At 39.1% G+C, this 144179-nt stretch overlaps 2 protein-coding genes across 2 annotated transcripts; both read right to left on the bottom strand.

The window, feature by feature from the left end:
• Nucleotides 1-29915: 29915 nt before the first annotated feature.
• KIAA0408 (KIAA0408 ortholog) lies at nt 29916-39954 on the bottom strand. Its single transcript, XM_028117099.1, has 5 exons — nt 39820-39954; nt 35486-35848; nt 35317-35396; nt 32211-33540; nt 29916-30089 (listed from the first exon to the last, which is right to left on the bottom strand). Exons 1-5 carry the CDS (start codon nt 39952-39954, stop codon nt 29916-29918), a joined length of 2082 nt encoding a protein of 693 aa, XP_027972900.1.
• A 21089-nt stretch (nt 39955-61043) lies between these two features.
• On the bottom strand, nt 61044-104161 carry MTCL3 (MTCL family member 3). Its single transcript, XM_028117098.1, has 6 exons — nt 103070-104161; nt 102394-102618; nt 100390-100548; nt 70045-70116; nt 62599-63774; nt 61044-61154 (listed from the first exon to the last, which is right to left on the bottom strand). The coding sequence occupies exons 1-6, from the start codon at nt 104159-104161 to the stop codon at nt 61044-61046; spliced, it is 2835 nt and encodes a 944-aa protein (XP_027972899.1).
• Nucleotides 104162-144179: the final 40018 nt, after the last annotated feature.

Genomic DNA, 144179 nt, shown 5'->3' with positions numbered 1-144179 from the left:
TGTTAGTCTATACTTTATTTTCTTAATTTTTCATGTTTAAAACTCAGCTTCTGAGGAGAGCCATCATCTTATGCTCACAATATGGGTTCAGAATGAATTTACCCTTATAAAACAAAGGAATTGACTTAGGTTTAAGGTTTAGTAGAAGAAAATTGTTAAGACAATATAAATGGAAGCCCTATAATAAATAAAGATAAAATATTAGTTATGTGGTAGTAATACAAAATGAACTTAGCCAAAATTGCCAATGTAACATGGTAAGGATGACAAGATGTCTATCTCATTAACTGGTAAGGATGACAAGATGTCTATTTCATTAACTGCTTTACTCAATAATATTGGCACAACTCCTAAATGTCAGGCCTTGCGCTAAGTGCATGGGATTCATTAGTGTGCAAATCAGTAATGTTCCATTTCTTCATAAAGCTTACAGTCTTGTGGGGGATCTGATAGTGAAACAATTAAAATATTGTGTGTGGTTAGGTGCTCTGATGGAATAGTACACAATGACTGGTTCAAGCTTTCACTGAAAAACAGAATGTTAATTCCTCCATGCAACCTCCAAGGAATGTGCTTTTATTTCACTTCAAGTTATCTCAATTGTAATATCATTCATAGAATTCTTTTGGTTGGGGGCAATAGGAACCAATTGTGACTAGCATAAGCAAACCAGGGAATCTGTTGGAAGACAATGAACATATCTCAGAAAATCAAAAGAAAAAAATCAGAATACAAGAAAAGAGGGAAGAAGGCAGATCCAGGGATCCAGTAGTAGGAGACCACTGACATTTTTATCCAGATATTCCTTGTCATTTAAAGCATTCAGCTGAACTAACTCCCAGGATCCTCTCCCCTCTTCTGATTGACCAATTGTCCTGTGTCGGTCCCAGCCTATCAATAACCAATGTGTGGCTGGACCAGCCCTGTGTTTCTTACTACCATTGCGAGATGCCCTTCCACAATAACCATCAGGAAACTTTGGGGAAACAAAAGTTTATTACTCATAAATCCTGGAAACCACATGGCATACCTGGGCCACACAGTGAGATTTTTGTGGGGAGAGAGAGAGAGAGAGAAAGAGATAGAGAGAAAGAGAGAGTGCACAGGCCTGGGGTTCTGGTTTTACAGTCATCAATGGTGGAAGACTAGGGGTTCACTGACTCACTCTCTATTGGTGAAAATAAAAATTAAGAGTGGAGAATTTAAAGCATGAGAAGAGAAAAACAAGTGGCCTAGATGGATAGTTACCGAAATCAGCCAAGGTCTGTAAAACAAAGGAGGTTTGTAAAAAAAAACAAACAAAAAACTTTAGCTCTTAATAGGGAAAACTCAGTTTTCATAAGTAAACCTGATAAAGACAGTGATGCACAAAAATTATTTTGATAAAACAGAATCTTTGTTTTTGAGGCAGATTACTTTAAAGATAAATAAAAACCTTTTACATTTTATTAGTAACAGGAGCACAGAGGCCCAATAATGAATTGGACCCAATAATGAAATTGGACCAAGGCAGACAGTTTTATACATTTCAGACAAAGAGACAATAGATTTGTGAGGGATTTATAAGATAAGGAAAACAGGTGTTTGGGAGCTTTAATTAGTAAGAAATTTTAAGTGGAATTTGGGCTGACGTAGTAGATTAAAAATATGTAACAAAGTTTGTTTTTGAAGCTTTCTCAACTTTAAAGTCTCTATCTCTGGTGATAAGGATGTCTTTTTACTTCTTAGTGTAGAGAGGATACCTTTTACATGGGAGATATATTTCTTGCTTTCAAGGGGACAAAAGAAGGTCTCAGTGGCCTTCTTGCATAGATTGTCTCTTAAGTAAATTTATTTAAAATAACTGTTGAGGAGGAAGAATTTCCTCTGCTCTTCAAAGTCCTTCTAGCTGGACTAAGAGTCGATTTGACTCTTGTCAGAGTGCTTGGGGCAGCTCTGACCTTAGCCACCACAGTAAGCAACTGTAATCTGTCACACCAACACTCTTTAGATTGGCAAATTTATGAATACATTTCACAATTTCCGGAAATGTACATTTCCTCATAGCTCAATTTGTCAACATGGCATAGATATTGTTACTGTCAAACCCAAATATCTTTATTCCCTCAGTAGTAAGAGGTCAAGTTAGACTTGTTTGACAATAACTGTTTCAATATTTTATCTTATTTAGAGATGATCTAGATAGTCAGTAAGTTTTTATCATTTAACTTAACCCAGCAGAACTCTAAGGATGTAAATTACCAAAGAGGTTTGGGAAACAATTTAAGTAGATGTATCATAAAACATAATTGTTGAAAATTTCACTTAAAAACATTTATCACACTTATATTTATTTACTTGTTCCTAAAATCCTATCTGGGTTACTTATGAAAATTTTTATGAGACATTAACATAGCTAGCCAGAATTTTATAACAGGTATCAATGAGTTTATTTGACTAATAAACCCAGATAGAATAAAAGTTGTATGTCTGCATTATATTTAATGCTGATAACTCTGAAGACATGCTTACTTTAATTAAACTAACAAACTTAAACTAGCTTTTATTTACCAAAGATTATCTAGGATCACATGAACATGAAACACATTTGGATTAGTTTCTATTATATGTCTGAGAGTTTAGAAATATTTAATTTGATAAGTGCTTATTTTTCTTTAAGCCAATTAAATAGAGCTTTTTCATAAATTTGTTTTGGCAATACCATCCAGAGGTAGAGAAGGGGGGGAAAAAGGCACATATATATAACATACATCTACAGACATACATAAACACACAGACAGACACAGAGACTCTATAGCTTTCACCTCCAAATTTTAGCCAGGAATGAGGTATGACAATATAAAATTCACTAGTTTATAAATAACAGTTGAATTGAAATTTTGTCTCTGGCAGATGGAACAAGTTAAGGTTACCTGCTCCAATGGCTAGAGCTTTTAAGAAATATCTGTGGAGAAGACTTTTGTATCTGTCCTTGACAACTAATCTTTAAAAAAAAAAAAAAGATTTTATTTATTTCTCTGAGAGAAAGAGAGAGAATGAGAGGTGGGGGGAGGACAGAGGGAAGGGAGAAACAGAGGCACAGGAAGCCTAACCCAGGGCTCTCTCCCAGGAGCCTGAGATCATTACCGGAACCAAAGGCAGAGAGCTTAACCCACTGAGCCACCCAGACGCCCCTGCCCCTGACCAATAATCTTAAGGAGTCTGTGGACTAGAGCTTTTACAGCACTCTGTATTTTAACAGGCCTCTCCCCCCCCCCCTTTTTTCTTTCTTTAGTTTCAGGAGATTGAGGGCAGTGTTTTAGTTTGCTCCTGGGATGTTTACATTTCGAAGACTTGTGAGTTTTCTCTAGGAGTCTTAGTGCCTCTGGGTTGGTTTCGTCAGTCCCCATAAAATTAATAGTGCTGCCCTGTAATTAGGAGGAACAGTCTGTGAAAATAGTTTTCTAGACTCATGGTCAGATGGGGTCTTTTTGGAGTTGGAAATGAAGAATGTGTCCTTTGGGTCACTGTGGTCATGGAAATGTGCCATTGGATTGTGCCAATTTTGTGCCACAAGAGATGGCTCTCATCTTAATGTCTTCCATGCATTGTGAGCCTTAGCAGTGACTGTGATAGGATGGGCACAGTGCTAGGCATTAAATATCCAAGTTAGGAAAGGGGGGGGGCTGGTACAAATATTGCCCTAGGGCCCTTTGCCTTTCCATTTCCTTCTTCTCACCTGGAGATCCTCAATAATCCTGTCAGCTTTTCCCTTGGTGGCTGGGACACTTCTTGAAGCACAGATAAAGGTCTCCCATCCTCCTTAAAAGTAATCCTTTCCTTGTGCCTTTAGCCCAGAGCCTTTTCATCGGTGGTGACACCAGACTAGCAATCCAGTCTACCCTCCTTAGCTGTCCTTGGCTTTGAAGCATGGAAGACTCTCATGCACATTAATCATCAATTAAAGCTTTTCTAATTAGTGGTCTAATAGTCTCATTAGACCATGTAGCATAGATCACATTGCTCTGGGGGAAATTGCTGGGTTACTATGGCCATCAACCCTTTGAGCAGACAATACAACAAAGGCAACATGCCAAAGTGCATAGCAGCATGACAGGCTCCCAGCAAGAGGTGGTCCTTTCCCAGATGGTGATCCCCACTTGAGTTAGGTGGTTAGTAAGCAAGCTGCAGGTAAAGGACCTTCCCCTCAGTTAACTGCAAGGGCAAGCACGCAGTCCTGCTGACTGTGCCAACTGTTTTGTGCTAGGTTCAGCCTAATAATAAACTATGTTCTGGCTGGACCAGGCCTGTGGTTCTCATCATGACTGCAAAACCCTTTCAGCAATAACCATCAGGAAACTTTGAAAAAGAGATCAGGACTTGCAAGTCTTGAAAAATACATGGCATACCTTGGGTTATACAGTGAGGGAGAGGGAGAGAAGATATACGGGATGGGTCTGGGGTTCTGGGTGGAGGCCTAGAGTTTCACAAGTTCACTCTTTATTTGGTGAATTTAAAACATAAGAGTGGGAATTTAAAGCATGGGAAGTGAAAAAAAACAAGTGGCCCAAGTGGTTAGTTATTGAGATCAACCAAGGTCTCTAAAATAAAGGAGGCTCAGGGCGGGTAGGTGGCCTGACTTATTATCTATTGTATGGTTAGCAATGTGTTTATTTGGGATAGCCATCTTTGAAGTGGATATATGTTTCAAGTGGGTGCCTCAGCTAACAAAGCTTAAACCAGGCACCTGCATTACAAAAAGAAAGAAAAAATACCCAACTGTCAAGGTTTACACTACCCCAGTTTGGTTTTAGAATACATCCTTCGATCAAATAGCTTTGGCTATTGTGACAATTATATTTTCTACAGATATGGCCCTTATGAGTCCTGCCTTCCTAAGGTAGAAGCCAGAAAACTCACACCCACAAATTTCTTTGTATCTACAATACAGGCATAAGAACCAGGTTTGACCAATTAGATTTATGCCTTATATATATTAATAACAGAAACTTTAGAAACTTCTACAGCATCAATTATTCCTTGTTGAAAGAGATGTCAGGGCGCCTGGGTGGCTCAGTCATTGGACGTCTGCCTTCGGCTCAGGTCATAATCCCGGAGTCCTGGGATCGAGTCCCACGTCGGGCTCCCTGCTCGGCGGGAGGCCTGCTTCTCCCTCTCCCACTCCCCCTGCTTGTGTTCCCTCTCTCGCTGTGTCTCTCTCTGTCAAATAAATAAAATCTTAAAAAAAAAAAAAAGAAAAAAGAGATGTCAGATCTCACTGTGGTGTCAGATCTATACTGTGTCATTTATTTAGGTCTCCAAGAGCTCTCTATTCCCTTCATTCCCTTCAGATGAATACACAGTGTCGTTACATGGTCACACTCTAAGGGCTACTAGTCTGTATAGTGTGACATTGCATCAGTCCCGTTACCTAAAAGAAAGGAGCTATTAGCTTGCCTATAATACTCACATTTTATTTTATTTTAAAGATTTTATTTATTTATTTGAGAAAGAGAGAGAGAGAGCAAGCATGAGCCAGGGGAGGGTCAGAGGGAGAGGGAGAGAAGGAGACTCCCTGCTGAGCGTGGAGCCCATTGTGGGGCTCACACTGGGCTTCATCCCAGGACCCTGAGACAATGACCTGAGCCGAAGTCAGCCACTTAACTGACTGAGCCACCCAGGCTTCCCTGTAATGCTCACATTTTAAGCAACATCTCAAGATACAACATTCAGAGGCAAGCAACATTTTCAACTTTTTTACCCTTGTTAAATTAAATATAAATATTTACCTTGGCTTGTTAGTATGCCCTATTCCATGGGTACAAATTAACTATGATTTGGCAGAAAACTGTGAAATGATCGTGCTTCCATATATGTTTTATATCACATATAGATATTTTTGGATTTATAGATTTTTATTTTCTATGCCCATTCAATGGATATAAATACATTTTAAAGAGAATTTACTTAAGAGTGAGTTAGAGCTCCCCCTGTTGTTCAGAAAGTGATCAGAGAGTTCAGGAGTTAGTTGTGAAGTCCTACAGAGAGGTCTTGCTTCCTGCTTTGACACGATGAATTACCACAACAGCCAGCCTGCCTTGTTCTCCGAATTACATCAAGAACAGTGGTTACAAAACAAAACAAAACAAAACAAAAAGAATAATGGTAAGAGCAGAAAGAGTAGTAATAGTCTCTCTTCCTATTGCTATCTCCATTCTGTTGGGATGCTCAGGACTACTCTTTCCTTGTAGAGCTGAGTGTATCTGTTTGGACAAACAACACATGTTTCATATTCTACATTCTCCAGGTCAAAGATAAATTGAGGGCAAATTTGTACAAAGAATATATTGTATGGAAGGCTGAATGGATAGATTTTGAAACACATTCTTACTTATTAAGGTAATTAAGTATTAAGAAATTGGTTTTACCGAGCTTTTGGCCAGAAACCAGAATAACAACAACTTTGCAAGGAAAACCTCTGATAATTTTCCCAGTTAGAGGGATTCTAACCATCTCTCATTCCCCTTATTGTACAGCTACTTATCAGGCCTGTGCAAGTATGAGAAGGCCCAGGTTCAATTCCATTTGTGAACTGGTACAGAGGCAGTTCTCAACAGAATGGTGACCCAATATGCCCTAGGGTCAACTTCTTGGCACCCTGCTCCAAACCAGTTTCTTTTGTGAAATACTTTGGAAATCAGTGAAATAATGGGTAAAGCCTAACTTTATTATTCTACTGGATGTAGAAATTAAAAGGGATAAAGATATTTCTTTTGACAAAATCTAAGGCTACTAAGAAGAAAAAGGAGGGATAGACATTTACTGATGTTTAGTCTGTGGCTCACTGTGTTAGAAGCTTGACAGTTTATTACATTAAATCTTCAAAAAGATATTATCCATACAAAATATTTCCATATTTCAAAATTTCAAAGAAACAGAGTTTCCTAAAAGTGAAATAATGAAATAATCCTTCCCATTCCTAGTAAAGAGCAAACTTAGAATTCAAAGCCAGAGATATCTGATTTTAAAAATCATGCTCTTTCTACATGTGCCTTTCTTTAGTTTTGGTTTTAGGTTCTTTTTTAATTTTATTATTATTATTATTTGTAAGTAAGCTCTATACTCAGTGTGGGGCTTGAACTCATGACCCACAAGGTCCAGAGTCAAATGCTCTACTGATTGAGCCATCCAGGAACACTGTTTTTGGTTTCTTTTAAAAACTTAAAAGCTCACTTAAAATTAATTCTCAGGGTTTGTAAATTACCAATTAACTAGGAATTTCCCGTATGAAGCAAAGGAAAATGAATAAAGCAATATTTCTAAAAGCTGCATTCTAATGTCATCAGTGGCATCCATTATTGAAAATGGAGAGGAAACTTGAACTGCCAGTTTTTTAAGATGTTGGAGAAAAACATATACAGCAGAAAACACATTCCTAACTTATTTAATATTTCCATTATAGACAAGTGTCCTAACAACATTTCTCTTAGAATTTAATTCACCACATCAGACAGATTTTGATGTTCTGTTCTCCACTAGAATTAATAAGATAAATTGCTTGAAATACCTTTTGTGAAAAGAGGACAGAGACAAGCCAAAAATTGTCTTTGAATGAGAACACACACTTTATAGAGCCAAGAAATCTCTGGACACTTTAATGTGACTGAATAAGGAATATAAGGCACTAACTATAGTGTGGGGTGGGGAGTGTCACACATTTTTGCAATGCTGTAGTTATTTCCATGACCAAGAATGTGAAGTCTTGGAGCCATCGCACAGCCAGGAACCCCTCATTCATAGACTAATCGGCAGGACCAGTGCGTGCTGCATCACAGTGACTGCATGCTAACAAGTTTTAGGTGGAAACTTCCTAGCAGGAGGGGAAGGACAGTGCAACCCCTCACACAGACAACTGGTTCACCACCCCATCTCCCAAAGCTCATAATTACCTACGAGTGGTTCATCTCTGACGAAGCCTGAGACCACATGTGTGTAATGTCAATAATGCTCCCTGTCGATGTGCAACGTTCTGTCAAATAGATAGCTATTTTGCCTGTATAACATCAAGCTGATAGGCATTCATTCATTTTCCCATTCATTTATCACATAAAGTTTTCTTATTTGGATGCTTGATGTCCTTTAAATATGATCCATAACTCAGTCAGAAGTGAAAAATGCTCCTTTCTTATACAGCTCAAATTGTCAGCATGATATCACCACCACCTGGCTATACATAATGGGCCTATCAATTATCCTGCTGCTTCCCTGACACAAGGCGGATGACAAACTCCTACCCCTTTTCTACGGAGGAAGATCTAATCCACAGTGTTCTTCTATTTTTAGATCTACAAAAACTGAGTCAGGAGACACAGGAGCTATTTAGGATATTTTGGTTCTGTTGGCCATGTTGACTCAAGGACATCTGAGAGGCCTAGTCTCCAGCACTCAAGCTGGGCTCACTGCTTGTTTCTGACACAGCTGTCTACTGAATCCAGGTGGCTCACTAGGAGCATGGCTTCTCTCAGCTCAACCACTATAAAAGTCATCTTGAGTCATTATGTCACTCTAATCTCAGAGACCTTCACCCATAGTACAGACTAGTGATTTTTAGCTGACAGCTCACCAGCTAACACGTGTTATCGGCATAACCTGATATTACCATTATTAATATTAGAATCACAGACTTTTAGAGCTAGAAAGAAACTTCTGGATCATTGGCATTCCTCTCCCTTATTTTAGATAGGAGGAGAAAGGGACCCAATTAGGTGTTGGTGGAGATACAAGGCTCTCCCATGAACCAAGGTGAAGCTGTAGATTCTTATACAGAATAAGGCCATGAAATTCTTTGGTATATGACTCAGAGTGGTAAGCAAGGAATGATAAAAGACAGAGACAGGTTGTCTGCACCATAAAAATGTATGAAAACTAAGAATTGTCATTGGCCAAAAGGCAGCTCACAGTGAGTTGCTGAGCCAGGGGGGTGTCATCTTTGCGAGGAAGGCCCTTCCTACCAGGACCTGGCTGGCTGGCTTCACTTGGTAAAATCAAGCTCATGGTAACTCTGATAGGGAAAAATCAGGGCACAGCAAGAAAAAGGTAGACTTTTACTGATTTAGGCCTCCCGCTCCTCAGCCAGATTCCTGACCTCCAGCACTCGCACCTGACATATTCTTCTTATGTCTGTTCAAGAAAAAGACTGAAGGAGCAATGACAGAATATTCTATCATCTTCCCTGTCTCAGAAAAAAAATGAAAAAGGGAGCTATCTCGTATTAGCTGTAGACTGCTTAGTACCTAGTTTTATCTAAAATATGTGAAAATATGTGAAAATATGAGCTATATATATTTTAAAAATTTCACTAATGTTTTATTTAATCCAGTATGTTCCAAAATCAGTAAGTAATCAATGCCAAAATTATTAATGAGATATTTTATGTTCTTTTTTGTAACAAATCTTCAAATTTTGTGTATATTCTCTGTGCACATCATTAGTGGTTTTGTCAAAATGAAGGCAATAAAAGTAAGTGTAATGGAAAGTATGATAATTTGTTAATTGGTTTTGTATTTTATCACTCATCACAAGACCGGGCTATAAGCAGAACACTACACATGTGAAACTGTCTTGTAATTGAATTAAGCCAACTTTAGTATTTTTCACCATTCAAGTTGTTTAAAAAAACCATAGTTATAGGGGGGCCTGGGTGACTCAGTCCATTAAGCATCTGACTCTTGATTTTGGCTCAGGTCATGATCTCAGGGTTCTGAGGTTGAGTGTGCACACACACTTATGCTCTGTCTCTCTCTCTTAGAAAGAAAAAAAACATAGTTATACACATATTTTATAATTTTATTGTTATGAAGGTATGCAACATGTGGAATATGGGCCTCCATTTGTGCTCTTGGTCCAAGCCCATAAATGTTAAGGGTGGGATTGATTACTTTCTCTCCACCATATGACCAGGTACAGTGAAAACAGGAGAATCCATGAGTAGTCATAGACCCCCCTCTGTGATAGCACTTACCAACCACTGTACTTCTTATTCCTAAATACCTTCCCACATTCCCTGTATTCCCCCCAACCTTTCCCTTTCAATAAAATAAATATTTATTGACTACATAAATTAATGTGGTGTTTTGCAATCTGTAAGGACTTTCACATACATTGTCCAGTTGGTGTATAATATACTCTGTGAGGTAGGTAATAACAGATAAGGAAAGAGGTTGAGAAAGTTTAAGTGGTGTCACCGAAGTTTAACAACTACTCACCCGGGGCTTCTCATTTTAAGTTCTTGATCTTTCCACTTCATTTTGTTGCTTCCTTTTGGATCTTTTAGGAACCAGGAGAAAGGGGAGTTCTGGAAGCATTTTAGGTAGAGCAAACAGCACAAGCAAAGAAACAGAAAATAGCTGCTCAGTGTGGCTAAAGCTCACTGTCCATGTTCAGGAAAAATAGAAAATATGGGAAAGAAGAGCGCTGCAGATGAAGCCTTGGATGTCAGGTTTGGGATTTGAAGATCTTGTGTTTTACTCTGATGAGTATGTGCTATAGATTTTTTTAAGTAAGCTCTATGCCCAATGTGGGGCTTGAACTTATGACCCTAGGATCTAGAGTTGCTGAATATGTGTTATATTTTTTAAAGAAAGTAATTGAAGTAAAAAAGTCTTACTTTTTTATTAATAAAAATACTGTTTACTTGCTGTTGAGAGCAAGCTGACTTTCATCTTAATAGGAGTGGGAGGAGAAATAAGCAGTGCAATTTGCATCTGCCAATAATAAGTTCCTGAGGCCCACATCTTCCTTTCATTCTCCAGTGTGGGAAGGAAGCACATAATCCCAACCAGCTGGTTCCTCAGTGTGTATAACCGGTCACGAGGGTACCAAAGTTAGAGAGGATGGATGGATCAGTTCCAATTTTGCCACCATTTTTTAGCCACATCCCTAAATGAGGATGAATCAGCCACATCTTTGTATGAAGGACAACACATTTTCTTTTTCAATTCATATGTAATACTTTTAAGAATTATATGTTTAGACTTTTAATTCTCAACACAACACTCAGAGCACTCCCTTTGAAACATGTGTAAGATCAGATTATTCTTTTGCTTAAAACCCTGTAATAGCTTTCTGTTCTACTTGGAATGAAAGCATAATTCTTTAAAACATTTCAGAGGGCCTTAAAAAATCTGGTTCCCCATTAACCTTCTAGTCTACTTTCTCTTTCCCTCTGTCTCCTCCTTACTCTTCTCTAGCCACATTGGCCTGTTTGGTGTGCCTTCAACACACTAGACACACTGTTGTCTCAGGACATTTGCTCTTGCTATTCCCTCTGCCTAGACAACTCTTCCTCCAGATGCCTACAAGTTCACTTTGTCACCTTTGCTCAAAATCCTCTTCCCAGTGGGGCCTCCCTAGTCACTCTATTTAAATAGAGTCCCCTTTCCATCACACCCTTTCCTCTTTCTCTTTCATTTTTCAACATATTTCTTATCACCACCTATGCCTTTTATTTATGGATTTGTTTCTGGTCTCTCTTCAGCCACTAGACTGTTAGCGCCAAGGGAAGAAATTTGATCAGTTTTGCTCATGGTTATATTTTCCAAGACCTATAACAGTGCCTGACACATACATGTGCTCAACAGATATTCTTGAATGAAAAACTGAGGTCTTTTATTCTCTGGTGATTGAGCATAGAATTTCTTTGAATCTTTTAGTTTGTTAAAGAAACTATTAATCTTCTGATGAATTTCTACAAATCTAGATAAATCTCTTCTTCCCGCTAAGTATTTGGGATTACAGTGATAGAGGCTTCATTTTTTTTTTCCCTTTTCAGGATTGACAATGTCAGCAGGGTTTTAGTCTGACTGAACAAAATAACCTATTTCTTCTAGGTCATAGAATGGGCTTGTCAAAGCCTAAGACTTTGAAAAAATCTCCATCTGCTGAGTGGGACGTGGGCACCATCTGTGGTCAGAGGAAATATTATTCCCCAATCTGTCTAGTTTGTTATTTTTCTCTGATTCTATTTTATATGTATGCATTTAATTTGTGCTATTACAATTTTGTTTTATGCTCACTGATGGCTAACTTTGGAAATGCTTCAAAATATGTATGTTTTTCTTTATAACCAAGTTTTAATACTTGGGGGTGAAGGACCAGATTTCTATGATGTCTAAAATGGTGGTGTGCACAGAAGTTCAATAAATATAGGTTGACTTGGTATAGTAATGACAATCTTTTAATTATGAGAATCAAATAATGCCATAGAAATTATAATCATAACCCATGCATATCAATTATACCAAGTTTTTCAAGATCTGTATCACAAACAAATCGTGTATGTTCTTAAAATATCATATGAGAAATCAGAGAATGGAAGAAAAGGAATAAATGAAAGGATAACTTTCTATTATATTGTTTCAGTGCTTCTCTTCAATTATTTAAGCAATGAGAGAGCATCTTTAGAATGTTCACTAATTTTATTCATCCTGGTATGTCTTGCTTCCATATGTTGTTATAAAATTAATTGGTATAGCATTCATAAGAACAATATTAGTGAATCCCTAAAACCCATAGATTCTCCCCATGCTTCACCAATAGAGAACTTTGTAAGAAGGGCAGAGTTCTCCTGGAGAAAGTACCAGTGGTGTGGGCCTAATTATTTTGTTGCCTCAGCAAAATGGAAGCTAACTGTTCAGCTCTGATCTGGAAGGGAAAGACAAAGAAGCAATGTTCCCTAACCCTAGATCTGAATCTTTTCTTAGGTCTTGAAACTTCACTCCATAGACTCCAAACCAGTGTCACTGTTATGCCATTCACTTCCTCTCTGCCATGCCTCTGAGTTTCTAGGGAATCTCAAGGCTTTTGAGAAATGACACTGTACCTCAGAAAATGTTCAAAGTCTTTGAAACAAAGGCTGTTTATTAGAGGTGATGACCCCAGTTACTTATTCAAAAAATGATTCTTGGAATTTCTGGGCATTGTAACAAAGAAACAGTTGACATAAATGAATATCCTTTAGCTACTATCAAACAGAATGGAAGCATCTGTGAAAGGATTTTGACAGCTCAGTGATATCTGTAAAGTTTTTGCCAAGGTTAGTGGTTTGAAAATGATTCTGTCATAGTATGGCAGTCCTGAGTTCATAGAAATAATTAAGGATTAATTGATTAATTAATCATTTATATTAATAATTAATTATAATAATTTTTTATTTGAAAGAACTTCAGACTCATGTACCTTATTGAAAGCTATTGTCATTTTCTTCAGAGATATAAAGTTACTCTCTTGTTCTAAAATTCTCATTTTCATTAGTTACCCACTGGTACACCTAAGAAAGTATGAACACTTTAGCCTTACCAGTCCAGCCTTACCTGAAGCCTCCCCTCCAAGCAAGCTGCTTTACTTACTGTTCAAATTCCAATGGAGGCCCCTAGAATTCCTATTGCCAGACCTTTGCAACAAACTTGTTTTGCATTTAATATGACCTATGAGCTTAGGTCCAGTCAAATCCAGCATCTATCATGAATGCTCCCCTGATAGGGCCATGCTCTAATTTTGATCTTGTAGACATTTAATTGCCTGGAATACTCAGAATTATGAATTTGATGTTAGACTTTATTTGTTATTACAAGTGGAATAATGGGCAACTGCATGTCTCCCTAAATCCCAGTTTCTTCATCTGTTGAATGGTAATAACACCACATTCACAGAATCATTGTGAAGATTAAATTTTGTAAACCCTAAAAAGTTATGGAAATATTAGGTATATCATAATTTCTGTTCAATATCATGTATTGTTTTTTGTTATTATTTTATGTGTAAATATCTTATTTCTCCATCTACATCCTGAATCACTGAAACTATTGTATAGTTTTTATACTTTGTCTCCTAAATATGCCTGGCCAAATATCCTTTTTATTCTACATGAACAAAAACATTTGTCTATTGATTGCTTGGATTTGACACAGTGATCAAATGTTTCCATGGTATCTCACATTTGATATCTTATTTATTATATAGTGCCTAATTCATTTTTGTTGTCATTAATTATAGTGGATTTGGGATAATTTAAAATAATCAATGTGACAAAGAAGAGCTATGTTGTATATGTTAAAAAAAATTATGTACCCCTCCTTTTTGTCTCTACTAGAAACCAATGCTGAATTTGGTCAAATGCCACCTGTTATTCACTGTCTTAGCTTTAAAAGTCAAGACACGGGCACCTGGGTGGCTCAGATGGTTAGGCGTCTGCCTTCGGCTCAGGTCATGATCCTGGGGTCCTGGGATCGAGTTCTGCATCGGGCTCCCTGCTCCTTGGGAAACTGTTTCTCCCTCTGCCTCTACCTCTCTCTCTCTCGCTCTCTCATGAATAAATAAATAAAATCTTTAAAAAAATAAAAATAAAAGTCAAGACACAGCCTTGATCTCTGTAGAATGAGTTGTAATTTAGCCTATTGGGGACTGGCTGTGTATCAAAACATGGTGGCTTTAATTAGAGCTTTCAAACAGCTAATAAAAGTGGAAAAGCTTGGGGCGCCTGGGTGGCTCAGTCGTTAAGCATCTGCCTTCGGCTCAGGTCATGATCCCAGGGTCCTAGGATGGAGCCCCGCATCCAGCCCCTGCTCGGCAGGAAGCCAGCTTCTTCCTCTCCCACTCCCCCTACTTGTGTTCCCTCTCTTGCTTTCTCTCTCTCTGTCAAAAAAATAAATAAAATCTTTAAAAAAAGAAAGAAAAAAGTGGAAAAGTTTGAGGTGGGGTAGAACAAAAGAGAAAAGATGCTTTGTTTTAGGGACTTTTTTTTTTTTCTTTTTTAATCCAATGATCACAGGAGATCAGAGGCTGCTTCAGAGACTCAGGTAAGTGGAGTTGCCAGGGTGTAGTTTCACAGGTCCCTAGGGCAAATGTGACACGCTGGAGCAGAGCAAGAAAAAAATGTAACACAGCCAAATATATTACTTAAAAGGCCACCATTTGGTTATTAATATAAAATTAGGCAACTTGTTTATATGAGCATAACATTATCACAAGCATTCGTTAAGGCTTTAAAGTTGAAGAAGGCAACCTTGGATTCACCAAGTATTCTTTCTCCTCTTTGATAGCTGCTACTAGCTTGAATTTATTTTTGTGTCTCACTGTGCTTCCAATGGGGACAAAGAGGGTTGGGCTCTCCCTAAAAGGAGGGTGAAAAATAACAGGGATATTCTTTCTCATGACTCCCAATGATTTTGAATGTTTTAGAGTATTTAATCAGGACAAGAAGAAAGAATTTTAAAAGTCACTTAAAAAAATCATAGGAACCTACAATTGTTTGAAGAACAAGGGGAAGATGAACTATTAGATAAAACATATTGTGCTATTTAGAAAAATAACTTTTAACAATTCAGCAACATCAAAACTTAAAATATTCATTCTTATTTACTTAGAAATGCTATTCCTGGTAATCTTTCAAAAGGAAATGTGAAAGAATATGAAAGAATAAAAGCTTTATTCACCAAGATATTACCTAACATAAATTAACTATAATGCAACTATTAAAATACTGCTATTAAATGTGATATTTATAAGAACATGCAATAATGTTAAGAGAAAAAGTTAGACATAAACTTATGTTTATATTGTATGATTAAAGCTTTAGAAAACAAACAAAATGAGATATAAAATACTATAAGAAAATACACCAAAATGCTAATGGGGTTATATCTAGGTATAGACCATATCAAAGTTAGCTCCTTTACTTTATTTTGCATTATGTAAGGACAAAGACAATTTAAAAATCAGAAGCTTAATTACTCCTATTGAAATTAAGGGAAGAGATTTCTCTCCCTTCCTTTATCTTAGAAGATTTACTTTAGAACACTTATAATTGCAAATACTTTCTCTTCTCTTCAAAATAGATGTAATTCCTTCTGAAGGCTAGATAGGATTTTGTCAGCTTTATGACACAGGAAGTCTTTCTCAAAGATCTGAGAACCATCTCTGGAACTGGAGGAGATTGTGCTAAGTGAAATAAGTCAAGCAGAGAAAGTCAATTATCATATGGTTTCATTTATTTGTGGTACATAAGGAATAGCATGGAGGACATTAGGAGAAGGAAGGGAAAAATGAAGGGGGGGAAATCGGAGGGAGAGATGAACCATGAGAGACTATGGGCTCTGGGAAAAAAACTGGGGGTTTTAGAGGGGAGGGGGTGGGGGGATGGGTTACCCAGTGATGGGTATTAAGGAGGGCACGTACTGCATGGAGCACTGGGTGTTGTACGAAAACATGAATCGTGGATCACTGCCTCGAAAATTGGTGATGTACGGTATGGTGACTAACATAACATAATAAAATAAAATAAAATAAATGAAATGCAAACATGAAACCTTTCCACTGTGTGGGGACACAGTGAGAATGAACATGCTTGTCTATGGACTAGGAAGTGGGTTCTCACCAGACACAGAATCTGCCAGATTCCTTGATCTTGGACTTCCCAGTCTCTACTCCAGAACTGTGAGAAATAAATGTTTGTTGTTTAAACCACACCTCCCTCCCCACCCCAAAAGAAAATGTAAACATCAAAGTAGATAGGTGGGAGGGCAGGAACCTAACTAGTTGGGCACCTTGTTCCAAGGTGCAAAACTACCTTCTATTATAAAAATATAAGTTTGCTTTTCCTGTGGATAAGGCCAGTTAACTAGCACAGATGGCCATTTCAATTACCAGGTGAATTCAGGGTGAACTATGACAAAGGGTACTGTCCAGTCCTCTTAGTAAGGACTAGTTATTGTCATCTTGAAAACATCTATGTAATGGGTTGAATCAGCTTGGCTATATAAAGGGGTGAGATTCCTTTCTGTGTCTGAAATCTCTTAGCAGATTTCTGTGATGTGTGGTTCAAGGCTTATTCCGTAACAAAAGTGCTTTCATTCTCCATTGCTGTTTTGGGCCGGGCAAACATTGTGTTTTAATTATATCTCTTCAACAATGCCAAATTTTATATAATGAGCTTTATAATGCTTCTGATGGAAAAATATTTTACTTTATAATTAGCTTTTATTTTCCTAAATGATGACTTTTTATCTTTTTTTTTATTAGTTTATAACTGTTTTGTTGGTTTACCCTACTCTAAGCTATAAGTTCCTCTCGGGTCCAAAATATTTTGACTTGGACACTGTTCCATTTTTTTCTGAGCTGCAGGTTGTAGAGTTTTAAGCCTGGAAAATACGTATCAGTACCATCTTACTACAACTAGGAGCTCCATCAGTTTCCCATGGACATCAACTTAAAACCTTCCCTGCTTTCCAAAGCATCCATTGTTGACTCTTGCCACTCCTTTTCACCATTGTACTGGATGATATCCAAGTTAATTAGTGAAGAAAAGGAAATAAAAGACATCCAGATTAGAAAAGAAGTATAACTATGTCTATTTGTAGACATAGACCCCTACCTCACACCAAATACAAAAATTAATGAAAAATGAATAATAAACCTAAATGTAAGAGCTACACCAACAACACGTTTATAAGGAAATATAGAAGTAAATCTTTATGACCTGGTATTAGGCAATGTTTTTTAGATATGACACCAAACATAAATGTCAAAAGAAAAAAAAAATCTTAGTGGACTTCATCAAAACTAAGAACTTCTGTGCTTCAAAGTACACCATTAAGAAAATAAAAAGACAACACATAGAATAAGAGAAAATATTTGTAAATCATATATCTGATGAGGCACTTGTATCCAGAATATGTAAAGAATTCTTACAAGTCAACAATAAAAGCACAATTAAATGTTGGGAGACGATTTGAACAGACAGTTCCCCAGTGAATACATACAAATAGCCAATAAACCCATAAAAAGATGCTCAATTTCATTAGTCATTAGGGACATGCAAATCAAAACCACAATGAGATACCACTTCACATCCAATGATGTGAATTCAAAAAAGATTGCTAAAATAAAAAAGCCTGACAATAACTAGTGTTGCCAAGCATGTGAAGCAATTTTAATCCTTATACATTGCTGGTGGGATTGTAAAATGGTGAAGACACTTTGGAAAAATATTTGGTAGCTCCTCAAGATGTTAAACATAGCCTTACCATATGACCCAGAAATTCCACTTCTAGGTATCTATTCAAGAGAAATGAAACACATATTTTCATGAAATCTGTATTTGAATGTTCTTAACAGCATTATTTATAAAAGCCCCAAAATAGAAACAACCCAAAAGTATATCAACCAATAAGTGGAAAAAATGTATACCCATACAATGAAATATTATTTGGCAATAAAAAGAAGCACTGATACATGTTACAATGTGAATGAACTTTGAAAACATTATGCAAAGTAAAAAAAAAAAGCCAGTTAAAAAAGCCATATAACATATGACTCCATTTCTATGAAGTCTCCAGAATAGCTCAATCTCTAAAGACAGAAAATAGATTAGTAGTTGCCAGGGTGTGTGTGTTTGTGTGTGTTGGGGGTGAGGTGGAGACTAACTGCTATCAGTGTAAGATTTCTCTTTGGGTTGATGAAAATGTTCTAAAATTAAATAGTGGTTATGGTGGTACAACTCTGTTAATAGACTAAAAACCATTGAATTGTACATTTTAAAAGGACAAATTGTATGGCATATGAATTACATGTCAATAAAGCTGCTATAAAATAAAAAAAAAATTATTTGGGGGAAGACAGCTTGTTCTGGCTAAGCTGAAATAGCCCAATCTTTCTCAGGTCCTTCTTCTTTAAAAACCCTGGACATATCATTATAAACAAATACCAGAAGTCTCTGAAAGCTGGGGTGAAGACAAAAAAGTGACCAGTTACCCCAGGATGTGAGGCATGATACAGGCTTGCATTCCCTGGATTTTCCTTTTGCCTTCCATCTATCCCAGACAGGGCACTGGGGAAGCCTGCAACCTGAACCACTGATAGGTGCAAACAAAAAGAACTCCAAGAAAAGCCTATTCATCCTGGTCAAAGAACCAGGAAAAAGACAACCTAACAGAAGAGAAAAGTTTTTTGACAATACCTACCACTACTCGAGCAAAAAATACCAATACAATATTCAATCCTCTGTCCACCTCACCCACAGCACGCATGCCATGGGTTTGGCAGACATGAGGGAGGAGCCAATTCTACCTCCTACTCGATGGTTACAGGCTGCAGTGGTCTGATATTCCTGCCAGGGTAGTGTTAGTGGGGTCCTGCTGGGAGCTAGCCTCCATCCCAACCTGGCATCGATGAAGTAGAATGAGGAAGAGCAAGTTGTGCTGGTCTTCACTCTGTATTCTCACCCACCGCATTGTCATCAGGACCCAGAGAGAAGCGGAGCCTCCCCCTTGCCTGGCATTAAGGTGGACCAAGGTGGGCTGAGGGGGGCTGGGCTGGGCACTCTGGTTCCTCCACTCTGGTGCAGCAGGGCAATGTAAATTAGAACCACAATGGGATATCATTACATGCCTATTAGACCATCTAAAATAAAAAACACTGGGAAGCCTGGGTGGCTCAGAAGGTTAAAGGTCTGCCTTCGGCTCAGGTCACGATCCCAGGGTCCTTGGATCGAGGCCCACTTCGGGCTCCTGGCTCACTGGTGAGCCTGTTTCTCCCTCTGCCGCTCCCCCTGCTTGTGCTCTCTCTCTCTCTCTCTATCTCTGTGTCTCAAATGAATAGATAAAATCTTTAAAAAAAAATAAAATAAAATGAAAAACATCAATTATAAGTATTAGTGAGGATAGGGAGAAACTGGATTTCTCACACATAGCTGCGGGGAATATAAAATGGCACAGCCACTCTGGAAAATAGTCTTCCAGATTTTACAAAACTAAATTATGCACTTACCCTATGACCCAGCAATTGTACTCTTTTGGGGCATTTACCCCAGAGAAAATTTATGTTCACACAAAACTTGTACAAGAATGTTCAAAGTGATTTATATAGTAAAATACTGGAAACTACTCAAGTGTCTTTAAAGGGCTGTATGGTTGGACAAACTCTAGGACATCCATACAGTGGAAAACCACTCAGCAATAAAAACTAATGAAATAATGATATATGCAAATAACTGGATGGACCTCAAAGACATTATGTTTAGTGAAAAAAAGTTAATTTCACAATGTTATATTGTGATGATTCCATTCATAGAACATCCTCAAAATGATAAAACTACAGAGATAGACAGATGAGTGGTTGCCAGTGCTCAGGACAGGGGGAGTATGGGAGATGGACACAAATAGAAGGAGGTTACACAAGGGAGTTCTTTTGTGGTAATAGAAAATCTCTGTCTTGATTGTAGTGGCAATTATATAAATTTGTACATAGCAAAATGCATAGAATTATACACACACACACACACACACACACACAAAAGAATGCAAGTTTTAAAACAGTCATGTACCAACGTCAATGACTTTATGCTACAGCTTCGTAAGATGTCATCATCAGGGGGGACTAGGTAAAATGTGCATGGGACTCATTCTATTTTCTCAGCTTCCCGTGAAACTATTAATATTTCAAGATAAAAAGCATAAAAAACTGTGATTTCTATCTGCCAACAAAATGAAAATTTAGAAGTCTACATTTTTTTGGATGGATGTTCTGTTGATTTTGTGTAATCCCAGAAAGCATAAGGTTTTCATGCACAATTGTTGATTGAAAAATTTGGTAACTCTGTGCTGGGGGGAATAAAGTACAGTCAATATTGCAGTTCCAAGAAATTAATCTGGACATGCTACTAGGAGAATAAAATGTTCTAAGTTTGCTCATGAGACTGCTGGAGTGGAAAAGCTTAAAAGTGTGATTTCTTCATGTGTCATCAGGGACTTGCACAGCCATTTTTTTGAGAAATTATTTTGTTATTGTAGCAATCAGTGGTTTTTTTAAAGCCTTTATTTATTTATTTGTCAGAGAGAGAGCACACAAGCAGGGGGAGTGGCGGGCAGAGGGAGAAGGAGGCTCCCTGCTGAGCAGGGAACCTGATGCGGGACTCCATCCCAGGACCCTGGGACCATGACCTGAGCCTAAGGCAGATGCCTAGCCGACTGAAATCACTGAGGCGTCCCAATCGGTGTTTTGTTTTTAAACTTTAGATTATACCACCGCACCTCCACCCCCAGCCGGGCAAGTCATTGATTCCAAAATAGAGCTTAAGGATTTCTAACAATTATTCTCATTATATATTTTGTTTGCAAGTGCTTGATTTCTTTTAGTTCTACTTTCTACCAGTAGCAAATTAGTATTCCAAAAGTCTGTACTTGTGTGTGTGATGTTACCGCATTGATCACCAGGGTTGATTTGGCTGATCTGGCTGGGTAGGTGGTGTCCCCTTCCTCCCTCACCTCTCTCTGTGGGTCCCTCCTGAAGCTGCATGCTCGGTGGAACTTGCACTATACGGGAGGACCCGTCTTCAGTCAAGGGTATAAGAGTAGCTGCACTCTGAACCCCCCAACAAGCTCTCAAGGTCCATTTGTAGGAGAACACAGGGTAGTCAAGCGTCCAAGATTCCAGACACATCCAAATGAGACGTTGCATGTGGCATTCTGCCTTTTCAAAAAAAAAAAAAGAAAGAAAGAAAAGGCCCTTCAACTATCTTCCCCTTAAGACAATAAAAGAGACATCCTTACAATATTTTCTGACATGTCACTTGACTTTTCAGCTAAAAGATACTTAAAATTTTCACCAGCAAGCATCTCTTACCTTACTATGCTTATAAAGTTTGCCCAACGATGAGAAAAAGTATTTTGATTTGTATGCCCATTTTTAAATGGATTCTTGGTCTCAAAATACAATGACACTATGTCAAGAAGAGAAATTACTATACATGTAAATTCAGATTGCCTCAGTTCTATAAAATAAGCACATTACCAGTTGTGATTAAATCAGGAAGCAGAGAGGAAAACCTTTTGCTTTCCCTGATAGCAAATGATTAAAGCATTTAAGATTTGCATTAATTTATTCAACAAATATTTATTGAGCCTACTATTTGCTGACACTTTACTAAGTGCTTGGCACAATCAGCGAATAAAGCAGAAAATATCCTTGTTTAAGAGCTGAAAAATGTTCAAGTTACAACCCTCCAAAATTCAAGAATTATAGACACCATCCCAGACCTTGGGATACCTATTTATTTTCTCTATTAGAGAACTTCCTGACACGTCAAAGAAACACTGGTCTAGATGCTCTTTTACTTCTGTAAATACCTAGGTAGTTAATTTGAGATTCAAAAGGTTGCTTGAATGTAAGTGGGAAAAGTGAGCTGTTGGAATTGGTTGACCTTGAGGGCTGTCTGTGTGGTACAAATCAGTCTGGGGGGACCTACCCCTCCCAAGACAGACTAGAATAGGCCACAGCCAGGAATTTCATCTTTTCAGACTCTGGCCTTTTCCACTAGATGGCAGTGGAATACTAAATATTCTTGCACTCGGGCTACTTTTCTTTGGCTCCAGGCAGCCCATCTCCTTTCCATTCAGACAGTGCTCAGAGTAGCTGATTAAGTTTTGCCTTTAGTTATAAACGCATTGCATTTCTTTTTCCTTGAGACAAAATTCTATTCTCAGATGCAGTTTGGAGATTCCTTATGCTCACCCATGTCATACATACAGACAATTTTGTGTGATTTTTTAAGTTCTAAAAATGGGCTTCCTCTTTGATTACGTGCCTGTTTTATCTCATTTTTTTTTCCAGTGGTTGGTTCAATTTTTTTAAATTTTATTATGTTATGTTAATCACCATACATCATTAGTTTTTGATTTAATGCTCCGTGATTCACTGTTTGCATATAACACCCAGTGCTCCATTCAATACGTGCCCTCTTTAATGTCCATCACCAGGCTAACCCATCCCTCACCCCCCTCCCCTCTAGAACCCTCAGTTTGTTTCTCAGAGTCCAAAGTCTTTCATGGTTCGTCTCCCCCTCCGATTCCCCCCCCCCTTCATTTTACCCTTCCTACTACCTTCTTTTTTTTAACATATAATAATTATTTGTTTCAGAGGTACAGGTCTGCGATTCAACAGTCTTACACAATTCACAGCGCTCACCATAGCACATACCCTCCCCAATGTCCATCACCCAGCCACCCCATTCTTCCCACCCCCCCACCACCACTCCAGCAACCTCCAGTTTGTTTCCTGAGATTAAGAATTCCTCATATCAGTGAGATCATATGATACATGTCCTTCTCTGATTGACTTATTTCGCTCAGCATACTTACCTGGCAGGGGAGATACCATGATCACGTGCCTGTTTTATATTACTAGTGGAGAAGAACATCACTTTCCATTTCTGGGATACTTCATTTTGCTCTCATGGTCTATTATATGAAGGTGTGGGTGGCTTATTTTACGAGGCTCTCTGGATGAGGTTTTTAGATTCTGTTGATATAGTCACAAGAAAACAATCAAGCAAAGGTGGAGAGCAAAGAATATCCTTCTTCATGTCATCTTTACCTGTCTTTTTAAGTTCCTCACAGAGAAGTCTTCTGATGGCCTCCTATCAATTCTAGCTCCTCAAAATATTCCAGTTGAGAGCTCAAGCTGTACTGACCCTCCATGTGTTTCAGCCTTGTGGTGGTTACACTGCTGGTTGCCTGCTAGAAATTAGTGCGTCCCTTACTTGCTGTCCAAGTCTGCTCAGCTCCCAACGTCAGTAAAGATTTGGTGTGCTGGTGAAGACCTCTCTGTTCTTATTCCCGATGGAAATGTTCCAGGCCACCTTGAGCTGTATCTCTTAACCTCCCTACACGTTGGTCCCCAGGACAAGGCGTCTTGATCTAGTATCTTGCTTTTGACAATTTCCTTTCCTGATCACTTCATTCCTACCCTGGCCCTGGCCTCAGTTTCAGGTCCTTAGCTGTCTTATGAAGAATCTCCTTAAAGATCCCCACTTGCCTGAATCCTAAGCATGGTGCCCCCTTGAGTCTTTGCTGTTGGGTTTTCCCCAGGCCCTCAATTTGCCTGGGAAAACCTAGTGCTTGCTTTTGTTGAACTGAGTTTAAGTCATGAATTCATGTAGTTTTGGCTCCCTGGGCTATGCCCCCACCAGCTTCCTTTTTAACAAGGTGGCATGCTTGGTCTCAGCTCCTCTCTCCTTGCCTGGGATCTCCTAGGAAGAATCTTTATTCCCAATAATTTACCTCCTGAATTTTAGCATATAGAAACTATTGCTCCCTTTTACTCCAACATGTAACTTCTTTAAAAATAATGTAAATGGTTCTCTGGAGTTCATTGTGGATTAACTATTTCACTCCAGATATCATTAATTCAGAGCATCTTTTAACTGGGTTAACTATAACACAAAATTTCATGCAAAGTTTAAAATATATAATTCAGGTTAGATAATTTAGCATTATTTTGAGGCTGAACGGCATTATATAGAAAGAAAAATCTGCAGATCCCAAACAGCTACATTGAATTTGTTTAATGATTTTTATAAAATTACATTAAGTAAATAATTTAATTGGAGAATAAAGCCTCAAAAAGAAATTGACATATACAATTTATTTTGGAGTAAGATTATAAATTGGAAATAACTGCAAGCTCCAAGGGAAATGTTCTCATTTATTCTGGAGTACATTTAAGCCATATAGTATGAAAATTTTGTGTGATTCTTTTGAAGGGTGAAGAGATTAGGATTCACTCGGTATTACAGATGAGGATTGCTTTGGCTACTTACTAGTTTACCTTCAAGATTTTGGCCCACATACAAAATTTATACAATATCAGAGCATAGGCACCAAAAAATGAAACATTTTGATAAAGTGAGCCTTCCTCATGACTTATTTAATACTATCTTTTGAAACCACATAAATCATGATGAACGTTGGTTAAGAAGACTGAAAACCAAAATTAAGAGAAACTCTTTTTTTTTTAACATATATGGGTGGGTTAGCCTGGTGATGGGTATTAAGGAGGGCACGTTCTCCATGGAGCACTGGGTGTTATACGCAAACAATGAATCATGGAACACTGCATCAAAAACTAATGATGTAATGTATGGTGATTAACTTAACATAATAAAAAAAAGCATAGAACCTTTAAAAAAGTTCTTGCTACATATGCCAATTACACCATCACCTTTGATGGTGATGAATTTATATTTCAACATTGTGAATTTTCATTAATAAAAAACTGCTAATTTAATAGACAAAAAAAGAGAAACTCAACGAAATCAAAATAAACAACTGGTCATGCATAAAGTGTAAGTGAAAAAGAATTGTTCACTCTTTGCTTCCTCTTCCTCTTTTTTGGAAAAGAGCCAGAATGAGGAGTCTGTAGAACCACCTATTTATTTCTCAGTATTCTCTTGAGAAATATTTATTATCTTGGTTATTTAATTTTTCCATCTGTAATTAGAAATCACAAAGTCTGCCTTGAAGTTTGTTGGAAGAAGTCAACAAGTCAAGGAATAGAAGTGTGCATTGCAAACCATCAAATCTTAGATGCACACAGGCATACAGGGAGGCAAGACAGTGGTGTTGGAGCCTACCGTGGTGCCCATCCTTGTAAACATGGCAGTCTTACACACCTCTGAGTTTCAGGTTTCTCTCCTCTCCATGAGATTGTTCTGCATGACTTTTATGGTCCTTCTTATTCTAGACTCTTCTCTATTTCTATTTTTTTTTAAAGATTTTATTTATTTATTAGAGAGAGAGAATGAGAGATAGAAAGCATGAGAGGGAAGAGGGTCAGAGGGAGAAGCAGACTCCCCGCCGAGCAGGGAGCCCGATGTGGGACTCGATCCCGGGACTCCAGAATCATGACCTGAGCCGAAGGCAGTCGCTTAACCAACTGAGCCACCCAGGCGCCCATAGACTCTTCTCTATTTCTAGACTCCATCATAACTTCATATAAGCAGAATATTTTTTTCCAGAATTTGCCAATCGTACATGTCAGATTCAAAAGATCATTGTAATATGTATCAGATTTTAAGACTTTTGACTTTTTCCCACTGGAATGAAAAATATTTTCTATGATAAGAAAAATTCCTACAGTAAAAATTGTTGAGTAGACACTTGCTTGAAAGCTGCCCACCCCAACTTTTTGTTTTTTGTTTTGTTTTAATTTTTTACTAAATGAAGCGCATTTTTTGAAAGAGCATATTCCAGGCTATATTAAACAAGTAAGTTATAGTTGTACATTCTAATAAAGATACTTGCTACTTAAGAAGAAACATGCAGAATATGAAGCTAAATAATATTATAATAGAAATCTGAACCTACCTAAAATAATTACACTCACTTCACATATAAAGGCAAATTTCAGAGGAGTATCCTTTTTTCAAACAAAAATTAATCAGATTCAATAAACGGTTTAAGTGGGCAGAGTGGTTATCAGGGTATGAGAAGCTATTTGGCGTTATGTGTGGCTGGGTGCAAGAATTCATGCAGGCTTTTAGATTTTATTATGTAGAGATATTTTAGGAGAAGCTAGGCCGAACTGTGGACATATTTGAGTTTAGATTTCATAAAACTTTCAGCTTTCCTGGAGATCGCTATAGAAAAGGAGGAAAATCAGAATATTCTCAATGCACACACATGCCACAGCAGGTGTCTCCACACCTATTTTATTCGGTAACTTCCAATCACTGAAGGAGATTCTAATATCAAGTAGTTATTTGTCAGCAAATGTGTCTAAAAATAATTTTAAAAATCTCTGCAGGGAAGCAGATTCTCTATCTTAGGTCCAGATATTTTCTCAGGATGACATGGAGTCTGACTACATTCTCTCTGTAGAGGTAAATCATGCATGATAGTATCTAATCATCTTCATTGTCTACGTAAAAACAAATGAAAGTTAAGGTTAATTTTTGATAAGTGAATTATGCAAACATAACTTATATTTGGCTTTGGTGATAAGGCAACATAGAGAACTCGTGCAAGTGTTGTGTGCACACACACGCACAAAAACTCAAGCACTTTTTCTGCCTTGTTCTTATTCCTTTCTGAGATCAGACTCCTCAGTTGAAATAATATAGGAGTTTTCCCCCAAAAAGTCTGCTCAGCAAAACTTCTATTAATACAAGTGTTTCTAATCAAATATTTCTGAAATGTTTACAAATGTCTTAAATCCAGCAATGACGGCATAATAAAGGGTATGTTGTTGGGAAGAAAATAGCCATCCAAAGTAGAAAAACTACCAGTTAAAAATCACAATACATAAAAAAATATCTTTGAAGGATAATTTCCATTTACCTGATAGGTTTTCCCATAAAAAATTATAAAATATTTTAAAAGAGAAAACAATATTTCAATAACCTTTGTTTTAGTTTCCTCGTCTTTACAATCAAGTAGTTGGACTAGGTACTAAATTTCTTTTCAACTCTAATATTCTATGATTTTAATCAACATAGGAAGAAGTTAAAATGTGTCCCATAAAATGTGTCCCACTGTTTCATTCAAGTAGTAATAGAAAAGGTGACTTAAAAATTGTATGCCTGATAATATAACCCTTTTCTTTTACAGGTAACAAAAGCAAGTCCCAGGGAAGTAACATGACTACCCAATGGTGCCCAACTATTTGAGTATCAATCAATGTCACTGCTTCCAAATCTCTCTAATCATCAAATATTTTGCTTTCTTTTTGTTGTTGTTATTGTTTTATTAGACTCCAGATCCCCCTCTGTACCCCTGGAAATTCTGCTTTAGTAATTATGGGATGAGGTCAGGAATCAAATTTTTGAAAAGAGATCCTCAATATTTTGACTTGTAGTTAAAGGTAGGAAGCATAGAGCCCCATCAGACTACCTGGGATGTAGTGATGGAGGGGAGCAGGTATGTTGCCCAGTTCTTGGGCAGTCTCTCCAATGTAACATAGCAGCACCTTCCTAATGGGTCCATCACGGTTATGCCACAGACTACCACATAGCAGCATCTTCCTAACAGGACCATCATTGTATGCCACAGGCTACCACTTCCCTTTCCTCCCCAACCTTCTAGATGAAAAGCATATAATATAAGTGACATGACTTGGTGTCTAGGTTACTTTTCTCTGATAGGTTTCCTATGGAAAAGGATATTCCTGAAAGAAACAAGAATTAAAAGAGTGGATCTAAACACCACAGAAATAGAAACAATTATAAGAGAATATTACGAAAAACTATATGCCAACAAACTGGACAATCTAGAAGAAAGGGACAAATTCCTAGAAACATATAACCTACCAAAACTGAAACAGGAAGAAATAGAAAATTTAAACAGACCAATTACCAGCAAAAAAATTGAATCAGTAACCAGAAAACTCCCAACAAACAGAAGTCCAGGACCAGATGGCTTCACAGGCAAATTCTACCAAATATCTAAAGAGTTTATACCTATTCTCCTCAACCTATTCCAGAAAAGAGTGGATCTCTAGCCCTTCCTTATCATTTGCTCCAACTTCATATTCTAGAAGTTTAATTCATCTCAACTCCTATAAACTTTCCTTATTAGGAAGCATGAATCTGTCTATCACCACACAACAAACAGTCTCGAGCCTTTTAAGGCAGTCTGGGATTTGGAAATTATTTACTTTACCTCAGGTCATGATGTATAATGCAATGAATTTTTCTTAATTGTTAGAATATATCATAAGAAGAAGGTCTTTGAATACTTATGTCACTAGACTTTTTTAACCTTTCTGGTAGTAAAAGAAAAACTTAAATAGAATTCATATCTAATACCAAAGTTGGTTTTATAGAGAGACAATGGAGAGCAAAGTTGCTTCTAAGATCTTCCATGTAAAATTCCAAGCACCTCAACATTCATACTTTCTTCAGTCTCAACATAGATCTTATGTGTTCACTGGATGCGAACTGTGGCCAAAATACACATTTCTGTTCCTTATGCTACTCATGGATGCCAAAGTTTAGTTTAAGGCTTTTTTTATGTAGCACACTATAAGAAATATATTATAATTCAGCTCTCAAATATCATTCCTAATCTTTCTTGTTAATAAAAAAAGTGAATCAGTTTTTTACCTACTAATTTTAGGGAAAAGTTAGAAAAAAGAAAAAGGAAATGACTTACCTCTAAATATGACTTCAAATAAAGGAGCTTAACTAAAATCTATACAATTTAACAAAAAAGTAGAATTCAACATAACTGAATTTCTTTTCATATCCTATTTAAGGATTCCAAGTAAGTTCATTTTTAAGTCCTGTTGTTTCTAAGGCAGTCTCATGATATGGCTCTGGGGATCAAGTACTCAGTTAAAGCCATAATAGACTACCGAATGATATACAAAAGATTTTGTGAACATTTTATGTTTGCTTTACAAGCCTGAACTATTAAACCTGTGACAATTTTATTTATTTAAGAGAGTAAACAAGGAGATTAATGATATTAGTCCATCCTTACATCGGTTAAGAAACTATGAGTGGTATTTAGAAATCTACCAAATGTTATTAATGTGTACAATTCTTATTTTTCAATGTAGTTGGGGTCAAGAAAGTGGTTAGTTAATATATGTACCTCAAATGCCTTAAGTGGATACCTATTAAAAGGTATACAAAATATAAATAGTACTGTATATTTTCAAAAATTTTAAATAAACAGAAAGATACATAGGTTTACATGTTATAATTTCAAAGTCAACACTAGCACATACGTTTTTCTTATCTAAATACATACTAGGATACTTCCTATTTCAACACATGCATCTACAAACACATGGCCATGCACATAACCTTGCTTTCTGCCACTTGCAAGAAAGTTAGAATATACAATATAGTACACTGTTTCAACTTAAATCATATTGGCAAATTAATGAGGATGGCATTAAGAAATTCTGATCTAAGAAATCAAAATACAGGAAGATAATTATTCCATAGATTAAAAACACTGAAGACTGATGAGAAGTTAAGATTTAAATTGTTTGTCCCAGTGATCTTGAAAGACAGAGAAGAGACAGGATTGGCTGTAAACACTCCGAATGCTCTGTTTGGCAATTAGGACTTTTGTCATCTAGTAATCCAGGCCAGGGACTCAGACCATCGACGCTGCAGATCGCAGAGAAATGGTATAACTGGGAGCAGTTCTCCGCAAGGCAGGGGGCGCTGATGGAGATCTCGAGGCCCATCTAGATGGGAGACGGCGATTTGCTGGTCTAGCAGGTCGGGAAAACCCTTTTCCATGTGAAGATTTCACTGCCATGGCTTCCTAAGAGACAAAGGAAGACATCCATTTCACTATACAGGCACCAACAATGGGCTGAATATATATTACGGATCCCACCTACAAGGTTAATGTATTAGCATATTTACAAGCAAGTAGAAGCATGGATAACTGAAGAAGGTAATTGTCTAATATTTGTGGTCTTGAATCAAAAGCAATTCACTTTTAATAAGGAATATGGCATTTGATAATCTTGTAGATCTTTTCACAGTGCCAAATTTTAATACAACTGATCTCTTTTTACAACTAATTATGAGTTCAGGATTCAAAAGTTTCTGTTAGATAACTTTAATGATGGAATTATAGATGTTTCTTAGTGGGATACTAGGTTGTATAATAGATACAAAAGATACAAAAAGATAATAATTTATAAAAGAAACCATGCTCATTTATGTCAAGTTATTGGCACTTTCAGAGGTCATAAGCAAAAGGCACACAGATCACCAAATGATTTGTCTGATGCTATCTTTTTTCCCCACCAAGAACCACTATAACTATTTCTCAAAAGTTTCAAAATTATCACTAAAATACTTCAAAATATAACTTCATTGTAATTACTAATACAGAATCATTATCTATATTGGGCATCATCGGATGACTTAAAACCTTTTCCTTCCTGTCCCTTCCTTTTCTTTCATGTCTTCTTTCTTTTCTTTCTTTCTGTTTTAATGGAAGAAAAACATTCTTAGACACTTGCAGTTAAAAAAAAAATTAAAAAGTTTCCACCACACATTTTACACCAGTATTATTATTGACTTTCTTAACAAAGCCTATGCTCTTTCATCCCAGATGGGTAGTAAGATGGCCTCTATTTCTATGACAATAACCTGCAATTTATTTTTCTCGCTTTGGAATCTTACTTTTTTAGATTTGCTCTGGCAGCAGGTTGGGGGAGGGGATGAAGAACTACTCTTAAGAATCTACCATAGAGGGCCCCTCCCAAACCCCCAACCAATGCAAAAAATGTAGCTGATGAATATTTAACTGGTTATTTTATACATTTCCATTTGCCATCTGAAGCTTATAGGGCTCCCCACGTATTTATGGACTCAACTAAAAAATGGAGAAATACAAAACCAGGGTAATTATTTGTACCTTGTCCAAACAGGCAAGGTTTCTGGTAAAATGGATAAAAACTGGTATTTTTATGGGGTTGAAAGCCACATAAAAATAATTTTCACACCAGAAGGAGGCAACCTCCTGCATAACTTAAAACTACACTGCAAACACACTGCATTTTGCAAAAGTATGATTTTTTGAAATATTAGCTAATTATAACAATCTGTCACCATGTAACTTTTTGTAAATTATGCATAAAAAGGGATTGTTGGATAGTTTTTGTTGTAAATACCAATCTCTTCAACATCTTTTCCTCCTATAGCTAAAGAAAACTATATTCTTTTGCAAACAGACTGGAACAAAAAAAGAATAACAGTTTATTTTTGGGGGGGGGACAACTTTCATGTTAGGAATTTACACAAATAAGAATGACCTTAAACATTTTTAAGCTATAATATCATTTTATTTCCATGTACTGCCTTTCTGCTCCACAAATAAGAGACCTTTATGAGGCATTATTTTATGATGTGTTAGACCCATAGTCACATCCATGTGACTAATCCCATGAGAAAGAACATGAATCAAATGCTGGGAATGACTGAACCAATCATAGCCAACAACTGAAAAGTGCAAGAAATTATTTTTAAAATATTTCCAATACTCTTTTTAAAATATAAACACTAAAAGAATAAAACTCTATAAACCAATAAATATGCATTTGGAATGTTTTTTCAAGAAAGAAACTTACAGCAAACATTGGACCTTCTTGAGGTTCTTGAGTCCATTTATTTTATTTGTGTTGTCCCATTTCAGAATTTTAAAGAAGTTATAATGTACTATTCCCAATCTTAAAAAAATGTATTTTAAGAAGTTCATATTGAGTTACAATCCTAAGGTTTACACTTAGTCACAAATAAAGGGTCGAGAAGTTAAGAAGATGCCAAAATATGTGCCTCCATTCTATTTACATATGGGCAATCGACTGAACTCTGAGCCACTGCTACGTATGGATGCAGTTCTCCCAACATACGTTAATCACTTTCTCACCTCTGTTATCTTTCTCCAATCTACTCCTCGCTTTACTTGCTGTGCTCCACACATAGCTGGCTTTTGCTGAAACTCTTGTTCTAACTGAAGTCTTTCTAACTGCTGACTTAATGTGGGTCCACTGCTGACATCAGAATTACATCTGGTCCAGTTATCCTGGAAGCATTTAGAATTTTGCAATGCAGACCCTGTTGATGTCTCATAGGTTTTCAGCAGCTTTTCCACAACACCATAATTTGACCTAGGATCTGCTGATCTTGGCCGGCCAGACAAATTACTGGGTCTCCAGTCATGCTCTTGGAGCATACTCCGGTAACTGCTGGGGCTCATGTGTTCCTGCATTTGTCTGACTAGGCCTGTTGTGGGTATTTTGGTGGGATTGTCAGGCACATTTTCTCTGGGCACAGGCACGTGGACACTGGTTTTCAGAATGTCAGACACATTATCATTTTCTGATATGTTATCTGTATGAGTAGTTAAGGTCTCACAGGGTTTACAATCTTCAGATGATTCTGAGTAGCTCTGATTTTGCTGTATTGCCTGACAATTTCTATCTGTTCTAAATACGATTCTGTTAAATTCATCAGTCTTTGCTGCCAGTTTTTCATTCCTAGTTGTCCTCTTAAAACCACAACTGAAACTTTTAAGTGGGCCATTGCTCTCTGTCACCGAGGAGCTATAGTCACTGATTATATGAAGATCAGGATGAGATTTAGTAGGGTGATCTGGAATCATCTTTTCACACTGTGGCTTATTGGGAGTCGAGCAGGTTTTCTGAAACCACAATGGAGAGGGACTATTTTCTGCACTGATCCCAGTGTCATACGACCACATGCTAAGTCCAGCATTTTCATTACATGGAGGCTTGTTATCTATTTTGGCTTTGGGTGCCAAAGAAGGAAACGTGATACCATCTTTCAAAGTCTTCCCTTCATCTAGACACAGCATAGGCATCTCATTGTGCCTCCAAAGGAAATCAGGACTGCAGTTCCTTTCCTCTTGACCCTCCTGGGCCACCTGGCTATTGTGGTCTAAACTTCCCTTCAAACTTTCATGAGCTTGTTCAGAATATAAGCTGGGAAAACTTCGAGATGTGCTTCTTGGAGGTGGAAGTGGTGGAATTTCATTTCTTTGCAGATTAATTGTATCAAGTTCACATGTTTTCCTAGAGTTGCTTTGGAGCACGGTGGTGCTTAGATTCCTTCTATTTTTCTGCTTTTCTTTTTCTAAATCGATGGGAAGAATGCCCTGGCCATGGTTGATCATGTGGTCTCTGTGAGGCATATTCATTACATTTGGCATTTCCTGAAGAAAAGAATCTGACTTCATCCTAAACAGTTATAAAACATGATATATTAGTGATAATTTTATTTAGGACAAGTTCTCAAAAGAAACCATGGCTTAAGCAATGAATGTCTGCAATAAGAAAAGGACTCCCAACTTCCTCAAACAGCATTTTCCTATAAATTCTCTAGTCAAAACCTCCAAGTCCTTTTTCCTGTAGGATAAAGCTCACTTCTCAGTGGTACATTCATGGTCTACATGCTCTGACCCAAGCTATCTTTCCATTATATTCCCAAACTGTCTCTTCCACTCAGACTAGACTGTGTAGTCTCTTGGGTGTCTGCCACTGGCATTCCCATTTCTCCAAGTTCTCTCCTACCATTGCCTTCACCTCTGCTCTACCTACTGAATGCCTAGTCATTATGCCATGTGAGCTCAACTTCCTTCTCTTGAATTTGAAATGACATTCTAAGCTAAGAAGTATGACAAAAATCTGAATACAAGCTCAGTGAAACATGAGTAATACCAAATGGAATGTGCCATTTGGGCTTGAAACAAAAGTAAGAATTTTTTGGACGAGTAAAGGGCATATAGGCAAAGTGAGCCACAATAAAAATAGTGGGCTCTTCAAGGAATAGAGAGTACTTTGGTATCGCTGGATCATAAAGCAGAGTGGGAATGATGAAAGAAACATTAGGTTGAATTGTAATGTATTTGAATTATACACTAAGGATTTTGAACTTTTTTCTAAAGTGTATGGAATAACAAGGAGAACTTTATACCAGCTGTGGTTTGTAAAAGAAAATTGGCAAGTGAGTCTTTTCTAAGTTCAATCAAAACAAAAAACCTAAATAAAGCAACAATATAAATTCACAAATTAAATTGATCATACTGATAAATATAAATCATATTTATATCTCTTCAGCTTGTAAAATGTTACAAGATAGAATGCAATAAAGTGTAGATAATCATTCTCAATAATAGAGAATGGTAGGCAAAAGCAAAATGGGCAGGTAGAGGGTAAAGTTACATATAAAATATAGTTGAATAAAAAAGTCTATTGGAAGTCAATACAAAAATTCTTTCAGAGCCTCCTAAGAGCTAAAGAGCGATAAGGGTACACACTGCTACTGATTCTAAGAGGGACACACCCCTCATTAGGAGAAATGTCTTGATCCTAGAACAATCCATTTTTACTTACCTTGCAGAGAATTCCAATTTATTTTTTAATTTGGTGAAAACTTACTTTTACAGTTATATAGGTGCTTCTAAACGGAAACAGCATTTTTTAAATATCATTGTATATGTGTGTATACATATTTAGAATATTTTGTTCTAAGAATTATGTATGCTTCCACTAAATACATAATAAATGTAGAGAAATAAATGACTCTTAGGTGTAAACTACTTCAGTAGAACATCATTATATAATTAAAACTCCACATTGTTAAATCTTAAGATATATTTAACTGGATTAGCCTTGCTGTGTACTCGTCCACTGGCCACTCAAAATTAAAAAGAACTACATTTAGAAGGTACTTGTTACTTTGTTCTGGAAAGTGTTCCTTAACCAAACACCAAAAGAGTGCAGTATTCCTCACAGTCAAATTATGGAGAGAATGAGAAGATTTGGCTTAGGAATTAGCAAACAGAGAAATATTCAATTAAAGTCTTTATACCCTATCTAAGATAACAGATTTTAATAACTCATTGTTAATTCACACTAACCAAATATAAAGAGGAGGCAGTTTGGATTCATTCACTGAAAACAATATTTCTCTTGATTTTCTGATATAAAATAATCATAGATATACCAGCCCACCTTCTGTGGTTAGACCGCTTTCGGATTTCCTCTTGAAAGCTGCATAATTCTTCACTAACTTTGGCAAGTTCTTCAAGAGCCTTTATACATATAAGCAATAGTATGTTAGCGCTTTGAAATATAAATATTTCTGTAGAAACAGTTCTAGGCCAATCACAATCTTACTTACCAAGTTGAGGGCCCCAGAGCAGCTCCTGCCCTCTTCCCTCAAAGTCCTCAGACCAGGGCACGCCTCACATTCTCTTTGGTTATCTGTGGCCAAAGGATCCATAAACCCTACTTTTGATTTTTTTGTTGCTTTTTGTTCATTACACATTTCATTTCCTTCACAGAGTAAGCGCTGCTCTGTTTTATTTTCTTTTTCCAGACCATCCCGGTAATTCATCCTTGTAAATTCACATCGTCCTGAACTGGGGTAATTTGGAGAAGATTCCAGCACTTGATCTTGAATTGCTTTCTCACGATCATGACTGATGATCTTAGCACGTTCATTCACGTTGATTTTCCTCCGAAGCTTTACTTCATGGCAAAGCTGCAAAGAAAATGAAGAGAAAACTTTTTCTCCCCCTAATTTACTTTGTCAACATTTTGAATACGAAGCACACTATTTTGAGTTCTCTTTGCCATATCATGATATACTAAGTACCCTGGGGTATTAACGCTCATGCCTCTAAAATCTGATCAGCCAGAACAACTCTGATGAACCATAAGGACTACTCTTAGTAGGTCAAACTATGGAGGGTAATTTTTATACCTCTATGTAGAAATCAAACTCATTCAAAAATAAACCTGCTCCTATAGAAACATGTCATAATGATGCAGAAGCACTGTTACAAAGTTGGAACGTCCTGAATCAATTACTGGTCATGCTCTCTAATTGCTTTCAGAGAAAAGCAAGAGTTTAACTGATATTAAAGTGATGTTTTAAAAATATGTGATTCCACTTGCATGCCAACATTCAAGTGTCTAAATAGTTGACAGTATCATATAGTATGCTAGTTCATTCCATTCCCCCAGTAGACATTGTGCAACCAAAGGATGTTTCCTTTGGAAGTTATGCTGGTGTTATTGACGTATTGTTAGGTATTACTGAGATTTATTTTTAAAAAGAGATTTTTTTTTCAAAAAAGATTTCTCATCCTGATTAAAACACATGTGACCCTGTCCTATGTGGTATTAGAACTCTAAGGCTTCCATCATGTATTAGTCTATGTTAAAGTGGATCCCAAATTATTTCTTGATGAGAGTTTAGTTTTACCTCCAGGCACTCACACAACTCACCCCTAAATAGAGGAAGTAAGTGGCCTTTCTCTTTAGGCTTGAGCTGTGGGAAAGCTTGGCAAATTTCAAAGGAGTCTGTCGGATAACTATTTAAGCAAATGACTACATTTTACGGCCACAACATATATCTACACCACATCTATTATTCAAGGAGTATAACAACAAATTTATTGTCGTTCAATATTTGCCCAAATCTCAGAGAGAAGCACTAGGCATAGTTGGTGCCTGAAGTTTACACAGTACATATATTTCCATAGATACTTACACATCTATCATTGGATGATCTCAGGATAGCATCAAATTACAGCCATGGAGCAATCATGTTGGCCCTCATAAAATTACTTGTTATGAGCTATTGTGGGCATTATGATTTGGGCTGACATTGAGAGATATTATACCCTCAAAAGTGACCCTCAAAAGTTCATGTTAAACCTAAGGATGCTTATGGTGACATTGTCCTCTTTTTAAGGAGCTATAGGTGAAAACAAAATTGCCTTATTTTCAAAGTCAGGGACAAAAGTACTATTCCCGGGAAACAGGTTTGCCTTTGTCTTCTGAATATTGAAAAATATGCATCTGCTAATTTTTATGTTAGTTACTAGAAAGATAGACTTGCTGCATGCAATTCACATAAGATCCTTCCTCCTGTCTTTATCTCAACATTTTTTTTTGTTGTGAAATACTTTACCTTATGTAAAGTTTTATATACATCTTAAATTCTCTTGGGATTTAAGTGAGGTATGGATAAGCAAATAATATGCTATTGATAGAAAACAAATTATTTTGTACAAGAAAATCTGTGTTACTTCATACCCAGCACTTGTTTATGGTTCTCTGATCATTTGAACAAAACAAGCAGAAAAGATTGCAGTGTGATTAAAAAAAAAAAAAGAATTCCCAGAAACCTAAGAACTCTATCTAGGGTTTCTATCTGGATTACCCCAGTTTTCAAATACATCTGGGTTTTGCAATAGCATATACACCTGGGTTTTGCAATAGCAAATGCAATGATTGTGGATAGTGGCTGAGCAAAGAATCATTAGCATCTTAACACTCAACACTGGATCCTCTCACTGGAAGATATCTCTTGGAACCAAGTCACATGTGCACATTTGTGAATCCACAATTCTTTTACATGGCTTAATAACTTGTGCCTGAGTTAATACATACAACTTAGTGATATATGTTAAACAAATACAGTCTATTATGCTTGCAGCATGTTATAATTTTTTGAAGTGTTGATGTTTAATTTTAGTTTAAAAAATGTCTTGATTCTCTGTGACATGTGAGAACACTTTTCTCCTGTTTTCCTCAAATTTTCCTACCCTCGTTTGTAGCCTATAAGACGGATATATTAAAGGTACATTCCTATAGGCTACAGAGCTGAGAGTGGAAAAGAAATATGTATTAGTATGATAAAGGGAGCACAATGCTAGTATTCAGGTATGAAAGAGCATCATCTATGGGTATTCTGGGTAAGCACATTATTCAAACGTATTCCCAGTAATGGAGCTGTCTATGTCAGGCAGCAAGACATAAATAGCACCATGGCTACTATCCAAGATGAAGAAAATGTATTGCAGCCCTCTATCTCCTTGATGCAGAAAGAACAGTATTTCTGTAAACTATCATCCTATGTTTAAAATACATTTAAGGCCTGCTCATTGAGAAGGCTAATATTTACCATAGACGGAATCTACAGAGTTGTCAGAATAATTATTTGACAATAAAATATCTAACCTGACAGCAGATTATTTTAGCCACATGGCTGAAACAATTGGCTAGACTAATCCTGACTCCTTTAATTTTTTTTGCTTGGATGCTAGAATGTTTTTTAAAAGATTTTATTTATTTATTTGACAAAGAGAGACACAGCGAGAGAGGGAACACAAGCAGGGGGAGTGGGAGAGGGAGAAGGAGGCTCCCCACTGAGCAGGGAGCCCGATGCAGGGCTGGATCCCAGGACCCTGGGATCATGACCTGAGCCAAAGGCAGATGCTTAATGACTGAGCCACCCAGGCGCCCCACTTGGATGCTAGAATTATCTGGTCTTCCAAATCTTTGGGAAACAATGACCCATGAATTCAGGTTTCTGTTTGGAGTTTTGGATTCTGATTTGACTTAGACATCTCCTTGTTGATCCACCCTTAGTCTCTGGATAAAGAGGAGTTAAGAGAATAAGCAAAACACATTTTCCAACTACAGAGGTATGAGTGGTGGATTCTTGTTTCAGTCGAATCATACACTACATGCCTGCCTTCTCAGCTCTGTTACAGGAACAGTTTAATAGTTACTCTTTTAAATTTTTCCTCATAGCGTGCTGATTTATATTTTATTCACAACCAATTACATGGGTGTTAATAAGAAAAATATTTACACTATAAACACATAAAGCACCAGTTTTGACTGCCTATGAATAAAGGCCAAGGAGTCTGTTAAAAGAATCACTTTGGCAATGTGCACAAACCACATGACAAGATGGATGTCACTAGAAGAATGCAAGATAAGTAGAAATAATTTTCAGTTGAAACCAGCTCAAAAATACATCAATGTAAATACTTAAAGGAAATATTCCAGGGCCAGAGATAGTTTAATGGGGATAAAATGACTATTTGTATCAGAGTCATGGCACGTTGTTTTTCATAACCCCTTTCCTAACAAATGTGCCAATAAATGTGGCACATTCTGCCAGAATAAATATCATGTCCACTGCCATGTTGATATAAGGACACTCCTTTTGATTATACTGAATTATCTAATATGTAATTTCGTTTAGTAGACATGATTCATAAATCATTTCAGGAAAGATCTGTACTTTAATGCCCAATTGTAATTTTGCTAATATATGTTCCACCAATTATGTTTTTCTTATATTCTCCTCCTGGACCTTGTGTTTGAAAACTCATGCAAAAACAAACAAACAAACAAAGAAAAACAACTCACTTTTGATACCAAGGCACTTTAGGCACAAAATAATAAATTTATACACTTTAGAATGACGTTTTAAGTTCTTAATTTTCATGCAGGGCTATAAAAAAAAAAAGCTTAGTCCCTTCAATACCACTGGATAAGGTTCTGCTATTTTTGGTCTAGTAAATGTCATTGAGACATGCATCTCTTAGGTAGAATAAGGAAAACAGAATCAGCTTTCAATACAACACAAATTTCAAAGAGAATTTTCATTCTGAGCTTTCAGTGTATTCAAAACAAATCAGTTTGTACCTCTTCTATCTTCTTCTGCATGATTTTCCATTGACTCTCCCATTCCTTCCTTTCATTGTCAAACTGGTCCAGTAATTCCATCTTTTCCTTGTGCCAGTTAGCTTCTGTGTTCTCCCACTGCTTATGCAGGTCCATGGCAACCGTGTGAGTGTTAGTGAAGGGGTATTTCTGCTTGTCTCTGCCTTCTTAACTGTTTCTTGGAAGCTTGGAATTGTTTTATTTGAAGCAGTCTCACTTGCCTTTAAAATAAAGCCTAATATAAACATAAGGAGAAAGAGTTCCAAATCCGTTTGCTTTTTGGAAACATGTTATCATTTTGTTAAGAGCCATCGACATAAACAAACTATAGGAAAACTGTACTTAAAAAAAGAGAGGAGATGATTAACAATCTGCTTAAGAAGAACTAACAAAGTTGGGACACCTGGGTGGTTCAGTTGATTAAGTCACACTGACTTTTGATCTCTTCTCGGGTCTTGATCTCAGGGTCTTGAGTTTAAGCCCTGCATGGGGCTCCATGTGGGGCATGGAGCCTACTTAATTAAAAAAAGGGGAAAAAAGAACTAACACAGTCAAAACGTATTATTGTCCAAAGGGATTTTTTCTCCCTTTCTCAAATGGGTTCTTCCCCCTTTCTGAAATCAGTCAGCAAAATTATAGCTAAATGCATATGTGAGATGGAAGCATTCATTTCACCAAGCACCTAATCTAAAGATGGAATTTTTGGGACTAAGAGTAGAAGTATGAAATTCCACTGTATGGTCGTAGCTATATGACCGCGGTAGATTCTGCTGCAACAGAATTACTCCCATTTTGAAGCAACCAGATCGTGTTTCTGTGAACTGAAGTCCTGAAGCAGTACAGGACCACGGTCTCCATTTTATATTCAGAGTTGCAAGCCCAGGCCAAACGTGATGACTGTATTAATAAGACCCCTGAGTTGGTTGTCAGTCTGGGACGGATGTAGCTGCAAAAAAACCAAACTACATAATAAAAATATTTTCATTATTTTAGTTCATCAAGTAAAACGTAAAATCAGCAAAGCCATCCATTCTCTCTTTTGCTTCTAATGGACCATATACCAGAATCTGTTTAGGCTATGGAATACAGAACACTGAAGAAAACACTTTGCTCGTTTGCAAGAATATCCTTGATCACAGTAAGCAGTGGCTGAAATATTTAGATTTCTAGCACTCAGAGTATGTGTATTTAGGGTTTGAAGAGGCAATTTATTTATTTAGTATTTATTTATTTATTTAGATGGCGCATGCGTGCAGTTGGCAGGGGCAGAGGGAGAGAGAGAATTTTAAGCAGGCCCCACGCCCAGCACAGAGCCCCACGCGGGGCTCCATCTCAGTACCCTGAGATCATGACCTGAGCTGAAATCAAGAGTTGGACGCTCAACCGACGGAGCCACCCAGGCGCCCCTGAAGATGCAACGTAAAATACCAGATTGGTAACTGTTATAAGTCATCTAAAATTTCTGAGACTTAGTTTATTTACATTAAAATGAGGCTATTTAAAGGGTTGTTACAAAGATTAAATGACATAGGGTATGCAAAATAGTTTGAGAAATTTAAACATTTTCCCTAGTTTTTCCTTTAAAAAATCTTGGTCTGACTTCTACTAAAAATGTATATATATATATATATGTTCTTTAAGATTTTATTTATTTGACAGAGAGAGACACAGCAAGAGAGGGACCACAAGCAGGGGGAGTAGGAGAGGGAGAAGCAGGCTTCCCGTGGAGCCGGGAGCCCGATGTGGGGCTCGATCCCAGGACCCTGGGATCATGACCTGAGCCCAAGGCAGATGCTTAACGACTGAGCCACCCAGGCGCCCCTCTACTAAAAATAATTTTTATTAAGAAAGTCATATGGGGCACCTAGCTGGCGTGGTCAGGGGAGTGTGTGACTCTTGATCTCGGGGTCGTGAGTTCAAGCCCCATGTTGGGTGTAAAGCCTACTTTAAAAAAAAAGAAATTAAAAAAAGACAGACTGATATTTTTTAGTGGGTGGAAAAGAATATTTAAAATGTTTGAATCACCATCAAAGATAATTGTCTATTAGAAGTCTAGCTCTTCAGTTTTCTAGGCCGTGACTGGAATGTGTTACACTACCAGGTGGCGGCTACTGCTAATTATGAGCACAGTGCCCCCAGAGTCAATAGCTGCTTGGGTGCTGGAGCTGTGGGACGAAGCCGACATAACTACGCAGCAAGCCCCATTTAGTAGCAGCAGAAGATGGCCACGTATTTCGAGTCCCAAATGTAAGATAAACATTGAAGACTAATTTATTATTTTTATCAGACTGTTCTGAACATGCATATCCAAGGGGTAAACAGCTCCAAACATATTTTTTTGAGTTGCAATCTATCAATGAATTATAATAGACTAATAAGGATAAAAAAAATGTCAGTGCTATATGCAGGGCTCTACCTTCAAAAACAGCCTATAAATATTGCTATCTACATTGTTATTCTCTTAAAACAATTTGCTACAGACGCTTCATCATTTTTACCTACTTCTTTGACAGTCATAATCCTGTGACTAATTCAGTCAAGAAAAGAAGTTAATTTCAGATTTGAGATGCTCCCATGTCTCCTTTTATCCACTTAGCCATGCTCTTTTTCTAGTCTCATTTTCCCTCTTCACCGTCCATCTTTCTGCCCTTTTGCTACCTTTCACACCTGTGAGCCGGAGACTGGTGACCACAGAACCTGCCATAGCCAAAGCAAACTGCCTCAGATAGATACATCGATGAAGACCTAACAAAATGAAGATAGTGAAGAATATAGACAATTTTTTTTCTTATTTCAGTGAATCTGCCATTAATCTTGATTACCTAGTAATCTTTTGAAGTTCATCTAATAACTGTTCACAGGAAATGCAGATGGTGCCTGTTGTTTGACTGGCAGACTGCTTTAAAACTCTATGTAATTAACTGTGAGCTGAAACTCTCTTGCTTACTAACAGGTACCTAACACTGGGACTTCTTAGGGAGAGTGGAGTAGTTTAAGACCTCACGATGTAGTTGCAAAGGGAACCAAGAAAATTATAGAAAGGCAGCAGACTAATTTCAAGCTACCTGGAAAAGAGGTGCTATGACACTCCGTGTTTCGTCCTGTTTCTAAGCACTGGAAATAGTCAGAAATCATCATAAAGTTTCTCCTACAATTACACAGCAAATGGCTCCCATCTTTCCTTCTTTTTCTTTTTTTCTTTCTTTCTCTTTCTTTCTTTCTTTCTCTTTCTTTTTCTCTCTTTCCTTCTTTCTCTCTCTTTCTCTCTCTTTCTTTCTTTTTCTTTCTTTCTCTCTCTCTCTTTTTTTTTTTTTTAGATTTTATTTATCTGAGAGAGAGAAAAACAGGAGTAGGGGCAGGGGAGAGGGAGAAGCAGGCTCCCTGCTGAGATCCTAAGACCCTGAGATCATGACTTGAGCCCAAGGCAGACGCTTAACCAACTGAGCCATCCAGGCACCCCTCCAGTTTTTCTTTCTATTGCTCTTTTTGAACCACTTCCAGACCAAGGTTAAAAGGCATCAGATTATTCCTTTAAAAAAAAAAAAAAAAACCTACCTGAAGATCATCCAGGAAAACTCTAACTCAGGCTTGTTCCTTGTAACAGCAGTATACATGAACCCAGGTAATGTTCCCAAAGCAGACAGAATCCTGCTCTTAACTGCAAAGAGCCAAACTCATCACTTACTATGGATAGGAGCCAATCTACAGAGCTTCCCGTTTCCAGGGCCAGAGCAAAATCCAGTGCCAGGAAATGTAATGGTTATGGATCAAAAACAGGCTTTTGAAAGAAAATTCCTATAGAGTAGTATCTGTGCCAATTTTTGTGGGAGGATTTATGTGGCCTTCCTAGCATCTATGTCATGTCATAAATGTCAAACTTAATATGACTGAATTTATTGCTTTCTCCTCAAGAAATAAAATGGGGTCCATAGAGTAGTAGTGAGGAGTACACGAACAAAAGAGAGAGAATGCTTAATAGAAGTGCCTCACATGGTTTTGAATCATAATGGGTGCTCAATAAATGCCTGTTTCTTGTTTTCTTCCTTCTGTCCTTCCCTCTTTTCCTTTTCTTCTCTCCCCCTCTCCTTCCTTGCCTTCATTTTCCCTTCTTTATGTTTTTTTCCTCTGGAATAAAACTGATGAGTTTCACCTTTATTTAATTAGAAAATTAATAGAAACAAATCTAATTTTGCAAACTCTCATATTTTCAATGACTTTCTTGTGCCCTCAGTATTTTTCAAGTATTTTAAGAATACATGGCATATTGAATATTTAGGCAATTTTTTATAAATAAAAATTGGAATAGACAAATCTTACATAAAACTGCTTTTATTATAATTCTCCTTAAATATTTTTAAAAATCCAATTACTGGGGCCACTTTGTAGGGACATAATGTCCTATAATGAAAAGTTATGGAGTAAAGTGGTTCAGCAGATTCTAAAACTCAATTTCAGTGCTCTCTACTGAGGCAGATACAAACGTTCTCTTTGTTCCTAGTTGTCACTCTTCTTGCCCACAGATATTGGCATCTATGTGGGAGAGAAGGAAGGGTTTCTGCGATCTGCATCCCTCCCTCTGTCTCCAACTCTGTATCATTTCACTTCACGCAGAATTTCATTCAGAATACAAATTTATTAGAGCAAATGTAAAAGGACCAAGGGAACTGCATTACTTAGTCATGCACGCGTTCCTTCAACAACGCTAAGGTAACATTACATAACCCATGTAACCTACTTCTGCGTCCCTGAGGCCGAAGCAGGAAGCCAGAATTGTTGGGTTGCGAGTGGGTAGCCTAAGCCTGGTGATGGGAGGGAACTAGTTCTGCTTATCTTCTGCCCTCCTAGCAAGCAGCATTTAAGAACAACTCAGGAGTCTCACAATAAACTAATTTCCCAAATCAGCCTCAGTTTGGTCATGGTAACACTTCTTTGTCTGAGGAATGCTCCGTTCTTCCTACACTTTGGTCATTACCATTTTAACCACCATCCCCCCCATTGGAAACTGGACATCAGCCAAACAAAGGAGACAGTGTTATGGTAGCTGACTCTATGGTTGCTTCTCTCTTCTGAGATCTTTGTTCTGAGTATTTGTTTCTTGCTTTCCTAGTTCCTTTTTCTAAACATGCTACTTTTCCATATAATCAAAGATTTTTCGTTTGTAGGAGGTTGCAAAGGCATGTAAGAATGCTACACACAGTAGGTACAGTTAATCTCACAATTCCTAGAAGCAATTGTGGAACTGGCCCTACAGATGCTTTGCTTCTCTGTAACCTTGAGGGATGGGGAACTCCCATGCCCACACCCATCATGCACCATTGGCCTCCAAGACCCTCTAGCCCTTTCTCCAGGCTGTTACAAATCACTTGCATCATTTCCACTAACTAACAGACCTTATTCCTCCCCTACTGTTTCACCAGCAAGTGCGTCTTTCAGACAACCATGATTTGATTTCGTGCAGGGCAAAAAGGAGTATTTTTTCATTGCTACTTCTAGTTATTTCACCATGTTCCTCATGTTCCAAAAAGGCCAAAGCAATACTACTATATGCAATTCTGAAGAAATCCTTCTTGCCTTCTCATTTGATTATCTTCTCCTTCCTTGTTTTTCTCTAGTTATATACTCACACTACAAAACATCCAAGATCAAAAGAAAAGAAGAAAGAAAACTTCCGAGATAGAGACGCACTGATTTTACTTCTCTTAACTTAGAAAACCTTTGAAAGAAACGTTTGGCTTGGGTAAATAAGTATCTAAAATTAATCAACTTAAACAACAGAAGATGTCGTGGTAAGGTTCCCCGCTAACTGCAGATTAACCGGTTATGAATGTCATGCACTTCCACTCAAATGACAGAAACACTAGTCACGGAGTGAGCAAACCATCAGCCTGAATGAACATTTATTTTTCATTGTAATTTTCAAATACCAACAGTCTCAAGGGGGGTGAACTTTCCTCTATAAATGTAAACAGTTTTCATCCTGGTGAAAAATAGCATTCTAATAAATACGTTTAGTGAAATCCCACAGCAGACAAAGTGCTGCTCGAAGTACTGAGAAGCAGTGTTTGAAAAACAGTTTCAGAGGGTGGATGTCACTGTCAGTCCAGAGTTGAGAAACCCACTCACAGCAGCTGAACGCTCTCTTCCCCGGGAGTCAGTAAAATCCGCTATGCAGCCCGCCCACTGTTTTTAAGCCCAGACACAGACACTGAAAGAGGCAGATGTTGAACCAACCCTCTGCTTCAACAATGCCCAGAGTTCAAACCACGTCAGCAGCAGCCCCTCTCTATTTTGCCACAATGAGTCCCTTGATTTCAAACTGCTAGAAAGAAACATACCTTTTTGCTCTGGGGAGAAATCCTATGGATGTTCCACCATTGGTCAATCTAGCAGTGGAAGAATAGCTAGTTTTTTTTTGTTTTTTTTTTAAAAGACGAAAGTCTCAGCTCGGTGAATCTTGCTTCTTTGCAAGAAATGGGAATGCAAAATCCCTCCAACCATTCAAGAGAGCGGCGGTCCTGACAAGTCCCTTTGAAACCTTCACCCCTTTCACAAATCAAAAAGCTGTTCAGCTCAGTGTCACAGCAGCAGCTGAGACTACTGTGACGTCAGTTACTTGGAGGCGGCCTTCAAGCCACTCTTCCAACCAGGGCTCTGTAACTTTAGACCAGCTCATACTCTGGGTAAACAACTCCAGGTCCAGGACATTTTTAGCTTTTATAATGGAGCCCAGTATTTTCAAGCTTGCCAAAAGAGCTGGTGTTAATATCACACAATGACAATGGCCAATTTTAGATTTTATTTGGAAAAGTAAACTCATTTTTTACAGGCAAGAATTATCTCCTTGCACACCTCCCTCTTTCCCCTTTTTAGCTAGAGTCAGAAAGCACTCTTCAGTGCCTTGACAAGTAGGTGTCTGGATGTGGCAGAACAACACAGGTAGCTGTCTCCAGAGATTTCTGAAAACATATCAAACCTCTGTCTTTAAATAAAGAAGAAGTGGGACATAGAGGAAGACCAACCTCATATGCCTTGCGTTTCTAAGACAGCTTGTGGTCTGTATCTACAGTGATAGCTGATGTCTTTCTGCCAGAGGAAATCAGAGACCATGGGAAAGAATGATATTTATTATGGAAGGAAAAAACAACAACAATGAGAAACCCATGTGCTTGCTTTCAATTGAGGTGTACCAGAGCCCAAGTATATGGAGAGGCTCCCTAGACCGTGGCCAAATCAATCTATCTTGGAAATGCCGGGAGAGATGCCTCCCCAGCAACATTTCCAGGTTGTGCATGAGCTTGAACATGCATGTCTCTGCTCACGTTCAGTTTAACTGAGTTATAAGAAAGTGTCTAAGACAATTTTGTGCGTGTATTTCAGCAACTAAGCCAGTTAAAGGTTTAAATACCTTTACCCTCCTGCCAATTTACTGAATTCCTGTATGAGTTCTAGCAGTTTTGGGGTGGTATTTTGGTTTTTCCACATAAAGTATCATATCATCTGCCAAGAGTGAGAGTTGGACTTCTTTGCTGATTCGGATGCTTTTTATTTCTTTTTGTTGTCTGATTGCTGAGGCTAGGACTTCTAGTACTATGTTGAATAGAAGTGGTGATAGTGGACATCCCTGCCATGTTCCTGACCTTAGGGGAAAGCTCTCAGTTTTTCCCCATTGAGAATGATATTCACTGTGGGTTTTTCATAAATGGCTTTTATGATATTGAGGTATGTACCTTCTATCCCTATACTCTGAAGAGTTTTAATCAAGAAAGGATGCTGTACTTTGTCAAATGCTTTTTCTGCATCTATTGAGAGGACCATATAGTTCTTGTTCTTTCTTTTATTAATGTATTGTATCACATTGATTGATTTGCCAATGTTGAACCAAACTTGCAGTGCAGGAATAAATCCCACTTGGTCGTGGTGAATAATCCTTCTAATGTACTGTTGGATCCTATTGGCTAGTATTTTGGTGAGAATTTTTGCATCCATATTCATCAGGGATATTGGTCTGTAATTCTCCTTTTTGATGGGGTCTTTGTCTGATTTTGGGATCAAGGTAATGCTGGCCTCAGAAAATGAGCTTGGAGGTTTTCCTTCCATTTCTATTTTTTGGAACAGTTTCAGAAGAATAGGTATTCATTCTTCTTTAAATGTTTGGTAGAGGGGTGCCTGGGTAGCTCAGTCGTTAAGCGTCTGCCTTCGGCTCAGGTCGTGATCCCAGAATCCTGGGATCGAGCCCCGCATCGGGCTCCCTGCTCGGCGGGAAGCCTGCTTCTCCCTCTCCCACTCCCTCTGCTTGTGTTCCCTCTCTTGCTGTGTCTCTTTCTGTCAAATAAATAAGTAAAATCTTAAAAAAAAAATAAATGTTTGGTAGAATTCCCCTTGGAAGCCATCTGGCCGTGGGCTCGTCTGTTGGGAGATTTTTGATGACTGCTTCAATTTCCTTAGTGGTTATAGGTCTGTTCAGGTTTTCTGTTTCTTCCTGGTTCAGTTTTGGTAGTTTATACATCTCTAGGAATGCATCCATTTCTTCCAGATTATTTAATTTGCTGGCATATAGTTGCTCATAATATGTTCTTATAATTGTTTGTATTCCTTTGGTGTCGGTTGTGATCTCTCCTCTTTCATTCATGATTTTATTTATTTGGGTCGTTTCTCTTTTCTTTTTGATAAGTCTGGCCAGGGGTTTATCAATCTTATTAATTCTTTCCAAGAACCAGCTCCTAGTTTCATTGATCTGTTCTACTGTTCTTTTGGTTTCTATTTCATTGATTTCTATCTGATCTTTATTATTTCTCTTCTCCCGCTGGGTTTAGGCTTTATTTGCTGTCCTTTCTCCAGCTCCTTTAGGTGTAGGGTTAGGTTGTGTATTTGAGACCTTTCTTGTTTCTTGAGAAAGGCTTGTATTGCTATATACTTTCCTCTTAGGACCGCCTTTGCTGTATCCCAAAGATTTTGGACAGTTGTGTTTTCATCTTCACTTGTTTCCATGAATTTTTTTAATTCTTCTTTAATTTCCTGGTTGACCCATTCATTCTTTAGTAGGATGCTCTTTGGCCTCCATGTATTTGAGTTCTTTCCGACTTTCCTCTTGTGATTGCATTCTAGTTTCAAAGCATTGTGGTCTGGAAATATGCAGGGAATGATCTCAATCTTTTGGTACCGGTTGAGACCTGATTTGTGACCTAGGATGTGATCTATTCTGACGAATGTTCCATGGGCACTAGAGAAGAATGTGTATTCTATTGCTTTGGGATGGAATGTTCTGAATACGTCTGTGAAGTCCATTTGGTCCAGTGTGTCATTTAAAGTCTTTATTTCCTTGTTGATCTTTTGCTTAGATGATCTGTCCATTTCAGTGAGGGGGGTTTAAAGTCTCCTAATAGTATTGTATTGTTGTCAATGTGTTTCTTTGATTTTGTTATCAGTAAAGTGGCAGGATATAAAATCAATGCACAGAAATCAGTGGCATTTCTATACACCAACAACAAGACAGAAGAATGAGAAATTAAGGAGTCGATCCCATTTACAATTGCACCCAAAACCATAAGATACCTAGGAATAAATCTAACCAAAGAGGCAAAGAATCTGTACTCAGAAAACTATAAACACTCATGAAAGAAATTGAGGAAGACACAAAGAAATGGAAAAACATTCCATGCTCATGGATTGGAAGAACAAATATTGTGAAGATGTCAATGCTACCTAGAGCAGACTACACATTTACTGCTATCCCTATCAAAATACCATCCACTTTTTTCAAAGAAATGGAACAAATAATCCAAAAATTTGTATAGAACCAGAAAAGACCCCGAACAGCCAGAGGAATGTTGAAAAAGAAAAGCAAAGCTGGTGGCATCACAATTCCGGACTTCAAGCTCTATTATAAAGCTATCATCAAGACAGTATGGTATTGGCACAAAAACAGACACATTGATCAATGGAACAGAATAGAGGGCCCAAAATTAGACCCTCAACTCTATGGTCAACTCATCCTCGACAAAACAGGAAAGAATGTCCAGTGGAAAAAAGACAGTCTCTTCAACAAATGGTGCTGGGAAAATTGGACAGCCACACGCAGAAGAATGAAACTGGACCATTTCCTTACACCACACACAAAAATAGACTCAAAATGGCTGAAAGACCTCAGTGTGAGACAGGAGTCCATCAAAATCCTAGAGAAGAACACAGGCAGCAACCTCTTCTACCTCAGCCGCAGCAGCTTCTTCCTAGAAACATTGCCAAAGGCAAGGGAAGCAAGGGCAAAAATGAACTATTGGGACTTCATCAAGATAAAAGGCTTTTGCACACAGCAAAGGAAACAGCCAACAAAACCAAAAGACAACCGACAGAATGGGAGAAGATATTTGCAAATGACTTATCAGATAAAGGGCTAGTATCCAAAATCTATAAAGAACTTATCAAACTCAACACCCAAAGAACAAATGATCCAATCAAGAAATGGGCAGAAGACATGAACAGATATTTTTCCAAAGAAGACATCCAAATGGCCAATAGACACATGAAAAAGTGCTCAACATCGTTCGGCATCAGGGAAATCCAAATCAAAACCTCAATGAGATACCACCTCACACCAGTCAGAATGGCCAAAATTAACAAGTCAGGAAACAACAGATGTTGGCAAGGATGCAGAGAAAGGGGAACCCCCCTACACTGTTGGTGGGAATGCAAGCTGGTGCAACCACTCTGGTAAACAGTATGGAGGTTCCTCAGATAGTTGAAAATAGAGCTAACATACAACCCAGGAATTGCACTACTGGGTATTTACCCCAAAGATACAAATGTAGTGATCCGAAGGGGATGTGCACCCCAATGTTTATAGCAGCAATGTCCACCATAGCCAAACTGTGGAAAGAGCCAAGATGTCCATCAACAGATGAATGGATAAAGAAGATGCGGTATATAGATATACAATGGAATATTATGCAGCCATCAAAAACCCCCCAAAATCTTGCCATTTGCAATGACGTGGATGGAATTAGAGGGTATTATGCTACGCGAAATAAGTCAATCAGAGAAAGACATGTATCATGTGACCTCACTGATATGAGGAATTCTTAATCTCAGGAAACAAACTGAGGGTTGCTGGAGTGGTGGGTGGGAGGGATGGGGTGGCTGGGTGATAGACATTGGGGAGGGTATGTGCTATGGTGAGCGCTGTGAACTGTGTAAGACTGATGAATCACAGACCTGTACCTCTGAAACAAATAATACATTATATGTTAAAAAAAAAAAGAGAGAAGATAGTAGGAAGGGAAAAATGAAGGTGGGGGAGACGAACCATGACAGACGATGGACTCTGAGAAACAAACTGAGGTTTCTGGAGGGGAGGGGGTTGGGGGGATGGGTTAGCTTGGTGATGGGTATTAAAGAGGGCATGTTCTGCATGGAGCACTGGGTGTTATATGCAAACAATGAATCATGGAACACTACATCAAACACTAATGATGTACTGTATGGTGATTAACATAACATAATAAAATAAAATAAAATAAATACCTTTACCCTCAAGTCTGAAGAATTTTCTGTGTGGTCATTAAAACATTACATATTCATTTTCACATGATTTTTTGCCAGCTTCCAGACGAGTATTTCTTGGGGAGCTCAAAAGTTTAGTAATAGGAACCTGCTCATGGTAGCACTTTTGTACCTATACTATAGTACAGTTGAAGGAAATCATGCTGCGTTTTGAATGCCTGGCATCGTGACTTCAAAAGCAATAACAATATAATAGTTATAGCAATAATAGTGATTACTCATGGAGAGACAGTTCTCTGCAAAGCTCTGCACTAAGTACTTGGAATATATCTTCATCCTTGCTCACCCTCATAGCAAATGTATCTGTCGATATTATTAACCCAGTCTTCCTGATAAAACCCTGAGATATAACGTATCTTGCCAAAATTCATAGAAAGATGCCCATGTGGAGAAGTAGGGCTTGAAACTGTTTCTCTAACTGGAGGCCAGGGAATTTTGTCACGGAAATCTTGTTTTCTGTTCTACTGCCCCCACTTATCAGTGTGAACTTTGGAGTATTTCTTCTGTAAAGGGATAATTATATTTACTTCATGAGGTTGTTGTCAGAGTATGAGGGGATACTTTTAGTGCCAGGCACCCAAGAAATGGTAGCTTATTTCTGCCTCTATCCTTACCAGGACCGGAGGAGAATCTTGGGGTGGGGAAAGGGATTGCCCCAAAGCACCTACGCAGAATAATCTGGTAACATCCCACCGCCCCAACACTCTCTTCCACTCCAAATCTCTTCACTTCCATGGGTCCTTTGTAAATAAAATTAAGACTGTTCTCTAAATCCTATCAGAACTTCAGATAATATGTGGCTAAGTTATGGGAGAAATGATTTGGGCTATCCTCTATAGAATCACTTAATAGGATCTACTCCAATGCTCTCTTCATGGAAATCCTAGTAATTATTTACCACAGGTGCTTCATCTGCTTCTTGTCATGGTGAAGCGCACCTGAAATTAGGCAGAACCAAAAACTAGGAAAAGACTTTGACAATTTCACCCGTCTATCACTTTTTCTAGTGTTTACCAATTCTTTTTGTTGAATAATTTTTATATGTATTAGCTTCAATTTCCATGCTATATATATATATATACACACACATATACATATATATATATCCAGAAGATGAAAGCATAGGAAGGCAATAAATACTCAGCACAGGTGCTTTTGAATCTTTCCACTAAAATTGTTTAAGAAAATTTTCTACTGTTATGTACATAAAAAGACTGATGCTGGTGTACTCAGCCCTTCAGAGATATTCAGATATCTTGAAATGCCTGACATTCTCAGGCAGATGTCAGGATGGCCAAAAACCTTATGGCCAAAATGCAATTTGTGATATAATCTAGATTGCTCTGAAACCATTTGAATATTTATGCCTTCCAATATGAAATTGCCCCAAATCATTGCTCTGTGTATTGGAGAGAATTTGGAAGAATCGTGCATATCTGGTGCCATACTAATCCTATCTTAATGTAGAACTAATATGTAAGGACATGAATAAAATAATACTTCATGTAAAGTAAATATAGCCACACCAGTTAGGTGAAGAGAAACAAAAAAGAAAATCCTGAAAAGGATTTGAAAAGGTCTATGTGCATAATAATCCTAGGCCAGGGACTAAAACATTTTGGAAAGGGTGAAAGAAGAACACTGAGTGCATAAATGTCATAGCGGGTGTTTCTAGATGTAGAGAATTTTAGAGCCAGAGAGGACCTCTGAAATCATCTAGCCAACCCTCTCATTTTACAGCTGAGGAAAGAAGCCCTGATGCTACATCATCTGCTCAAGGTCACAGAGCCACTTACTAGCAATGCCGGGAATAGAATCCCGGTCTTCTCATTCTTGGTGGAGTGCCTTGAAGTTTAAAATTCCAAGGAGTTCAAGGGAAGGGAAGAGAACCCAGGGAAAAGGATTTGGGGCATGAGGGATTGATTTCTGGCCTTGTCAACTTCTAAATTCAATCTTCTTCTAAGTCTATATGAGGGAGATAATACGCCGTCTTCTGAGTATAACATAGGAATCAAATAGCAGAGTATTTATCTTGATGACTTACTATCTAAAGAGGCCTGTGGCCTGAGATAATCTACATCTTGGTCTAAATGCAAAGAGAAAAGGATTTTTAATTTAGTGGTTGAAGAAAATCTGCGGATAAACGTTCCAACTTTGCCTTTAGCAGGCGGTACACATTTAATTTATAGTTTTCATCTGGATGATGATCTCGAAGCCTTGCAAAGCAGTCATTTATTTAATCTCTTTATGCTATGACAACTCTGACTGTGTATGAGGCTGGATGGCTTCTGACTTCTGGTTTGTACAGTTTTTTTTCTGTCCCTTTTCTTCTACTCTTCAAACATATTTACCAGTAGAAAGGGTATTGTATTTCTATTTTCCTTGGCAAGGAAATAGAAACAATTGGAAAGGTGATGACTTTGAAAAACTGAACTCATTCCTACACATACTAAAACTTAGAGACTATTATAGGGGACATATTTAAAATAATCCTTCTTTCTAAAACAGCGTCTTTTGCAATTTTCAAAATACTTTATGATACATGGTCTCAGTTGCTTAGTAGAACTCTTGTTGACTCTTAAATTATCTTCCATTCTTTAGGGAGAGGTCTTGGGCTCTCCAGTTAATGTTCCATTTAACAAATATTTGTGAGCACCCACTCTGTACCAGGTATACTGATGGATCCTAAGGCCCAGAAGAAGAATAAGACAAATCCTTATTCACAACAAGCTTGGTCAATGCTGACGATTCCTGAAATGTAACCTGTGGCATGACTGCCCACATCCTGAGTAGTCCACTACCCAAAAATAAACTTACAAACAAATGTGAAGAGCCTCTCCTCCTAGTCCCCACAGCATCCCATCAAGGGGACCATAATTTAGTGTTACCTCCCAGCCTTGTTGTACCCTGCAATCACTCAGAGAATTATAAAAAACAACAACAACAACAAAAACAAACATGAAAGCTGGAACCTTCCCCCCAGACTTTGGAATCAGGTGACGAGGCCAGAGTTTCTTAATTTTTACAAAGTTCCACAGCTAGTTCTGTCAAATTGGGTCCTGTGTTGTTTTAGTCCAAGAATGACAGGGTTTGGATTCTGTCTTAGCAAAACCAATATAATTTTGATACTTACAAGAATCTGTTTTGGGTTATAAGATTACGAGAGTCAAACACAGAGTATTAGATTGTCACACATTTAGATTGTTGTGTTTCAGCGAATGTGCTCTTTTCCCAGTGCTGGATGTTTTCCCCCTAGAATCATGGGATGCTGGCTCTCTCTTCTATTCTGTGGGCTGGTGGCATGTCAGCAGAGCTTTTTGCCAAGCAGATCTGTCATGGGGCTTACATACAGGCATTTCCAGATGACAGAAATATTCAAAAGAAACAGTCTTTAACTGTTCTTTTTAAGTACTGGTCTGTGTTCTGAAGAAATAAAACAATAAAACATTTTAGGAGTATGGGTTATTTAAAATTAGAGATAGATCTTGCTTACTGTTCTCAAATTAGTTTTTGGCATCTCATTATATTATTTCCAGATTCTTGACTTGGGAGCTTTGGATAATGATGACAAGAATATCGAAATAACAGGACCGACCGATTGTTCTGGAGCTACCACTTATTCCAGAAAAGGACCTCAGGAATGACAGTCCACCACAAGAGGGCCACCCTGAGTCATTTCTCCCTGGGAGGAAGTTCGAGGAGTAAAACAGGGCTGAGAGAGAGACAGAGAGAGAAACCCTTTAGCGGTATAATTTGAGGACAGAGCGATAAGTCCCCACTCCTTTCCTGACCCGCCTTCCTTGGGAGTTGCCAGCCCACCTGTATCTTCAACCAGAAATGTTAGATTTATTATCATCATTAGGTATTTCCAGTTTGTAATTGTCTAATAACATTTCATTGACAGAGGAAGCAGTTACTGGCTAGTCCCACCTTGGTACATAATAGAAGAGTTAGCACACAGAAGGAACTGGGAGGAACAAATAAATATAGGTAAGCTTCGATTGGAGCTTGGGAAAAGAATCCGTTTCATGGGACACGGAGTGGGGAGAGGGAGGGGAGGAGACGAGAACGGGAGACCGTCTGGGTGGCTGCTAACTGTATGGGTTGGTGCCGGGGTGAAAAGAAAGGCAGCACCATGACGTGGGAAGACTATGGTAAAGAATCTAAAGATGCAGGTACAGACAGCGAGGCCCAAAGCCACAGTTCCAGGCAGCTCTGTGAACACTGTGATCAGAGCACTCTGCAGAGTCAGCCAGACCCATGGCCCACACCGAGGGCTCTCAGGAAAGTCCACATGAGACGAGAACACAATACCCCAATGGCTGTCCTCGGCCCTCACACCATACTCTTTTGTTGATGCTGTCGTCATTGAAATATTTTGCACAGGAAGAGTCCCACGATTTCATTCTTTCTTATCTATTTTGAGTTTACCTTGTTTTTCTGAATCCATCTAGTTTCTTCAAATATCAGGACTTCGAACAAAGAGCTTTTGACGTACAAGGCTGGGGGATCCTAACTTTCCATCAGCTACCTCCTTTGGCTACTTCACAGTGGGTACTTTCACTATATGGAGCCTGAGCAGTTAGATTAAGGCTACACCCTCCCCCATGCAGTGGCTCTGGTACCTCAGCAGATAGGCATTCTTTTTTTTTCTTCCAGGTAAAGGAGCTCAGATTCCTAAGAGTCACCTAAAATCCAGAATAAACTAATTCTGCTGACTTGTTATGTTACATTCCACCTCTGAAGTTCTAAGTGACTGATTTAGGCTGACACATAGGTTGTTCTATTTAAAAAGTCGAGCTCTGTTTTATCTGTCCAGGAACTCATGATACAGCGGAAATGACATGGATTGTGCAAAAGCTGCACATATTCATGAGAAAGAAGAAAGGAAATTATAAACTAGATGCTAAACTGAGTTTTCTGACTTTAAGAAATAACAGACTCTATAAGGTATTTAAAAAAAAAAAAAGCTCTTAAATTCTCTTCCATTACTAAGCCATTTGAGCATTTGAGGCTAGTGGGCAAACTGATGAGGTTCTCTCTGCCCTTCACACCCTCTTAATTTTCAAACACATAGGTTAAGAAGGTACTTTCAACATGAATTTAAAGAGCTGAAGTGCTGACTTTCACAGTACATTATGTTGGACCACCTCAGAAAGGGACAAATGTTATTTGCTAGCCTTTGATAATCATGTAGCGAGTCTTGTTTGTTAACATAGATACATAGCAGCTCAACTCAAACACTCAGCAGAGACTACAGAAAATCCACATTGTAGGACAGCTTTTCTCACTTTCTGATATCATCCTCCACCACCTTCACTTTAATCCTTACCTTCGGTTAGAGCATCTGACCCAAAGCATGACAACCAGATGAAAGTGGGCTGGCGTTCTACAGGAATAGAGCTACAAGCAGTGCATGAATATTTGGAGTTAGGGCTTCACTACCAAATTGACATACCAAACTTCACTGGCAGCTGATTTAATAACCGTGTCGCAACTCTACCACCCGGATTGAAATGAAGGTTGCAGAATGCAGGCCAATACACATTCCAGGCTCAGCACTGAATTTTCCTTTGTTTTATGAGTTTGAGTCAGTTATGCTTAAAAATAGCCAACTAAATTTTTTTTCTTAAATCCAGGCCAAATTACCAAAGACACTCCCTACGCCCAAGAATGTGCATGCAAGGGAATTTTCTACAATAAGGTTTTTTTTTTCTTTTATTTCTCTTCAGTGTCATGTTTAAATAGCACAGCTTCAAAGGTACAAATAGGAGAAAATTCCTTGTCTCAGTAATTGGGGGACTTTGTTCTCTCAATGAACAAAGAAACCTGGGTGTTCCTCTTTTAGAACTAGCTTCGTACAACGAAGATAAAGCAAGTAACAGGATCAAAGGGGAGGGGAAGAAGATACAGGGGACGCTCTTTCTGAGGTCTTGTGTACCATCTTTGTTAACTTCTATTCCCACATCTGTAGTCTGTGATGTAAGGGAGAAATGAACCACAAACTGCGGGTACCCATAGAACAGCTTGAAGTTCCAGGGAGAAGGCAGCAAGCGGCAAGGTTGCTTTGTGCTTTCTGGCAGTTTGCTAAGACCACCTCCCAAATACTGGCCCCCCAGCAGTCCCATGAGATAGAGGCAGGTCTGAACTCCTTGATTCTGGATGCATGTCTCACTGTACACAACAGTGTGGGAGAGGTGTGTGCTTACACGCAGGCACAAACCGGAAAGTGGGCTATGCAGTGGGTAGGGTAGAGTTGGAAAGAGTCTCCCTGGAATTCAACCATATGGTAAAGTTGCCTAACTTCAGAGAAGCTGTCAGAGTGACCCCAACTCCCCCAGAAGCTGGGAGCAGTAGGCAAGTCAGTCCTGTTTCCCCTCCTCAATTTCTTCCTGGGGTTCCATATATGGAGTGCCTGGATGGAAGTTCAAGATTCTTATGAATTCTTCTCTAAAACCAATGCCTTAGAAGTTCATAGGTAAGATTAATATCCCTGTCACCAGGATGACTTTAATTCCTAACAAGAGATCTAAAGAGGGGGCCGGTGTTTTGATCAGCCCAGACTTCCCTTGGTTAGCCTCTCCTTTCTTATTCAGGCCACAGGATATTGTTGAGGTATAAGCAGCACCCCTGTATTTATTTATTTATTTATGGTATCATTCCATGCAAGAATGTCTTGGGATTTTATTGTTTTCTTAGGCAAATCCAACATGCTATCAGGTGTTCAATAAAAATAAATTGCAACCACGAGCCTTTTTGTTTGTTTGTTTTTACACTTCGGTAAGAGTATCTCCTAGAGTTAGCTGTTTACATGCCCATCCAGGTCAATCAACCAACTGAACGTGCTAAAAAGAGTAAACACTGAAATTCATTTTGTCTGCACCTAACAGCCACCACATTACAATGTTTGTTAAATGCACAGGGATCCATGCTCTGTATTTCTGCTGCATTCTCACACCTCTTGTATATGCCTTCTCATCTCGGTTTGGACAGCAGAGTCAGCCGGCACCCATCATTCCCAGAGGATTTGTGGCACACCACATGGAAAGCTTTGTGGCATCAATAACTGTATACATATCCACAAAATGTGGATTGCCAGGGTGTGTGTGTGTGTGTGTGTGTGTGTGTGTGTGTGTGTGTGTGTGTGGTGTGTGGTCATCTTGAGGCTCTAATTGAGGGTGTGCATGTGCCTACACCTGCAGGTGTGTGCATGACCCTGCACTCATGCACTTTTCATCTTGGTCCTCCTTTCTGTCATGTATTATTCCTATTTGTCGTCTCTGCTTTTGTTGGTTTAGAGAACCTGTATTAATGAAAGGAGAGTTTTCTAACATTGCACCACTGTGGAATTAGAACTGCTTTGTCATTAGAGGCAAAGGCTGAATAACAAAGATGGAAATGCTCTAGAGAGGCTGTGGACATCCACTGAACGGTGGAAACTTTAAGGTCTACTGAAACCTAGGTGGCTCAGGATTCTATACAGCTGGCCTCACATAGCTTGCTGCAGCCTTGGCACAGGCTGCATATACATATTTTAGACAACTCAAACATCTAAAGAAATGGTTCTTGGGAGTTTAAGAAAATACAATTGCCTGGATTCAAAAATTCACTTGGTGAGGTAGGGGCTCAATTCTAGAAACATCTCAGGAATTCTGGTGTGCAGCTAGGATTGAAAACCACTGAGAAAGATACTGAGTTCTTGATTTTTTTCATGATAAAGAAAGTTAACAATTCTGAAGCCTGTTTCTTAGAGCCACACAGGGTGGTGAATATCCATGATACTTCTGAAGTGAACAGGTGCACTGCATCCCATACTTCATCAGAGGGACAATATTAACCATTTTGGTGGGACAATTATTTGAGATTTTGACTCCTTTCCTCTTACTGCCATTAGGGCTTCCCAGTCATTCTGACCACCTACAACACCTCCATAAACCACCAAATGTTCCACAGGTAGCTGAGAAACATTGCTTAGGTGGGTGTATGTGGCTTCAATGGCAATAAACATTTCAGATAAACTTCAGCCATCAGACACTGACTTTCAGTTCTGTTACCAAAATGGTCCCCTAAGATGGCGGTCTGGAGGCTTAACCAAGGATCTAACAGACAGACTTTGATTTTTAAAGTGGTTGCTCTCCCTGAGATAATTTTTTTTTAAAAAGTAAAAAGTGGAATAATTGATTAAATACAGCACTTAGATGATTTCATTTCTTTTTGTCATAAACTGCTACCTAGCCTTTTGAATCTCTAAGACGAAAAGCCAAGTAGATAGTGACAGATTCCAACTGTTGGCTAACAGTTTCTCACTTCTGGTCTCTCCTCCCTCCAGAACAAAACAAAACAACCCCCCCCAACATGTAAATAACAACATGGAGACTAAGAACAGTTATTTTAAACTGAATTCTCAACAATTGTGAAGGGTTATCTTTTCTTTTTTAAAAAATTATTACTCAAAGGGAAAAATGGAGGTACTGGGGGATGAGGGCTCGAGAGATTGTTTCCAGAACCAACTTTCGTAGTAGAGCAAAGTTTTTCCACATATTATTCTTGATGCTGAGGCACAAGATACCTCACTTTACCACAGATTTTCATATCCACCAGCCAACCAGCAAAGCATTTCTGAGTGCATGACTTCCATGAGTGTTGGTATTTCTGAATCTTGATGGCAGTGGTGCATTCCAGTTTTCCACTGGGTAAATTGTCAACAAGATGGACAGAACAGGACATTTTGGGTACATGGAACCTATCCACGCCACTTTAGGGATGAGGAGAAAGGGAGATGCTCAGGTTCACCAAAGTGAGTTTATACCTAGAGAGCAACTCCCAGTGGAATGATGCCACTGGCCTCAGATTGTGACTTAATGAAATTCTAGAGAATGACTACTTTTTCCCTACTCTGGAAGCAGTTCTGTGTGATAATCTATTAGAGGACAGAACTCCAGGCAACAAATTTTATCAGCAACAAATGTCCAGGTATAGTAGGTAAATGCAGAAATGGCTCTTTTGCTTAGAGCTGGTCAAATGCAGTAGGAGAGATATAATCACTTTCTCAATGAACTAAGGCCTAATCCACTCTCTAGCTCCCAAACACATCTTTTTAAACAGAATACCAACAGCAAGCATCACAACGAGTTGCTTACTTTCCATGATGGTCACATTTCATTCATTCACCATAATTTTTGTTAACATTTACTGGATTTCAAAACTATCTTGTTAGTCTGATGCAACCTAGCAAAGATCTTTATAAGTCCATCTATCTATATTTTGAAATGTGACCATCTTGTGAATGTCCAGCTTTTCAGTTATCATAATAGTCAACTACTGAGAAATAATTGAAAGATTTAGTCAATTTTTACAGTCATAATTATTTATCAAGAAGAGTGCAGATTAAGATGTAAAAGAAAGAAGCAAAGATTAAAAAGATTTATATAAAAAGTCACAATTACTTGCTTACCTGAAATATTTTAATGCTTGGGCTTCTTATTGAATTTGGTAGTGGTAAGATGTGTCTTTTTAAAGAAATAAGCAGTCTTCAGTGTTTTTATAGCATTGATTATTACAGAAATTATACTTCTTTTACTTCTTGTCTTGAAGGGTGAACAAAATAAACAAACTGAAAATACTACAATGAATGGTAAATGATGAAAGATTTACAGTACAAAAAATAGTGTAAAAAGGAAGACAAGTTTAAATATTGTTGTGTAAGAAAGTGATGAAAATAATACAAGAATGAGAATAAGTAAAATGATAGGCTGGAACATCTGGGAAGGTAAATGCAGAGACAAAGAGAAGAGTTAATTAATAATAATTTTTAAAACTTAAATTTATATTAACTAATCTAAGCATCCAATCAATTTAAGATGAAGAAGAACCCTCCCTTAAGCCTGTATTTACAAAATCTGTTTATTTTATTATAGATAGATAATAGATAATAATCTATTATTATACACAGTGCTTTCTCTCACTGATTCCTATTTTTTTCCCTGATGGTATAACTGAAAACCCACAAGCTTCAAATATTCAAAAATCTGCTACAAGGAAACTAAAAACCAACCATTTGACATAATTAGAGAAACAATAAGCTTTAACATTTCAAAATTCAACAAGTTTTATCATAAAACTTTTTTTTTATAGCAAAGCAGAGCAACATGCAATGTAAATAAGCAATAGGGTTGCAATTTTCTAGTTGTGACTAACAGGCAGTTAATTTAATGTCATGCTTCTGCGTCTACACTGATTTTTAAGTTTAAATCTCTTGTGTGTCTTAAAAGCCATGCATGCTGTTGTACTTCCGTGGGTTCTCCAATCGATACAGGACAGGAGGTTTGCCAGAGAGGTAGCGCTGCCCATTATGTTCTACAAATTCTCTCTTATGTGGTTAATTCTGACAAAATGCATGGGTCTTTGGCCACCATACCTGGCTACAGCAGCTCAGTCCAATTCATCAGTTGTGCCTCTACAAATTAGGATGAAGGAAAAAATGCTGGTTTTCCCTGTTCGGGAATAGTTATTACTATTTCTCTGAATCAGTGTTGCATTAAAGTTAAAGTATTAACACTCCTTCCCCAGTCCTGAGAGTCTCCACTAGAGAGCTGGCAGTGATTATTTTTTTTCTAGAAATAATGATTCTGTTATTTCCACTTGTGGTAAAGGAGTGACTTCCATTTGTTCCTTTTGGTAGGGCCCTAGACACAATATCCTCTCTCTTTACTGCTGGTTTGTGCATTTGTCAGTAGTTATACAACAATCCTGGATATTTAAAACATTTAAAAAAATTTTAAACTCAATTTCAATCTTGGTTTAAAACCTGCAAATACATAATTAAAGATTCCCATCTGGGATCTTCTTGCAGCTTGATCCATTAGACTCAGTAAAGTAACACCGAACATATTGACAAAGAAATAATATATCTTAAAGATCCTTTAATCTTTACACAAAAACTGAGCGGGTGGTGTGTGTGTGTCAATTTCCTTTTTAAACAAAACAGAGGGGAGGGAGTTCCTAAGTGGGTTACGAAAACCTGAGGCCTGAAGGAGAGCGTGAGAAAACAGGTGTGCTCTGGGGCTCCGAAGCCCAGTGAGGCTCTGACCGGGGACTTCCCTAAAGCGGGGCGTGGAGGTCGGTGCGCGGAGACGCCCCATCAGGGACCACGAATCCGCGGACCAGCCTCGCCATCGCCGTGGCTCGCAATAGGCAGAACTGTACCTGACTCACGGATATGGGCTCCTCGGCGCCGCGGTCGTCCGCAGACTTGGGCACCTCGAGGCGGTCGATGAAGGTCTGCAGCTCCTTGCGGAAGGCTTTCATCTGCGCGTTGATGCGGTAGAGCAGCTCGTGCTCGCGGATGCGGCTGCCGTCATCCTCCTCATCCATCAGTCCGAACAGGTCCCCGTTGGCCACGTAGATGCGCGCCTCTGTGATGATGGTGCTAGTGTCGGCGATGAGCCGGTCGATGGTCTTGCCCAGCCGCTCGGCCTCCGAGCGGATGTCCTTCATCTGCTGCCTGTCGGAGAAGCTCTTCGGCCAGGGCCCGGGCGCCGGGTAGAAGGAGCGGGTGGGTGTCAGGCAGCGGATGTTGCGCACCTCCTCCGAGTCGCTCTCGCCGCCGATGGGCCCTTCGCGCTTGCGGTGAGGCGGCCGCGAGTCGTCGTCGCTCTCCTTCTTGCCCGCGTCGCTCTCGGCGTCGCTGTCGCGGGGGCTGCCGCGGATGCCCAGGTGCGAGGCCAGGTCGTAGCGCTGCATGTTGGACATAAGCACGCGGTTCTCGTACTGCAGCTGCATGACCTTGCCGCTGAGCTCGTTGATCTGCAGGCGTGCCGCCTTCAGCTCCTCCTGCAGGGCCTCGGTCTTGGCGCTGTCGTGGTGTCGCGCGCTCTCGTGGCCGCCGGACTTGTACTTGTACTTGTTGAGCTCTGCCGTGATGCGCTTGTTCTGCTCCTCCAGGTCGGCCACGTTCCGCCGCAGCAGCTCCGTCTCGTCTTCCACCAGCTGCAGGTGCTGCCGCAGCTCCGACAGGGATTCGCTCTGCTCCCTCATGAGGGGGTTGGCCGAGCCGTTGAAGTCGTCCCCCCTCAGGTCGTCGAGTTCTGCCTTCAGGCCTCTGTTCTCTACCTCCAGTTCCACGATCTTCCTGCCCAGGATGTTGGCTTCTTCCTCCACCAGCCTCAGCCGCAGCTTGAGCTCAGCCTCCCTGGTGCTGGGAGGCCCCCCGGCTTCTCCTTTGGGCAAAGGACTGTCCAGATCTCCATAAAAGGATCTGTACTTCTGAAGCTCGTGTTCAAATCTGTCCTTTTCTTTATCAATCTTGGCCATTTTCTTTCTCATCAAAGCAGCTTCTTCCTTCACGAACTGCAGCTGGCATTTCAGATCCTCATTGTCCTCCTCATTTGGGAAAAAGAGGGTAAGAGGGTAAGAGATCATTTTTATGTAAATCAAGAAAACAAAAAAAGTACACCTGCAAAAATAATTGCTTTTTCTTGTAATTAAGATTCAATGAGACCCAGAGAGAGAGAGAGCAGTAGATGCTGTATATTTTCTACAAATTGTTTAAATTATTTGGCAGATAAAAGATGAAGACAATATCACATCCTGGAAACAAAGAGAGAAAGAAATATAAAAAGAGAAACACTATGGTCATCACTATCCAGAGACCATTATGTGTTGTAACTGAGCACAACCGTGGGGCTGTCATTTCAACAATGTTCCTTTTGTATGTTTTGTTTTTTACATGATTTGAATTCCCCTGACTGTAATAAATGTGAAACCTGTTCCCTGGAAGGAACACGCTGCCATTTATCGAGCACCTATTCTCAGCCAACTTCTGTAAAGTTCTTTACACGTATGACCTAATTTAATGTTTAGAGTAAACTTAGTAATAGATATTAAAATACCTGGTTTAAAGCTACTCCATAACTTTTTCAAGGTTACAGAGCTATTAAGTGGCAAAAGACAAAGGTGAAATTTGAATTCAGTTCTGTCTGACTCTAAGGCTCATAATAGCTCCGAAAGAGGCGAAAGAGCAAAGAAAGCAATCTCTTCATCTGTATTCAAGGCAGAATGGCTTATTTAAAGGCCTTATTTAAAGTAAGGAAAATTTAACACTGGAATGGCCCATCCAAGGAGAAACTGGCAAGTGTTTCATCCGGATCGCTTTAAAAAAAAAAAAGATACATTCCCAACAGTCTGAAATGAATAAAGTTGGTTCTGCCCGGTAAATGGATGATGGAGTAGATCCTATAGAAGCTCTTTTCACAATTCTTAGGACACCCTGCAAACACTAATCATCGACTAAGTTGAAAAGTACAAACAAACAAAAACTGGAAATCAACTTGCTGAGAGCTAACTAATATCAAACTACATTATTATGCCCAAGGACACATTTCCTGAGGACAATTTCCCCAAATTCTCTTTTAAGTATGTTCTTTGAGTCAATGGTGTAACTTCTATGGATTTTGGTTTCCTCATTTTAAATATTTTTTTTAAAGATTTTATTTATTTATCTGAGACAGAGAGAGCACATGAGCAGGGAGAGGGGAATGGGGAATAGGGGGACAGAGGCAGAGGGAGAAGCAGACTCCCTGCTGAGCAGGGAGCCATATAGGGGACCTGATCCCAGCACCCTGAAATCATGACCTGAGCTGAAGGCAAACGCTTAACTGACTGAGCCACCCAGGCGCCCCTCCTCATTTTTTAAATGGAAATAAAAATGCCTTCCTTGCCCAGCAATGAGTCAGCTATGTTTGAGATGAATTGTAGTAAAGTAGCAGCAACCACTGGTAGTGAAAATAATGAGCTTCTTCCAGGGTTGCTCATTAAATATGGCCCAGAGCCTTTGAGATGGAAGATGTGGAGAGCAGGGCACAGGTCTCCTGTCCTCCTTTCTGCTAATGAGAATTAGTATGGAAGGGTTGAGAGCTGCTGAGCGCACAGAGCCTGACTGTCACATTCTTTATATCATTATACCCTGACATGAGCCCTGTGAGGAAGGTGATCTAGGTCTACTTTATAGATAAGGCAGATGAGCTTCAGAAAGGTTGATTAACTTGGTAGAGCACAAGTTAATAAGTGACAGAGCACATCCGGATCCAGACCGATTCTAAAACTTATTCTTTCTACTGTATGTGTTGCTTCTAGAAAAGCAGCAGAAGAGAAGCAAAGTAGGGCAATGGGGTAAAATAAAAGAAATTGGATGTGTTGGCTAGTATACTTTCCTCTAGAAGGGGTTTAGAAGAAAGGACAGAAGCAGAGAGAAGAGATGAGAGAATTCCCAGGAGCACAGTGAGAGAGAAGAAGGAGAATGTATGTTACAGAAAGATTTGGCATGAAAATCCATTTCACAAGGGAAGAGAGAAGCTGCTCTACAAGAGACTATGTGCTGGGCCCTCAAACTAATTCAGTGAGTATGAAACTAAGGACACATAACAATATTTAATATCACATCAGCGGAAGACTCAAAGATAACCCTGATGTTTCCAGCTTAGGCGTCTTGATGGATGGGGCTGCTAATGACAGGGATAGAGAATGAACAAAGAAGATGGGTCTGAGTGTATTAAAATACTGTCTTTGAGGTGTGTCAGTGGAGGGGCTATTTAGTGGAAACATCTATCAACAGGCAGGTGGAATCTTAGGCCCACGATTACAAAGATTACACCTCTGACTCTGTAGAGAGTTCAGGTCCAAAGGGAAGGACACGAGAATGAGATATATAGAGGTGACGGTTGAAAAAAAAAATAGAGGTGATGGTTGATGTCATAGCAGTGGTTTTGAAAGCAACTGAAGAGAAGAAGAAAAGAAAGAGGGACACATAAGAAATGGTTAAAGTTGTGGCAGGGGCAGGAGAGTCAAATATCATACAAGACTTAGAAACATTGTTTGAATAGAAAGGTGACCAGCAATAAGCAAGTCCAGTATGCTTTTCCACAAACTAGTTTTTGTTAGGAAGTAAGAGTAGGGGAGACTGGGAAGTTAGGTTGGGCTACGTGTATGGTAGAACTCCTTGATTGCAAGGCTAGGCCTTTATTTGCTAGTAAAAAAAAAGTTAGTAAAATGTTGCAGTGTGAATCTAACCAAAATAGCACTGGATGTGGTCTAAGTCACAGACTGGAGCAGAATCACACCTCACTAGGCTATGTGAAGCAAACATAAAAGAGAAGGCTACCTGATTTGTGTATATGTAAACTCTCCTGTCTTAAAGGAATGAAAACATAAACCTTATTTTAAGACTTGGACATATACTACATGTAAGAAAGTCACTATGAGGGAGAATGATGGGCACCATAGTAATTATTTTGTATTTGTTTAAAAAGAAATCTTTTCAATATACAAAGTGTGATAGTTTCTATAACACCAGGAACTTAAGAACCCCCTAGGCAATGCGCCCTGCATACACAGCCTGAAACCTAAGGATTATAGCTGCATTTGCAACTGAGCATGGAAATACTGAATATAAACGCTAAAAACGTTAAATCGAGATGGTATGGAAAGTGCCTGGTTGACAATGACTGGGCAGTACATGCTTGCTCCTATTTTCTACAGCGAATGCTAGGAAAGAAACATTACAATGCTTCCAGATGTGAAGCAAGTTGTCTCTTATTTTTGTGTATGTTAAAGACTCACTCTTAAGAAGATACGAATGACATGTGATGAAGGGAAACATAAAGATGATGAGGGGCTAAAAGAAGTAAGCTGAGCCCAGCTTTGATTTAGCCACTACTAGATGCTAAATTGCACTCCTAATGAATTGTATGCATTAAACTCATTTAATAAATACAACAACTCTCTATTATGATCCCGTTTTACAGACGAGGAAACAAAGGCATGGAAAGGATAAATAAGTCACGTAAGGCCATACAGCTGGCACTGAGTATCACACTGCTCTTAAATGCTGTGTGACACCATTTCGCAGTAAATAAAGTCACTGTGCTTCTGGAGGAACATGTAAATAATACATCAAAGAAGCTAAACCAAATAAAAATGAAGTACGAAGCCGAACAGATAACAGTAGGTGGAACCATATGGAACTGCCATTTGCATAGGTCAAAATCACAGCATGTTGGCAGTTTCATGTGGCTCAACCTAGATAAAGGAAACACGGCAGTATTCAAAAGTGCATACTGAACATGTTGCAGTATCAGACACTAGACCACGGACAAGTCAAAGCTGAATAACATGACCCATGATGACAATCTGCCTTGACCAAGTATGGGAGATGAATATGTAAACAATAGAAGGGGAGGCTTGCAGTAATCTAAGAATCAATGGTCCTCAACCTTGATTGAGCAATAAAATCATCTGCAGACTACTTTATAATTGAGATCTCCCATCCAAGACAGTCCCGGTCAAACTGCTGGGGTGGGTTTTTTAAAAACTACAGGTAATAATCTCTGAAAATAAATGAACTGGAAACACTAGCAGGGACCTCCATGGCCACAAGAGCACACTTATAAATTTCCCAGACGTTTGGGCCATGAAATAAAAACTGATGGACTGCACTGTTTCTTGACTGTTGTAAGGTCCCAGGTCCCGCTAGGAAACTGATGAAGGCTTGCAGAGAGGTGCCCCTATGCACATAGAGTGGGAGGGTCATAGAGCTAGAAACAAACTCTTAAACATTCCTGGATAGGGCGCCTGGGTGGCTCAGTTGGTTAAGCGACTGCCTTCGGCTCAGGTCATGATCCTGGAGTCCCGGGATGGAGTCCCACATCGGGCTCCCTGCCCAGCAGGGAGTCTGCTTCTCCCTCTGACCCTCTTCCCTCTCGTGCTCTCTATCTCTCATTCTCTCTCAAATAAATAAATAAAATCTTTAAAAAAAAAAAATTCCTGGCTAAGAGCTTATTGTTGCAAAAATAAATAAACTTTAACATGGGAAGTGTAAGAATAGGCCAAACGTGAGTTTTAAAAGGAAAAAACTGCTGATTAAAGCTGACTTAGGATTTTAGAACAGTGAGCATATAGCCCCTTCTCCATCAATGAGGTGGAGAAAAGAACTGATGGCAACATGTGAAATGATCCACAGCAAAATATGTACAGAAGGTGGCGAAAGCTATGGCAAAGGCAGAGTGAGAAAGCTGTAGTGACAAAGCCTCTTTGAACTTGGTAAGAGAACGATGAGAAAAATAAAAAATGGAGTAATGATCTTGCTCTGAGATTCTCTGGGATTTTTGAACTGCTGACGCTTCTTGATGTCCTTGTGCCAGTACCAGGAGAAAAGTTAACCAAGAACAAAGCAGAAAGAGAGAGGAAAAGGGAAGATAAACAGTCAAGATGTTGTTTTATGGGGTGCTTGGGTGGCTCATTCGGTTGAGGCATCCGACTCTTGGTTTCAGCTCTGGTCATGATCTCCTGGGTGGTGGGATGGAGCCCCGTTGCTCTCTGCACTCAGCAGGGAGCCTGCTTGAGATTCTCGCTCTCTGCCCCTCCCCCCACTTGTATGCTCTCTCTCTAAAATGAATAAATAAATCTACATAAAAACCCATTTAATATGTTGTGTTTTTAAAAAAATTGACACCAACTTTTCCAAATTTTGGATATTTCAATATTGCTTTAGTTAAAATTATTATCTAATGAGAAAACAACTTGTAAGAATAAAAAAAGGTATGCTATAGTATGAGATTCCAAATGATGCATGCAAAAGTCAATAACTAGCCAGGTGTTCTTGGAGAGCCATAATGTCACTTGCCACAATGCCCCCCAAATATTTCCTCTTCTGCTTTAAATTCTCCCTCATTACATGCATCAGCACCTTCTGCTCATCCTGAAAGCAGAGCTAGTCTTTACTGCGGCTGTGTTTCTAAAGTTCATAACAAGCCCAGGTTGAATATATCTTTTTCTTTTTTTTTAAGATTTTATTTTTAAGGAATCTCTACACCCAATTTGGGGTTCAAACCCACAACCCCGAGATCAAGAGTCACACGCTCCACTGACTGAGCCAGCCAGGCATCCCTTAGTACATGCTTTAAGTTTTATTTTTATTTGTTTCCTTGCTTTTGCTTCCCCAATCACTGGCATAGAGAATTACTTCTTCTAGGGCCTTCTCATCACAAGCCTCTTGCTTCCCTCACCATCCCTTCCTACAGCATTCCTTTCTCTACTCACTCCTGATGCTATAGGAACAGCCATTCTATTGACCTTATTCATTATGAGTGAAGAAGATTAGCACTAGGCATACAGTTGTCAAACATAGCAACACATAAGGTACTAATGGCATTTTGCTGTGTGCTCACACCACAAAAGCAATAATAGGGGTGTTAGTGTTAGCTTTATAAACAAAGACACTGAATGCTTTAGGGGCGCCTGGGTGGCTCAGATGGCTGAGTGTCTGCCTTCGGCTCAGGTCATGATCCCAGGGTCCTGGGATCGAGCCCCACATCGGGCTCCCTGCTCCGCGGGAAGCCTGCTTCTCCCTCTCCCACTCCCCCTGCTTGTGTTCCCTCTCTCGCTGTGTCTCTCTCTGTCAAATAAATCAATAAAATCTTAAAAAAAAAGACACTGAATGCTTTATACTGCCTGTATCTACAGCTACAAAAGAATATGCATAATTAAACATTTTTTACATGAGTGCATCTGGCTACTATGTCCACTTACAGATGTAGCTTATTATTAAATACATTTAGAGGCGTTTGATGTACTAGTTGAAATTTTATTTCCACATACCTCTGTGGGAGTCTGTTGAGTCTTTTTTTCAGATTTTGGCAAATCTTTGCTTCCTCTTCTTTTTAAGGATAGCTGAAACAAAGCATAAACATATTTAGTTTGGTAAATTATCATTTTAACTCAATTTTATGGTTTTAAAAGTGTCTAATGTCATATGACAAAACCAAACCAAATAAACTGTGTTAGTTCAATAATCATAAAGGAGGAAAAAAAAATCCAAACCGGATAGATTTTTATGTATTTTTACTTTGGCCTGGGATACACTTCTCAGTAGAAGAGTAACTGGCAATCGTCTAAATAATTTGAGGAAGACAGGAGACCCACTATGAAACTGCAGAGAACACCTTGGATAAAATTTAGACTGATGACCCAATATATTACATGTTCCAAACAAAAGCAAATCCTTGTTAGCATTCCTCTCTAAAGAAGAAAAAAAAGGAATAGGGTATTTCCAGTTGAAGGCAGGTTTTCATAAGCTTGTAAATACAAACTTTCAGTGGATTTACGTAGAATCTGAAGAATTTTGCTCTTTCGTCACCAAACATCTATGCAAACAAATACAATACCATATCCACATACACACATGTAATACAGTAGGAAATTGTTACAGTGAACTGAAGAGGACAGGCTCCATCTAAGGAGCAGGCTGAGTGGGAATGAGCTGCAGCTGATTGGTGCAATACAGAAACGTGGGTTTTTTCTAAAGAAGCTAGAAATCTGGATTGTTATGTATTGGTTGGCCCTAATTGAAATTCAGACAAACAACACTTTGTAAGTAAAAAAAAAAAAAAAAAAAAAAAAATCTAGCGCCAGATCCTTTCACGGACCAGCAATACATGATCTCCAGCACTCTGTTCTATTTCTCAGCACCAATATAATAAGGAGTCCCTCTGTATAAAAACTAATCCATATGTATGAATACCTACCACATACCTGATATTGAACTGGATATCCAAAGATCAATTAAACAGTGCACTCACCATCAGGAAGTGCACAATATACCGTGGGAGACGAGAATCAAACAATTATCGTACCAGTTGGTAAATGCCATGCTTTAGGTTCTGTGAAGCAGGGGCTTTGTCTTAGTGTGGTATCACCATCATCAGAATAGTATTTGGCACAGAGCAGATATTGGAAAAAAATATTTGCTGAACTAACGAAACATATTCATAATGGATGTATTCATAAAATATGAGGTTCTGAGGTCAAACAGGAGGATGGGGGTATAGGCTGAATGTAAAAGCAGGAAAGGCTTCCCAAAAAAGAAGGCTTCATGAATTTGCAAAGAACCCCAAATTACAGTTTCCCCGTGTTAGTTTCTAACCCATATCCAGTGTTAAATGCAAGCATATGTTCAGGCCCAGAAGGCAGGGGAATACATTGCTGCAACTGCTTTCATTCAGTATGAAATTCAGACTACAGAGCCAAATGAATGGCCCGTGTGCTTATCTATTTCTACTTCTTTACAGAAAGATGTTCTCTATGTTGCTTGTTAAATCTTAGAAACAAAGGCTGTGAGGACTGATTCACCATAACCAAAGGTGGTGTGGGAACCGATCAACAAAAGCAGTCCCAAGAAAACCCAAAAATACAGCAAGCTGAACTAGGGAATCCTGGAACAGTCTGGGTAGGAACTACCTGCAAAGAAGCAGCCAAATTCACTTCATTAAATATTTATTGAATGCTTTTTTTTTAGGGTATTTTATTATATGTTCATTTAGTGCTAACCAATGTACTTAATAGGACTCCTGTGATACAACAATAATAAAACCGGCAGAGTCACTGCTCATTATGAGTTTCCTAGTTTACTCGGCAATCGTTCTATTCGGTCTGCAATTTAAAACAGTGTGATGAAAGCAATGATAATGTAAAAACAATAGTAACTGGTGATAATTGAGCACTAATTCATGTTAAACACTTTACATATATTATCTCAATTAATTCTTAAAACACCGCTCCCCCCTTTTTATAAAGATTTTATTTATTCATTTGAGAGAGAGAGACTGAGAGACAACAGGAGCAGGGGGAAGAGGTGGAGAGAGAGGGAGAAGCAGACTCCCTGCTGAGCCAGGAGCCCGACACGGGGACTGAACCCAGGACCTGGAGATATGACCTGAGCTGAAGGCAGACGCTTAATCATCTGAGCCACCCAGGCGCCCCTAAAACACCCCTTTGATTTAACAAGCTCTCCAGGTGATTCTGATGCATGATAAAGTTTGAGAGGAGCTGGTCTAAAATCACTGCTCAATAGGTAGCAAAATCAGGTTTTGACCCAAATCTTTTTTATCTTTATTACACTAGATCATAAGGGAGAAAGGCTTAAGCCAGTCTGGGGCTGGAGATGGTGTGGGGAGCTAGGGACAATTTCTAGAAAGAAGTAACCTCTTATCCTGAATCTGGGAGGGAAGAGTCAGCCAGTAGAAGACGGAGAAGAGGGAAAAGGGAAGAACAAAGTATTCCATGTAGAAAGACCATTTCTGGGACACAATTCAGTCTGTCTGTAACAAAATGTGAGGACAGCAAATGATGCTGATGGCATGAGTCAGATCTTGAAGGATACTGAATAAGGTTGTTGCAAGCAAAAAGTATCCATAGTCAGACTGTCATAGAAGAAATATATAGACACAAAAGTAGAAGTCCAAATGTCCATGAGGTAAAGGGACATCATGCAAGGGAAATGAGGGAAAGTATGCTCTAAGATTCTGAGAGCTTTTTTGAGTGGGTCTTTAATTTTCATTCATTCCATAGATATTTGTTGAGTTCTGGCATATATATGATACTATACGGTTATACAAATGCGACTGAGGAACATTTTACTCTTTGCCCCACAAGGAGCTAAGTGTTTACAATGGTTAAAAGGATGCAGATAATTAGCTAAAACAGTAGACAGAATTAAGGAAGGGCAATGAATGAAGAACAAACAAAATATTGAGAGGACAAAGAAGCAACAATGATTCCAGATCTGAAGAGATCAGAGGAAATCATCTGAGATGGCTGATCTTTGAAGAATGTACAAAATTTCAACAAAAATAAAACCAAATTTAAAAATCAGCAAATACTCAGGGGAATAGGTGTGCCTTTAAAGACTCACTGACTTCAGACAAGAAGTAATGGGGGTAGAGACTACAGAGCTGAGGCAGAAGGAGATGCTTTTAAAGCACTGAGGTCAGCTTGTGGAGCTGAGAAATTTAGACTTTATCCTGTGGGCAATGTTAAAATGAGCCCTCTAAATTAATATTGGAGAAAAGCTGAAACCAGGCCATCCTTTCCTAAGAGGCATTTTCTATTTTACTTTTATTTGAATATTACTCAAGTGGGGTGTCAAACCCAAAGCTCTGAAAAGAGATTTCTCCTTGAATAAAGGTAAACTGCCTGTAAGGCACTTCTAAGACAAGTACCTTCAAGGATCACATTTAAATTTTCAATAAATATTTAATCATCTTTTCATATTCCAGTAAGTTTTTATTAACTTTCTGACTCCAATAAAACAAAAGATAGGACTCACTTGTGTAGAGAAAGTTGGAGAACTAACGTAAGTCCAGTCTCTTTCTTGTGAGTGTAACTTTCCATCACCAACTCCCCCTGCTTCCCCCCCCCCCCCCCCCCCCCCCCCGCCCCACCATCATCCTGCCCCACCTGCATGCACAAATCCAGGAATCTCCTCAGGGAAGCAGTTTGGGACTCCAGAACTAAATCTCACATTTTCATCTTTGTTCTCAAAGTAGGCTCTTCAGATGGTTCTCCAGATAGATAAATGTGTTCAAAGCATGTCCTGTCCACATCTTAATTCTTTTCCTTCCCAGCCTCAACTAGTCCAAAAGAGGCTGCTATTCTTTTTCATCCATGTAAAGGCCAGGAATTAAAGGGTTTTTCCAAAAAACACATGCTTGCACAGCAATTATAGAAAATGGATTGTTCGTGTTCTAAAAATATGTTGAGACTACCTTTTTTTCCTCATTTGAAATTTGGTCCATTTCTTAATATATAGCATCTTTATGTTTTCAGCAATTAAACAGAGGAAAGCCTGTCTAAAATGGCACGGAAAGACATGATAATGTATAATAGTCTCCTATGTTTTTGCTAAAATTAAAGAGACCCATTTGTTCAGTGATGAAATCAAGAAGGAAACTAAAGCTGTATTAATAGCTAGGATTTACTGAGCACTGTGTGTCATGCACATTCTAATCACTTAATATGTAACTACTCATTTGATCTTACAAGAGATTTAGGTTGACACCATTACCTGAAGCACACAAAGGATAAATCACTCAGCTAGTAAGTGTTAGAATCAGGGTGTAAGTTATCTAGCTTCAGGGTTCTTGTTCTGAATAATTTTGTTACAATGTTACTCCAAAGGAAGAAAAGTATAGGGTTGGATTATTTCTGATGGAGTTCTCTCTCCTGTTACACCACTGCTGCATGCTTGGGGCCCTAGTTTACATATATTACACAGGAGAAATATGTTTTTCTATTTCAACATAGGGCTCACCAGCAGTGAACACACACTCACAGTCATCCCCTAATTTAGGGGAACAGTGGGAAAGAGGCATGGGGATTTCTGGTGGAAGTAGAGAGGCAGGAACTCTTGCTCTGCTGCAGTCTTAATATTTATGTCTCCCCCTTTCCACCCCCCCAAATTCGTATGTTGAAATCCTAATGTCCAATGTGATGGTATTTGGAGGTGGGGGCCTTTGGGAGGTGCTTAGGTCATAAGAGTGGAGCCCTCATGGATGGGATTAGTGCCCCTACCAAAAGAGACCCAGAGAGCTCCCCAGCCCTTTCTGCCTGGTGAGTATAGAAGCCTGCAACCCAGAAGAGGGCCTTCACCTGGCCATGAGGGCACAAGTCTGATCTCAGACTTCCAGGCTCCAGAACTGTGAGAAATAAATTTCTGTTGTTTATAAGCTACCCAGTATGTGTTTTGTGATAGCAGCTCGAATGGACTAAGACAGGCTTCAACCCATTTTGAAGGGAAACTGGAGAGGTTCTAGAAGTCTTCCTCCTTCCCTCCTACTACATCCTTGACACCTACCAGAGAGCGTGGCAGAGAAGGGGCCAGCAAGGGCACCCAGAGATTGCGCTCACGACCACGTTCTCCACTCTCTCCCTTAAAAGGGGGGAAGCAGCTTTATACTAAGACATGATCTTGGGAGCCAAAGGGAATGTGGGGGAAGGAGGCAGACTAGGATAATCAGGTCATGGCGTTCTGTGCAAAACTGTCCAGCAGTTTTGGTCTCACTCAGAATCAGAGCCACACTTTACGAAGGCCTAGGAGACCTTGATCACACACTGGATTTGTCCCGGTAATGTTTTCCAAAGACTTCACCAGGCTTTAACCCAGACCAGTTAAAACAGATTCTGGGGTTAGGCCTAGGCATTTTTTCAGAGTTTGCAGGGTGAGTACCAGGCGCTCTGAGAATCACCGCTCTGCTGCCTGTGGTCAGTCGGCCCCCCACCCCGAACAAGCTCTTGCACCTCACCTGCCACCACACCCACCCCTGCTTTCCTTGAGCTCATGTGACAGGCATCCTTGTGGTCCCTCAAACATGCCAAGCATGCTCCAGATAGGGGCCTTTCCTCTGCCCACAACACTCTTCCTTCCTATGCTCCCATACCCACCCTTGCAACTCCTTCAAGGGTCCTTAACCGGAGACCTTCCCCAACCATTTCATATAAGGTAACAAGTAACACCATAAAATACCTCCTCTACTCTTGTTCGGTGCACTGCTTCTTCTCACCCTGCTTTATTTTTCTCCATAGCTCTCTCACCCTCTGACTTGTGTATTTGATTCATGGCTAATCCTCATTCTGGAACATGAGCTCTACCCACATTGGAACTTTGTATTCTTTGTTAGAGGTCCACCAGCTACCAGGTCATTGCTCAGACAATACCAACTGAATGAAGAAACGACTACTTTGATCTTACGTCTTATATAGATTTGTTTTCTGAAGCATTCTAACCCAAGCTGGTAGAAGGTCAAAACAAACACATAAATAAAAGTCCATTTAAGCTAAAATTAACAAGTCAGGAAACAACAAAAATAAATAAATAAATAAAAGTCCATTTAAAGCTTGTAAAAATAAAAATGTCTCATTGTTTTCTACAGAAAAAGTCTGAAGCAAATAATGTATGAGCTGAAGAGTATTTACGATGGGACATATGATATACCGTCACTGTGCTTGAGTCCTTTTCTTGATTTTTTACCAATCCCATTTTCCCCAGTGTCAAAAATTAAGATTCTGGGGGCGCCTGGGTGGCTCAGTCGTTAAGCATCTGCTTCGGCTCAGGTCGTGATCCCGGGGTCCTGGGATCGAGCCCCGCGTCGGGCTCCCTGCTCCGCGGGAAGCCTGCTTCTCCCTCTCCCACTCCCCCTGCTTGTGTTCCCTCTCTCGCTGTGTCTCTCTGTGTCAGATAAATAAATAAAATCTTTAAAAAAAATTAAGATTCTGGGTCTCAGAATCATTTTGTAAAAGATATCTGGTACCAACACTCTTTGATGGACTGTCAGCTTTTGCGCTTCCACTCATCGGTTCCTCTCACACAGTTTCTCTTCTGTCCCTGGCCCTCAAAGTCTCCAGAACCTGGGCTTCTCTTCCTGCCTTCAAGCCCAGGTCACGGGGACTCTTCTCTGAGTTGTTTTCTAAAAGTGCCCTCTCTTTGGGACGCCTGGGTGGCTCAGTCGGTTAAGGGTCTGTCTTAAGTTCAGGTCATGATCCCAGGATCCCCGGACCGAGTCTCACCATCGGGCTCCTTGCTCGGCGGGGAGTCTGTTACTCCCTCTGCCTGCCACTCCCCCTGCTTGTGCTCTCTCTTTCTCTCTCTGACAAATAAATAAATTCTTAAAAGAAAGTGGGGGCTCTCTCTCTGCTCTCAGTCATGAAGGGACCAAGTCAGTAACCCTCCCGACTCTTTCACTTTCCCTAGCCTTGGAGAAACATCAATGTGATTACTCTGATGTAAACTGAGTCATTTTCCATATCATATCACTCATCAAAGGCCTACAAAAAATACTCTGGAAATCATGGGCATAAAGGCAACTAAGCTTTGGGCTCCAACCACTGTCTGTTATACATTAGACTTAAGATTTTTTTTACTGATGAAAGCTTTCCACAGTAAGACTCTTTACAAAACTGGTTGTATTTTTCCCCTCCCAATAGGCAGTCCATTTGCAATGGGCCCCATTAGAGGCAGAGTCTATTTCTGTGCCTCTTCAAACAGGGCTGGCCCTTTGACTTGCTTTCAGCAATAAAATCTGGTGGGAGTAAGATGTGGTAGGAGAGGTGACATGCTAGTTCTGATGCTACCCTCAAGGGATCTGGCACACTTCTGCTGACTCACTCTTGGACACATGCTGCCCCATATGACAGGTCTAGAATAGCCTAGAAAGAGTCACATGGCCTAGTTACTCCCATTGTCCTAGACAATAGCCAACAAACTTTCAGATGCAGAGCCTTGATTGTCAGCTGTCAGCTGGCCAAAAATAAATGCAGGGACCCAATTAAGACCAAAATAATCTATATAGAGGACCACAGAATTAAGTAAATAAACAATTATTGTTTTAAGTCACTAAATTTTGGGATGGTTTGTTACACAGCAAAAGCTGATACATTTACCAAATATTTTTCGCCATTGGAATTGAAAAAGCCCTGGTTGACATTTATGAAAAAAAAAAAATCCCCTATTCAAAATTCCAAAAAAGCAAAAGACTCACGTAAAAGGTCAAGAAAAAGAGTTGAAGGCGGTTCTCAAACACAGGAAAAAATAAAGCTCAAAGTACTTTCCTTGTCTTATTTTTCTCCTGCCTTTGTCAATATTTTGATTCCATATTTTTTAATAAAACTGAACTTTAAACAAATTATTATAAAGGCTCACCTTTCAGTTCCAGATGCAGATGCTTCTTTTTCATAAAAGTAGGTGTTCAATTAGCACCAAAGGTGTGATAGAGTTAAAAGCTAATAAAGTTCATCCTAACAGTCAGGCTTATTACAGGGTCTGGCTCAGCACATTTTTGAAGTTCACACATTTGAACTTAGCTTTTATTCTTCCTTTTCAGGAAGAAGTGATATATACACATTTTTGGTGTTTCCCTAGATCTAGGTTTCTTATTTATATGTCAGTTCTATCTTTAGTTTATCAAATTTTGATTGTGCTTTTGTTTCTATAATTTCCCAGGCAGAGGAAAAAAAAATAACTTTAATTTTACAAGACTTTCTACTTAAGTAGAAATGTGTAATTGTATAAAGAATCATTTCAATTCACAGAATTGAAAAGTTCTTTCCAGAACTTAAATGCAGTTGTACCCAGAAAATCCTCAAGACTTTCTACTTAAGTCAGTTCACAGAATTGAAAAGTTCTTTACAGAACTTAAAGGCAGTTGTACCCAGAAAATCCTCAACTGTAATGTAAGGATTAGATTTTTCAAATTTCTACTGATGGTTAGTTAAGAAGACCCAAATTTGGAAAAGAACAGAACTGAGAACAGAGGAAAAGAAAGTCACCCTTAATTCATCTACTCCAAGAAACAATCTTGGAAGATTCAGGAAAGGAATTGACCAACAGTTTAAATCTGGGATTTAGCAGAAAATACTAATAAATAAAAAAACTGTGAACTTTTCATTCTTAGGAAAGATAGGGATGCCCTTCTGGATATTGACACAGAGGTGCACGTCACAGATGTGGAGAGGTAGACCTGGTGTACAGAAGTGTGTGTCATGGAGGTGGAGTCCCACATGTGCAGGAATGAGTCAACCTTCTTCTGCCAGAAGGTCATCTTCTTTTCTGTCCTACAAGCCCGGACCCCATTCCTGTCTTCTGAGTTATCAGGCTTCCACACCTTTTTTTTTCTTTTTTCTTTTTTTTTTACCTCAAGTGAATGCCTAAATAAAAACTTTTAAAAGCTGGTAAAGCTGCTTTTCTTGTTGTTAAGCCTCAAACCATTCCTATTTTTTCTTATTTTATTTTTAGATAAAAGAATCCAATAAATTTTCCTTTTTTGACTTCTCCATCCTTCTCCCTTTGTGCTGAGATAGATAGCTACAGCAGAGGTCAGGTTGACTATAGAGTTGTATAAATTCTTTATCGCTAAGGAATATTAATGAGTGAAATTTGTAGAGCATGCTATCAAACTAGGCCACTGATGAAAGAGAAAACATGAATCTTTTTGCCTTTTTAAGAATCAGGATTATCTCAAGGCCACATGGCTTTGAATGGCTCTAGATTTGCATAGTATCTTTCCTTTATGAAAGTCGGTTTGGTACCAGTAATTACTTTGGAACTCTTCTGCTCTTTTCCTAGCATATTGCTTGCTAATAGTGCATAAGTGTTTTTATGCTGGAACTCACTTTCCATGATTAGTACAGTGAAATTCAGGTAAGCCAGAAACTTAAAGAGCAAAATATTGAACTTCACCCCAGAAAATCAAAGAGATCTTAAAGACCATGGGATATCAGAGAGAAAAAATAAAAAAGAAAGAAAAAGAAAAAGAAAAAAAGAAATGGAAGTTTCTCTCATTAATGGGATGTGTTTATACTATAGAACCAGAGGAAGTGAAATTGTGAGGAAGCGGGAGTTGAAATTGTAATAGTTGGGTCTTACATAAAATATCCCTTTTAAAAGTTAGGACCCAATAAGGAGCACCTGGCTGGCTTAGTTGGTAGAGCATTCAACCCTTAATCTCACGGTCGGGAGTTCAAGCCCCACGTTGGGCATGAAACCAATAACTGCATGCTTTCCATTGTGTGCTTCATACCAGCCATATGATCAAAACAACTCCTCGGTCCTTTGGGAGAAACAGTCTCTGTATTCTCTAAACTACTCCAAGGACCCTCAAGGGGCTCAAGGTTTCTAATCCAAGAAACTCTCACGTCATTGTAGAAACCCTCTTTTGGAGCAGGGTATAGGTTGTTAGTGGGTTTTCCAAATTACTGATAATAAACGGATCCCAAGGAAGACCATCTTGCTTTTAAAAAGCAAAGACAACATAATAGGTGCTTCTCTGTCATTCGTGTCATATGTTACACCAGATAGGAACCATGCAAACGCCTCAGAAAGTTTCACACAAGCAAGAGATTTAGAACAGGAAGTTCTCTCAGTTGAACTTATTTCTTTAAATCTGAAAACCTGGTTAATGACTTTTGAAATAATAATTGTTAAAAAAATTATTTTATGCCTTAGACACTTGATCCACAGTAAATATATACTTACTCAGCTATGAATGTCATCAGCAAATGCAGAGCTTTATATTCCCTTCTAATTTGCTCTAGTCAATGAATTGAGCTCTATGCGCCATTGCATTTAGCAACTAAAATGCATTTAGAAAATTATGGCTGGGGGGGCGCCTGGGTGGCTCAGTTGGTTAAGCGACTGCCTTCGGCTCAGGTCATGATCCCAGGGTCCTGGGATCGAGCCCCACATCGGGCTCCCTGCTCGGCAGGAAGCCTGCTTCTCCCTCTCCCACTCCCCCTGCTTGTGTTCCCTCTCTCGCTGTCTCTCTCTGTCAAATAAATCAATAAAATCTTAAAAAAAAAAAGAAAATTATGGCTGGGCAGTGATAGCAGGGCTTTATGGCCTTTTTCTATACTGAGTCAAAGGAGAAAAACTATACTGCAGCCAGCATTTATAAGCTGAAATGGTGATTTGTCCAGTCTTTTTTATATTGTGTCTCAACCGGGCTTCTACCTTATTAATACAGAAGTTTTTGTATCAAGTTCAGAATCTTGTAAGAAATATGCTTAAAGTGCCACTGCAGTGGCAGGATGCTAAGGAGTGGTACCTAGGTACTTTAAAATGATTCTTTATACAATTACACATTTAAGATATTTTGTGATAAAATTTAAAAATCAGAGTATTCAATTAATTTCTGAAATGTACTGAAAAAGAATAGTTGTAAGTTTCTGGAATAATTCCTAGGTTAGGTTAAAAAGTGACAGCCCACAGTTGTGCTTTAAAATTATTGGAATTAGTTGCCAGTTTTTGAAATGTGTGGGTGCCTGAGTGGCTCAGTTGGTTAAGTGAGTGCCTTCGGCTCAGGTCATGATCCCAAGATCCTGGGATCAAGCCCTGCCTCAGGCTCCCTGCTCAGCAGGGAGTCTGCTTCTCCCTCTCCCTCTGCCTGCCGCTCCCCCTGCTTGTGCTCTCTCTCTCTGTCAAATAAATAAATAAAATCTTTAAGAAAAATAAAATAAAATGTGGACAATTTACATTCTAAAAATCAAGATTTCCAGCTTTGCTTGAAAAATGGGAAGATCTGGCAAAGTTAGGTCCTGATTATGGCATGACATCCTTGGGTTGGAACTAAATATTGAGACATACAATATCCAGTTTGCCCCATCAGTCTTAACACAAACAGCGTCACTCATTTATAAAACCTGCTTGGCCCCTAGTGACAGTGAAATGTTCAAACTCTGCCTTGGACTGCTAAGGTCATGTATGTGGAAGGTGCCGAAGAAACCAATCTTCCATTCAGCACCCTACAGGAATCCTTTATATACTACCTAGTCTCTGCCTGTGCTTTTCCAGGAGCTTGCTCCCATAAGAGGCAGGCATGCCAATCCGTTTACAAATGTCTCTAATGGATAAAATGTGTGTATTCTGATCCTAAATCTACTTAAAGTTGAAAATGACTCAAAGTGGGGTGCCTGGGGGGCTCAGTCAGTTGAGCGTCTGGCTCTTGATCTCAGCTAGGGTGTTGATCTCAGGGTCGGGAGTTCAAGCCCTGTGTTGTGCCCCATGCTGGGCACGGAGCCTACTTTAAAAAAAAAAAAAAAGTGATTCAAATAATAAATCTACCTTACCTTCTGTCCATTGACAGATGAATGGATAAAGAAGATGTGGTATATATATACAATGGAATATTATGCAGCTATCAAAAGGAATGAAATCTTGCCATTTACAACGATGTGGATGGAATTGGAGGGTATTATGCTGAGCAAAATAAGTCCATCAGAGAAAGACATGTATCATATGACTTCACTGATATGAGAAATTCTTAATCTCAGGAAACAAACTGAAGGTTGTTGGAGTGGTGGGGGGTGGGAGGGATGGGGCAGCTGGGTGATAGACATTGGGAGGGTATGTGCTATGGTGAGCGCTGTGAATTGTGTAAGACTGTTGAATCACAGACCTGTACCTCTGAAACAAATAATACATTATATGTTAAAAAAAAAAAAAGAAAAAGAAGAAGAAGATAGCAGGAGGGGAAGAATGAAGGGGGGGAATCGAAGGGGGAGACGAACCATGAGAGACAAAGGATTCTGAAAAACAAACTGAGGGTTCTGGGGGGGTGGGGGATGGGTTAGCCTGGTGATGGGTATTAAAGAGGGCACGTACTGGGTGTTATACGCAAACAATGAATCATGGAGCACTGCATCAAAAAAAAAATCTACCTTATCTTCTATATTAAATACCTCCAAATACTGGAAGAGAGTGATCACATGTCAAGTATTTTCTTCTTCAGCCTATATATATATAGGGAATGCAGGCAATTTCTTCTTCAGGATATATATATATATACTCCCCAGTTTTTTTAAACATTTATCATATGACATGGTCTCATATCTAGCTTTTGATCAACTAAACTCCCTAAGCCTCTTTTCGTGTAAATAGCTATAAATATACTTCTATCCTTTTGTATTTGTGTACATCTTTAAAAATCACATCATAGGACATCACATTTATTCATATTAAATTTCCTCATTAATGAGGGTTTAGCAGTCTATGTTATCATTTGATTTTTTGTTCTGACTTTGCCTGTTATCTTTTTAAGATTTTATTTATTTATTTGACAGAGAGAGAGACAGCTAGAGAGGGAACACAAGCAGGAGGAGAGGGAGAGGGAGAAGCAGGCTTCCCGCTGAGCAGGAAGCCCGATGCAGGACTCGATCCCACGACCCGGGGATCATGACCTCAGCCGAAGGCAGACGCTTAACAACTGAGTCACCCAGATGCCCTGCCTGTTATCTTTCTTGATTGCTACTAAGGAGGATTCTGCTTAGTTTTTGTTTTGTTTTGTTTTGTTTTTTTTGCTTAGATATTCTTTAGAGTTTAATAGGTATTTACTAGAGACATAGTTGAAATTATTTGAAAACAAATGGCATAAGAAGACTGAGTTAACATCCTGTAAGGAATTTATGAAAACATTTATGAAAAAAGCATGACAATCACAATCTTTATAGTTTCTATCACATACCAAGTAAGTAAAAATCATGAATAAAGTATGATTACAGAATATTTTCTCTGCAAATCTTAAGAGGACTGAAAAAAAATCTTGTTTCTATGGTTTAATTCAGTAATAATCAACTATTCCTGAGACACTGGCCCCCCTTTTTTTTAAGGATAGAGAAAGTAGGGGAAGAAGTCATTGGTTTAATAAAAAAAAATCACATGGCATATTTAAAAAGACAAAGAACTAAACCCAAGCTTTCAAAATGAAATAACACATCTATGGAGTGTGTTTTGTTTGTATGCGTACGTTCACATTCACAGAGCAAATGAGTGTGAGTCTGTGTGCATGTCTGTGTGCATGTGTGAACATATATATGTGTGTTAGGTCCTGGAAGGAATTTCAGCATATCTTAAACACTGCTCAGTAAATTCTAAAACACAAGGACAAACAGAATCTCCATAACCTCTATCTATATACCAAACACATAATCTGAAATCTATTATAGATATCACTAGAGAACAAGGGCTCCTTGAAATCTTAAAATCTGATTTTACTTCATATTAAGAGGTATTGTAATGTCCTTTGGAAGTGTATTGCATTTGACCAAATTAGTCAGTTCATTTCTAAGTAATTTTGGAATAAATGGACAATCACTAAATTTCTGAAATTTTAATTTGAACAAAAACAAGTACCATATTCTAGGCTAAGTAAATTTACTTAGGCCCTTGATATAATGCTCAAGAACATACACATGTGAACACGCATCTTTTTTCGACATGAGAGCAACTTAACAGCTACACATATAGTAGTGCCTTTATAAATAATAAATAATAAATAATAAATAAGTCCCCAGGGGAATACATGCATGAATATAAGAGCATGAGATAGAAATGGAATAAAAATAAAATATTCCATATATTAAGGAAGTTATGGAAAGCAATCACAGGTGAATCAGATTCATTTCCTAAGGTATTATATTTTAAATAAAATTTACTGTTTACATTGTTAGTCAAATAGAATTTGGGGCTAATAAAATATGGAAGCTATCACTTTCTCCTTATTAAAATATACTTGAAGGCAAAGATAAAAACACAGATGCAGTAACATTGGGAGCTAAAGTTAACAGTCAAGCATCTTCCAGAATCTGAAAAAAATTTCCCTTAATAGCAGTATCAATGGAATTCAATGAAGAAACATAATGTATCTTAAACATAACCTTTACTGTCTAAAACAGAAAAGAAATGGAAATGCAGACCAATCAAAACCAGACATCCCTAAATCTTAAAAGGTTAAACACAAATTTACCATATGACTCAGCAATTCCATTTTTAGGTATATCCAAGAGGAATGAAAACCTATATTCACATAAGGATTTACACAAGAATATTCTTAGAAGCATTATTCCTAATAGCTCAAAATTGGGAACAACCCAAATGTTCATCTACTGGTGAATGCATAAATATGGATAAATAAAATATGGTATCCATACAATACTATACTATTCAGCAATTTAAAAAAGAAGGAATGAACTACTGATAGATGATATGACATGGCTGAGCCTTGAAAACATTATGTTAAGTGAAAGAAGCCAGACATAATAGACACATACTATATGAGTCCATTTATATGAAATGTCCAGCAAAGGCAAATCAATAGGTAGAGGAAGTAGATTAGTGGTTGCCTGGAGTACCAAGAGGGAGGGAAGGAATGGGGATTAGCAGTAAGTAGGCATGAGGGATCTTATAAGGTAATGAAAATGTTCTAAAACGAATTTATTGTAGTAATTGCACACCTTGGAAAATTTACTTAGAGATCACTGATTTGTATAGTTGGAATGGGTTAATTATATGACATGTAAAACATGGCTCAATAAAGTTATTAAAAAGCAAATCACTAGGCAGCCAATACTTCTATGTCCCAGCCCTACTTTCTCTACTACATACATAAATATCACACAGATACTGCTTTATCGTGTATCTGGAGAAAGGGCCTGGCTGATTTGCAATCAGCAGCTCTCAGGTTATGTAAACTCCAATGCTCCAATACAAGTAGGAGCCAAGCAGGGAAGAAGTTAGATGATGAATTTGTGCAATGAATCATTAGATAGGTTCTTTTCCTATCCAAGGCTTCATGGGTAGAACCACAGGCAGAAAAACCTTGGGAACACCCAAATTGGGGTTTGTTGGTTTTCACATACCACTGGTAAAAAAAAGAACATTTTTCTAAGATTCAAGTTTTCCCCATATTCAGCATGCCTGAGTGCTCCAGTAATAGACTTTCTCATATTCCTTCCGAACAGGCCAGAATTAGATAAATGTCTACCAGCCATCAGATGTTGGATTGGAGCTGTGTGTATCAAGTTGTGCGATAGCTTTGAATCTGAGAGCAAGCAGTGAGAGGGACTATGAACTAGTGACACAGTGAGTGTGGCTTGAGGAAAGTCTGACATTCGATGATATTTTTAAAAAAGAAAAAAAGTAGAAAAAAATAAAAGTGCATTGGACAAAGGCATTTCAGTGGGGAAAGGATAGTCTTTTCAAGAAATGGTGCTGGGGCCGTTGGAGATCCATATGCAAAAAGATAAATTTAGATGCCTAACTCACACCATACACAAAAATTAACTCAAAATGGATCATAGGCCTGAACGTAACTGTTAAAACTCATAAAACTCTCAGAAAAACAGTAGAGTGATTTTCCTGTAGGTTAGGCAGAGATTTCTTAGAAGTGCCATCAAAAGCATATGTGATAAAAGAAAAACATTCATAAATTGGACTTCACCAAAATCAAAAACTTCTGCACTGCAGAAGACATCATAAAGAAAGTGAAAAGGCAAGGAACACAAAAAACATTACAAACCATACATCTAATAAAAAAAAGTGTATCCAGAATATATATAGTTTATATATTAATTTTTTTAAGAGTTTAAGCTCAATGTAGAGATTGAACTCACCACCCTGAGCTCAAGGCCCTGAGATCAAGAGTTGGACACTTAACCAACTGAGCCACCCAGGCACTCCCAGAATAAAGAGTTTAAATTAGAACTTAAGAATAAGTAGACAAATAATCCAATTTAAATGAACAAAAAAATTGAATAGATATTACACGAAAGAAGATACACGAATGGAATATAAGCACAGGAAAAGATGTTCAACATTATTAGGGAAACACAAATTTAAGCCACAATGACATACCACTTAATGCTCAATAGAATAGCTGTAATAAAAAAGATAGGCAATAAAGTTGGCAAGGATGTTGATAAATTGAACCCTCTTTTGCTGGTAGAATGTAAAACGGTACAGGGGCTACCAGGGTGGCTCAGTTGGTTAAGCATCTGACTCTTAATCTTAGCTCAGGTCTTGATCTCAGGGTTGTGATTTCAAGCCTGGTGCTGGGCACCACACAAGGCATGGAGCCTACTTAAGAGAAAAAAAAAAAGAAGACAATCAAATGGTACCTTACCAATTTAAAAAAAAAATGGTGCAGCCACTCTGGAAAACAGTTTGGTAATTTCTTTAAAAAGTTAAACATAAATTCATCGTATATCCATAAATTTCTCTTAGATATTTACCCAAGAGAAATCAAACATAGGTCCACACAAAAACTTGCATGTGAATGTTCATAGTAGCATTATTCATAAAAATGGAAAAAACTAATATCCATCAACTGAAGAATGGATAAACAAAATGTGATATATATACTTTTTTACATATATATGTGTATATATACACATAATCAAATATTATTTGGAAATGAAAAGGAATGACGTATTGATAAAAAACATTAGGCTCAGTGAAAGAAGCCAGATGCAAAAGGCCAAAAATTGTATGATTATAATTATGTGTATTCACAAAATACAAAGCGATAGATTTAGAAAACGGATTAGTGCTTGACTGGGGTTAGGAGTGAGAACAGGAGGTGACTACAGGTGAGCACGATAGATAAATGTTCTAAAATTGTATTGTGGGGATGGTTGCACAACTCTGTATACTTACTAAAAGTCATTAAATTGTATACTTAAAATGAATTGACAGTATGTAAATTATATCTCACTAAAAGCTGTATTCAATAAAATGTACTGGGTAAACCAAGAAAAATGTATTCAGTTGAAGAGAAAGGAAAAAAACAAAAATATATGTTTGAAAACTATTTACTCTAGAAAACAGAAGGCAGCTTTAAAAATATTGTATTCTTAATAAGATAATGAACATGGCCTCTATGAACTAAAAATAGAAGGTCATGGAGGAGATTAAGATCTGAAGACTAGGAAGCTATTGGGAATAAGAAAACTCACAGAGGACACTAAACTTCAATGCAAGAATTAGGGAGTCCCTGGGTACCTCCATTTGCTAAGCATCTGCCTTTGGCTCAAGTCATGATCCCAGCATCCTGGGATCAAGCCTGGCATCTGGCTCCCTGCTCAGTGGAGAGCCTGCTTCTCCCTCTCCCTCTATCCACCCGCCCGCGCCCCCACCCCCAGCATGTGCTCTCTCTCAAATAAAAAAATGAAATACTTTTTAAAAAAGAATACTTGTATGTGTTTGAGAATATAACCTTGAATTCAATGTAAGAATTAAATTTTGCCCTGGAGTCTTCAAAGAACACGACTGACATAGCAGAAAAAGAACTCAATGATACTGAGAACAAACTTGAGAATTTGTCCGAGGACACAGGTGAAAAGGACAAAAAAAAAGGTGAAAGGATGAGAAGTAGTCGGGGGTACGAAGTGAACAAAATAGAGCCTGTGGGATTGTCAAGCCTATACTACAAGAAAGCTTCTCTGAGATAATTAATAAATAAGTGTTTATTTTCAGATCAAAGAGTCGACATGTTCTGGACATATAAACAAAGACCATCACCTAAATATGTCCTGGCGATGTTTTTGAACTGGTTATTCTCCTTAGCTATCCAGACTCATTCTTGCCCCTTCTCTGTCCTGCTCTGTGCTTCAGGGGGCTGACCTGGCATACTTTTTTACCTATGCTCCCTTCCCCGCCAGTCACCTTCTAGTGGGGTTTGGCCAATAGAAGGCATGGGCAGAAATGCTGAGGGATGGAGGGTAGGAGGAGAGAGAGTCTAGGCTATTTCTCCTCACTCCCTCACTTTTTCTTTGTTCTTTACTTTTAACTGTGCTTTTACTTTTTTAAAGTATTTTTTATTAACATATATTGTATTATTGGTTTCAGAGGTACAGGCCTGTCATTCATCAGTCTTATATATAATATAATATATATATTATATATGTTCTTCTTATATAATACCCAGGGCTCATTACATCACATGCCCTCCTTAATGTCCATCACCCAGTTACACCCCCTCCCCTGCAGCAACCCTCAGTACTCCCTCACTTTTTCAACATCATATCTTAGCAGTAGCTAAGACACATCCAGATGACAGCTCCCATGGGGTGGACCCTCCTCCACAGTTCCAGCTTTCACCGGCCCCTGGAACACCATTTCCTCAGCAACGTCTTTATATCTAGAGGTGGTGATGATTTCCAAGTGTTACCAGTCTTCTCTGAATGCCTGACCAGCCCAAATTAAGAGTATGTTCTCTGAATCCTGCCCACACCACTGTGAGTAATCCTATATATATGATCCATCTAGGGTGACTTTCCTACTGGAGGACTGTGACTGATACAAAGGGTAAAGAAAAATATCCATAACTATGTAGAGAGAACACATTCTGACCTACAAAGGAATCAAAGTCAGACCAATCTCCTATTTCTCCACTGAAAAACAAATGCCAGAAGACAATGGAACAGAATATATAACGTGAAAAGGAAAAATTTTCACTCGCTAACGCCATTCCGCCATTTCTGTGTGAAGTCAGCCACATTATTTTCAAAAGTACAAAGGGTCAGAAAGTATAACATCTACAAACTTTTCCTGTAAAAAAGAAAAAAAGTCAAGATTATCTAATCAAATTAAAGATTATTTAAAACTGAGGTTCAAAAATGTAGTTGTGGTTTAAAATCACTGATAGTAAGTATTGAAATTGGATGTATATTGTTTGAATTACATATGAAGCAAAAGATATTCTTTAAATTGAAACTATATACTATAACAGTAAGTAATAGTAGCAATGGTAGTTTAAAATACTATGCTAAATTAACAAAGACCAAACAGTAATCCAAGAAAGAATAAGAATTCTTCCTTGTTTTACTCTTGACTTTGGTAATTGGGAAAATTGAGGATCATACATGTATTACAAAAAAAAAAATACCTTAAAGTTAATACTAATAGAATTAAAAGTAGAATAACTACCTTCCAAATCATTGCAGAACATAATTATTCTATTTTAAATCTAGCTATACTTCTAAAAGAAATAATCTGATAGCTATATTTTATCCTCAAAAAACAATACTTTCCATAAAACAGATCCTCCTAAATACATACAGAGGGCTACCATTTGATAAAGTTCTATGAAAATCTTTTCTTCCGTATGCAAGGAAGCAGTAGATACAACCACATACCGACATTAGTCACTCTTTATGCACGTGAATACAATAATCAATTGGGCTAATTATTTCTTCTATTATTCAAGGTTCCTGGCCAATATAATGGTAAGAACGTTTACTTTGTGAAGGAAAGAAAAAATAATGTAGTTAATTTTATTAACCACTTACCAACATGATTAATTGGTTAGACAAATTGGAAATAACTGAGCTAGCCAGCAGATGAATATAGAATACTTTGAATTTTTAATTTTAAGCGCTTCTGAGTTGAATCACACTGAATATAAATGGCCCCATTAAGTGAAATATAGAAGTATAAAATGGAAAATGTCAGGAGAGAAGCTAAATGACATCTTTAAATGTCACCTTCAAATGTCATTTACCATCTGGATAAAGATCAGTTTAACTGACCCTGAAATGTAAAAATGGAGTAAGAGTGGAGACATCAAATAAATGATTTTATTTCCATTATAAATGCAATGAAGTCTAAAATCTTCAGGATATAACTGAATTTTCAATTTAGAAAATACTTCCTAATATACAGTGAAATTGCATGTTATATTTGCTCAAATGTAAAACAAGTATTGGAAAACAAAGGAAGTGAGTAAATTCTAATTTAAGAGCTAAAGATGAGCTCCTCTGACAGCAATCACATCTTCCGAAACACCTCTTCTCTTGCCCAAGCATTTACAGTTTTTGTATATCTAACAGTCTCTCCGTGTGAATTAAATAGAAATATACTTCTTAAATTTGGAGAGCATAGAATTATCTATGGAGTCACTAAAAGGCATGAAACAATCTAAAGTATCTTGTGCTTGAATACAATAGCCCTCCTCTCTCTGCTAAGATGTTTCTCTTTAAGAAAAATTATTTTTAGAGCAGCAAAGGTAGGAGAGACATTTATCCAGACAAATCGGTGGTCAGCCCTATTGGGGGGTGCAGAGGCGGACAGTCTAGCTGCACTGTCCCTTCAAACCTCTGCAGATGTGAGGTGCTGGATGGTGAAGCGGTCAGGTCTAAGGACATGCCTTGTGGAAGAAGTTAGAATGGCTTTATAGTGAAGGGACTTATAAAGAGGAACTTCACTGTCATAGAGACTCCTGGGGAAAGAGAAAGCAGAAGTGTTTCAAAGCCCTGTGTAAAAGAGTTGGAGTCCTGGGTACATCTAAAATTTCACTCTCATGGATGCAAACATTCTTTCTAAGAGTAAAGTCTTAATCAGCGAATCTAGAACTATGTGATAATGACAAGAGCATCTGATGTCTATACCACCTTATGGTTTATAAGGCACACCACACATACTCTCTTCTGTTGTCCTTGCGAATGGACTGAAGAGGGAAAATCGTTATTTTCCTTTAAGAGGTGATTAAGTCGAGAGTCAGCTATTAGTGATTTATCTGAAATAACACAGGTATGAAATCTGTAAAAAGAAGAGATGGCATCAACAGACCTGAAAACACGTTTTTTAGCCCTATGTTTCCAGCTTCTTTTTTTCTCTTTCTTTCTTTTTTTCTTTTCTTTTTTCTTCCTTCCTTCCTTCCTTCTTTTTTTTTCTTTTTTCTTCCTTCCTTCTTTCCTTTTTCTTTTTCTTTTTTTTTTTTTCTGCAAGGATTTCCTTTCTGTGAGATAAAACAGTTTTCCTTTGGACACCCTGAAAGTATTCTCTCTATACTTGCTTAGTGCGTTTTCTAAATGTGTGCTAGAGGCGCAGAACTTGGGAGATTGTAGAACTGAGGTCCCTAAAGAGGGCGGGTCATTTCTGGGTCCAGAAGATAGAGGTGCTTGTGAAGGGGCACCCTGAGTCCCAACAGTGCAGTTGGGCAGCATTGGCCAGTGGAGACTATGGGCTTGGAGGCAGGCAGACCAGTGTGGACCCTGCCTGCTTACTAGTGATATTAACCTTGGTGAGCCTTGAGTGTTTATCTCTAAAATGAAACTATTTTTTAAAAAGATTTATCTGAGAGAGAATGGGGAGAGGGGAAAAGGGAGAAAAATCTCCAGCAGACTCCCTGTTGAGCACAGAGCCAGACGTGGAGCTTGATCCCAGGACCCATGAGATCACGACCTAAGGTGAAACCAGGAGTTGAACTCTTAACTAACTGAGCCACCCAGGCGCCCCTAGAATGAAACTTAACATCATTATACATAAAGTCTCTGGCACAGTGACTGGCTTATAATTAGCACTCAGCGCTGGTAGCTATTGAGTAGCTGCAGCCCTGGGGTAATTTTCCTTATCAGTCCAGCCAAATCAACTGCTGAACTGACTATCCCAAACATCGAAGATTTAAAGCAAATAGTTGGATAGTCTTTGAGAGTGACAAGATCTGCAGTCTTCTCTCATTCTCCAAACCTGCATTTCGTATTGTCTCACCAAAGGATATAGAAGTCAAAACGCAGAGCTGATGTGTAAGGTATCAGGGCTGTCCTCTTGTTTTCGAGCTCCCGTCCTCATTCCCCCCTCCCAGGAAGCCTATGAGACCTTATTCCAGGGAAGACTGGTTGCTTCTGGGGAATAAGAGGTTTGAGAGAAGCAAGGTAGAGGACTAGAAGTTTCTAGGGGATAGCAAAGTCTCAAGTGATCTCTAATTCTGGAAGCAAGGAAAGGCTGGATTTCCTCATCCATTTCCCTCTCTCTTGTTTGTATTACAATAGACACCACGGAAAGAGCCCTGTTTCTGAATCATATTTCTTGTTCTCTCTACAAAATAGGGCCTGAAACACCTCTCCTAATTTCCATACATTCTCTCACTCAAAATTATTTATTGTTTGTGGCCTTTATGTCAACAATTTCTAGTTGTTGCGGACACGATGATGAGTAAGACAAAATTCCGTTCTTACTCCAAGGAGGTTTACAGTCTAGTGTGGGAAAAAGATATATACAAATTAAATATGGAATAAACAGTTACTATATTACAGAAGAACATGGTCTAATTGATTAAATGCCAGGCACTGAACTGGATGTTGAGGATGCTACAGCGATCAAAGCAAGTATCAGCCTCTTCCTCTTAAGTTTTCCATTCTGAGATAATGAACATTGAAGTAGTCAGTATAGTAATGCACATGTGTAAATATTGTCAAAGTGCAACTTCTACAAAGCTGTCTTTTCTATCAGAGAGTAATTAACTTGAGGTCAGAGACTACCCTCATGGTTACACTAACTGTTATCTTGTTATATACACTTATATATATGCTCAATAAACATTTGCTAAATCAAAGTCAGATCAATGTTTTTGGTTTTTAGCCTCGAGAAAAATCCTGGGGCAGAGAGATGCTATTTTCTGCACCACTTGAAGCAGGGCCCTTCTCAGGCAGTCGAGGGTAGAGGGGAGTGGTGGAAAATAATGTTGTGCCCTCTTTAATACCCATCACCGGGCTCTACTGCATGGAGCACTAGGTGTTATATGAAAACAATGAATCGTGGACCACTACATCAAAAAATCATGATCTATTGTATGGTGACTAACATAACATAATAAAATTAAATTAAAAAAAAAAAAGAATGTTGTGAATTACAGCCCCAAAACCTAAAGGCACCACAGGGACTAGCTGGGTCACAGCTATACCCATCGGAGTCCCTTAAGGAAAAGACTAGGTTGTTTAATGGAGGTCAGTTCTATGTGAGGTTTTTCTCTGTCACACACACACAAAAGCCTAGTGACCTCAAAGAGATTTTTATTATATTCTTGGAAACATAGAGACTTAAACCTTCAGAAAATGTCAGAGAAGTCATATCATCTCAATAATAGCAAAATTAAAATGTTTGATGTTTAGCTGATGACTGCCCTCATTTAGTAGAAACTCTGAGTTTAATGCAACACCCTGATCTCTGTGTCTTTGCATCCTCTGTGGCTTCTATATGTCCATACTACAGTAGGCAATAAATTTACTAGTCAATAAATATCTGTTGATTAAATGAATGAAAAAAATAATCACAGTAATAATAATAATAGTAGTGAAACACACTGGCATACCTGACTATAAATAAAACTTCAGGGGAGAATAGAGATGAATAATAAAGTAGAAAATGGCATTTTTATAGGAACCTTTGAGAGTATTTAGGTTAACTTCTACATTTATGAATAAAGACTATGCATTTCAAGTTATTTGCTCAAAAGTCACAGGGAATGAGAGGCGGGCCTCAAAGTCAGCTTCTAGACACCATGACATGTGAACTTTCTAATAAACTGCACTCAAATTCACAGCTAATGACAAAATGTCTAAACGTTATTTTCTGCAAAAGTGTAAATTCTTGATTTATTGATTGTATAGATGAGAACTGACAGTTGTTACGAAGGCTCAGCCATCCACTGATTGTCATGTGAGCCATCCACTGATTGTTTATAATTGTGAACATTTTCCTGTACTAGGATGAATTTTCTTCATGGTTGCTCTGAAGGCCTCCTCTAAAACTTGGTATTGCCTCCACATCCAGTCACAGTTAGGAAGTAATTTCTCTCAATTTTTCTCTCCCTGCCTTGATTGCTACTGAGCTCAGAGTTGTTTCACAACAATGCACATCCCTTGGATTAAGTTTTCTTTCCTCTTCCCAGAATTCTTACTTGACCAAAGTTTTAAACCCTTCTTTCTTTTTTTTTTTTTTTTAAGATTTTATTTATTTATTTGACAGAGAGAGACACAGCGAGAGAGGGAACACAAGCAGGGGGAGCAGGAGAGGGAGAAGCGGGCTTCCCGCCGAGCAGGAAGCCCGATGCGGGGCTCGATCCCAGGACCCTGGGACCATGACCTGAGCCGAAGGCAGACGCTTAATGACTGAGCCACCCAGGTGCCCCTAAACCCTTATTTCAAGGGTTATGATTTAATGAGAACCATTTCAAATTCCTTTTTAAGGTAGGTTAGAGAAAGAAGTTGGAGAAGTAAACAACTCTATAATACCTGTGTGGGTAAAGTACTTCCACGGAGATATTTAAACATATATAAGCTGCCCATCTCTCATACACAGATCACTAAGTTCAGCCTAGAGCCCCAGGACCTCTGTTAAACTGGCAGAGTCCACGGTTGGAGACTCAGTTCCCATCAATATGGTTTACCAGCAAATGAAACAAACATTTCAACATACTTTTTTTTTTTTTTTTTTAAGTAGGATCCATGCCCAGCGTGGAGCCCAACGTGGGGCTTGAACTCACGACCCTGAGATCAAGACCTAAGCTGAGATCAAGAGCCAGATGCTTAACCAACTGAGCCACCCAGGTGTCCCTCAACATACATTTATTGAACAACTTCTATGAAGCCATGCCATTGCAAACATCAGAATTAATAGATATTTGAAACGGGAACTGAATACGTAACCAAAAGGAGATGCTTAATTAGGTAAAATTCATATTTATACAGTGCCTTACTGCTTTAAGAATATAAAGTTCAGAATTCCAGCAAAGACACAACCTGGCTATAGGAAGAATCTGTACTTTCAAAGCTTTAAAACACTTGTGCTCTTCATTTAAATAAACAGACATCTGACGTTTACAGTAAAAGTTCAATATGTTTCACAAAATACTCTACCAACAGAGATTGTCTTACCAACAGGGATTTGCTTTTGCTGGGGGCTTGGCATCTAGGTAAAAGAAAAAAGCCACTAATACAGGACTGAGTCTTGGGAATCACTTCAGAGTGCATACAACTGCATATGTAATTTCATGAAAAAAAATCCAATGGAGTTTATAATTTCTAAATAAATACCTCTTTGAAAATACATTCACAACATACGGTAATCTGGAAAACAAGTTTTCCTGTTTACCAAGCACATTGTTTTCTGCTTTTAATTTAGTCCATATTATTCCTGCCTAAGTTACTCAACAAACTCTGAGAAGATGAGACTAAAGTAATAGTGTTTAATTGATGCATTTAGAAATATTTATGGCAATTTCATTTAAAAATATCAGTGATTGCTCTTCTATTTTTCAAATTACAACTACCAGAACCAGGGGGAAAATACTTGAATGCCAAAGAAATTTCCCCTTAAAACTGTCTCTTGGGATGCTGCTTCGCTGATTTATCACTCAGCATTTCGTTTTTGCACTTAAGAACTTAAACACACCCTATCAAATCCAAGTAAAGTTACACTCATTTCTTATCAAAAAATAAATGGGCAATAGTAAACACGCAGGAGAAACATTTGTTTATTAAAGTTTTCTGTCTGTAAAGAGAGTCTGAGTAAACAGATATATTCCTTATGTACTTAAAAAAAAAGACACTACTGTTAAAATTTATAGTACTAATTATTTTTGTGTTCTAGAATGAGAGTTCACTGTAATTGACAGGATATATTAACCAAGTGCACAGAAAATAAAAGTCCCAAGATAGTGCTATTACAGTAGGCAAGTTAAGAACGAACCCTCTAGGGCAAAGACCAGGAAAAGTTAAGAAAATTATTTTAAGAGTCTTGCATGAGGTTAAGGGATGAAACAACACAAAGAGGATAGATTCTGAAATAAAAAGGATCAAGTAAACATTTATCGTCATCATCTCAATTACTCTTTATTCCTTTCCATCTTCAAAGGTCCTTTGTTGGTTATTTCTTTCCTCAAATGTCTGTCATCAATGCTTCTCCCAGTGTCAGATCTTAAAGGTGACATGAGAAGACCCCTCCCTTCTGAAGAGCACAAGGGTTTCAAAGCTCTCAAAGTAAAGTTTCTTCCTACAGCAGCAGGACTTCCTGAAGGGCAGTGACCTTCTGTTAACTGTAGCAGAGACTCATCCCTCACAGAGCCCCCTCCATATCCTCACTTTGTGCTATCTGTGCACTAACCTGTTTTGGCATTCATGCTACGAGCTAGTTGTAGTTTCCATGAAATAACTTTTGCAAAAATCTGTCTCTGATTGCTTGTGATGCTGACAGACCATCATTTTCCCTGGGTTACATAAAAGTAAAGGCATTTTTCTACTGCAAGAAAGCATAGTGGTGGTAGCAATCAATGTTTTGTAATCGGATGAAAAAACCATTAAGATTCTAAGAGGTCCCTCTTGTTTGCAATTGGCAGAATACCAACTGTTTGAATACAAGCCATGAGTTGCAATAGACTCAACTAATTATCTCTATTCTGCCTCTACTCAACTCTTCTTACCCCGGTGCCTACTCCGCACTCTCAGAGGAAGAAGATAAGCAGATGGATGTGAGCAGGTGCATAGGACCTTGCGCAGCCACTAGCCTTGAGAGCAATTGGTCAACACCCTTGAAGCCAATTAAACTCTTAGTAAATGGTTTCCAAACGCCAGCAGATGGCCTATTGGTCCCAGTTGTGCTGTTCAACATCTATATGACTCCATAATAAGAAACTAAAAACTGGGAGTTAGAGGATTGCTTCTCTCTAGTATAGTCTACTTAACATTTTATGATTTTACTCCATAACTAGTGTCTTTTTTTCATAATGGAAAGTTTGGCCTCGTTCGGTTTTCTCCACTGATTAGAATGCCACAAAGGGATGACAGTTGTGTGGTTAACACTCACCAAGGACTTGAATATGTTTTCATTTTACAACCAAGGAAGTAGATGATTAACTGAAGCTGTCACAGCTCCTACCCCACACAGTGAGACACTTATTATTGTAACTCAGTTTTAATATTGATCTTCTTGGAAGATAACAAAGTTACCATTACAAGAATCTCATTTTAATGAAACATTTCTGATTTTCAAATATATTTTTAAACTACCTTTTCTATTCCTGACACTTTTCTGAACACTATGCAGCTTAACCTCAAATGAATGATTTCAGAACTTTCCTGCCAGAATATTTTTCATTTTTCCATTATTACATTTAGAATCCCCCAGATCTTTCTCATCCACTCTCTTGCTCTTCCTCTCTATTTCTATTTCTTTTCTCCACTGCCACCCACCTTCTCAAACTGAGAATGCTATTGTAGAGCCCATCTTTTTAATCAAAGGTTACTTTAGAAGCTGATATCCTGAATACATGCTCCTAAATTCCCTACACTTTTTTTGTTGTTGTTGTAGTCTCTAATCAGGGACTGGAGTTTGGCTTTTAGAACTCCAAGGAGAATGTGAATTTCCTTTTTGGCATGAACATATACCTGCATTGCTTGATGTTACTAGAGTGTTTTCCCAAATCAGAGTCAGAGTCCTGAAGGAAGAATAGTTATAGGGAGGGGTGTAGGGAACAGAATCAAGGAAATACATCTCTACAGTGATTCTCCTGAGGATATTCTCAGGTTCTAGCCCTTCTTCCCGGTAGCCAGACTATTCTGGCTTTTATTTTACAATGGGAGCGGTCCCATCTATCTGGCTAATGGACAGTTAGTCTACAGGCATTTTCCCCTTTTCTGGACATAGAATGAAATCAGAAAGTTCTTATGCCATTCTTAAATCCAATTTTCAGATATTTACTTAAGAAATATTCACATGATACCAAATCACAAAGTATTTCTCTTTTATTCCTGGTAGGCAAATGAAGTTTGTTTTGACTTGAATGTTCTTAATTGCATAAACAAGGAATATGGGAGAAGGCAAGTGAGGTATGAACATGGAATGGAGTCCTAATGGAACTGACAATGAACTTTCTCTTTGCTTGCCTATAAGAAGGTGTTTAATTGCTATGGTTATAGGATGAATTGGGTCCCCTTGATTCACATGCTGAAGTTGTAACCCCAAGTATTACAGAATGTGACCTTTTTTGGAGATAGGGTCTTTACAGAGGCAGTCCATCTACAATGTACAACCTACAATTAGGTAGGTCCTAATCTACAATGACTGATATCTATAAAAGGGGAAATCTGGACATAGGCATCTATAGGGAGAATGTAATCTAAACATGAAGACAGCCATCTACAAGCCAAGGAGAGAGGCCTTGGAACAGATCCCGCCTTCACTGGGAGTAAGCCTGACTACATCTTGACTTTGGACTTCCAGCTGCCAGAACTGTGAGAAAATAAATGTCTATTATTTACACCACCCAGTTGCTAGTACTTTGTTATAACAGCCCTAGCAAACTAATAGAGCCGCCTATTTCATTGTTTTTCCCAGAAATTAAACTTTCATTTTTTGACTTCAACTGTACATTATTGTTTAAGAAACATATATGTACATAATTTCATAGTTAATCTCTTAACCTTAGGGGAAAAAAATCTATGCTATTCTTTAAAGATAATGTCCTGGATTTCATGATAAAAGTCATGATAGCTGTGGGAGATGTTGAGAATCATAAAAACAACATTTTACAAGTGAATAAACTGAGGTAAGTTTGAAGCCTTTTAAGTCACCCAGTTAGTTACTGGTAAGGACGGTCACATGGCTGCCAGTTTCCATGTTTTCCTACTGTAGCACACAGCCATCCTTAGGTATTAGCCAAGAATTACATATCATGAAAATGGTTTTGCCCTAATTTGTCATGTTAAAAGATGTTTAAAAGGATAATATAACAATAAGTAGAAATTTAGATCACAAAATAGTTTACCACACTGAAACTATTTAATACAAATTCCTGACACATATTCCTAATCAGACTTGATATTTTCACTGTTACATAGTAATATATATTTTTATACCATTTTGAGATAAGCACAGCATTGAAACGTGAACTATCTCAGCCCACAGAAAGATTAGGATTTTCATTTAAATTCTGCATATTTAAGCAGAGGAAAATGTCCAGAGGACCATGCGTGCATTTGCTAATTCTCAATAATAGTTTTCACAAGGTGCATGTACATTCTCAGGCAGTTTTCAAAGATGAGTATTTTAATTCAATTGCTACTTATCACAAAGCTAATTACTTCTTGATAAATCTTCTCTGTTTCTTTTCTCCTCCAATTATTTTCTTTGATACTAATTTTGTTCTTTGAGACAATTTAGGGGAAACATGGTAGAAACTTCAAATACCTGATGTGGAAGAGGACTCTTGACTCTTCTACCCTAAAGGGTAGGAACTAAGATGAATTGGTCAAGGTTACAATGAAATAGATTTCAACTCAAAACAAAGCAAACCTTTAAACAGAGCTATGCTGTCACAGAATTGGCTAATGCAAATGATCTTAAAGGTCAGTCACTGGTGATGTTCTAACTATTCGATCATTTGGGGGTTTTGTCATAAAGAGGATTCAAACAGTTATTTGATTTGATTCAATTTGATTCGATTTGATTCAATTAAATGGTTTTTACGACCTTTTCATCCTAAAAGTCTGTGGTTCTATGAACTCAGTAGTAATCACAGGACTAGTTCTTCTTCTCAACACAAGGCTTAGTCCTTCATACTCTTGACATCCTTTGTGTTTGGTATAGCTGTGTAATTTCTTTAACATAAATTTATTTATTTATTTTTAAAGATGTATTTATTTATTTATTGGGGGTGGGTAGGGGCAGAGGGAGAGGTAGAAACCCAAGCAGACTCCAGGCTGAGTGCAGAGCCTGACACGGGGCTCAATCCCACAACCCTGAGATCATGACCCGAGCCTAAACCCACAGTCAGCAGCTCAACCAATTGCGCCACCCATGTGCCCCTCTTTAACATAAATTTAGAGGACAGGATGAAACCTCAGCCAGAGCTCATATATATCAAGTTAGAGATAGGGCTGACGTCAGTTTTCCTTTGCTACTTATTAATTTAGTATGAAGTCATGTGTCTGTTAGTATATTGGGTGAGAACAACAAACTGTTCTATAATCATTAAAAAATGGAATTATTTTAACAGTCATACTAGTCCTGGGGATTCTTTTCTAAAGAACTAAATGTATATGTAGCATACCATGAGATAATCAAATACTAACCTCCTTCATTTTTTCCAGTTCATTCTGTAAAGCTTGCTTTGCAATCTCAACTTCTATGAGCTGTTGCCTCAGTTTTTCATTTTCATCTTCTGTTGTTGTTCGCTTTTCTTCCACATTTTCCAATTCATGGTGAAGTCTCACAGATACATCCTTTGCAACCTAAATTGAAGTGTTTTAACAATAATATGTAATTGAAGACAATACAATAAGTTGGCTAAAGTTATATTCACATTGAAACTACTAAGAGCCAAAAATAAATAAATAAATAAAACTACTAAGAATCAATACACAAATTGTTTCTACCATATACCAGTAATCTTTCCAGATGCTTAATAAATAAGGCATTCACATACATAAGTTATTTAGCCCTCACAACAATCCCATGATATAGGGACTATTACTATTCCTACTTTATAAATGAGGAAAAGGAGTCTCAGAGATGTGAAGTAATATGCTCAAGGTCACACAGCGAACAAGTGGTCAGGTAGTCTGGCTCTCCACTCTGTTCCCTTAACCTCTACACTTGCCAAGGTAAGAGATGTTCAACTGTGATTTGTCATGTGTAAAGAAATGTCACATATCTCCTAATTCTACAACAACACTAGATATTTCCTATATCACTCATTTTAAAGACTAGAAAACAAAGTTTTCACAGGTGAGGTGTGGGGCTTGAATTTTGAGCCTATGATGTCAGGTGCTTACTTTCAGGAAACTATCAGTCCTTGAGATTAAGTTTGGTTTTGTTTTATAGTGTACATTTTTGCCTTTTGCTTTGAGATCATCTTGGACATTTTAGGGTTTGGAACAAAACCCTTTGGTGTAGTATTATGTAGTGGCTCAGAACATAGACTGTAGTTTTATACTGGGTGGGCAGACAGCCTGGCCACCTATTAGCTGATTCCCAAGGCTGGTGGCTGGGCACTTTACCTCTGTAAAAGGTTCAGCTTCCATACAAGAAGATCAAGATGATGCTATTAATAATCCCAACCTCATAGGTGCTTTTTTTTTTTTTGTCTTGAGCTAACATTTAGGGAAATAATTCACTGTTAATATATATAAAAATGCTTGCCACAGTGCCTGGTGTATAGTGAGCACTGTTAGGAACAGAAAAAAAAAAATACAATGACTTTCACTAAGTATTTTCTCACAGCTTTTTTAAAAACAAATATAGGATAATTATACTTGATTTTCATATCTTGAGGAAGTTAAAATAATTAAAATTATGTTTGGTTGTCCAAGGTTATGAAGATAACACTGGTTTGGCATTGTCAGTGAATCGGCCTACAGTCAAACTGAACTGAAGAGACCACACCTACTTAAAAAACATATTTCAAGGTTAAAATTTCTCCACTGGGGGAAATTCTAAAGGAACAGCTTCACATTAAGAATGAGGTTCTTTCATTTACTGCACTCGCTCTTTACTTCTCCAAAAGGGGCGGCAAGTTGGACAGATTTTCTTTCAGGGAGTTAGCAAAGTACAGAAAGGAAGGAGTCCTGGAAGAAGGAGGTTAGGGGGACTTGCAACGAGAAACCCTAACTCTAATATCTTCCCAAAGCTGTTCTTGTTCTGGCCTTCAATTCCTCTCCCTTCAGGAGTCTTCATCGCTCTGCTCTTGACTGCCTGATTTCACCTGGCCTTTACTTGGAAGACAGACTCTGGAGGCCTGATCAAGAAACCATCTGCGCACTGCCACGCCCGCGTTTGTGCCGCGGGAGGCGCTCTCCTCCCACTATCTCTGGAAGAGTCACCGTTACACCCAAGAAAGCCCACAGAGCTCGCTTTCCGCAAGGCCTTCCACGCACACTGGAATCTTCAAACCCCTCACTGGCCTCTTCTTCCCTTTCCCCTGCCCGGAACCTGATATTTCGTGGTTAGCGCTGCGAAACTCCGTGTCTTTGCTAATGACCAGTGAAGGCCTTTCCTCGCAAAGAGGTCCTACCTGCAGCCCCTGCCCCCCGCCCCCGCCCCGCGCCCCCGCTCCCCCCAGCGCCGGCGCCGCAGACCTTGAGGTCCTGCTCCAGGCTGCGCAACAGCTCCCCGTCGATTTCCCCAGTCTGTGCGTAGCGGAGCCTTTTGCGCTCGGCTTTGCGGAGGCGGTACTGCAGGATCCGGCAGTTTTTGTTGGCTCTCTCCAACTCGTGGCGCATTTCCTGCAGTTGACAGGCATCCTCCTCGAAGAAAGTGTCCCTCATCTCGTCCATTTCGGTCCTCAGCTCATCAATCTCGTTCTGAGGCGGTGACAGGCCGCGGGTCAAAATTAACCTCGCCCCCTGCCACCCGGACATGCACCGTATGCACCCCATTACAACTCCAAATTCTCAGTTTTATTGCCCCCTCTCCATGAGACAGGAGTGACAGAGCTGAATGAGGAAGAAACTAGAAAAACGGGCCTTTTTGGGGCCTTCTCGAACTCTCCTACTCCACCTCTCTCTATGAAAAAGTGGGACAAACCATGATAATTAGGGAAACGAAGGCCCAATTTTGGATTTATCCAGGTTACTAATCTTAGGCCGTTTCAAATCTAGAAAAGGCCTAGGAGCCCCTTCCTCTGGTTTCCTGTTCCCTTCCCTCTTTAAGGCTCCCTAACAGGTTAACAGCCGCTCACCCTCGCGGGACACGCCCTAATCCTCCGAGGCCCACACCGCCCCTCCCCCACTGGGTTCCCTCCACCCTTCTCACCTTGAGAGTCTCGTTTTCCTCTCTCAGCTTCTCCATCTCCTCCTGCATTTCTTCCTGCTCCTGGAGCTGCTGCGGGTGCGGCTGCGACGAAGGAGGCGCCGCCGCCTGCATGCTCCCTCCACTCGCGCTGCCCTCGGCGCTCTGCTGGGGGCCCTCCGCTGCCGCCGCCATTGGGGAGACGGAAGGGACTGCAAGAGGCTCGCAAATGGCAGGGGCGCCAGCGACCGGGGAGCTGCGGCTGCTGCTGCCGCCGTTCTTAGTGTGCATCTGAGCCGCGGCTGCCGCCGCTGCCGCCCGCTCCTTCTTGAGGTGGAACTGGATGAGCTCAGACTGCAGACATCCTTCCTTCCAGTAGCTCCCACCGCCACCGCTGCCGCCCCCCACAACACCGCTTCCGGAGTTTCTGCTGCCGGGGCCTGGGGTTTTGCCCGCAGAGGAGGATGGTGAAGGGGAGGCCCCCTCCCCGCCGCTGCCGCCCCTCTGCTGAGCGCGTACGCCTTTCCCTCGCCAGCCCCTGGGCGGCGGCGGCGGCTGCGGAGCGCCCCCCTCCCTTTCCCCGGAGCCGCCGCCGGCTCCTCCTCCTTCCCCACCCCCTCCTCCTCCTTCCCCGAGCGGAGGGGGTTCCCCGAGTTTGGCGGACACTGGCTCTAGCTCCCGGGATGGCTCTTCCGACGGGCCAGGCCTCTTGCCGCCCACCGGGGCCAGGGTCGCCGCGGGGGCCGCTTCAGCACCAGCCGCGAGATGGACAGCTCCCGGCGCGGCCCCTTTGGGCGCCAGGGGCGCAGCCTTCTCCGCGCCGCCTCCGCCTCCTCGGGCGCTGGTCGGCGGCACTGAGCGGCTCCCAGTCTTGCTGCCCTGCTGCTGCTGCAGCTGCTGCTGCCGAACAGAGTTCAGTTTAGTGCCGGCCCCCACGGGGGACCGGGTGGTCGCGGTCGTCTGTCGGACCGAATTGTCCCTTAGTCTGGCAGGTGATTGAGCACGCTGCTGTTTTCTGCTGCTGCCCTCTGGGTGCAGTCGAGCCTCAGTGGCAGAGGCGGCCGCAGAAGCTGTGGCTGTGGGAGGGGCAGCGCCCCCCATCGGTGGCTGACTCATGGCGGTCTAGGAAGAATCTACCAGATGAGATTTAGAATGGTCCATCACCAGATCATTCTTTTCCCTCCTCAAATCCGCCAACCTCCCTTTCTAATCTGGGATAGAAACAGAAGGGAAGCACACAACATGTCTGCATTGTTACAGAGCAAAGGGTGATTTCCCCATAAAAGAGAAGCCCTAGAAAATCGTGACATTTGGAAAGCACTTAATAAAAGCCTTGAGTTTAGGAATAGGATGCAGAATAGTCAATTCTCATCTTGCCCAGAGAGGCACCATCTCCATTTCACACCATGATGATCTGAAAGCAGCTGAACCTAACATTCTCACAGTAGCAGGTTCTGGCAATGGTGAGATATGGGTCAAAAAGGAATTGATAGGAAGGGAGACTTAAAAGAAAAAAAAAAGGCGAGGGGATAAAGTCAGGAAGAAGCTTCGGAAGGAAAAGGAGATGTCCACATGCTAGAGTTGAATACCCTGCTTTTTTAACTTTGGTTTTCCTCGTTAGTCAATCCGAATTGTAAAACCCAGTTTAGTAGAGAACATTTTATTTAATTACTATTCCCAATTAGAGGAAAGGGGTTATGATGTAGGTTCCTAGAGGAAATTTGCTGTGGATACATGGTACTTGTCTCAGACAGCTCTGACTCTTAATGTTGTTCTTGGTTAGAGAAATGCACCCATTTTCCTTTAGACTAGAACTAAAATAAAAGTAATGAATGACTTTAAATCAACTTCAGTTTAAGAAAGTAATGGCATTCAGAATCATCTATATGGTTTAGTTATTAGTAACCCTAAAAGTATTCTTCTTTAAGCCTTGGTAAATAATTTTTAAAATAGTTTTGGAAAAGTTTATTGGTGGCTCCTCACAATTTCTTAAATTATAGGTGATGATTTCCACATTTATCCTAATTTTATAGTTCTTGTGAGTCATTTTAGTTTTAAGTGTAATTGCCAGATAAAAAATATTTTCATTTTTAAACATCTTATTACATGGTATATATATAGGTAAAGTTTATATCATAGGTAAAGTTGTACTTTTAAAGTGCCTGGTTCCTCCTTTGGAGTCAAATTCTGAGACAGAATGACCCTGCACCCAAGAAACCTGGTGCATCCTCACTCATGGTGGCACCATAAACCTCTATTGTGTATTTTCTCCAAGATGAAACTATCACTAGCTTTTAAAATCTGGAAAATAGCAAGCCAATGCCTCCTGTGTTCTCCCTAGTGATCCAGCTACCTGATCAGCTGTCAGTTTGGTGTTTTTTCCTTAGAGCTATCATCTCTCTTTAAAGCACTGAAAAGGGTGTGACTAGGCAGAAAGTTCTCCTTAAAAAAAAAAAATCCTCCTATTAGGAGAGGAGATGCTTGCCAGTTATTTTACTAGGATTATTACCGTTATTGTCCATTTTAAGTATCATAGCTTAAGAACGTGCAGCAATTCCTCATTTTATGAAGAAATATTACTGGAAGTTTCCTTCTGCACCTTTCTCTTTTTGGGATCTCCTTCCAACTGTTTAAAAAATAATTGCAAACAAAGAAGTCACTAAGGGGGGAAAAGTTATACACCAACTTATTTTCTACATGTTCTCCAGAGCCACATGCTCCTAGAATGTCTGGCCTAGTTCAACGACATGGGTCACAATAATGTGGACCACTTAAACAAGCTATATTGCCAATATATTGCCAATAATGCAACCTGACTTTTGTTTTGAATTAGGCATAATCACTCAGGAGCTGAGAGCCACCTGACAACGTTTAAATTCGGCCCCAGACAGCTCTAAACCAGGAGAAAGCTCAGGTTCCAGGAACTCGGCTCCCACAATCAAAGGTACCATGCTGTCACGTGATTCTCACAAAGTGACAAGATGCTGTGCCTCTTCAAGGCTTCCCCCGTGGAAATCGCCAACCAAGCAACCCCGGATGGGCACAAACCAACAATTTTCATCTCATATTTTATCTGCCCACTGACCCACCCCATCTCTCATCCCCATCCCTTTAGAAATCCAGAAGAACTGCTCACTTCTCTGCAGACGCGATGTAAGTTGATGCAAATCAACAGCGCTTTCCTTCTGATCCTCCGGCGACCTCAGGGTTTATTTTGTCGTTGTTGTCTTTTAAAGACAAGGAAAGTTTAACTTCGTAGTATTATATGCGACTTTTTGGCTGAGCACGACTTGGGCCCTCTCGCCCCAGTTCCACACCCACTCGATTTCTCCAAACAATGGCGTTAACGTGAAGGTTCGGCTGCCCCCAGGGCCGGTTACTTCCCGCGGGCTGCGAATCGGCTGGAGCTGCGGCTCCGGGCAGGCGAACGCGCGAGGTACCAAGCGGTGCCAGACGCTCCTCAGGAAGTGCACTGATATTCATGAGCTGACCTCACCGGACTGGGCAGGGGAGAGGGCGGGATCGCAAGGGAGGATAGGGTAGAAGTAACCAAAGAGAGGCTACTTTCAAGAGGAAAGAGACGAAGGCGGGGACGGGCCGGGGGGCGGGGGGGGGGGGGTGATAGGGGAGGTGGCAAGAAGACAAAAAGGCCGGAGCCACGCCCGAGATGGAAGATCCGTAGCCTCACTCAAAGTCCGTGCTGCGCTCCCATATCCTGTACTTGGCAGGGGATTCCAAAACCACTCGAAATCGGATGCACTGGTTTTCTGCAAAGCTTTGTCCTGGGCGGATCAATCTCCATCAATTATTTACTTGAGCTCTTTTCTCTGGGAGGCGTATTCGAACAGCCTTCCGGGCGTGACTGACGTCTCCTGATGCAGCTGCGAGGAGCTGGCGGGCGGCTGCTGGGAGTTCTCTTTGTTCGCTCACTTTAATTCTCGTAGAGCTCTCCACGCGGTGCACCCTCCCCACCCCCAGCCCGGGCGGAGTCATCAGACGTCGCTTCCCCGAGTAGATAGATAATGGTTGCCAGACCCACCGTCCCAGAGACAAAGGGCTCTTGTGATACCACCATCAATTTAGTGCAAACCGAATAAATATCGGTTTACAGAGATCGTTTACAGCCGAGGTTGCCCTCGGTATATATTCTTTCCTTTATTAAGTTCTAGTTTCTACTGTGAATACAAGAAGCAATTGCTAGAATCCACAATCTTTATTGTAGTGCATATGGTTAACAGGAATCACCGAGTGTATTTATAAAATAGGAAATTAAAGGAAATTCAAGGAGGAAAAGAGGGAATTCAGAATATATGTCTTTACAATGCACACTAACGCATACTGTTCCACAATAATGTTTTTTAAATCCGACTGGAAAATTATTTTTCCTTCCAGTTTTTTTTTGGGGGGGAAGAGGGTGTTAGTATGAAGGTCTCCCTCATAACTCAAAGAATTCCTTGGTGAACTTGAAGATGAGAATAAAAGTAAACACTACTTTAGAAAGGGTATTTTTTGTTCCAAATTTTTCTCATGTTAATATGTGATTTTGTAGGTAAAAGGTCAATATATTATTTTTTATGCTAACATGAATTTTAGTGCAAGAGATTTTATTTTCTGAGTGTAACATCTTGCATTAAAAATGAAATAAAAACAACTTAAAAGTAGTTTGCATACAAGCAACATAATTACAGCAAAATAAAAAGATGTTTAAGCCCTGGTGATTAGTAGCTCCAGCGATCTATAAGACAAAAACATTCATGTATTCATCTGCTCTAGAATAGATAAGAGCCTATTTTATGCCTGGCACTGTCCAAGGTGCTAAGTATGCAAAGATAAAACAAATACTTCCTGTCTGGGAGGCTCAAGCATATTGAAAGGAATAGGGATAATTTCCATAAATCCTTTGTGTAGTTTTTAAAAGTGGAAATGTGGTATCTGTGACATCTATAAGGAATAGCTCAGACCTCGACTAGTCTACAAAACTAAGGGGGAAAAAAAGCAAAGTAAAATATAATCACAGCTTATTTGGAATTTATATTAGACAACTTGTCATTATGTACCCAAACTTGAGTTGTAATTTCCTTAAGAAATACCAAGATCCACAGGTCTCATTCAATCAAAGTGGATAAATTGGATAAAAATATTTTTTCAGATTGATCTTTACAAATAAAATAATGATATTATAAACATAGTCTATGGACATAAATGTACCTGGTCCTGCTTCTCTAAGAACTTGTACTGTGTTCGGTTGTCTATATTTCAGTTTTTTTCCTAAGGTAGTATTATTTATTTCAGTATAATTAATAACTTAAAAAGTCTAATAAAACCAAGAATTTATTATCATGCCTGCTTAAATCAAGTAGTCACTGTGCTTAAATATGTCATTTCATAATTTAGTATTATGTAATTTCAAGGTTGAAGACTAATAAAGAATAAGAATAAGCAATATTAAGATGCTTCTCTACTCATGTAAATATGCCATAAGAACTTTTGAACCAGAAAATTATTCTTTTATTTGCTAGTTAAAATTATATTTACTCAATTAAGTAACCCCAAAGGTGATTATTCAAAGATTTGTCAGAATTTAGAAGAGCTTCAGTATTATTTTTACTGTGTTTCAGAAGCGGACAGGTCAACTGACTTTTTAATTCTGTAATAATGAATCATCTGCTCTGTTGCACAGCATGATGTGCATCTTCAATCAAGGGAAGAAGGCTAAAGTCTCAATTTCAAAGTCCTTAAATACATAGCTTAAAATACCTACCCTTTGATTCTCAAGACTTTAACTATATAAAGGTATCTTTATATAGCTTTACAGGTTGCAAGATCCTTTCACTTTGTATGCTTAAAATACTATGAAGTAGATACTATTTTCTCCACTTAAAACATGGAGTAACTCAGTTTGAGATGTTAAGTGACTTATTTAAGTTAAATTTCACAATCAGAACTTGAACTTGGGTCCTCTCTTATATCAAGTCTGCTTTTTATATTCTTCCCACATGCCTCTTTTTCATACCAAGACAAAAAAAAAATCAAGGCTGATTGATCTTGACTTTTACTGACATATATATGCAGTCACAAGCCGCATTTGTTCTCTGGATTACATTTTAGATAATGATTTATGAATCATAGTCTCCTTGGGTTGTAAACATCATGGTTCATCTTTTTATGTCTATGCAGATTACCCAAACCATATTATATATTCTCTTTTGCCTAATTTCTATGCTTCAATTTCTCAAAGTGAATGTACATATGTTGTGACCAAAAACTAGTCAATTCATATATTGGATTCAGGCTGCTTTATGAATGGCAGAAATTTCTACTGTACTATGAATGCTTTCATTACTCATGTATTTGCTGTTATGTAAGTTTGCAGTTAGGTATTGCATAGTCAAAATTCTGTTGCATTACTTCTATAAATGCTCATGAATATTCACCCTTGGTAATTCAAGCCAATGTCTAGGCACTCACCATAGCCAAAATTCTGTCAGATATTTGATTTCAACTTAGTACAATTTTCAATCTTAATCTTAGTGGAAATTTTTAACAAGTCTGCTAGTTATTATGTAAATGCTATGTATATTTAAGATTACCATTAAATTTCCCCTAATATCAAAATGGTCGATTTTTTATAGCAGTGTTTTAATAACCCTTTATCTCACCTCTAAATCCTCTGTCATCAATAATTAAACTGACCTAATATAAGAATAGTAGGCTAATTCTCATTATGCCAGACCAATAAGAATGGCATCCTAAGTTACCATGTATTTTACCAGGAAATTTTAGCACAGGTTTTTAATTTCTGCCTCCTACCTTCCCCCACGCTGTCTTAAAAAAGTATCTAAGGGTCCCCCTCTGCATAGACATAATCAGGCAAAGATTCTACTAATGGTAAATGGATCTGCTCATTTTTTATATTATTATATGCCTGAATATTTGTTAAATAAGAGGCAAAAGTAATATTTAATATTTAGTTGATCCAGTTAAATAAAAATAAGCAAAATGCCACCTATATTTTATATTCTATTATCCTGTTTTCTTGTTGTTCTTAAATATCAGTGAGGTTTTTACTCAATGTCTAGTCACTAAAGTTTTGGATCCTATAATGTGCTATGCAAAGATCAGGGTGCTCTTTTTTTCTTTTAACATTTTATTTATTTATTTTAGAGAGAGAGAATGAGAGTGGTGAGGGGCAGAGAGAAAGAATCTGAGCAGACTCTGCAATGAGCATGGAGCCCAATATGGGTCTCCTTCCTGACCTCGAGATCATGACCTGAATAGAAATTGAGAGGTGGGAGCTCAGCCAATGAGCCACCGAGGTGCCCCAGGTACTCTTTTATCTGATGATCCTAGATTACTTTGACTTGATTTATTATTCACTCAATGATATTTATTGTACGTAAATGTTCACTCAGACATACTCAATTTAAGATAATTTGAAGAGGATTTCTTTACAATGGGACTATTTATGAGATGTACATTGGATATAGGAAAGACCACAATGGATACTTCAATAACTTGGGGTTAAATACCAGGGAGGAGTTATCAGCACACTTTGTAGGAAAAAAAAAAAGAGAGAGAGAGAGAGAGACACCATTGGCAATAGTATTAAAAAGAGAGGGGACAATGTGGTCATTGGAACCCAGAAAAATAAATTTGTGTAGAGCATGCCACTTGAGAACAGCAATTTTCTACTAGCTGACATAATTAGCTCAAGATGACCTCACTGTCGGGCGCCTGGGTGGCTCAGTTGGTTAAGCGACTGCCTTCGGCTCAGGTCATGATCCTGGAGTCCCGGGATCGAGTCCCGCATCGGGCTCCCTGCTCAGCAAGGAGTCTGCTTCTCCCTCGGACCCTCCCCCCTCTCATGGTCTCTCTCTCTCTATCTCATTCTCTCTCTCAAATAAATAAATAAAATCTTTAAAAAAAAAAAAAAGATGACCTCACTGTCTTCCCTGACTCTGCTCTCCTGCTGGGGGTCTCCTTTGGTTGATCTAACTAAATCCAGAGGCCTATGGAGGTATTTGATGTGATCCACTGAGGCCAACATCCTGGTTGGAGAAGGAGTCAAATATAAGATATTCAGCACAGAGTGAAGTAAGTCAGACAGAGAAAGACACATACCATATAATTTCACTTGTATATAGAATCTAAAAAACAAAACAAACAAACAAAGCAGAATTGAGTCATAAATACAGAGAATGCTCTAGTGGTTGCCAGAGGGGAGAGGGTGGGGCTATAGGCAAAATAGGTGAAGGGGATTAAGAAGTATAAACTTCTAGTTGTAAAATAAATGAGTCAAGGGGATGAAAACAACAGCATTGGGAATATCGTCAATGATACTGTAATAATTTTGTATGGTAACAGATGGTAACTACACTTATCATGGTGAGCATTTTGTCACGTACATAATTGTTGAATCAATATGTTGTACACATGAAATGAATCTGACGCTATATGTCAGCTATACCTCAATTAAAATAAAAAAGATATTTATCACAATAAGCAACAATATGATCAATAACTCAAAGAATTTAAAATTACTATGTTTCTTACAAACTCATATTTTTCATCTATGATAGAGATCTTAAAATTTCTATTTTCAGAAAAAGCATATATTTTTGAGATATTTCTTTCAATACTAGTAATGAATTTTCTCTATGGGCATTTTCATTGGATTGCATATTAATCAATTGAAGGGTTTATCATTTTTATGATATGAATTTTACCTCTACATTAACATGGTATATCTTTTTATTCAATTAGATTGTCTTTTCTGAACCTGAATAATCTTTTTTGTTTTCCCAAAGAGCTTACATATCCTTTGTTAGATTCATTCCTAAGTATTTGATATTTTATTTTATTTTTTTAAAGATTTTATTTATTTATTTGAGAGAGAGAATGAGATAGAGAGAGAGCATGAGAGGGGAGAGGGTCAGAGGGAGAAGCAGACTCCCCGCTGAGCAGGGAGCCTGATGCAGGACTCAATCCCGGGACTCCAGGATCATGACCTGAGCCAAAGGCAGTCGCTTAACCAACTGAGCCACCCAGGCGCCCAGTATTTGATATTTTAATGCTGTTGTTAAAAGTGTCTTCTTTTAAGCACATTTTTAAAAGTTTTTATTTAAATTTCAGTTAACATACATTGTATTATTAGTTTCAGGTGTACAATATGGCGATTCAACACTTCCATACATAACTCGGTACTAATCACAAGAAGTGCTCCTTAATTCCCGTCACCTATTCTCAGCCCTCCACCCTCTTCCCTTCCGGTAACAGAAGATTCTCTCTCTCCCTCTCTCCTTCCCACTTCTCTATAGTTAGGAGTCTGTCTCTTGTTTTGCCTCTCTGTCTCTCTCTCTTTTTTTTTTTATCTTTGCTCATTTGTTTTGTTTCTTAAATTCCACTAATGAGTGAAATCACATGGTATTTGTCTTTCTCTGATTGAATTATTTGGCTTAGCATAATACTCTCTAGTTCCATCTGTAAGCACATTTCTTAATTGCGTGTTGTTAATGTATAGAATAGCAGTGGACTTGTGTATAATGACCTTATATGTATGCACACATCTTGCTCTTTTCTTCTATCATTTCCAACTTTTTTGTAGAATCATTTTGTAAGTAGATAATTATATCATGTAAAAATAATGATGTTAATTTTCTTCTTTCCAATTCTTTTGCCTTGAATTTATTTTTCTCATTTAATGATACTGGCTAGACCTTCTGGTACAATATAGAATAGAAATAGCGATAACGGAATATTACTATATTAAGAATAAAGGAGAACATTCTCATCTTGATATAGTGTACCTACAAAAATTATCTATAGCAAACAGCATACTTGATGATTTATTAAAAATGTTTCATTTGGGAAATTAGAAGACATGAAAGGCTACTATCACTATTTGTATTCAATATTGTACTGGAGATTCCACAGAAACAGTAAAAGAAAAATTTAGTTTGAGAATGCAATGGAAGGGTGCCTGGGTGGCTCAGTGGGTTGAGTGTCTGACTCCTGATTTTGGCTCAGGCCATCACCTCAGGGGGGTGAGATTGAGCCCCACATCAGGCTCCACACTCGGCTCAGGTCTGCTTGAGATTCTCTCTCTCCCTCTCTCCTTCCCACTGCTCATGTTCTCTCTCTCTCTAAAATAAGTTAATAAATCTTAAAAAACAAACAAACAAAGAATTGTGGGCACCTGGGTAGCTCAGTCAGTTAAACATCTGCCTTCAGGTGAGGTCATGATCCCAGGGTCCTGGGATTGAGTATCACATTGGGCTCTCTGCTCAGTGGGGAGTCTGCTTCTCCCTCTCACTCTCCCTTTGTGTTCTCCCTCTCTCTCTCAAATAAATAAAAAATCTTTAAAAAAAAAGAATTGCAATGGAAGTAAAAATAATAATCACTTTAGATGATATGATTATTGATATTATTATTGACCCCCAAAATGTCCTAAAGAATGCAGATAAACTACTGATACTAGGGAGAGAGATAATTGTTTGTTGTGTAATAAAAGAATCAACTTATAATCCATGTCATCATACCAATAACATTATTTAAAGGGATATGTATTATTGTAACTACAAAATAGATAATATGTGTATTAATAAATGAAATAAGAATGTGTAATACCTTTTTGAAGAAAATGATAAACTCTTATTCAGAAAAATTAAATAAGTCCTAAGTCAACTAATATACTGACATTAATAAATGTTGATAGGAGGACTCAGTATCCTAAACATTTTTTTCTAATTGATTAATAAAGAATTAATAGTTTATTATAGTTCAGAGATTGCCAATCAAAATCCCAAAATTTATTTTTTGGAACTTTAGCAACTTGATTCTTATATGTGAAGTGTCAGGGTCAAGAATAACTGTGATACAATGAGTTAACATGCCCTATAAGATATTGATATTTAAACTTTATACTTAGTATGTTATTGGCTCAGGGATAGAGAAACTAGAGAAACAGAGTTGGTAAGTAACTGAGGTGGCATTAAAGTCAGCAGAAAAATGATGATTATTCAATGAACGGTACTAAGACAAATGACAAAGTCTATGGAAACAAAATAAATTAGATCACAATATTGACTCATAAACAGAAACCACCTGACAATGGATTTATGACTAAAATATGAAAGGCAAAACCTTAACACTTTAAAAAGAAAGGTAAGGAGACTATAATTTTTTAGTCTGGGATGAAGAAGGATAAAAAAATAAGATTAAAAAAGTGCACAACACAAATAGGAAGATTAGTATATTAGACTTTATTAAACATAAGAATTTGTGTTCATCAAAAGATAATGTGAAAAAAGTTAAAAGGTAAGTCATGAGAGTTTCAAATATATGACAACAAAAGATTAGCATCCAGAATATTTCAAGGTGTTCCTCCAAATCAATAAGAAAAAGTTTGACAGCATAAAAGAAAAAAAATGGTCAAAAGACAAGAATAAGCAATTATAGAAGAACAACGTGAAGGATCCATAAACATAGAAAATACACTCAAATTTAGGAGTAAAAAAGGAAATATAAATAAACATACTTGGGTTACCATATCATGCCTGCCACTTTTTTAAATATTAAAAAGTCTTGAGGTGCCTGGGTGGCTTAGTCAGTTAAGCACCTGACTCTTGATTTCGGCTCAGGTCATGTCAGGGTCATGAGGTTGAGCCCTACATTGGGCTCTGAGCTCAGCGTGGAGTCTGCTTGAGATTCCCTCTCCCTCTGCCCCTCTCCCCTCAAATAAATAAATAAAATCTTGAGAAAAATGTCTGATGAAACCATTCAAATGGATATGAAGCAACAGGAAGTTTTATATATGGCTGATGGGATTATAAATTGGTGTTATCGTAGGGCACCTGGGTGGCTCAGTAATTTAAGCCTCTGACTCTTGATACTGGCTCAGGTCCTGATCTCACTCTCGTGAGATGGAGCCTCACATTGGGCTTCCCACTAGGTGTGGTGTCTGCTTAAAATTCTCTCTCTCCCTATCCCTCTGCCCCTCCCTCCGTTCTCTCTCTAAAAAATAATAATAATAATAAATAATAAATTGGTACAATCACTTTGAGAAATAGTGTAATCTTATGCAGAAATGTGGAAAGAATGCAGTTTCTACAATCTGGCACCTCCAGTCATAAGAGTAGAATCTCTTACATGTTTACTAGGATGTGTGTTCATAGAGATTTGTAACATTCACAATCTAGAAATTACACACCTTAAGTGTTGATATATTTATTCAGTGGGTTACTGTAGAGCAGTGAAGATATATTTATTCAATGGGTTACTGTAGAGCAGTGAAAATGCATGAACTATACTTACAAACAACATAGATGATTCTCAAAAATATGGAGATAAGCAAAAGAAGCAAATTATAAAATACATGCACAAAACATTTTAACACATGTAAGTTTAAAACATGTGAAACTGGGGGGGGCGGAGCAAGATGGCGGAGGAGTAGGAGACCTGGATTTTGTCTGGTCCCAGGAATTCAGCTGGATAGGGATCAAACCATTCTGAACACCTATGAACTCAACAGGAGATCGAAGAAAAGAATAGCAACAACTCTCTGAACAGAAAAGCGACCACTTCTGGAAGGTAGGGCATGCAGAGAAGTGAATCTGAGGTGATATTCGGGAGGATAGATGGCGGGGGAGGGGGCCTCCGTCGCCCGCTTCTGGCAAGTGATAGAGCTGCATGCGGAGCACAAAATCGGAACTTTTAGAAGTCTGTTCTGCTGAGGGACATCGCTCCAGTGGCTAAGCGGGGGGGTGGAACCCTCGCGGGACAGTGTGGTCTCAGGATCCTCAGGGTCAGAGAAAGACCAGGGGTGCCTGAGTGAGGCAGAGCTCCCAGGGATCAGAGCGGGGAAGCCAGCTGCAGAGACGGAGCCGAGGAACAGGCTTTCAGCTCAGGGTTGCCCTAAACAATGATCCGTGGCACAGTCGGGTCACTGCTCTTCCAGCAGGAACCCAACAAGCAGCAGATCCAGGGAAACTCCCCTTCCTCCCCTGGGAGGAGCAGTGCAGGAGTGCACCGCAGGAATCTGCTGGGTTTGGAGACTCTACACGGGGTTGTGTGCCAGAGATAGAAATGCTCAGTCATAGGCCAGGTGAGCACAGAGTGCAGCCGAAGACAAGGGAGACAGGAGAGATTGATGGCTTTTCTCTGGGGGCTCACTGAGGACTGGGGCCCCAAGTTCTCGACTCCTCCAGGGCGGAGATTGGGAGGCCACCATTTTCACTCTCATCCTCCAAAGCTGTACGGAAAGCTTGCAGGGAACAAAAGCTCCCGACAGCAAACCCGAGCAGATTACTTAGCCCGGACCCACAAGGGCAGGGCAATTCTGCCTGTGGCAAAGACATTTGGGAACCATGGCAACAGACCCCTCCCCCAGAAGATCAGCAAGAACAGCCAGCCAGCCAAGACCAAGTTTACCGATCAATGAGAATGGCAGAACTCCAGAGCTAGGGGAATACTGCACATAGAATTCATGGTTTTTTTTACCATGATTCTTTAGTCTTTCAAAGTTAATTTTTTTAACTGTCTTTTTTTTGAATTTTTCTTTTTCCCTTTTTCTTTTTTTTTTTTTAAGATTTTATTTATTTATTCATGAGAGACAGAGAGAGAGAGAGAGGCAGAGGGAGAAGCAGGCTCCCAAGGAGCAGGGAGCCCGATGCGGGACTCGATCCCAAGACCCTGGGATCATGACCTGAGCCGAAGGCAGACGCTTAACCATCTGAGCCACCCAGGCGCCCTCTTTTTCCCTTTTTCAACCAACATCTTATCAATCCCATTTTTAAAAAACATTTTTATTTTTCATTTTTAGAAGCATATTCTATCCCTTCATAGTAGTTACCCTTATTTTTGGCATATATATATATATATAGTTCTCTCTTTAAAATTTTGAGATACAGTTTCTTCTAACAGATCAAAATATACCCTAAATCTCTAGTGTATGGCTTTGTTCTAGTCTCCTGCCTGATCACATTCTCTCCCTTTTTCTTTCTTTTTTTATAAAATCCTCTTCTTTCTTTTTTCAAACAAATTCTTATCAATTCCTTTTATAAAATTTTTTATTATTTTCATCTTTACAGTTGTATTCCATCCCTTCATCGTATTAACCTTTATTTTTGTACATATATAAATTTTTCTTTCTTTAAAATTTTGGGAGGCACTTTCTTCTAACAGACCAAAATACACCCAAAATCTAGTGTGTGGCACTGATAATTGCATCAGCCTGATCATATTTGATCATATTCTGTTTTTTTTGTTTTGTTCTGTTTTTGTTTGTTTTTATCTTTTTTTTCTTTTTCTTTTTTCTTTCTTTCCCTTTCTTTTCCCCCAGTTTCAGGTCTTTTCTGATTTGTTTAGAGTATATTTTCCGGGGACATTATTACCCTGTTAGCATTTTGTTCTCTCATTCATCTGTTCTCCTCTGGACAAAATGACAAGATGGAAAAAATCACCTCAACAAAAAGAACAAGAGGCAGTACCGACTGCCAGGGATCTACTCAATATGGACATTAGTATGATGTCGGAACTAGAGTTCAGAATCATGATTTTAAAGATACTAGCTGGGCTTGAGAAAAGCATGGAATTTATTAGAGAAACGCGTTCTGGAGAAATAAAAGAACTAAAAATCTAACCAAGTTGAAATCAAAAAGGCTATTAATGAGGTGCAATAAAAAATGGGGGCTCTAACTGCTAGGATAAATGAGGCAGAAGAGAGAATTAGTGATATAGAAGACCAAATGATGGAAAATAAAGAAGCTGAGAAAAAGGGGGTTAAACGACTACTGGATAATGAGGACAGAATTCGAGAGATAAGTGATACCATAAGACAAAACAACATTAGAATAATTGGGATCCCAGAAGAAGAAGAAAGAGAGAGAGGGGCAGAAGGTATATTGGAGCAAATTAAAGGAGAGTACTTCCCTAATTTGGGGAAGAAAACAGGCATCAAAATCCAGGAGGCACAGAGAACCCCCCTCAAAATCAATAAAAATAGGTCAACACCCCAACATCTAATAGTAAAACTTACAAGTCTCAGAGACAAAGAGAAAATCCTGAAAGCAGCTCGGGAGAAGAGGTATGTAACCTACAATGGTAGAAACATCAGATTGGCAACAGACCTATCCGCAGAGACCTGGCAGGCCACAAAGGACTGGCATGATATATTCAGAGCGCTAAATGAGAAAAATATGCAGCCAAGAATACTATATCCAGCTAGGCTGTCATTGAAAATAGAAGGAGAGATAAAAAGACTTCCAGGACAAACAAAAACTAAAGGAATTTGCAAACATGAAACCAGCCCTACAAGAAATATTGAATGGGGTCCTCTAAGCAAAGAGAGCCTAAAAGCAGCATAGACCAGAAAGGAACACAGACAATATACAGTAACAGTCACCTTACAGACAATACAATGGCACTTAATTCATATCTTTTAATAGTTACCCTGAATGTAAATGGGCTAAATGCCCCAATCAAAAGACACAGGCTATCAGATTGGATTAAAAAACAAGACCCATCGATATGCTGTCTGCAAGAGACTCATTTTAGACCCAACGACACCCCCAGATTGAAAGTGAGGGGGTGGAAAACCATTTACCATGCTAATGGACACCAAAAGAAAGCTGGTGTGACAATCCTTATATCAGACAAATTAGATTTTAAACCAAAGACTGTATAAGAGAGGAGGAAGGACACTATATCCTATTAAAGGGTCTATCCAATAAGAAGATTTAACAATTGTAAATATCTATACGCCTAACATGGGAGCAGCCAATTATATAAGCCAAATAATAACAAAAGCAAAGAAACATATTGACAACAATACAATAATAGTGGGGGACTTTAACACCCCCCTCACTGAAATGGACAGATCATCTAAGCAAAAGATCAACAAGGAAATAAAGACTTTAAATGACACACTGGACCAAATGGACTTCACAGATATATTCAGAACATTCCATCCCAAAACAACAGAATACACATTCCTCTCTAGTGCCCATGGAACATTCTCCAGAATAGATCACATCCTAGGTCACAAATCAGGTCTCAACCAGTACCAAAAGATTAGGATCATTCCCTGCGTATTTTTGGACCATAATGCTTTGAAACTAGAACTCAATCACAAGAGGAAAGTTGGAAAGAATTCAAATACCTGGAGGCCAAAGAGCATCCTACTAAAGAATGAATGGGTCAACCAGGAAATTAAAGAAGAATTAAAAAATTCATGGAAACCAATGAAAATGAAAACACAACTGTCCAAAATCTTTGGGATGCAGCAAAGGCAGTCCTAAGAGGAAAGTATATAGTAATACAAGCTTTCTCAAGAAACAAGAAAGGTCTCAAATACACAACCTAACCCTACACCTAAAGGAGCTGGAGAAAGAACAGCAAATAAAGCCTAAACCCAGTGGGAGAAGAGAAATAATAAAGATCAGATAGAAATCAGTGAAATAGAAACCAAAAGAACAGTAGAACAGATCAATGAAACTAGGAGCTGGTTCTTGGAAAGAATTAATAAGATTGATAAACCCCTGGCCAGACTTATCAAAAAGAAAAGAGAAACGACCCAAATAAATAAAATCATGAATGAAAGAGGAGAGATCACAACCGACACCAAAGGAATACAAACAATTATAAGAACATATTATGAGCAAATATATGCCAGCAAATTAAATAATCTGGAAGAAATGGATGCATTCCTAGAGATGTATAAACTACCAAAACTGAACCAGGAAGATACAGAAAACCTGAAAAGACCTATAACCACTAAGGAAATTGAAGCAGTCATCAAAAATACCCAACAAACAAAAGCCCAGGGCCAGATGGCTTCCCAGGGGAATTCTACCAAACATTTAAAGAAGAATGAATACCTATTCTTCTGAAACTGTTCCAAAAAATAGAAATGGAAGGAAAACTTCCAAACTCGTTTTATGAGGCCAGGATTACCTTGATTCCCCAAACCAGACAAAGACCCCATCAAAAAGGAGAATTACAGACCAATATCCTTGATGCACATGGATGCAAAAATTCTCACCAAAATACTAGCCAATAGGATCTAACAGTACATTAAAAGGATCATTCATCACGACCAAGTGGGATTTATCCCTGGGCTGCAAGTTTGGTTCAACATCTGCAAACCAATCAACGTGATACAATACATTAACAAAAAAAAAGAACAGAAATCATATGATCCTCTCAATAGATGCAGAAAAAGCATTTGCAAAGTACAGCATCCTTTCTTGACAAAACTCTTCAGAGTATAGGGATACTTTGAAGGGGTACATATCTCAATATCATAAAAGCCGTATATGAAAAACCCACAGCGAATATCTTTCTCAATGGGGAAAAACTGAGAGCTTTCCCCTAAAGTCAGGAACGCGGCAGGGATGTCCACTATCACCACTGCTATGCAACATAGTATTAGAAGTCCTAGCCACAGCAATCAGACAACAAAAAGAAATAAAAGGCATCCTAATTGGCAAAGAAGAAGTCAAACTCTCACTCTTTGCAGATGATATGATACTTTATGTGGAAAACCCAATAGACTCCACCCCAAAACTGCTAGAACTCATACAGGAATTCAGTAAGTGGGAGGATATAAAATCAATGCACAGAAATCAGTGGCATTTCTATACACCAACAACAAGACAGAAGAATGAGAAATTAAGGAATTGATCCCATTTACAGTTGCACTCAAAACCATAAGATACCTAGGAATAAATCTAACCAAAGAGGCAAAGAATCTGTACTCAGAAAACTATAAAATACTCATGAAAGAAATTGAGGAAGACACAAAGAAATGGAAAAATGTTCCATGCTCATGGATTGGAAGAACAAACATTGTGAAGATGTCAATGCTACCTAGAGCAATCTACACATTCAATGCAATCCCCATCAAAATACCATCCACTTTTTTCAAAGAAATGGAACAAATAATCCAAAAATTTGTATGGAACCAGAAAAGACCCTGAATAGCCAGAGGAATGTTGAAAAAGAAAAGCAAAGCTGGTGGCATCACAATTCTGGACTTCCAGCTCTATTACAAAGCTGTCATCATCAAGACAGTATGGTACTGGCACAAAAACAGACACATCGATCAATGGAAAAGAATAGAGAGCCCAGAAATGGACCCTTAACTCTATGGTCAACTAATCTTCGACAAAGCAGGAAAGAATGTCCAATGGAAAAAAGATAGTCTCTTCAACAAATGGTGTTGGAAAAATTGGACAGCCACATGCAGAAGAATGAAACTGGATCATTTCCTTACACCACACACAAAAATAGACTCCAAATGGCTGAAAGACCTCAATGTGAGACAGGAGTCCATCAAAATCCTAAAGGAGAACGCAGGCAGCAATCTCTTCGATCTCAGCCGCAGCAACTTCTTCCTAGAAACATCACCAAAGGCAAGGGAAGCAAGGGCAAAAATGAACTATTGGGACTTCCTCAAGATAAAAAGCTTTTGCACAGCAAAAGAAACAGTCCACAAAACCAAAAGACAACCGACAAAATGGGAGAAGATATTTGCAAATGACATATCAGATAAAGGGCTAGTATCCAAAATCTATAAAGAACTTATCAAACTCAACACCCAAAGAACAAATGATCCAATCAAGAAATGGGCAGAAGAGATGAACAGACGTTTTTCCAAAGAAGATATCCAAATGGGCAATAGATACATGAAAAAGTGCTCAACATCCCTCGGCATCAGGGAAATCCAAATCAAAACCTCAATGAGATATCACCTCACACCAGTCAGAATGGCTAAAATTAACAAGTCAGGAAATGACAGATGCTGGCAGGGATGCGGAGAAAGGGGAACCCTTCTACACTGTTGGTAGGAATGCAAGCTGGTGCAACCACTCTGGAAAATAGTATGGAGGTTCCCTAAAAAGTTGAAAATAGAGCTACCATATGATCCAGCAATAGCTCTACTGGGTATTTACCCAAAAAATTCAAATGTAGGGATCAGAAGGGGTACGTGCACCCTGATGTTTATAGCAGCAATGTCCACAATAGCCAAACTGTGGAAAGAGCCAAGATGTCCATCGACAGATGAATGGATAAAGAAGAAGTGGTATATATATACAATGGAATATTATGCAGCCATCAAAAGGAATGAGATCTTGCTATTTGCAACGATGTGGATGGAACTGGAGGGTGTTATGCTGAACGAAATAAGTCCATCAGAGAAAGACATGATTCATATGACCTCACTGATATGAGGAATTCTTAATCTCAGGAAACAAATTGAGGGTTACTTGAGTGGTGGGGTGTGAAGGGATGGGGTGGCTGGGTGATAGACATTGGGGAGGGTATGTGCTATGGTGAGTGCTGTGAACTGTGCAAAGCTGTTGAATCACAGATCTGTACCTCTGAAACAAATAATGCAATATATCTTAAAAAAAAAAAGAAGAAGAAGATAGCAGGAGGGGAAGAATGAAGGTGGGGGAATCGGAGGGGGAGACGAACCAGGAGAGATGATGGACTCTGAAAAACAAACTGAGGGTTCTAGAGGGGAGGGGCGTGGGAGGATGCGTTAGCCTGGTGATGGGTATTAAAGAGGGCACGTTCTGCATGGAGCACTGGGTGTTATACACAAACAATGAATCATGGAACACTACATCAAAAACTAATGATGTAATGTGTGGTGATTAACATAACAATAAATAATTAAAAAAATAAAACGTGAAACTAAACAAATTATTATTTAGGGATACATGCATAGAAATGAAACTAGAATGCAAAGCAAGGAAATGAGAACAAAATTCAGAATAGTGGTTAACTGAATGCAAGAAAAAAAGTAGTTTACAACTAGTTTCAATAACAGTTAATATACCTAAATTCTAGTGTTGGAAACATATCTCCTATTTGTCTTTTTCCTCCTATATCTCTGCTTTCCTTTGTGGTATCTTCAAGTTTAGGAAGGCTCTCTCTTTATAGGGGACTACCATCTCCTCCAGGCTTAGCAACCCCTGGAGCATAAAGACATCTGTTTTCTAGTAGTTCCAATGAAATTCTGGGTATCACTACCATTGTTCCAACCTGGGTCTTGAGTCCATCCCTATAGTGTTCATAGAGATGTGCAATTATCAATACTAGTCCTGGGCCATGTGTCAACTGCTCAAGCTTAAGTTGTAGGGTCAATCCCACTAGTCTACATGGGCCGAATGGAGGATTCATGGTCTTGTAAGGAAAGTTAAGGCCCTGTTACCAAAAGCTCTGTTGCTGATGCTGAGATGCCAACACAACAGATGTTTATTTCAGTCTTAAGGCAAACAATGACTCTGTCTTTGACAACTCTTTTTTAATTAAAGATTTTATTTGTTTGGGGCACCTGGGTGGCTCAGTCGTTAAGCGTCAGCCTTCGGCTCAGGTCATGATCCCAGGGTCCTGGGATGGAGGCCCGCATCGGGCTCCCTGCTCAGCGGGAAGCCTGCTTCTCCCTCTCCCACTCCCCCTGCTTGTGTTCCCTCTCTCGCTGTGTCTCTCTCTGTCAAACAATTAAAATCTTAAATAAAATCTTTAAAAAAAAAAGCAGGCTTCCCGTCAAGTAGGGAGCCCGATGCGGGCCTCCATCCCAGGACCCTGGGATCATGACCTGAGCTGAAGGCTGACGCTTAACGACTGAGCCACCCAGGCGCCTGTACCTCACAACTTTTAAATGGAGGTTGAGAATGTGGAAAGTCTCTAAGGTGCTCAGATGCTTTTTTGAATTCTAACCAGAAATTATCAGGTGGGAGGAAAGACTACCATCTACACAAGACAAGATACCACAGCTCTGTTCAATACACAACTGGAGAAAGTGATGGAATCATTTGATACCAAATCCTTAGTGTGGAAACTCAAATTTCATGAAAGATTCAAAGGACCCCTAGAATTCTCATTAGTTATAATGATTTTACTGCAGAGAGCAGTAAAGAGTAAGAGACAAAATTGGGTGCTCTCAGAGAACAGAACTGAATGCTAGGGATAGACTTTGAAGTTATCAATTCAAATTGGGGGATGTGGCATTGATACAGCCACTACAAGTTGAATTCCTGATAAACATGCATGGGCCCAGGGAATGGATAAAACATACTGCTAACCATAAGGGTCCTGAGAGGAAACATTCAGAATGAGGGACTTGAGACCACTTAGCACCCACTTCTAGCTTTCTTGCACTCTCTAATCCAGATAGGACAGGAAAAGAACAACAACAGCAAAAAAACAACTTGAACCATGAAGTTTAAACTTTAAAGTATAAAGCTCAGAAATTTGATCACTGGAAATACCACACACCTATTTAGTACATGTATCAGTTAGGGTATTTTACCTATTTTATCTGCAGATTTCCAGAGGTAGGCAGTCCCAGGAATGGTCAATTTCATTGTTCAACAATGTTAAGGTTTGATTCAATTCCTCTAACAACATTCCCTTAGCTTTACCTCTTGGTATAGCAGGATAGTTGTCCTGCTTTAAAGCATCACATCCTTTTAGTACAATGTCTAAAGGGAAAGAAAGTGAGTTGAGGGTTCTGAAGAGGGAAGATTGATTAGTCTATTACAAACTTGCCATGATTTTAATGGTACCAAGATACTTTCAGCGTGGTTATGAGACACTTCAACTATATGCTTTAAAAAAAGGATTATACTACAACTTTGTTCATATTTCTACTCATTGGGTTTAGAGTACAAAATGAGACAGAGTTGCTCTGCATTATGTTTGGGGAAAGGATTGATGTTCCTGGGGTGGCAGAAAATCTTAAATGGAGAAACAGAAATCAGTGAGACTAGGCATTTTGTGGGGCAGCAAAAATATTATATAGTTGGCAGAGAAAGAGCTTTATAGACTAGGAAGTCTACTATGGATTGTTTATTCTACTTACATAAACAATGCTAAATATATTATTGTAGAATAGTTTAAAATTATAGAAATATATTATAATAGCCAAATTATGGAAGCAACCCAAGTGTCCATCCCTAGAAGAATGGGTAAAGATGTGGTATATATATATGTACACACACACACACACACACACACACACACACACACACACACAATACTACTTAGCCATAAAAAGGAATGAAATCTTACCATTTGCAACAACATGGATCTGTCTAGAGGATATAATGCTAAGCAAAATAAGTCAGTCAGGGAAACACAAATACCATATGATTTCACTCATATGTGGAATTTAAGAACAGAACAAAAAGAGAGAGAGAAACAAGCAAACAACAACAACCAACCTCCCCCCCACCCCGCAGAATCTTAACTATAGAGAACAAACGGGTGGTTACCAGAGGGGAGGTGGGTGGGGGATGGGTGAAAAAGGTGAAGGGGATTAAGAGTACACTTATTGTGATGAGCACTGAGTAATGTATAGAATTGTTGAATCACTGTTATACACCTGAAACTAATATAACACTGTATGTTAATTATACTTGAATAAAAAATATAGAAATATATAGACTAAAAAGTGAAAGTCTGCTTTCACTGCTCCCCTTTGTGCCATTTTCCAAACAAAGGTGATCATTGCTGACAGTTTAGCATGTATACTTACTGGCCTTTCTCATGAATATTTATTATAAATATATGGATTAAAAAATTAAGTGTGATCGGGGTGCTTGGGTGGCTCAGTAGGTTAAGCCTCTGCCTTCAGCTCAGGTTATGATCTCAGGGTCCTGGGATCGAGAACCACATCCAGCTCCCTGCTGGGGGAAGGGAGGAGAAACCTCCTTCTCCCTCTCCCTCTGTTCCTCCTCTCCTGCTCGTGCTCATACACACTCTGTCTCAAATAAATAAATAAAATCTTTAAAAAAAATTAAGTGTATGGTCTATGTATGGTCCTGCAAAGTTCTTTAATTGAACAATATGAATTAAATGTCTTTCTTATAAGTCATATGGATATATGGATTTACCTTACTCTTCAACAGCTGCATAGTACACCATATAATGAATATTCCAATATATTTAAGAGATTTATAATGTGTGTCTAGCTTTCTATTACAAATAATAATGTAAAAAAAAATACTTTGTAGGTATGCCCTTATGTTCCTGTGTTTTCTGTGAAATGGATATCCAGAAGTCAATTACTCATTGAAGTATATATTCCTTTAACTTTTTAGAAAATTTGCCCTTTTACTTTCTAAAATGTCATGGTTAACACATTTTCCTACAAACAGTACATGAGAAAAATTATTTTTCTTCCTTTTGTCAAAACTAGATATCTTTTTAATTGTTGTCATTATGTTACATAAAAAAACAATACATCATTTTTACTTAATACACATTTCCCTGGCTTTTAGTAATATTGAGCATCTTTTTTATATATTTTTTATATTTAAATTGCTTCTATATCTTTTACTTATTTTTCGATTAGATTCAATTTTACTGACTTTTAGGAGTCTTTTAATATTCTGGATAATAATTTTTCTATATTCTTTAATAAATGTTTTCTTCAGACTGACTTTTGCCTTTTGACTTTAGGGTATTTTGCACAAAAGTTTTAGTTAGTATCCCAATAATTTTTTAATCATTATACCTTTAGCTGTTGGGGTTTGTATCTAGCTTAGAAATGTCTTCCCATTACAAAACTATAATTATACTCTCCTGCACAGTTTCATTTCAAATACAATTTTATTTTGTTTTTATTTTGAACAATTCGTTGTTACAAATAGATCTGGAAGTTATTTTTGTGGGTGATGTGAAATAGTGATTTAAGCGTATTTTAAGTAAAGAATAACCCATTATCCTTTCTCCAACAGCTTGATAATAGTAATTGTTATCTTCTTCCAGCAATGATAATGATGATGATGGTGATGACAATATCTTTGGTTGCTATCTAGGACAGTTTAGCCTTTCAAGTGTTTTATGTGAATTAGCAAATTTAATTTTTAAAAATAAGTAGGTACTGTTATTATCCCCATTTTACATGTTACACAATTAAGGTTCAGTGAGATTAAGTAGTTTTCCCAAGGTGACACAGCCAGTTAGTGTCAGAATCAGATTTGAATCCAGCCAGGCTGGCTCTAGAATGCATGCTTTTAGCTATCTTACTATGTTTATGATATGCTAAATTTCAATAATAATAGATGTCTTTTCTGTACTAGCCACTTATTTTGTTGATCTACTCCTATGTTAATGTATGCTATTTTAATTACTGTGAATTCAAGATCACTGGTATATGGTAGGGCACATCCCAAATTAATGTCTCTCTAATATTATGGTAGTTTTACATAAGAACATAATCTAGCCATTGATTTTGACTTTTTTAAAATTTGTCCTTAACAATGTTTCTTTTCTTCCTTTTCTTTTTTTGGTTATAGTCTTGCACTTTTCTTTTGTTTTTTTTTCAGGTATTCCAAAATATTTGTTTCAGTTGTAAACAGCATATTTTCAATGATACTTTCCAATTATGTATTATTATGTATGAAAACTATAATTAGTTGATTTTTGTCTCTGCCAGGTAGCTGAATGATCTTGTAAATTCGATCTGTTTTTCTATTTACTATTTTAAATTTCTTTTAGAAATGAAAACTGTGAAGGCCTTTTTGATTTCCTTAGAAATGAAGAATATAAAATTGTTACACAAATGAATAATTTAAAAAAGAAAGGCAAAGAGGACTATTATGTTCCTTGAATCTACCCATTAAAGTACCTAATTTTGTATTTTGAGCTAGTCCATGTGGGTGTGAAACAATTTTCTTCACTTGAATTTTTTTCTTTGCTGTCTTTTTTTTTTTTTTGCTTTTGCTTTTTCATAAAAAATTCAAAGAAAAAATTATATGTCAATTTACATTATTATAATAATTTCAAATCTTGCTTAAGCAACTAAAGAGTGCCTCACTCAAAGTGAAAACATCAGCATTATGCAATGATTTCTTTATGATTTGTCAGTTTCAGCATCTTTAAAAGACAAAATCTTCATACTATGAATGTCATTGATGGTGTGAGACAACCTAAAGAATATTTCATCTAAAGTACAGACAGACACACACACATACACACACACACACACACACGCACCACATTAATGGACACCTCTGAAGTGTGAGGAACAAAATCAGCAAACAACAAACTGGTGACAGCCATTTTAATGAAATGCTCCATTTTGATCAAGACCATCTTGCCAGAAGACAGCTAGCATAACAGCAGGTTTTAGTGGTTTATAAAAGTATGCTACTGTTACAGGTTTTTTTTTTCTCCATCGGTGCCCACGTTCCTGGTCACACCACTTCAAAGAATGAAGAGGTAGACCAGACAGAATTGTGGGCAGCAAAGCAAGGTTTACTGAGCAATAGCAAAGTGATAGTACAAAGTTCCCCAGGGAGGGGACTCGAGAGGTTTACCACCGGAGTTTCTAAGTCTAGGGGTTTTTATGCGCTTGTTGGCTGTTTTAATCTGATTTACCCTCACTGCACCTGACATCCAATCAGGTTGTCACATGGGAAAGGGTGGAGGGCTCCTTCCAGGGTGGTGTAAAATCCTTTTAAGGGTGGTTTCCTCTTGGGGGGAGGCTTGTCCCTGCCTGCTTGCCTTCCAACTATACTTCATCACTACCTTTGCAGAATGCCTCAAACTTGATAGTATTTCCATACATTGCTATTTTTTAAATCCTTATCACAAAGTGATAGTGGTTTAAATCAAAAATATTTCAGAGAAAATTAAAACAACATGCGGTGCCTGATAAAAGAAATATTTACATCTGAACTCTACCAAGGGACTTACTAATATTTTTCTTTAAACAATTGAATTCTATTTTCAGATTATTAAAGGCTATTACTAATGTGGAACTGATGATACAGCTTTGAGTAGAGTTGATCAAAATCAATTAAGACAGTATCTTCAAAAGAAAGGAAAGGAAGCATTTGTAAGGGGAGCAAATGAGAGAGGAGGAGGCAGATATTGGAGGTGAAGGCTAGTGTGGTGGAGTAAGAGAAGTGTGAGTGTGTATCAGGAAACAACAGATAGAAAAGAGGAAGCAAATGAGAGAGATAACTAGGAAAAAGTAAAATGAATTTCTTGATTGATGATTAGATGGGAACAGAGAAGTAGGTTCAAAAACTAAGTTGAAGGACAAGTTTCTATCACTTATAAAAAAATTGTATTAGGGGCGCCGGGGTGGCTCAGTTGGTTGAGCGACTGCCTTCGGCTCAGGTCATGATCCTGGAGTCCCGGGATCGAGTCCCACATCGGGCTCCCTGCTCAGCATGGAGTCTGCTTCTCCCTCTCGTGCTATCTCTCATTCTCTCTCTCTCGTGCTATCTCTCATTCTCTCTCTCTCTCTTCCCTCTCGTGCTATCTCTCATTCTCTCTCTCTCTCTCAAATAAATAAATAAAAAAAAATCTTTAAAAAATTGTATTAGACAAGGACACCCCTTTTTATTCAAGGCACTATGAAGAGAATGATGTCTCACTGGAAAAAAATTCTTTCTAAATTTCCCCAACACGGTACATAATAAATTATGTTTTCTCCATTTAATGCAATTATTTTAGCTATTGTAAAAGAGAAAATATTCACAACATATTTAGTTTTAAACCAGGTGATTAAACTGTGCTTTGTAAAACCCTTTTAATAAATATGTTGTGTATATAAGTATGCTCAGTAAAATGTGAACTATGTTGACACCCCCCCAAAAAACCCCAAATCCCCACACATCCCATAACTCATAGAAATTGTACAAAATATGTGCAAATACTACAATTGTTTGATTTAAAATCTAAGAACTAAAATTCGAGAACAAGTATTTGACTAAATCTCTTGAACATTTAGCGGATTCCTATTTTGGGCTGATATATAGATATATATGTTTATATATATGCACACATATATATACATACACATATATACACATATATGCACAGTTTTATATACATTATATATATATATATATATACACACACACCCCAAAGGATGAAGTTTTCTGTACTTTTGGGAGGACCCCCTTACCCTCCTGATAAGGAAAATCTGTGTCTTAAGATGGCCAACCGAGCCAGCAAGAGAGTCGCAGTCTTTGCCCCGGGGTTCTTCCAGGTTTTTCTCCCTGCTCTGCTTCCCGCGTGCACCAATCCGGGTCCTTCTTCCTGCCCCGCTTTGCGCATGCGCCAAAAGTGCCCAGTATGCGGAAATAGAAGTGTATAAATTGCCCCTTTTGTTTGTGCTAGGGGCTCAAACCTTTAGAGATCACTCTTCCCTGAGCCCGCCGGGGTTAAATAAACCTCCTATCCTCCAAGATCTCTGGGTGCCTCTTGGTTCTTCCCTCCGGTTATCCAGTCCAGGTTCCGTAACCCTCCCACTCTCCTTTTCCAAGACCATTTTAAAATAATGTAAGATATTTTATAATATTCGTGTTTATTTATTTATTTATTTATTTTAGAGAGAGAGCAAGCTGGTGTGAGCAGGGAACAGGGGCAGAGGGAGAGAGAGAATCCAAACAGGCTTCTTGCCCAGCCCAGAGCCAGATGCAGGACTCAGTCTCATGACCCTGAGATCATGACCTGAGCTGAAATCAAGAGTCAGACACTCAACCAACTGAGCCACCCAGGAGCCCCATATTCATGCATATTTTATAACTTTCTCACAATATTTATTTAGCATTTTTAAAGTTCAAAGGAATTTAAATAAGATCCACTCCTGCTTTCACGTTTACATTCCAGAGTATAACTAATGTGCACTTGTAAGAAAGTATAAATGTAAGTGCAAATCAGGCCAGTGCTGATCTTATGCAGGTGCTGAGGAAATTCACTGGAAAGGCACTTAGTTAGGGAAAGTATCATGGAATATGAAAACTCAAGCTGGCCTTGAAAGAACTGCAGGCTTGACCCATCTGTTGAATTCCCCTGGCGGATATGATCTCTTTCCACTTTAATGCTGATGTGTTGTTCTTTTCATTTTTTCATTTAGAACCTATTGAAAATCCCTTATATCCCAGCAATAGAATGGTAACAACACTCACTGAAATCTTAGCATATATTATAAGACTCTTGGGAATAAGGGCCATGTTTTGTTCAGTTAGATCCCTGCTGTACCTCTGTACCTATTCACCATTCTTTGCTCACAAAGGTAATTTATTCATAAACATTTGCATATTCAAGTTATATTGTTATGTTATCACAAATAAATATATTATTTTTCTCACATAGATTGTTAGAAATGTATGAGGAATCTTACATGTTTTTATATCCTTCTAGTTTCTAGCTCAGGACTTTGCAAATTATGAATTCATAAATACCCTCAATTGAATGAGTGTTGTGTCTTGGCAGATGGAGCAAAACAAAGAAAGTAGGAGATACAGACAGGTAGGGAAGGAGCCAAAGCAAAAGATGTAGAATCTTTCTGTTAAGGAGTAGTTGTGGTACCTTCAGCCCTTTCCCAGTATCAGTTAGTAGAAACTCCATCTTTCCAGTTACTTGGTTCAAAATCTTTGACTTTTCTCTCTCTCCTCGCATACCACTTCAAGCAATCAGGTAGTCCTGTCAGCTGTAAATACAACATGAATTCCAAATAGACCCATTTCTCATCACTTGCTGCTAACCACTGCAGCCCAAAGGAAAATCATCACTTACCAGAAAGGATCTCCCTGCTTCTACCTTTGTTCCCTTTCTTATATGAGTAATGTCCACATGGTGAGCAGAGTGATCTTTTCAGTTATGTGTCAGAGCATGTCACTCCTCTGCTCATTAAAATGGCTTACCAACTCTCCCAGAGCAAAACTCATGGCATATATGTGGCATGGGCAGCCCTATATGCTCTGGATCCCCTGTTCTCTCTGTCCTGCCTTCTTCTCACTTTCCGTTTACACTGGCCTCCTTGCTCTTCCTTAAACACTACAAACACACATAACACATAACTCACAATTTCTGAAGCATTGTTTCCACTCTGTTAAGAAAGCTCTTCCCCAAGTGGTGCCTGGATGGCTCAGCCGGTTGAGCGTCAGGCTCTTGGTTTTGGCTCAGGTCTTGCGACCTAGCCCGGACTGGGGCTCTGTGCTCGGCATGAAGTCAGCTTCAGATTCTCTCTCCCTGTCCCTCCCACTCACTCTCACTCTTTCTCAAATAAATAAATACACAAAATCTTTACATTTTATTTTTTAAAAAGATTTTATGCATTTATTTCAGAGAGACAAAGAGAGCACGAGTGGTGGGGAGGGGCAGAGGAAGAAGGACAAGCAGCACCCACCGACTTGGGGCTCGATCCCAGGACCCAAGATCATGACCTGAGCCAAAGTCAGGTGCTTAGCCAACTGAGCCACCCAGGCACCCCAATACATAAAATCTTAATAAATAAATAAATAAATAAATAATCAAACAAATAAATAAATAAAAGAAAGCTCTTCTCCAAAATAGTAGCTTGCTTCATCTTCATATTTCTTCTGGTCTTTTTCAAATGCCACCTTTTCTGACTGTCCCAACATTTTGAATTCTTTATACAAATATATGCCCATTCAACAATCTCTACCTTTTCTATTGTGCTTTAGTTTTTTCTTCATAGCACTTATTTCCATCTAACAGTTTCTGTATTGATTTGTTCCCTGTCTGCCTCCCTGCCCTAGAATAAGAGCTCCAAGATGGTAGAGCTTTGGTTTTTTTTTTTCACAGCTCTGTTCTTGGGACCCAGGACAGAGGACTATAGTAAGCACTCAAAAATGTTTTTATTTATGGAATGAGTGAATGAATGAATGAATGAATGAAAAATAAATCCATGGAAAAAAAAGAGAGAATTGATGGAGGTTTCAAATGCCAAAATAGAGTTTTGCCCTGATGTGAAAAGCAATAGAGGTACACCATGGACACTTGAGAAAGGAGGTAGAGGTTACCTACAGTCAGAGAGAAAACAAATTTGAGGAAGACAGAGAGTAAGGGAGGGATTGCTGTAATTCAATCTGAGGTCAGTGGAATTGGTTTAGGAGAATAGTTATGGAAATGGAGAAAAAGCAATGAATGGGACAAAAAGTGAATTGGCTGAAATAACTATAGTGGGTGGAGGAAGTAACATTCATAGACATTCCGAATACGATCACCTTAGAGAACTGTTGTGCCATACCCAACAAGGGAGAAGTTGGAGCAGATGACACTGCTGTTATGGAGGAAGGACTATGGTTTATGATAGTTTTTTTTTTTTTTTTTATTGCAACGATGTAGAGAAGAATGAATGAAAACAAAAACTTTACAGTCATAAAGGACTTTTTCAAACTATGTTTTACTTTTGTATTTTATATTCCTCTTCCGAATATCAGACAGCTGTAATTTGACTTGTATACTGTCTGAGTGGGCCCATCTGTGATTCCGTGGTGAATGGCATACAGTCTATGGTGGCATCGGAATAGTTTCCTATCGTAAGTTGCAATGCTGAGACCACTATGGCTAAGCCTCACCTAAGCTCCTTTGGGACATGGCCAGATCTGATTGGTCTCTTCATCTCAGGAGGCACCTCCCCCTTTGTCTGTCTCTGTGCCACCGCACACAGGGACATCACTATGGGGTCAGGGCAGAGTAAACCTACGGTTCTAGAGACCATGACCAAAAATTTCAAGAAGGGGTTTTTGGGAGACTATGGAGTCAGGATGAACCCTGGCAAGTTGAGAACCCTATATGAATTGGAATGGCCCACCTTTGATGTCGGGCAGCCTTCAGAAGGGACATTGGATATCCCAATGATTCATCGAGTATGGCAAGTTGTAACAGGAGAACCAGGACACCCTGACCAGTTTCCATACATTGATTCCTGGCTAGGAATTGCTCAGACCCTTCCCCCCGGGTGCGATTGGCTTGCAATAGGCAGAGACAGGCCAGGGTCTTAATCGTCTCATCCAAGCGACCTAAAGAAAATCAGCAAAAGCCCCAGTCTCCACAAATCCTAGCCGGAGATCCCAAGGATGAACCGACCCTGCCCCCACCGTACATACCCCCAAGACCGTCTACACCTGGCCTTTTAGCTCCAGACAGTCTGCTGCCATCAGTTTCACTGGCGCCCCCAGGCCCAAAGGATCCACCAGTGCTCCCAGGCCCAAAGGATCCACTTTCTCCAGGACCAGCAGCCAGGCTGCACCCCAGGCTGGGTGCAAGCACCCTTCAAATGCCAGTACGAGAGATGCAGGAACCTGAGAGGCACGATGAAGACGAGACGGTCCAACCCGGCCATTGTGTGATGTATTATCAGCCCTTATCCACCACCAACCTCCTCAACTGGAAACATAACACCCCATCCTACTCTGAGAAACCACAGGCCATGGTAGGCCTCATAGAATCCCTCTTCCAGACTCATCAGCCAACCTGGGAAGACTGCCAACAGTTACTCTGCACCCTATTTAGCATGGAGGAGAGGAGGAGAATAATGAAAAGTGCCCGGCTGTACCTGGAAGAGCACTCATCAGCGGGAGTGATCAACCCGGCTGCCTGGGCTGATACGGTCACACCCGAAGAGCGCTCGGCATGGGACTTCACCACAACTGAGGGACAGGCCCACATCTGCCGGTACCAGGAGGCCCTCCTCCGGGGAATGCGGGCAGGAGCTAAGAAACCCATGAACATGACTAAGGTATCCTCGGTCACTCAACATCCAGGGGAGTCCCCCAGGACTACTACAAAAGACTATGTGAAACCTACAGGATATACACACCATTTGACCCTGAGGCACAGGAAAGCCAACAGATGGTAAACACCTCCTTCATGGCTCAGGCTGCCCCAGACATGAGAAAAAAACTTCAGAAACTAGAGGGTTTTGCCAGGATGAACATCACCCAACTAATAGAGATTGCCAATAAGGTCTACGTGAACAGGGAGATTGCAGCTGAATGGGAAGCCAACAAAAAGGTGAAAAAGAAAGTCAGCCTCCTGGCCGCTGCCCTGAAAGAAAAGGATATCACAAAGATGGGGAGAACCCCACCGCTGAAAGGGGGGAAGCCCAGAACCCCCTTGGCAAGGGATCAATGTGCCTACTATAAAGAGAAAGGGCATTGGAAAAACGAATGTCCCAACTGAAGAAAGGCTCAAAAGCCCAGCTGCTACAAGGAAGAACCTTGAGGAGGACCTCAGAGGCCTTGTGGGAATGGACTCAGACTGACGGGGACTGGGCTCTTTCCTCCTTGGCCCCCCATGAGCCCATGGTCAGAATGAAGGTGGGGACTTTCATGGTTGATACTGGGGCCGAGAGCTCTGTTGTCACCTCCCCAGTGGCCCGTTTCAGCAAAAGGACTGCGACCATCCTTGGGGCCACTGGGACTTGAACGATACCACAGCCCTTTTGCCAGGCTCGCCAGTGTGAACTCGGGGGCCACACGGTCCGACACGAATTCCTCTATCTGCCTGATGGCCCCATCCCTCTCCTGGGCCGAGACATACTCTCCAAGCTCAAGGCTCAGATAACCTTTGAGTCCACTGGACACACTAGCCTCCGATTGAACCCAAGAAAAGAGGAGATGGGGTCTCTAATACTAGCAATTACCACGCCAAGGGTAGAAGAATGGAGGCTATTCTGTGCCCAGGCCCAACCGAGCAACCCGCTGGAGTTCAGACTTGCCTTCTCTTCACTATGGGCTGAAAACAACCCACCTGGACTAGCCTGGAATTGGGCCCCTATCATTGTTGAACTGATCCCAGGAGCCCAACCTCGAGGCAAAGGCAATACCCCCTTCCACAAGAAGCTAAGATCGGCATCTAAGAACATCTGACCGAACTCAAAGAAGCAGGTATTCTAGTCGAGTGCTAGTCAGCCTGGAGGCTGTAGGCCCTCCTACAGCTCCCAAGTCTCATGGAAGAAGGCACAAATTTGCCAACAACAGGTCCGATATCTTGGTTTTCTCCTCACCCAAGGGAAGAGAGAACCAGGGCTAGAGAGAAAAAGGGTCATCTCCCTGCCTTGGTCAGCTCAGCAGGCTAAATTATATACCTTAGTCTGAGCCCTCACCTTTGGTGAAGGCGAGCGAGTCAACACTATACTGACTCTCAGTACACCTTTGTTACTGTACATATACATGGAGCCATCTACAAGGAAAGGGGCTTCCTAACTGCAGCAGGAGAAGCTATCAAGAACAAGGAGGAGATATTGAGACTCCTTGAAGCAGTCTAGCTTCCAAAGGAAGTATACATGGAGCCATCTACAAGGAAAGGGGCCTCCTAACCGCAGCAGGAGAAGCTATCAAGAACAAGGAGGAGATATTGAGACTCCTTGAAGCAGTCTAGCTTCCAAAGGAAGTAGCAATCCTGCACTGTAAGAGACACCAGAAAGGAGAGGACCCCACAGCGTGGGGAAATCATCTGGCAGATGAGGCAACCAAGACCGCAGTCAGTGAGGACAGATAGAGCCCCTTCCCTCACCATGGCCCTGGCACCCCCAGAAGAAGACCCTCCACCCAGTTACACTAAAAAGGAAAAGGAATGGGCCATGGCTGAGGGGGCCACCCTGACTGAAAAGGGATGGTGGATGATGCCAGATGGGCACTTCTTTGTTCCAACAGCAACTGGAGGGCATCTAGTCAAGGAACACCACCGACTCACTCATCTGGGAAAAACTGCATTAGAGGTCCTTCTCAAGAAGCACTGTGCTAAAAATAATGCTTGGTCTGCACCACGGTCCCTGTCAGGTGTCCAGAGGATAGGAGCAACCCCCTTCAAAATCTAGAGGTAGACTTCACAGATGTGCAACCAAGCAGGGGGTTCAAATATCTCCTAGTAATAGTATGCACATACTCTGGGTGGGTCGAAGTCTTCCCGACCAGGACGGAGCAAAGTCGGGAAGTAGCTAAAGTCCTCTTGCAGGAAATTGTGCCCTCGTTTGGCCTGCCCTTAACAATCCATAGTGACAATGGATCCACATTTGTGGCAGACATTGTACAGGTCTTGACCAAATCTCTCAACATCACCTGGAGACTCCACACTGCTTACCAACCCCAAAATTCAGGGAAAGTCGAGCGAATGAAGTTTTGTCAGAAGACTAACCTTCCATGGCTGGATCTGCTACCCCTAGCTCTCCTGCGTGCTCACTGCATGCCCAGGACATCAAGTTTCTCCCCATTTGAATTAATATATGGATGGCCTCCCCTGTGCTTGGGAAGACTTTCAGGAAACTTGCATCAGGTTGGAGATAAAGGGATACAGGAGCAGCTTCATGCCCTGGGGGCCACCCTAAATAAATTACCAAAATACACCATTGAGAGGGCCCCAATCTCCTTAGGGTCTCAGGTACACTCCTTCCAGACAGAGGACTCAGTTTGGGTTAAAGATTGGGAGAAAGAAGAAAGCTCATCATTCAGATGAGGAGCTCCACCAGTGGAGAGTCCAGCCAGATTTCACGAACACACTCCGGCTTCACTTTCGACGAGACCCCACTGGCTGATGGACACCTGTTCACCGTGGCCCCTGGCTTTCATAGGTGTGATTTCCCTCATCTTGGGAATCGGACTCTACACTGTTGCCCCTCCTGACTGAACTTTCCCCCAGAGCCTTCTACCTAAGGTCATAGATCCCACTTTTACTGGCCCTCTGCTGTCTACTCCTGAGCGTGTTTCACCATGGTTTTCCTGGCCCCAGTCAGTCCTGGTCTTCTGCTACCTGGTGTTCTGTTAAGTTTATGATGAAGTCTGTGTTTGCCCCAAGCCTTGCAGTCAACCCTCAGAGTCAAACAGAATGATCCCCTCTAAACTAGGTGTTTAAAGGGGCATCAAAGGGGGGAATGATAAGGAAAATCTGTGTCCTAAGATGGGCGACTGAGCCAGTGAGAGAGTCCCAGCCCCTGCCCCGGGGCTCTTCCGGGTTCTTCTTCCTGCCCCGCTTTGTGCATGCACCCAGAGTGCCCAGTATGCAGAAGTAGAAGTGTATAAATTGCCCCCTTTGTGCTCGGCGCTCAGACCTTTGGAGACCACTCTCCTCTGAGCCTGCCAGTGTTAAATAAACCTCCTATCCTCCAAGATCTCCGGGTGCCGCTTGGTTTTTCCATTGGGCCATCCAGTCCAGGTTCTGTAACAGATAAAGTTACCACCTTGATTAGTAAGAATTCTTTTGGTCAAAGGGATGATAACTCAATTCAAACTACCTGTGGCAAAAAGGAGTATTTACCAGAGGGACATTTTGTTGTCAAATGTGGTTAAAGCAATGTGATTCATCAACCTCTGGGAGGGCAGGACCATCATGTGACCGACTCCAGGAACAGCTAGAACTGGGAACATGAACACCACCAGGACTCGTTCTTGGCTCCTTGTTTCTGCTTCTCTGTTTTTTGTTTTTTCCTACTTGAGGCCAGCTTCCTGCCCTGTTTCTCCAGCACTTGCAGGGAAGTACTAGCTAGCTTTTCCCAATTCTAGTTTGAAAAAAATCCCAGGAAAGGATTCTGAGTGGCTCTTTTAGGTTCTAGGCTCCCCCTTGGGAGGGGGAGAGGTCGTGATGTGGGGTCCCACAAGAGAACCACAAGTCTTCTGGTTATTTCGCAGATGGGGAAAGATAGATAAGGCATAAAGAGGATGACTGACTTGTCCAAGGTCACTCAGCTAGTCCAGTACTATTTGGTCAGTGTGTAGAAGTCATTACATAAAGATTAATTACCATTGGACTTGCAATCATTAAAAAAGGTCTTATTGAAAGAGCCTGAAACAGGCGCAAAACCAAGAGGAGCAGACTACATTTACTAGGTTTTATAGTACCATCTAGTGGTAATCTAAGAAATTTCATCATTGTTGATATTTTACACTAATAACTGAGGAAGTTTTATTTTGCTTAATGTAATCTTTAACTTTTTAAAGATTAAAGGCACTATAAATGGGAAATACATTTTATAATCAACTATTTACACATTTTATTGGCCCAGTAAGAGAACAACATACATATAGTTATTTAATATTTATTCATTTATTTTATTTTTCTAAAGATTTATTTATTTGAGAGAGAGAGAACATGCACGAGAATGGGGGGAGGGGCAGAGGGAGAGACTCTTCAAGCCAGCTCGCAGCCGAGTACAGAGCAAAACGTGGGGTTTGATCCCATGACCCAAGAGACCACGACCTGAGCCGAAACCAAGAGTCGGCCACCCCACCAACTGAGCCATCCAGGCACCCTGAGAACTTAATATAATTAAGGGATTTTTCCAATTAATATTAAAGAAACCAGCTTTCTAGTGCTGATGTTGACAATTATTTTGAAATTTTTTAAAAATTGGGATAAATTTTCTTGTAGAAAATAGGCATTTGCTCTCAACTGCAGTATGAGTCAGATTTCAAGGTTTCCAACAGTCTGGTATGTGAGCCCTCTTTCTGGGAAATAAATAGTTGTTAATAAGAATGAAGTAAAAAGACAAGTGCTAGGAGCCCTGCCTGGGACGTGCTTACCTATCCTTCAGGCGGCTCTGGAGCTGCTCTGTAGTTTGCTGCTAGAATAGAGAGGGAGCCACAGGGCACAGAGCTGGCCAGTCTGCTTGTGAATCCACGTGTCCACTCTGGTCCCACCAACAATTTTGATACAGTGCAGCCATGCTGTTCTCTTTTATAAATGTGACTTTCAACAATATAGTTCTGGCATTTTTTTTCTTTTTTTAAATTTATTTGACAGAGAGAGACAGTGAGAGAACACAAGCAGGGGGAATGGGAGAGGGAGAAACAGGCTTCCCGCTGAGCAGGGAGCCCAGTGCATGGGACTCTCACGACCTGAGCCGAAGGCAGACGCTTAACGACTGAGCCACCCAGGTACCCCTAATTCTGGCATTTTTTATTTCTACATATTAGAGCACAATTTTAAGGTAAAGGAAACCTGATAGCCTTACATAAACATATTAACCATGGGACTGAATATTTTTAAAATTATGTTTGGTTCATCATTTGATGATTTTTTAAAAAGATTTTATTTATTTATTTGAGAGAGAGAGAATGAGAGAGAGAGAGAGCACATGGGGGGGAGGGTCAGAAGGAGAAGCAGACTCCCTGCCAAGCAGGGAGCCGGATGCGGGACTCGATCCATGGACTCCAGGATCATGACCTGAGCCGAAGGCAGTCGCTTAACCAACTGAGCCACCCAGGTGCCCTTTTTGATGATTTTTAGTATAAACTTACACTCCTATTGCAGAAATATTTCATAATGCACATGATCACTGAATTTGTCCCTGGAATGCTAGATGTTTAACAAGAGATTTTACATATCTTTAGAGAGTTCACCAAGCCATGCTCTATAAGATGGAAATCAAGCCAATATTCATAACTAGTGTTTTGACGAGGTCATTCAAATCTTGATATGCCCCACAAGGGGAAAAGTCATGAGAAAGTGAGTAACTCAAACATATTTTCTCACCTCGAGGTAACAAGCCTTGATCATATGTGGAAATATTATTAGACCCTTTCCCCTGTTAAAAAAAAAGAGCTGCTACTGCACCTAGCTAATTAGTTTAATTTTCAGTTCCTGTATCAACCACCAGCATGGGAGCAGTTTTTAGTGGTATTGGTAAACTAAGTGTTAATGGGTACAATTGATTGAGTAGTAAGATTTACAATTAGATACACTTTGAGTGTTAACTGCATTTGTATGAAAGCAAAAGGTTTTTTATTTTATTTTATTTTATTTATTTTTAGTAGGCTCCTCGCTAGGCATGGAGCCCAACGCAGGGCTTGAACTTACAACCCTGAGATCAAGACCTGAGCTGGGACCAAGAGTTGGATGCTTAACTGACCCAGAGCCACCCAGGTGCCCCTAAAAGTTGTTGTTGTTGTTGTTTTCCAAATCAGTATAGCTTTTATTTCATCTTTTATTTTAAATTATTTATTTATTATTACTTTTTAAGATTTTATTTATTTATTTGACAGAGAGAGAGAATACAAGCAGGGGGAGTGGGAGAGGGAGAAGCAGGCTTCCCGCCGAGCAGGGAGCCCCATGTGGGACTCGATCCCAGGACCCTGGGATCATGACCTGAGCTGAAGGCAGACGCTTAACGACTGAGCCACCCAGGCACCCCGCTTTTATTGCATCTTTAAAATGCCACAAATAAGTCTGAAAAATCATCCGGCATCTTGCTGTTTCTGTAGATGGACAACTCAGATCTTATTCATCGGCCTGCTGAACTGTTCCTTTTTCAGAAACAGATCCCATCTAAAAATTTTCTGATATCCTTGTTTTTAAACAGTTGTGGCTTGCTGAATCAAAGCAGCTGAGTTTGATACAAGTTCAATGTCATTTCCTTCGAGAAACAAAATATACCTGTAGTCATTAACATATTTATTTAGGATAAATTCATGGGTGATATATTTCACTAGTATATCTGGAACATTATTGAAACCATCTGGCTTCCTAGTAAGTAATTTTAAAATGCATCGTGTTAACCATAATTTTTAAAATGTTTCACATGCAGTATAGAAAGCAGCAACTCTTGCAATAGTTGCCCCTTTATCTCATTCTTTCCTTGTAGAGAAGTTTGGAGGCAACACAGACATCTCCTGGGGTTCACTGGGAATCAATATTTATCAACTTGGGGAGCCTGAAAGAGTAGCATTTGGTCTGATTCTCTGGGACTGGGGAAAGTGTGCTGGAGAGCCCTTCCGTATCGGAGCAGGAGGAAGGATTCTGGGCCATCTTCGAAGCATGTCAGGTAGCCTTACACAGTGAAGAGAATGGACGCTGTTGTTTACCTATGTTTCATGACAAAGCATAACTTATCATTTACCTGAATCGTAGATTCTTCCAGACTGCCCTGCATGGCCGCTGGTCAAGTGTTTCAGGGCAGATGATAGCCCGACCGTATTTGTGCAAAAGCTGAGAAAGGCCCAACTGAAGACTTGAAGCAGGACTTGCTAGAACAGCTCTATCTGCTCAGTCCCGGCACAACAGCAAAGTCTTCATTTACTTGGAAGGAGAAAGGTCCCAATTTTAAGACCATATAATAAATTTCTGGATTTCAGTGGGTTCCCATGTCCCATTTTTCTAATTTCACTTCCATGTTTAACAGTTTTTTTTATATATATAACAAAAATCTTTGTATGTCCATTATTAGTTTCTGCTCTTGGTGATATAATTTGATAAACTTCTCTCAATCTAGGGTTATTCACCAATATTTTACTCCAGTATTTCTGCAATTACATGTTTTCATTAACTCCTTAAAAAACTTTTTCCTTTTTTGCTTTGATGTAGAATTTATTTTTCTGAGGTACTGACCTACCTTGACTTTTAGTTACTTAGACCAATATACTCATTATTCAAAAAACCCATGTGGAAAGAGCCAAGATGCCCTTCAACAGATGAATGGATAAAGAAGATGTGGTCCATATATACAGTGGAATATTACTCAGCCATCAGAAAGGATGAATACCCAACTTTCTCATCAACATGGATGGGACTGGAGGAGATTGTGCTAAGTGAAACAAGTCAAGCAGAGAAAGTCAATTATCATATGGTTTCACTTATTTGTGGAACATAAGGAACAACACGGAGGACATTAGGAGAAGGAAGGGAAAAATGAGGGGTGGGAATTGGAGGGAGAGATGAACCATGAGAGACTATGGACTCTGAGAAACAGAGTTTTAGAGGGGAGAGGGGTGGGGAGATGGGTTTGCCCAGTGATGGGTATTAAGGAGGGCACGTACTGCATGGAGCACTGGGTGTTATATGAAAACAATGAATCGTGGAACACCACATCAAAAACTAACGATGTATTGTGTGGTGACTAACATAACACAATAATAATAATAAAAAAAACCCAAACTGGTTTGAAAGTTCTTTTTTATTATATATCAAATTGTTTCAAATATTTGGGGCAATTTCTGGTCTTGTCTTTTCTGTTCCATTTATCTGTTCGTTCTTTAATCATTACCAATGTCTTGTTTACTTTTCTATTTTCTTTGTTTGGTTTTATGTTTTATTTGTCTTATTTTTCTCAGATGTAGGAAAGACTTGAATTTTCTGTTTTTATTCCAGGAACACATTGTCATTCTAAACTCTCATCTGCACTGACAGTTCTTTATTTGATTTTCTTAGATTTTCTAGGTAAGTTATTTTGTTGCCTGTAAATAATAAATTTGACTCTCCTTTCTTCATACATATACCCTATTGATTTTCTGTCTCCCTCCATCCCTCCCTCCCGCCTTTTCTTTCTCTTCCTTCCTTCTTTTCTCCCTTCCATTCTTTCTTGGTTAAAACTTTCTAAATGATGCTGAACCACAGTAAGCAATGGTGCGGTCTCATCTTACTTATATTCTTTGTGATTTTAATGTGATTAGCTAGATTTGTTTTTGCTCTGTTTTTCAATAAAGTATAATATTTGCTGTTGAAATCACCTTCCAGGGTACCCCATCTGGGCCAAGTGCAAGAAAGGAGTGATAGCCTGAGGACCAGTTCCTGTAAGACACACAGGGTAAGGTTGAGAACTCCCTTTCACCTCCTCACTCATCATGGGCCCTTGCTCAGGTTAGGCTTCTCTGCACTCCTTGTACCTTGGAACTTAACTGTCTTTTCAGATCTTTCTGAAAACTCTCCATTGATTCTCCAGGTGAGCTAGTGAACTGCTGGATGGTTGCCATTTACCAAGGTAATTCATCAGTATTATGTTTTTCAGAAATTGCTTGAAGTCACTCTTTTCTGATTTCTCTTAAATTGTTACAAAATATTTCTTTGGATTATGAATGGAAATTAAGTAAACAAATCAGCCCAGCCAACTAACTTGAAATGGTTAATGGTTCTTTTAAAAAATAAAATCTATCATGTTCGATTCTCAAGTGTCAAAACACAAGTGAAACTTCTCTTAAGTAACAAGGACAGATGGAAATAATACATTGAAACTCAGTTCCTACCCACATCAGTGATAGCTTGCTTTAAAATGTTATTCTGCTCAACTTAATTAACACTGAATTAAGAGCAGTGATTCCGAAGTGAAAATATGAATATAAATTGGTTGTCTCTTTCCAAAAAGAAGCGAACACTAAGCACATGTGTAAAAGAGTGCTTTTTATTCAAACGAATTATTTGAATTATTTTCCTTTTTTTTTTCCCCTTTATGTTGTCAAAGAACCTTCCTAAGCAGCAACATTGAATTTTAGATCAACACTGCATAGTAACTGGGGGGAAAAAGTCCTCTCTTATTACTCTCTCTGAATAACACGTATTTTTCCAGGGGAGCCACTTAGGTTTGTGGATATCAATGCCTGGTTTTTCAGCAGATTTGCTACTCTGATCTATGTTTTGCAGCATTAAG

Source organism: Eumetopias jubatus, unplaced genomic scaffold (genome assembly GCF_037043125.1).
Source record: "Eumetopias jubatus isolate StellerSeaLion01/CBP00866 unplaced genomic scaffold, mEumJub1_p1.0 scaffold_6, whole genome shotgun sequence".
Lineage (NCBI taxonomy): Eukaryota > Metazoa > Chordata > Mammalia > Carnivora > Otariidae > Eumetopias > Eumetopias jubatus.
The sequence above is the reverse complement of the archived record's forward strand: the minus strand, read 5'-3'. Positions and strand labels throughout refer to the sequence as shown.

What these genes read in the sequence shown, in the direction of transcription:
- KIAA0408 (XM_028117099.1), bottom strand. Translation starts at nt 39,954, where the DNA reads ATGGACCTGCATAAGCAGTGGGAGAACACAGAAGCTAACTGGCACAAG. An exon ending in GCTCTGGGGCCCTCAACTTG is followed by an intron (nt 35,397 to 35,485) that starts GTAAGTAAGATT and finishes ATATGTATAAAG; the next exon opens with GCTCTTGAAGAACTTGCCAA. An exon ending in AAGCGGTCTAACCACAGAAG is followed by an intron (nt 33,541 to 35,316) that starts GTGGGCTGGTAT and finishes ATAACTGTTTAG; the next exon opens with GATGAAGTCAGATTCTTTTC.
- MTCL3 (XM_028117098.1), bottom strand. Translation starts at nt 104,161, where the DNA reads ATGAGTCAGCCACCGATGGGGGGCGCTGCCCCTCCCACAGCCACAGCT. An exon ending in GCCTGGAGCAGGACCTCAAG is followed by an intron (nt 100,549 to 102,393) that starts GTCTGCGGCGCC and finishes ACTTCAATTTAG; the next exon opens with GTTGCAAAGGATGTATCTGT. An exon ending in CTCAACAGACTCCCACAGAG is followed by an intron (nt 63,775 to 70,044) that starts GTATGTGGAAAT and finishes TTCCCAAATGAG; the next exon opens with GAGGACAATGAGGATCTGAA.